Source organism: Ranitomeya variabilis, chromosome 4 (genome assembly GCF_051348905.1).
Source record: "Ranitomeya variabilis isolate aRanVar5 chromosome 4, aRanVar5.hap1, whole genome shotgun sequence".
Classification (NCBI taxonomy): domain Eukaryota; kingdom Metazoa; phylum Chordata; class Amphibia; order Anura; family Dendrobatidae; genus Ranitomeya; species Ranitomeya variabilis.
This window is the reverse complement of record NC_135235.1, coordinates 205,330,324-205,474,502: the sequence shown is the minus strand read 5'-3', so window position 1 is coordinate 205,474,502 and position 144,179 is coordinate 205,330,324. Positions and strand designations below refer to the sequence as shown.

The 144,179-nt window shown below is 43.5% G+C and overlaps 4 protein-coding genes and 1 long non-coding RNA gene across 5 annotated transcripts; 2 read left to right on the top strand and 3 right to left on the bottom strand.

The window, feature by feature from the left end:
* The first annotated feature begins 23,045 nt into the window (after positions 1-23,045).
* Positions 23,046-40,044, top strand: RUVBL2 (RuvB like AAA ATPase 2). Its single transcript, XM_077259735.1, has 15 exons — positions 23,046-23,209; positions 25,665-25,716; positions 26,801-26,856; positions 27,610-27,751; positions 27,964-28,093; positions 28,578-28,644; positions 28,966-29,072; positions 29,534-29,627; positions 30,428-30,551; positions 36,958-37,052; positions 37,144-37,262; positions 38,433-38,552; positions 39,018-39,147; positions 39,626-39,740; positions 39,894-40,044. The coding sequence occupies exons 1-15, from the start codon at positions 23,195-23,197 to the stop codon at positions 39,917-39,919; spliced, it is 1,392 nt and encodes a 463-aa protein (XP_077115850.1). The 5' UTR covers positions 23,046-23,194; the 3' UTR covers positions 39,920-40,044.
* Positions 40,045-51,571: 11,527 nt separating this feature from the next.
* Positions 51,572-57,821, bottom strand: LOC143768615 (lutropin subunit beta-like). Its single transcript, XM_077257250.1, has 3 exons — positions 57,799-57,821; positions 52,450-52,618; positions 51,572-51,893 (listed from the first exon to the last, which is right to left on the bottom strand). Exons 2-3 carry the CDS (start codon positions 52,615-52,617, stop codon positions 51,663-51,665), a joined length of 399 nt encoding a protein of 132 aa, XP_077113365.1. The 5' UTR covers position 52,618; positions 57,799-57,821; the 3' UTR covers positions 51,572-51,662.
* Positions 57,822-62,102: 4,281 nt separating this feature from the next.
* Positions 62,103-68,155, bottom strand: SAXO3 (stabilizer of axonemal microtubules 3). Its single transcript, XM_077259734.1, has 5 exons — positions 67,959-68,155; positions 66,339-66,539; positions 65,852-66,013; positions 65,281-65,408; positions 62,103-63,038 (listed from the first exon to the last, which is right to left on the bottom strand). Exons 1-5 carry the CDS (start codon positions 68,052-68,054, stop codon positions 62,630-62,632), a joined length of 996 nt encoding a protein of 331 aa, XP_077115849.1. The 5' UTR covers positions 68,055-68,155; the 3' UTR covers positions 62,103-62,629.
* Positions 68,156-72,624: 4,469 nt separating this feature from the next.
* Positions 72,625-117,631, bottom strand: LOC143770265 (uncharacterized). The gene is made up of 3 exons (XR_013214585.1): positions 117,527-117,631; positions 106,950-107,074; positions 72,625-73,012 (listed from the first exon to the last, which is right to left on the bottom strand). It is a non-coding gene; the product is annotated as an uncharacterized LOC143770265 (long non-coding RNA).
* LOC143770264 (protein kinase C and casein kinase substrate in neurons protein 1-like) lies at positions 89,426-131,368 on the top strand. The gene is made up of 10 exons (XM_077259733.1): positions 89,426-89,576; positions 118,054-118,203; positions 119,993-120,149; positions 120,615-120,850; positions 121,075-121,230; positions 121,974-122,149; positions 124,231-124,351; positions 124,848-124,942; positions 126,097-126,191; positions 129,770-131,368. The coding sequence occupies exons 2-10, from the start codon at positions 118,144-118,146 to the stop codon at positions 129,883-129,885; spliced, it is 1,212 nt and encodes a 403-aa protein (XP_077115848.1). The 5' UTR covers positions 89,426-89,576; positions 118,054-118,143; the 3' UTR covers positions 129,886-131,368.
* The last annotated feature ends 12,811 nt before the right edge of the window (positions 131,369-144,179 follow it).

The window sequence follows — 144,179 nt, the reverse complement described above, 5'->3', positions numbered from 1 at the left end:
TCTTAAGAGTCTTCAGAAATTTTTGGGCTTTGCTAACTTTTATCGTCGATTTATTGCTGGTTTTTCTGATGTTGTTAAACCATTGACTGATTTGACTAAGAAGGGTGCTGATGTTGCTGATTGGTCCCCTGCTGCTGTGGAGGCCTTTCGGGAGCTTAAGCGCCGCTTTTCTTCCGCCCCTGTGTTGCGTCAGCCTGATGTTGCTCTTCCTTTTCAGGTTGAGGTCGACGCTTCTGAAATCGGAGCTGGGGCGGTTTTGTCGCAGAGAAGTTCCGATTGCTCCGTGATGAGACCTTGTGCTTTTTTCTCGCGTAAATTTTCGCCCGCCGAGCGGAATTATGATGTTGGGAATCGGGAGCTTTTGGCCATGAAGTGGGCTTTTGAGGAGTGGCGTCATTGGCTTGAGGGGGCTAGACATCAGGTGGTGGTATTGACTGACCACAAAAATCTAATTTATCTTGAGTCCGCCAGACGCCTGAATCCTAGACAGGCGCGCTGGTCGTTGTTTTTCTCTCGGTTTAATTTTGTGGTGTCCTACCTGCCGGGTTCTAAGAATGTTAAGGCGGATGCCCTTTCTAGGAGTTTTGAGCCTGACTCCCCTGGTAATTCTGAACCTACAGGTATCCTTAAGGATGGAGTGATATTGTCTGCCGTTTCTCCAGACCTGCGGCGGGCCTTGCAGGAGTTTCAGGCGGATAGACCTGATCGTTGCCCACCTGGTAGGCTGTTTGTTCCTGATGACTGGACCAGTAAAGTCATTTCTGAGGTTCATTCTTCTGCGTTGGCAGGTCATCCTGGAATCTTTGGTACCAGGGATTTGGTGGCAAGGTCCTTCTGGTGGCCTTCCCTGTCTCGAGATGTGCGAGGCTTCGTGCAGTCTTGTGACGTTTGTGCTCGGGCCAAGCCTTGTTGTTCTCGGGCTAGTGGATTGTTGTTGCCCTTGCCTATCCCGAAGAGGCCCTGGACGCACATCTCGATGGATTTTATTTCGGATCTTCCTGTTTCTCAGAAAATGTCTGTCATCTGGGTGGTGTGTGATCGTTTCTCTAAGATGGTCCATTTGGTTCCCCTGCCTAAGTTGCCTTCTTCTTCCGAGTTGGTTCCTCTGTTTTTTCAAAATGTGGTCCGTTTGCATGGTATTCCGGAGAATATCGTTTCTGACAGAGGTACCCAATTCGTGTCTAGATTTTGGCGAGCATTCTGTGCTAGGATGGGCATAGATTTGTCTTTCTCGTCTGCTTTCCATCCTCAGACTAATGGCCAGACCGAGCGGACGAATCAGACCTTTGAGACATATTTGAGGTGTTTTGTGTCTGCAGATCAGGATGATTGGGTTGCTTTTTTGCCTTTAGCGGAGTTTGCCCTCAATAATCGGGCCAGCTCTGCCACCTTGGTGTCTCCCTTTTTCTGTAATTCGGGGTTTCATCCTCGATTTTCTTCTGGTCAGGTGGAATCTTCGGATTGTCCTGGAGTGGATGCTGTGGTGGAGAGGTTGCATCAGATTTGGGGGCAGGTAGTGGACAATTTGAAGTTGTCCCAGGAGAAGACTCAGCTTTTTGCCAACCGCCGGCGTCGGGTTGGTCCTCGGCTTTGTGTTGGGGACTTGGTGTGGTTGTCTTCTCGTTTTGTCCCTATGAGGGTTTCTTCTCCCAAGTTTAAGCCTCGGTTCATCGGCCCGTACAAGATATTGGAGATTCTTAACCCTGTGTCCTTCCGTTTGGACCTCCCTGCATCTTTTTCTATTCATAATGTTTTTCATCGGTCATTATTGCGCAGGTATGAGGTACCGGTTGTGCCTTCCGTTGAGCCTCCTGCTCCGGTGTTGGTTGAGGGCGAGTTGGAGTACGTTGTGGAAAAAATCCTGGACTCCCGTGTTTCCAGACGGAAACTCCAGTATCTGGTCAAATGGAAGGGATACGGTCAGGAGGATAATTCTTGGGTGACTGCCTCTGATGTTCATGCCTCCGATTTGGTCCGTGCCTTTCATAGGGCTCATCCTGATCGCCCTGGTGGTTCTGGTGAGGGTTCGGTGCCCCCTCCTTGAGGGGGGGGTACTGTTGTGAAATTGGATTTTGGGCTCCCCCGGTGGCCACTGGTGGAATTGAACTGGTGTGCATCATCCTCTCTGTTCACCTGTTTCCATCAGGATGTGGGAGTCGCTATTTAGCCTTGCTCCTCTGTCACTTCCATGCCGGTCAACATTGTAATCAGAAGCCTTTCTGTGTATGTTCCTGCTGCTAGACAACTCCCAGCTAAGTTGGACTTTTGTCCTTGTTTGTTTTTGCATTTTGTTCCAGTTCACAGCTGTAGTTTCGTTTCTGTGTCTGGAAAGCTCTTGTGATCTGAAATTGCCACTCTGATGTTATGAGTTAATACTAGAGTCTTAAAGTAATTTCAGGATGGTGTTTTGATAGGGTTTTCAGCTGACCATGAAAGTGCCCTTTCTGTCTTCCTGCTATCTAGTAAGCGGACCTCAATTTTGCTAAACCTATTTTCATACTACGTTTGTCATTTCATCTAAAATCACCGCCAATATTTGTGGGGGCCTCTGTCTGCCTTTCGGGGAAATTTCTCTAGAGGTGAGCCAGGACTATATTTTCCTCTGCCAGGATTAGTTAGTCCTCCGGCTGGCGCTGGGCGTCTAGGGATAAATCGCAGGCTACGCTACCCGGCTACTGTTAGTTGTGCGGCAGGTTTAGTTCATGGTCAGTTTAGTTTCCATCCTTCCAAGAGCTAGTTCTTATGTTTGCTGGGCTATGTTCTCTTGCCATTGAGAACCATAACACGCAGGCGGTTCAAGCATCATAAATGGCGCAGGCGGTTCAAGCATCATAAATGGCGCAGGTGGTTCAAGCTTTATAAATGGCGCAGGCGGTTCAGGCTTCATAAATGATGCAGGCGGTTCAAGCTTCATAAATGGCGCAGGCGGTTGAAGCTTCATAAATGGCATAGGCGGATGAAGCTTCATAAATGGCGCAGGCGGTTCAGGCTTCATAAATGGTGTAGGCGGTTCAAGCTTCATAAATGGCGTAGGCGGTTCAAGCTTCATAAAAGGCGCAGGCTGTTCAAGCTTCATAAATGGCGCAGGTGGTTCAGGCTTCATAAATGGCTTAGTCGGTTGAAGCTTCATAAAAGGCGCAGCCTTTTGAAGCTTCATAAATGGCGCAGGCAGTGGAAGCTTCATAAATGGCACAGGCGGTTCAAGCTTCATAAATGGCGCAGGCGGTTCAAGCTTCATAAAAGGCGCAGACGGTTCAAGCTTCATAAATGGCACAAGTGGTTCAAGCTTCATAAATGGCGCAGGTGGTTCAAGCTTCATAAATGACGCAGGCGGTTCAAGATTCATAAATGGTGCAGGTGGTTCAAGCTTCATAAATGGCGCAAGCGGTTCAAGCTTCATAAATGGCGCAAGCGGTTCAAGCTTCATAAATGGCGCAGGTGGTTCAAGCTTCATATATGGGGCAGGCGGTTCAAGCTTCATAAATGACGCAGGTGGTTCAGGCTTCATAAATGGCGCAGGTGGATCAAGAATTTTACGCAAAGTTAACTTGTTTTTGTTTATCTTTTTTTTGCGACTTTTTCTAGTAGCATCCTTTACAGAATTTATATTTGTGCTTTTTCTGTTAAACTCCTCACCTTCTGTGGGATTTTACTATAACAGACGGTTTTATTTTTTTACAGAATTGTTGCAAAAAATAGTGCCAAAATAACTGGCGTGCATAAGATCATTCTAGGGTGGTGGCGGTTTTCGGTGCAGGAAGCCCAGTAAGGGGCAATTATTTATTCAGCAGCACAGTATGGGAGATATTTATATTTACTGGCAATATAACAATTCTTTTAGTTTTAAGGGCACCGTGTCAGGATGTGATGCTGAAAACAGAGAAGGGGGAAATCTGGAGATAGGAGCTCTGGGCATGAGCCATCATCATGGCGTCTGTACTGCATGGAGACAAAAGGAATGGAACGACTCCAATCAGAGAATATGTCCTCTATTAGGTACCTGGTTGTAAGTATTTATACAGTGGGGCAAAAAAGTATTTAGTCAGTCAGCAATAGTGCAAGTTCCACCACTTAAAAAGATGAGAGGCGTCTGTAATTTACATCATAGGTAGACCTCAACTATGGGAGACAAACTGAGAAAAAAAAATCCAGAAAATCACATTGTCTGTTTTTTTATCATTTTATTTGCATATTATGGTGGAAAATAAGTATTTGGTCAGAAACAAACAATCAAGATTTCTGGCTCTCACAGACCTGTAACTTCTTAAGAGTCTCCTCTTTCCTCCACTCATTACCTGTAGTAATGGCACCTGTTTAAACTTGTTATCAGTATAAAAAGACACCTGTGCACACCCGCAAACAGTCTGACTCCAAACTCCACTATGGTGAAGACCAAAGAGCTGTCAAAGGACACCAGAAACAAAATTGTAGCCCTGCACCAGGCTGGAAAGACTGAATCTGCAATAGCCAACCAGCTTGGAGTGAAGAAATCAACAGTGGGAGCAATAATTAGAAAATGGAAGACATTCAAGACCACTGATAATCTCCCTCGATCTGGGGCTCCACGCAAAATACCGCCCCGTGGGGTTAGAATGATCACAAGAACGGTGAGCAAAAATCCCAGAACCACGCGGGGGGACCTAGTGAATGAACTGCAGAGAGCTGGGACCAATGTAACAAGGCCTACCATAAGTAACACACTACGCCACCATGGACTCAGATCCTGCAGTGCCAGACGTGTCCCACTGCTTAAGCCAGTACATGTCCGGGCCCGTCTGAAGTTTGCTAGAGAGCATTTGGATGATCCAGAGGAGTTTTGGGAGAATGTCCTATGGTCTGATGAAACCAAACTGGAACTGTTTGGTAGAAACACAACTTGTCGTGTTTGGAGGAAAAAGAATACTGAGTTGCATCCATCAAACACCATACCTACTGTAAAGCATGGTGGTGGAAACATCATGCTTTGGGGCTGTTTCTCTGCAAAGGGGCCAGGACGACTGATCCGGGTACATGAAAGAATGAATGGGGCCATGTATCGTGAGATTTTGAGTGCAAACCTCCTTCCATCAGCAAGGGCATTGAAGATGAAACATGGCTGGGTCTTTCAACATGACAATGATCCAAAGCACACCGCCAGGGCAACGAAGGAGTGGCTTCGTAAGAAGCATTTCAAGGTCCTGGAGTGGCCTAGCCAGTCTCCAGATCTCAACCCTATAGAAAACCTTTGGAGGGAGTTGAAAGTCCGTGTTGCCAAGCGAAAAGCCAAAAACATCACTGCTCTAGAGGAGATCTGCATGGAGGAATGGGCCAACATACCAACAACAGTGTGTGGCAACCTTGTGAAGACTTACAGAAAACGTTTGACCTCTGTCATTGCCAACAAAGGATATATTACAAAGTATTGAGATGAAATTTTGTTTCTGACCAAATACTTATTTTCCACCATAATATGCAAATAAAATGATAAAAAAACAGACAATGTGATTTTCTGGATTTTTTTTTCTCAGTTTGTCTCCCATAGTTGAGGTCTACCTATGATGTAAATTACAGACGCCTCTCATCTTTTTAAGTGGTGGAACTTGCACTATTGCTGACTGACTAAATTCTTTTTTGCCCCACTGTATGTGATACTGCCTGTGTCTCATCACTGCTGTGATTCCAATATGGTCCACAGTCTGATGATGGCTGGTAACTGCAACTGCCAGAATCTCCTTACCGTTGCTAAGGACATACTGGGAGTTGTAGGTTCATGCGATATCTGGGGCTGATCTGACATTGCTGCTGGTGCTGCATTCATGTACTGACGGTGGTTCTGGTGCTGCATTCATGTACTGACGGTGGTTCTGGTGCTGCATTCATGTACTGACAGTGGTTCTGGTGCTGCACTTGTGCTGACGGTGGTTCTCATCTGGTACACATGTAGCAATCCATAATGTGATTCATGGCTATGTTAAAACTTAAAAATCCTAAAAACTTAGAGATTTGAGATTATGAGGAGGATTTGGTGAGTTTCTGCTGCAAAAATGTAAGATAATGTGTGTTCACATTTATTTTTTGAAACAGAAACTGGACAGAAACTCTAAAAATCCTCATCAAATATCAAAACTTGGTTCTGGTGATGTACAAATGTACTGATAGTGGTTTTGGTGATGTGTTCATGTAAGTACCTGTTATAATAAGTACACTTGTCATATTTGTGATAGAAGGGGTTCAGGATATGCAGAGCATCGCAGCTATGATATGTGTCATGACATACAGAGCATCACCGCATCATTCTTACTCCACACTGATGAGGGGCAAATACCCCGAAACAGCTGTCTGTGGATGGATACCATGTTTTGGTATAGGTGGTTTTACTTTATTGGATGCTGCCCTTCCCGTGGTTGTTCCTTCCTGGTGAAAGACCTGGCTATTCATTGCTTGCGTTGAGAAACACGTGATGGTGTCTCCGCGGCTTTTCTACATGCATTTGCATATTTCCCTTTAGGGATGGGGGCAGTGTTCTGGATCACTGCATTGAGAAACACGTGATGGTGTCTCCGCAGTGTTGGATGTTTTGATCTCCCCGAGGTCATTCATCCTTATGTTTATACAGAGCATCACAGCTGTGATAGAAAGGAATCAGGACGCGCAGAGCATCGCAACTGTGATAGAAAGCAGTTAGGACACACAGATAATCATAGCTGTGATAGAAAGGTGTCAGGACATGTAGAGCATCGCACGTGGAGGAAAGACAATTATGGCAGCTAAATAGGAAAGGGTTCTTTACAGTAAGAGCAATCAGACTGGAATGCCGACCCCAAGAGCTAGTAATGGCAGTTACTATAACAACATTTAAAAAAGGTCTGGATGCTTTTTTAACAAAACATGACATTGTGAGTTATAAATAATCTAGCAATATAAAATATATAACTTGGAAGATAGGTTGAACTTGATGGTCCTAGGTCTTTTTTCAACCTATGTAATTATGTGAACTGTACATTAGGAAAATGCTTGAAATGTAATTCCCTATAATATTATTTTACAAATAATTTCCCCTTAGTTTGTTCTGTGTAAAGTGCTAGCTATAAATCCAGTCTCTGGATTTAAAAAGTGAAAAACACTCCTGAAACACTTGCATGTTTAATCTGTATTTCTTATGCTGCCTAAGGGAAGCCATAATGATACCCGCCTGCTTGGTAACAAGTTCAGTTATTTGCCTCTATAGTGAAGTGAATTACCAATGATGAAAGGGTTAATACTTGGGTCCTTCATCAGTAATAGCCCCTGTAGTAACCATGACAATTGTTATGAGGCTATAAACAAGTGTGATAAAGAAGGTTCCATAATAGAACACCGCGCTGCCACGATCAGCGCCATTACTGATGCGCCTGAGGACGTTGAGCTTGACCACCCCACGTAATGTGCCGACCATGGTGAAATTTGGAGGTTCTAGCAGGGAAAGGGTTTGTCTGCTTTAGACACCCCCAGGGCATGGGAAGGTAGCCGAGGGGTGTCCCCAGCACCGGATCCCCTTATGTTACCCTCTACAAAGAGCTGCTCTCCTTTGGGAGTTCATGGAAGCACCTATGACTTTAATGGGTGATATGGATTAGGATGGGAGAAGGGGGGAGGGGGTATTTCTCCTATTAGGGGTTATCCATTATGAACAATCCCTGTAACCTAAAGTCTAAATTTATGAGAGGTGGACCTGGATCTGTTAGGAAGAAATGGTTCATCAATCTGGGCAATAAGATCAACTAAATTGGGTCTAACAACCAATGTGGTGACCGATATCGCAGCCAGATCTCTCCCACATCCGGTTTATCACATTTATAGTCTATATTTGTTATGTCATTCTCTGTAAATCTGGTAAAATGTACAAATGTTAAAACTTGTTACATCTATATATATAAGAGGCATCGTGATTACTTGCTAATCCCGCCCCCTGCACAGTAGCCCCGCCCCCCACACATCACCACACATAATCCCGCCCCCACCCTATTACCACACACAATCCCGCCCCCCACCCCATTACCACACATAATCCCGCCCCCCACCACATTACCACACATAATCCCGCCCCCCCACATTACCACACACAATCCCGCCCCCACCACATTACCACACACAATCCCGCCCCCCACATTACCACACACTATCCCGCCCCCCTACATTACCACACACAATCCCGCCCACACCACATTACCACACACAATCCCGCCCCCACCACATTACCACACACAATCCCGCCCCCACCACATTACCACACATAATCCCGCCCCCCCACATTACCACACAAAATCCTGCCCCCCCACATTACCACACACAATCCCGCCCCCCACCACATTACCACATAATCCCACCCCCACATTACCACACACAATCCCGCCCCCCCACCACATTACCACACACAATGCCGCCCCCTCACCACATTACCACACACAATCCCGCCCCCCCCACCACATTACCACACATAATCCCGCCCCCCACCACATTACCACACATAATCCCGCCCCCCCACCACATTACCACACATAATCCCGCCCCCACCACATTACCACACATAATCCTGCCCCCCCACCACATTACCACACATAATCCCACCCCCCCACCACATTACCACGCATAATCCCTCCCCCACCACATTACCACACATAATCTCGCCCCCCCACCACATTACCACACATAATCCTGCCCCCCCACATTACCACACACAATCCCGTCCCCCACCACATTACCACACACAATCCCGCCCCCCACCACATTACCACACATAATCCCGCCCCCCACCACATTACCCTACATAATCCCGCCCCCCCACCACATTACCACACATAATTCCGCCCCCCACCACATTACCACACATAATCCCGCCCCCCACCACATTACCACACATAATCCCTCCCCCCACCACATTACCACACATAATCTCGCCCCCCCACCACATTACCACACATAATCCCGCCCCCCACCACATTACCACACATAATCCCGCCCCCCACCACATTTCCATACATAATCCCGCCCCCCCACCACATTACCACTTAATCCCGCCCCCCCACGACATTACCACACATAATCCGCAAAGCACCACATTACCACACATAATCCCGCCTCCCCACCACATTACCACACATAATCCCGCCCCCCCACCACATAATCCTGCCCCCCACCACATTACCACACATAATCCTGCCCCCCACCTTACCACACATAATCCCGCCCCCCACATTACCACACGAGGCTCCATCCCCACACATTACCACACGAGGCTCCGTCCCCACACATTACCACACGAGGCTCCGTCCCCACACATTACCACATGAGGCTCCATCCCCCCACATTACCACACGAGGCTCTGTCCCCACACATTACCATATGAGGCTCCGTCCTCACACATTATCACACGAGGCTCCGTCCCCACACATTACCACACGAGGCTCTGTCCCCACACATTACCATACGAGGCTCCGTCCCTCCACATTACCACACAAGGCTCCGTCCCCACACATTACCACATGAGGCTCCATCCTCACACATTACCACATGAGGCTGTGTCCCCACACATTACCATACGAGACTCCATCCTCACACATTACCACGAGGCTGCGTCCCCACACATTACCACACGAGACTCTGTCCCCACACATTACCACATGAATCCAGTTTGCTTTTGATTTTACACTGTGAATAACATGTGTTACTATTATTCTGATTTTTAATTATTATTATTATTATTAACTTCATTTTAAGTTAATTTACCACCTGCGTAAGCGCTATTGAACGTTGTCATTATTTACTTTAGTTTAATCACTAGCAGCGTTAATTAGATAGCAATGAGCATGCCGAGCGTTAGCTGGCTGGAAACAGCTAGTCTGTTATATATCGGCACTAACTCTCTAAGCCCAAGGGAAGGGCGATCCTCCAGCCATAGTTCCCTGTTATGATCTGGTGGCCTAAGAGCAGCATGAGACTTACTCTGGAGAAGGTGGTACCTGTACTGACCGCAGACACTGAACTTAACACCGCAACTAGAAGTAGCCGTGGAATGTACCTAGCACTCCCTGGACATCTCGACACAGCCGGAGGACTAATTACCCCTAAAGATAGAAAAGGGAAAACTATCTTGCCTCAGAGAAAATTCCCAAAGGATAGGCAGCCCCCCACAAATATTGACTGTGAGAGGAGAGGGAAAAAACATACACAGAGTGAAATCAGAATTTAGCAAAGGAGGCCACTTCTAGCAAAATAGAAAGGATAGGACAGAGTACTATGCGGTCAGTATTAAAACACTAGAAAATATCCACCACAGAAAATACAAAAACTCCACAGCTAACTAAAGATATGGAGGGTATATCTGCATCTCCAGAGATACCAGCTTGGCTAAACAAATCCTTATACAGACCAAGCTGGACAAGACAAAAAACATGGAAAAGAACTGAACAATAAGGGTACCGTCTCACATAACGATTTACCAACGATCACGACCAGCGATACGACCTGGCCGTGATCGTTGGTAAGTGGTTGTGTGGTCGCTGGGGAGCTGTCACACAGTCAGCTCTCCAGCGACCAACGATGCCGAAGGCCCCGGGTAACCAGGGTAAACATCGGGTTACTAAGCACAGGGCCGCGCTTAGTAACCCGATGTTTACCGTGGTTGCCAGCGTAAAAGTAAAAAAAACCAAACACTACATACTCACATTCCGGTGTCTGTCCCCCGGCGTTCTGCTTCTCTCCACTGTGTCTGTGCCAGCCGGAAAGCACAGCGGTGACGTCACCGCTGTGCTCGCTTTCCGGCCGGCGCTCACAGTGCAGAGAAGCAGAACGCCGGGGGACGGACACCGGAATGTGAGTATGTACTGTTTTTTTTTTTTTTACTTTTACGCTGGTAACCACGGTAAACATCGGGTTACTAAGCGCAGCCCTGCGCTTAGTAACCCGATGTTTACCCTGGTTACAAGCGAACGCATCGCTGGATCGCTGTCACACACAATGATCCAACGATGACAGCGGGAGATCCAGCGACGAAAGAAAGTTCCAAACGAGCTGCTACGACGTATGATTCTCAGCAGGGTCCCTGATCGCTGCTGCGTGTCAGACACAGCGATATCGTATGGATATCTCTGGAACGTCACGGATCGTACCGTCGTAGCGACAAAAGTGCCACTGTGTGACGGTACCCTAAGGCCACAGCATGTGGACAGCAAAAAAATCAAGGCCAGAACTTATCTTTGTTGAAAAGAACTGCAAAGCAGGAGAGACCAGGCAGAGATGTGAATCCTCCAGGAACAATGGACAACTGGCACTGACTAAAGGGTGAAGCAAGACTAAATAGCCCAGTCAGATTTGCAAAAAGTGAACACACCTGATAAATGCTGCGATTCAGAGACAGCAGCGCTACCACTTACAACCACCGGAGGGAGCCCAAGAGCAGAATTCACAACAGTGCCCCCCCCTTGAGGAGGGGCCACCGAACCCTCACCAGAGCCCCCAGGCCGATCCGGACGAGCCAAATGAAAGGCACGAACCAAATCATCAGCATGAACATCGGAGGCAACAACCCCAGAATTATCCTCCTGGCCATAACCCTTCCATTTGACAAGATACTGAAGCTTCCGCCTCGAAAAACGAGAATCCAAAATCTTCTCAACCACATACTCCAACTCCCCATCAATCAACACCGGGGCAGGAGGATCAACAGAGGGAACAACGGGCACCACATATTTCCGCAACAAAGATCTATGAAAAACATTATGGATGGAAAAAGAGGCTGGAAGGGCCAAACGAAAAGACACTGGATTGATAATCTCAGAAATCCTATAAGGGCCAATAAACCGAGGCTTAAACTTAGGGGAAGAAACCTTCATAGGGACATGACGGGAAGACAACCAGACCAAATCCCCAACCCGAAGCCGGGAACCAACACACCGACGACGGTTAGCAAAACGCTGAGCCCCCTCCTGAGACAACACCAAATTGTCAACAACATGAGCCCAAATTTGCTGCAACCTGTCAACCACAGAGTCCACCCCAGGACAATCAGAAGGCTCAACCTGCCCCGTAGAAAAATGAGGATGAAAACCAGAGTTACAAAAGAAGGGTGAAACCAAGGTAGCAGAACTAGCCCGATTATTAAGGGCAAACTCGGCCAATGGCAAGAAAGCCACCCAATTATCCTGATCAGCAGACACAAAGCATCTCAAATAAGTTACCAAAGTCTGATTAGTTTGCTCGGTTTGGCCATTTGTCTGAGGATGAAATGCGGAAGAAAAAGACAAATCAATGCCCAGCCTAGCACAAAAGGCCCACCAAAACCTAGAAACAAACTGGGAACCTCTATCGGACACAATATTCTCCGGAATGCCATGCAAACGAACCACATGCTGCAAAAACAACGGAACCAAATCAGAAGAGGAAGGCAACTTAGGCAAAGGTACCAAATGAACCATCTTAGAAAACCGGTCACAAACCACCCAGATAACTGACATCCTCTGGGAAACCGGAAGATCCGAAATAAAATCCATAGAAATATGCGTCCAAGGCCTCTCAGGGACCGGCAAAGGCAAAAGCAACCCACTAGCGCGGGAACAGCAAGACTTGGCCCGCGCACAAGTCCCACAGGACTGCACAAAAGAACGCACGTCCCGTGACAAAGAAGGCCACCAAAAGGACCTACCAACCAAATCTCTGGTACCAAAAATCCCTGGATGACCAGCTAACACAGAACAATGAACCTCCGAAATCACTTTACTAGTCCATCTGTCAGGAACAAACAATTTCCCCACTGGACAGCGGTCAGGTTTATCAGCCTGAAATTCCTGAAGAACCCGTCGTAAATCAGGGGAGATGGCAGAAAGAATCACCCCTTCCTTCAGAATACCGACCGGCTCAAGGATCCCAGGAGAATCAAGCAAAAAGCTCCTAGAGAGGGCATCAGCCTTCACATTCTTAGAACCCGGAAGATACGAGACCACAAAATCAAAACGGGAGAAAAACAGGGACCATCGGGCCTGTCTAGGATTCAGCCGTTTGGCAGACTCGAGATAAATCAGATTCTTATGATCGGTCAAGACCACAATACGGTGCTTGGCCCCCTCAAGCCAATATCGCCACTCCTCAAATGCCCACTTCATAGCCAACAACTCACGATTGCCGACATCATAATTGCGTTCCGCAGGTGAAAACTTTCGAGAAAAGAAGGCACACGGTTTCATCAAGGAACCATCAGAATTCCTCTGAGACAAAACGGCCCCTGCCCCAATCTCAGAAGTGTCAACCTCAACCTGAAAAGAAAGAGAAACATCCGGCTGACGAAACACAGGGGCAGAAGTAAATCGGCGTTTAAGCTCCTGAAAGGCAGAAACAGCCGCAGAGGACCAATTCGTCACATCAGCGCCTTTCTTCGTCAAATCGGTCAGGGGTTTAACCACACTGGAGAAGTTGGCAATGAAACGGCGATAAAAATTAGCAAAGCCAAAAAATTTCTGAAGGCTCTTCACGGATGTGGGCTGGATCCAATCATGAATGGCCTGAACCTTAACCGGATCCATTTCTATAGATGAGGGAGAAAAAATGAAGCCCATAAAAGAAATCTTCTGTACTCCAAAGAGGCACTTAGACCCCTTCACAAACAAGGCATTATCACGAAGGATCTGAAATACCATCCTGACTTGTTTCACATGAGACTCCCAATCATCTGAAAAAATCAAAATATCATCCAAATATACAATCATGAATTTATCAAGATAATTCCGAAATATATCATGCATGAAGGACTGAAACACAGATGGAGCATTAGAGAGTCCGAATGGCATCACAAGGTATTCAAAATGGCCTTCGGGCGTATTAAACGCAGTTTTCCATTCGTCACCCTGCTTAATACGAACAAGATTATATGCCCCTCGAAGGTCAATCTTAGTAAACCAACTAGCCCCCTTAATCCTAGCAAACAGATCAGAAAGCAAAGGCAAAGGGTATTGGAATGTGACCGTGATCTTATTCAAGAGGCGATAATCAATACAGGGTCTCAAGGAGCCATCTTTTTTGGCAACAAAAAAAACACCTGCTCCCAATGGTGAAGAAGATGGCCGAATATGCCCCTTCTCCAAGGACTCCTTAACATAGCTCCGCATGGCGGTATGTTCTGGCACAGACAGGTTGAAAAGTCGGCCCTTAGGGAACTTACAGCCTGGAATCAAGTCAACAGCACAATCACAGTCCCTATGCGGTGGAAGGGAACTGGACTTGGGCTCTGACAAAAACTCAAGAATTTCAGAAGAGGGGGAGGAGGCAATTGACATCAAAGGAACGTCACCATGAACCGCCTGACAACCCCAACTAGTCACAGACATAGATTTCCAATCTAATACCGGATTATGCACCTGTAACCATGGGAAACCCAGCACAATAGCATCATGCAAATTATGCAACACCAGAAAACGACAATCTTCCTGATGGGCTGGCGCCATGCACATGGTCAGCTGTGTCCAAAACTGAGGCTTATTTTTAGCCAACGGTGTAGCATCAATGCCCCTCAAAGGAATAGGACTCAGCAAAGGCTGCAAGGGGAAACCACAACGTCTGGCAAATTCTAAGTCCATTAAGTTTAGAGCGGCGCCTGAATCCACAAATGCCATGACAGAAAATGACGATAATGAGCAGATCAGGGTCACAGATAACAGAAATTTAGGTTGTACAGTACTGATGGTAACAGAACTAGCGATTCTCTTGGTACGCTTAGGGCAATCAGAAATAACATGAGCAGAATCGCTGCAGTAAAAACACAACCTATTTTGACGTCTGAATCCTTGTCGTTCAGCTCTAGACACAATCCTATCACACTGCATAGGCTCAGACTCCGCTCGGAAGACAATGCCATAGTGTGCACAACTCTGCGCTCGCGCAAGCGCCGATCAATCTGAATAGCCAGAGACATAGAATCACTCAGACCAGCAGGCGTGGGGAACCCCACCATAACATCTTTAACGGATTCAGAAAGACCCTTTCTGAAGATTGCCGCCAAGGCATCCTCATTCCATTTAGTCAGTACAGACCATTTTCTAAACTTCTGGCAATATGATTCTGCCGCTTCTTGACCCTGAGACAGGGCCAACAAGGTCTTCTCAGCATGATCCACTGAATTAGGTTCCTCATACAATAACCCAAGCGCCTGAAAAAAGGTGTCTACATTAAGCAACGCCGGATTCCCAGGTTCCAGGGCAAATGCCCAATCCTGGGGGTTACCACGCAGCAGAGATATAACAATTTTAACCTGCTGGATGGGATCACCAGAGGAATGGGGTTTCAGAGCAAAAAACAGTTTACAGTTATTTTTAAAGCTCAGAAATTTTGACCTATCCCCAAAAAACAAATCAGGAGTTGGAATTCTAGGCTCCAGAACCGGAGTCTGAACGATATAATTGGAAATACCCTGTACTCTAGCAGCAAGTTGATCCACACGAGAAGCCAATCCCTGAATATCCATACCAGCGCCGAACTCCTGAGCCTCCTGAGATAAAGAGGGAAGAAAAAAAAACACAACAGACTACAGAAAAAAAAATGGCTCAGCACTTTCCTTCCCTTCTTCTGAGATGCGGTTAACTCATTGTTGGCCAGTTGTACTGTTATGATCTGGTGGCCTAAGAGCAGCATGAGACGTACTCTGGAGAAGGTGGTACCTGTACTGATCGCAGACCCTGAACTTAACACCGCAACTAGAAGTAGCCGTGGAATGTACCTAGCACTCCCTGGACATCTCGACACAGCCGGAGGACTAATTACCCCTAAAGATAGAAAAGGGAAAACTATCTTGCCTCAGAGAAAATTCCCAAAGGATAGGCAGCCCCCCACAAATATTGACTGTGAGAGGAGAGGGAAAAAACATACACAGAGTGAAATCAGAATTTAGCAAAGGAGGCCACTTCTAGCAAAATAGAAAGGATAGGACAGAGTACTATGTGGTCAGTATTAAAACACTAGAAAATATCCACCACAGAAAATACAAAAACTCCACAGCTAACTAAAGATATGGAGGGTATATCTGCATCTCCAGAGATACCAGCTTGGCTAAACAAATCCTTATACAGACCAAGCTGGACAAGACAAAAAACATGGAAAAGAACTGAACAATAAGGCCACAGCATGTGGACAGCAAAAAAATCAAGGCCAGAACTTATCTTTGTTGAAAAGAACTGCAAAGCAGGAGAGACCAGGCAGAGATGTGAATCCTCCAGGAACAATGGACAACTGGCACTGACTAAAGGGTGAAGCAAGACTAAATAGCCCAGTCAGATTTGCAAAAAGTGAACACACCTGATAAATGCTGCAACTCAGAGACAGCAGCGCTACCACTTACAACCACCGGAGGGAGCCCAAGAGCAGAATTCACAACAGTTCCCTAGAGGTTTCCACCACAGGGGTTTTTTCCTCTCCTGAGTGCTGGGGGTGACTCTTCGTGAGTCAGGGGTTGTGCCATTTTTGGTGTCATGTGAATGTAAATAAAATTGAGAATGTTTGACACCTAATTACAATGCTTCGTGTATTTATTTTGTGCGATTCATTTTGTTTGGGAGTCGGGGTCCATCACATGTCACTGTCGTAGGACCGGACATCTGCCGGCCACAGTTTTGCCCCAGGTGTTGCTCCTGCTCTGGTGAATATCATGGAGCAGAGAAGACAAGCAAGGGTGCACTCATCATTGGAATAAGGACTTGTATTACAGCAGGATTACAAGCAGCTTCCTCGCCTCATTCACACAGTGAGTATTTTGGCCAGTATTTTACATCAGTATTTGTCAGCTAAAAAAAAAACAGACAGGAGCAAACACTGAGAAAAATAATAACTGAATGACTTTCACGTCTTCTGTGTTTTGGATCCACTCCTGGAGTCTGCTAACAAATACTGATGCAAAATATCGCCATATAAAAGTGCTGTAAATCCTTACTGACTTCATCATTACATCGATGACAGCGCTGCAGTCAGTAACTTAGCTCAGTGACTCTGCTTGAGTTGACATCATAAGCTGCTGAGCTCACTAATTGTCTGCAGCACTGTCGATGTGAAGTCAGCGTTGCAGACAATAACAGATACCATGGGTGGCACCAGAGATTCAGCCCTGGAGCAGGGGAGAGTGTTTGAACTATAGGGGAACAGAGATTTCACTTTCTGAATACCCTTCATTAAAACCGACGCATTTCGAACCAGGACTAAGAACGTTGTAACGTTTGAAACGCGTTGGTTCTTATAGAAAGTGTTCACTTCAACCTTTTGGAAAGTTTGTATATTTTTCACTTTTTTAATGGAGTAAATTAAAAAATTATATTCAGGAAGCTGGGTCCTTTACCGTTCTTGGACTTGTTTACTTTTTTTAATACTACAAAAATTGAGGTGTGCTGAATTTTTGAAATCTTGCGAATTATATGGGTTTTATTTGTGGGATTTCCCCATACACTTTAATGAGATGCCGAATATTCGCATATAAAGAATTAATATGGGTTTTTACTTAATTTCAGCAGCCAAAAAAATGGATGTAATCCACACGCACACATAACATTATCAATAAAGCATTATCAAAGCTCACAGCAAACAGGAAGTTTAGAAAACAAAGTAATTTTAATTAAAAAATTATATTCAAAAAGAATCAAGAACGAAACTGAAAAAAAAAATGCAATAAAAACATGTAAAAAACACTCAAAAGGCAATGAAGAAACACAAATAACCTAATCTGGCAAGTTGAAGACTGAAATTCTGCAGGAAATCTACAGCGTCAAAATCTCACCAAATACTCATTGTAGAAACATAGCCTAAGAGTGTAATTTCACTGATCGTGAGACGGGAGATGAGAGACAAGTCTGCTGCCAATGGTAGAGAATTTGTGTTCTAAATTATGATTGTCCAGTTAAGAAAAAAAGTGCACAAAAAACCCAAAAACAAAATATCTTGAAGAATACTAAGGAATATAGAGGTGTCCTTTGTCCGAGATCCTCGTGGTCAGTGTGGTTACAGAGAACATGTCTTGCCCTTGCCTCCGGACAGCTGTTATACCCTGCAGTAACTGACAATCCACGAATAAGCGCTGTATTGTGAGCGGCAGCCAGGGCCTTAGTCGTGGCCCACATAGGTGTCTGCTTTAGCATGCCCTGACCACCTGCATCACATATATGCAGTCCCACTGTCTCACTTTCCTGGTTCTCAGAGGCCTCCCTGAGACGCAAGGACACTTCTTCACATAAAGAGACAGCAGAGTCCAATTCCAAGTGAAAACGTAGAACTTTGCTTGTTTCCAATCACAGCACGTCCACATCAGTTACAGCATCAACACAGAGTTCTGCACAGTTCACATCCTTCGCTTTCCCTATGTCCTTTAGGTTGTACCCGGTTTGTCCCATCTCGACCGTTACTGCAGCATCCTCCTTGTTCAGCTTCGCACCGTTTAGGAGTTCCCTTGTCTGTTTCGCAGCAGACATAAGGGCATCTGCCCAAGTAGAAAGCTGCCACATTTTGGAGCAATCTGCGTTTCTGTTTTGCGGTGACTTCTGCTATCACCTCTGCTCTCACTTCTGCTGTTTCTGCTGCTCTCACTTCTGCTGTTTCTGCTGCTCTCACTTCTGCTGTCCTGCTGCTCTCACTTCTGCTGTCCTGGACGACTGAGCTTCACACTTAATGTTACGTGGCCCACTGCGTAGCTGGGGGCCCCCAGGCCCAGCTGACCTGTCTGGGCTCCCTAGCCTAACTGACCCAAAAAAAGGAAATCCTGTCTTACCCACAGTTGGCCCCTCCTAAGTTAACTGTTACTGTTCCTGAGTTCCTATCTCTAATCTCAGTGTGCTATAATGCCCCCCTCTAGTGGCTAACCCAGACTCTTAGAGCTGCTTAAAATGTACAGAAACCAGCCAATCACAATTTTTTTTTTCTACCAAAATTTAGAAAATTTAAGGGAAGCGACAGTTTAATAAAGAGACACAAGTCTCTTTTCGGAGCCTCTAAAAGCCAGCAATGGTCTTTGTCCAGCACCGGACAATGTAAAGTGCTAACAAATAAATTTGCCCTATCTAACTAACAATTTGTGAACAGACATATATGCTGACAAGGGACAACTGAATGCAGGACTGGACGTGGTTGCAGACTGTTGTGTCTGTGCAACTGCAGGTTGTGGGCAAGAGGCATCAGCACCTCCTTCCTGGACAGCAAATTGGGAAGGGTGTAACACAGGGGATTGAATTACTCCATGCATTTAAATCAGGTACATAAAGCACCCATCCGGAGTTACTTCATTGATGCAAGAAATGCAATTTGTAAAACAGTAACAGACCTACATCATGTCCTGATGGCACCGGAAAATGCTATGTTGACAGCATGGAATCTCATTTATTCAGGAAATTTTTTGAAAGTTTTTTCCTCTTAATACAGTATATTACAATCATCATATTGTATATCACTGCGTCCTTACAATTACTCATTTTGCTTTTCTACCCAGCTAATTCTTCTCTTTTCCATTAGCTCTATATCACCTGATGTAGAATTGTAGTTCTAATGATGACTCATGCAGGGAAGAGTGGCTTCCTGTTTCTATATAGAGCTTAGAAGGATTCAGCTAGTCTGTTTTTACTCACGTGATAGACCTAATAGAAAAGAAAATAATAAACTGGGAAGAAGGGAAAAATGAGCAATTGTAAGTACACAGTGCCGTATAATAGTATGATGATTGCAATATATTAAGAGGAGTGCGTTTTAAAATTTAGTTTCCTTCAGTTGACACATTTTGTGATGCCGTCAGATATTATAGCTTTTCTTCTGGAGTTTATTTAGGTGTCTGGTTCATGTAGGAAACTGGGCTCATAAGACGTATTTCTCTTCAAGAACTGCAATGAGAAATCATATCTATCCCCTTATATGGATACATTTTGTTCAATGATTTTTAAACGATTTTTGTCATTTTTTTCGTCACGATGTACATTTTTACCATAAGTGTGTTTTTTGTTTGAAAGGATTGAAAAAGATCAACATTTTCCAACTTGTACCTATTAGACAGTGAAAAGTGGACAGCATTATGAAGCCACACGGATAGCGTCAATTTATCTATAAAAAAAAGCTGGACTTGTGAGCATGCCCATAGACTATAACGAGTACTTGTTTATAATGGACAGAACACTATGAGAATATTGGATGAGTGAAAATGATCTACGGTAATATTTATTTATCTTATACTCATCATCGATTACAGGCTGTTAATAGCCAACAGCTCTATTCACAATTTTACACAATAAATAGCAGTAATTTCTGACTCAGTGCCTTGAGGTTTAGATTATTGATACTTAGAATAGGCCAGTATTATCAGATCAGTGGGACTCTTCACACTCCACAAAGATCAGTACAAGTGCTGTTAGGGCTTGTTTCCACTTGCGAGAAACACGTCCGTGTCTCGCATGTGGAAACCAAGCTCTGGTGCCGGGACTTGGGAGCAGAGCGTGCGGCCGCATAGGAACACATGGAGCTGCACAGCTCCGCTCCCAAGTGCCGGCGCCAGAGCTTGGTTTCCACATGCGAGACACGGACGTGTTTCTCGCAAGTTGAAACAAGCCCGTAGAATGAGTCACAGCACTTGTGCAAGCACTACAAGAAGTGTCAGACTGGGGTGACAAGGACCCACCAGTAACATTGACTTTGGGGGGCCACTTTTCACCTGCATGCAAATATTATACTACCTTCGTTCACAAATTTACCGATTCACAGCTGTGATAGAAAGTGGTCAGGACATGCAGAGCATCTCAGCTATGATAGAAAGGTGTCAGACCATGCAGAGCATCTCAGCTATGATAGAAAGGTGTCAGACCATGCAGACCATCTCAGCTATGATAGAAAGGTGTCAGACCATGCAGAGCATCACAGCTATGATAGATAGGTGTCAGACTATACAGATCATCACAGCTATGATAGATAGATGTCAGACCATGGAGAGCATCACAGCTATGATAGAAAGGCGTGAGACCACGCAGAGGATCGCAACTATGATAGAAAGGTGTCAGACCATGGAGAGCATCACAGCTATGATAGAAAGGCGTAAGACCACGCAGAGCATCGCAACTATGATAGAAAGGTGTCAGACCATATAGACCATCGTAGCTATGATAGGAAGGTGTCAGACCATGGAGAGCATCACAGCTATGATAGAAAGGCGTAAGACCATGGAGAGCATCGCAGCTATGATAGAAAGGTGTCAGACCATATAGACCATCGTAGCTATGATAGAAAGGTGTCAGACCATGGAGAGCATCACAGCTATGATAGAAAGGTGTCAGACCATGGAGAGCATCACAGCTATGATAGAAAGGTGTCAGACCATGGAGAGCATCACAGCTATGATAGAAAGGTGTAAGACCACGCAGAGCATCGCAGCTATGATAGAAAGGTGTCAGACCACGCAGAGCATCGCAGCTATGATAGAAAGGTGTCAGACCACGCAGAGCATCACAGCTATGATAGATCAGTGTCAGACTATTCAGGGCATCACAAGTATGATAGAAAGGTGTCAGACCATGGAGAGCATCACAGCTATGATAGAAAGGTGTCAGACCATGGAGAGCATCACAGCTATGATAGAAAGGTGTCAGGTCAGACCATGGAGAGCATCACAGCTATGATAGAAAGGTGTAAGACCACGCAGAGCATCGCAGCTATGATAGAAAGGTGTCAGACCATATAGACCATCGTAGCTATGATAGAAAGGTGTCAGACCATGGAGAGCATCACAGCTATGATAGAAAGGTGTCAGACCACGCAGAGCATCACAGCTATGATAGAAAGGTGTCAGACCATATAGACCATCGTAGCTATGATAGAAAGGTGTCAGACCATGGAGAGCATCACAGCTATGATAGAAAGGTGTCAGACCACGCAGAGCATCGCAGCTATGATAGAAAAGTGTCAGACCACGCAGAGCTTCGCAGCTATGATGGATCAGTGTCAGACTATTCAGGGCATCACAAGTATGATAGAAAGGTGTCAGACCATGGAGAGCATCACAGCTATGATAGAAAGGCGTGAGACCACGCAGAGCATTGCAGCTATGATAGAAAGGTGTCAGACCACGCAGAGCATCACAGCTATGATAGAAAGGTGTCAGACCACGCAGAGCCTCACAGCTATGATAGAAAGGTGTCAGACTATTCAGGGCATCACAAGTATGATAGAAAGGTGTCAGACCATGTAGAGCATCGCAGCTATGATAGATAGGTGTCAGACCATGCGGAGCATCGCAGCTTGATGTATGTGAGGCTGCCTAGCTGGGGGCTGATACAAGGAGGAGATCTGGTCTGATGAATCACGTTTCTTTTTAATCATGTGTATGGCCGGTGTGTCACTCATCTGAAGAGATGGCCCCCGGATGCACTATGAAGACAAGCCGGCGGAGGCCGTGAGATGGTGCGACGTCCTGCTGGGAATCCTCAGGTCCTGGTATCACGTGGATGTGACACGTATCAGCTGCCTAATAATGGCAGCGCCTCTTACAGCAGGACAAGGCCCCCGCCGCAGATGAGATCAAGGTGATCACTTGTCTCTAAAGTCACCACATCTCATTTGGGAGTTTCCTGAGGCGGCCAGACACTGATTCAGGAAGCGCTGGCTTTGGCTTTGTTCACACTCAGTTTTTGGAGGAGTGTTAATTTTCTTGAAAGGTTTTGTAAGTTTTTTTTCTTTGAGGAAGGCACTTCAGGGATCACTCTTTTTTTCTGTTTTTTTTTTCTCTGTGTTTTTTAATCATGATCGTTTTTTCCCTAAATCAATTTAGAATTTTTCACCATGTTTTTTATTTTTCACTGTTTTATTGATGTTTTTGGACGTTATATTATGAATCAAATACCAGGTTTTTTTATTGTTGTTGTTCTGAGGCGGAAACACTGAGAGGCAATGTCCCCCTAAAAAGGAGCTTTTCCATTGGTTTTCGCTTGAAAAACACTGTGTGACCATGGCCTTGTAGCAAGAGTTCTGCTGTTATTGTCGCCCTGCCCCCTGTCGGCGGTATGGTGCACTGCACACATGAGACGTCACTGTGTCTCCACAGAGCTGGCGACGGTTACATCGCTCCTCCCCCTTAGTGGGCGTGTAGAGGCGGAACGATTACGCCGCGGTTTGAGTTTCCACTTTCCAGCCGGAGCGGTATCATAGTTGCACCTCTCGTGTACCTGGCGGTTGTGTAGTGTGGAGAAGCGGCAGCATGGCAACCATGGCGGTAAGATGGAGGAGAGGGCCGGCATTCAGCAGGAGTCCGGCTCTGAGTGTGTTTTATGCTGTTGTATCCGCACTGTGTTTATGAAGCTGTGTGTAAGGCTGCTGGTACCGGCTCTATCACTAGCATGGCATCCGTCTCTATGGAGGGGAAGATTCTAGTTTCTGTATGATGGATGTCAGGATCAGCTTGTCATGTCCTATACTCCAGAGCTGCACTCACAGTTCTCCTTGTAGTCAACGGCAATAGGTGACAGACACGCCGCCCCCCACCCAAACAGTTCTGGGGCCGGATAACTGTTACCCATGATTACAATTGATCCTCTATGGGGCGAACTTACTGATCACTGGGGCCACTAATAATACCAAAACCAGCAGCACCTGTCATAACTGATCACTGGGGGTCCGACTGCAGGGACCACTAATGATACCGAAAAACAGCAGCACCCGTCATAACTGATCACTGGGGGTCCGACTGCAGGGACCACTAATGATACCGAAAACTAGCAGCACCCGGGATAGTAACTGATCACTGGGGTTCCGACCTCTGGGGCCACTAATAATACCAAAACCAGCAGCACCTGTCATAACTGATCACTGGGGGTCCGACTGCAGGGGCCACTAATGATACCAAAACCAGCAGCACCCGTCATAACTGATCACTGGGGGTCCGACTGCAGGGACCACTATTGATACCGAAAACCAGCAGCACCCAGGATAGTAAGTGATCACTGGGGGTCCGACCTCTGGTGCCACTAATGATACCAAAACCAGCAGCACCCAGGATAGTAACTGATCACTAGGGGTCCGACCTCTGGGGCCACTAATAATACCAAAACCAGCAGCACCTGTCATAACTGATCACTGGGGGTCCGACCACTGGGGCCACTAATAATACCAAATCCAGCAGCACCCGTCATAACTGATCACTGGGGGTCTGACTGCAGGGACCACTAATGATACCGAAAAACAGCAGCACCCAGGATAGTAACTGATCACTGGGGGTCCGACTTCAGGGACCACTAATGATACCAAAAACCAGCAGCACCCGGGATAGTAACTGATCACTGGGGGTCCGACCACTGGGGCCACTAATGATACTGAAGACCAGCAGCACCCGGGATAGTAACTGATCACTGGGGGTCCGACCTCTGGGGCCACTGATGATACCAAAACCAGCAGCACCCATCATAACTGATCACTGGGGGTCCGACTGCAGGGACCACTAATGATACCAAAACCAGCAGCACCCGGGATAGTAACTGATCACTGGGAGTCCGACCGCTGGGGCCACTGATGATGCCAAAACCAACAGCTCCCAGGATTGTAACTGATCACTGGGGGTCCGACCTCTGGGGCCACTAATGATACCTAAACCAGCAGCACCCGGGATAGTAACTGATCACTGGGGGTCCGACCTCTGGGGCCACTAATAATACCAAAACCAGCAGCACCCGTCATAACTGATCACTGGGGGTCCGACCGCTGGGGCCACTAATGATACCAAAACCAGCAGCACCCGGGATAGTAACTGATCACTGGGGGTCCGACCTCTGGGGCCACTAATAATACCAAAACCAGCAACACCCGTCATAACTGATCACTGGAGGTCCGACCGCTGGGGCCACTAATGATACCAAAACCAGCAGCACCCGGGATAGTAACTGATCACTGGGGGTCTGACCGCTGGGGCCACTAATGATACCAAAACCAGCAGAACTTGGGATAGTAACTCTGATCCCATGATAGTAAGTTATCCCCTATCCATGGTGTAGAGAATAACCTGCTGATCACTGGGACCCCTAATTATCCTGAAAACAGGGCCCAGGATAGTCATTATAATCCCCAGTCAGTAAGGTCTCCCATATCAATGGTGTAACTGATAACGGACTGATCAGGCGCCCTAGTGGTCTCAGGTCCCGGCCTCCTCTTGGATCGAGTGAAAGCGGGCACACTCCATTCATTGTCTATGCAGAGGATGGACTCTTTCTCATGCAGTCCCATATAGGCAATGATTGGAGCAGAGGTTCAGCTCCTCTCTATTCTTAGCTGTTCTCTAGATCACTGATGGTCCCAGATCGCTGGTGGACCCACCCAGCAAGTTCCCCTATATTTGTAGAAGATGACTTACTTTCTTAGCAATAATCCTTTAAATGCTGCTGTCCATCTTAGTACATTAGCAGTTCATATATAGAGTACCAGCCCTGAGAGCCCGCCTCTTCACCACTGGAAGTCATCACCTATCCAGAAGTGATAACTAGTTAAAGGGGTGCACAATTTTGTTTAGTAATATGTCTGTAGACACAGTTAGTATCTTTCTGTAAAGCCTCATCGATATCGATATCAATAGCAGTGCAAAGTTATAGTTTTGAGTCTGCCGGATAGCCACCAGTCATAACGCAGATGTCCCCGTACAATGTTATATTTAATTTAATGTTGTCATTGTCCTTCTCTCACAGACGACCACCAAGGTGCCAGAAGTCCGAGATGTCACCAGGATTGAGAGAATCGGTACTTGCTTAGCACGTGTTATTTCCTGCATATTCATGAACTGGGGATGTTATTGTAATGTGACTCGTGTGTAGGAGACTTGGTCCTGGTGCCGTAATGTAATTAGTTGTGTCCTCGGTAACATGATAACCAACACACAGTATCCATAGAAGCAAGGGTCGTCCCTGTCAGCTCCCAAACGGTCACAGGCTACCAGTGTTCACATGACGTGTGAGGACCATGAAGATCATTAGAAATAGAGGAAAAATGGTAGCTGATTGGTGGGGGTGCAGAGTGCGAGAGCCCCAATGGTCCGACATTGATGACCTAGGTCATCAATATAAAATCACTAAAGCAGCCTCTTAAAAAAAATTAATAATAGTAAGTAATGTGCTACAAATGTCACATCCTTACAATGTATTAGTAATAAAAAAAAAATAAAAAAAAAAGTGGTGGAATTAAAAAAAAAATAAAAAAAAGTTTTACTCACCCTTCACCGCTGAGTTTCTACTGCTGCTCCTGTTGTCTTTTATCTGCAGCGCTGCAGCCAATCGGTGAGCTCAGTGTCCCTGAGCGTTCATGCCATCGACCCTGGCAGAGCCGCTGAGCTCAGTTTCTGGCTGCGGTGCTGTCGATGTGACGTCAGCACTGCCATCTTTAACAGATACTGGGAGCAGCAGTGGAGACTCTGCGCTGGACCCAGGAAGGGTGAGTAGGCCATGGTTGTTCTGTTGTTTCTACATTAACTGCAGACAGGTTTTTGGAAGACTTTTTAAGCAGCAAATAAAAAGTCGAGGAGCCACAGCCTCTTATTTTAGCAATCGACCCTTTTTAGTTATGACATACAGTATCGTCAGTGTTCGATTAGAATGTAATGAAGGTTTATATCCATAGTACTGCACTGTGCTGGGGCCAAATACTTTGTATCCATATATGGGGGCATTAAATGGGGGAATTTCTGGTAGCTCAGTAGGGGACGTCTTCCAGGAGACGGCATTGATTTTGCATACTATATGCAGTATAATATATTTCATGGTATTTGTGCACAAAAGTGAAAATTTAGTGTACGATAAGGTTATAGTGTCCAATTCTTCTCTAATTCTAGGTGCTCATTCCCACATCCGAGGGCTGGGACTGGATGATGCTCTTGAGCCCCGACAGGTAACGTCTACGTTATATCGAGTGAATGGAAATATTGCAGTGGTCCGTGAGCTCATTAATGTGATTATTACTGTTCTTAGGTAGAAGTATATGGGGTCCTTTCTATACCTCTCTATACATACAATGCACTGGAATTAGTGCGACTTGATTTGCGGGTTCCAACCCATCAGCCACGTCAGTAATCCGTGGCCGTCTGATGGGAGCCCGGAAAACCGACTCTTCTTGACTGTATCTTCAGCTCCTATTATGATTAGTTGGCCTGATCGTTGCAACCGTGACGGCAAATAAAAAAAAAAAAAGCAGCAGATGTCATCCGGTAAGAGGCGGTTCTCAGTGTTCCCGTCCAGCGGCCACAGATCACCGGGGGACGATAGATGGGGGGCTGCTAATCAGTTCACAAGAACTCTACTATTTACATGATTGAGACGATGCAACTGATATCCATAAATGAAATAATAAAGAGGTTTCCGTCCAGAAATCATCCGTTTTGGCGGGGTGCTGGATGGGGTTCACATAAACGCACACCGGCACCTCCATCACCATGCCGTAGCTAATTACACGTAGCCATCCTTCAGCACATGTTACAAATCATGCGAGGAAGCACAACTTGCGTCTCCCACCATAAAGGCTCATCATAACTTTTATTCTGGAAGCATATGTCAATTTATATATTGTGCACAAGCTCTTTAAATGCTGAGAAAATAACAAATATCATGGCTTTTTTTCCGATTTGTCCGCATTTCTGACTCACAGGTATCGCAGGGCATGGTCGGACAGCTGGCGGCTCGCCGAGCAGCTGGGGTTATTTTAGAAATGATCAAAGAGGGTAAGATCGCGGGACGTGCAGTGTTAATAGCCGGACAGCCCGGAACAGGGAAGACTGCTATTGCCATGGGTAAGACATTAATTTATTAGAATGTTGCAATTAATAAATAAATTAGTAAATGAATGTACAGAACTGCTATTGGTATATCAGATCATGAAAGTATTTCAGGATTTCTCTTTGTTTATGGCCTTGATCTCCATAGCCGCCATTAGATCAACCTCGGACAGTTATTGTCTGGTTGTATGAAGTCTGGCTTTTATTTACTCCCTTATCTTACACAGGTATGGCTCAGGCTCTGGGCTCGGATACACCATTTACTGCCATTGCCGGCAGCGAGATCTTCTCTCTGGAAATGAGCAAAACCGAGGCTCTGACTCAGGCTTTCCGCCGCTCTATCGGAGTCCGAATCAAGTAAGTGGATCAATAAGTCTCCTCTTGTGCCGGAGAAGCCAAAATATAACATATTAGAGATTGCAACGCTTTGGATTAGAGCCTTAAAGTTTTTTTCTGGGTTTGGAAACCATTGTCTTCCCTGGCTGCAGAATAAAAATTGTGCATAATTTGCCCTCCCCGGGAACCGCTGTGAGTCTTCTCCCGGTGTTTGGCTGCAGTGCTGCCAGCGCTACAATCAGTGAGCTCAGAGAGTTGATGGCACGGGCCGCTGAGGTTCCTGATTGGCTGCCGACATGAAGCCAGTGCTGCATTTACTGGGAGCAGCGATGAAGACTCGGCACTAAACCTGGGGAGAGGGTGTAAAGCGGAGTTTGCTTTTTTTTTTTTTTAATATAAAAAAAAAAAAGCAAATTGCAGCTGGGGGAGACATGGGTTCTGTGATACCAGTAAGTATCTCTTGTCGATGCTTATTGCAATATTGAATATTTGATGTTTTACCCAGGGAGGAAACCGAAATAATTGAAGGAGAAGTTGTGGAGGTGCAGATTGACAGACCAGCTACAGGAACAGTGAGTTATTACACTATATATATATATATATATATATATATATATATATATATATATATATATATTCCCTGTGTTTCATGTTTTATATGAAATCGCTCCCCACATTGTATAAAGTCTGGATTGTTGTAGTCAGGATTTGGTTGCGGTGGGACGGAGTACACCGGCAATGGTTAGATGAGGAAACTCCATTCTGTGTGCACTACTCACAATTAAATGTTCGTTGTGCGCCAACCTCGTAAAATCACGTACCACATACATGATGATATTACAGCCTCTACGTGCCGCTCTGAGCATTTATTTAGAACTTATCTCTTCATTAAGGGCGCCAAAGTAGGTAAACTGACCTTGAAAACAACGGAGATGGAAACCATTTATGATCTGGGCACCAAGATGATCGAATCCCTGACAAAGGAAAAGGTCCAGTCTGGGTAAGATGAAAATTTATTCAAACAAGGAAAAGTTAAGTGTTCGAGTCGTCCAGGTTTAGGTTTTATAAATTGCCCCGAATAGTCATGAATTTTTTGCCGTTTTTCTAATGTAAAACTGCTTGAAATGTCGCCCAATATTTGAGTAACTTGTATTTGCTTCTTTGCGGTTTTCACCTGTTCCAGCCTAGAGGGGCCTGGACGAGCATTGCAGACAAATTCATTATAATGAAGCACCCAGAAAGTTATGTAAATTCTGACATTTCTTGTGGCGCTGGACGACAGCTGAATATTGCACTAAGTTTATTAAGAAGCGCTTACTTCCTAATGAATTTGGCACATTTTGCTAAAAAATGCGAGGTCTTGATGTATCAGATCTTATACTTTGTGTTTTTTTGTGTACAGTCTGTGATCAGAAGTGTATGTATGGGTCTGTACTTTTTCATTTTGTTTTCTTTTTTAAGGGATGTCATAACCATTGATAAAGCAACAGGCAAGATTACAAAATTGGGCCGTGCCTTCACGAGGGCAAGGGACTATGATGCTATGGGATCTCAGGTACAACCTCGCAATGGTCGGATTATTTTGTCTCCCATAAAAACCTTTTAACTTGATGGGTTCTGCGCCATGGACCATCATTGTTTTAAAGGTTCCTTAAAGGGGTTGTCCACTTTCTGGAAAGTGTCCCTAAAACTTTGTGAAATACCTAAAATAACTAAGTCGGGGGTGGTGGTGATGGGGGGGGGGGGATAGTTACTCACATTCTCAGGGTCCACTGCCAGCATCCTTCTGCATCATTGCACCTTGTGTTTTGGCGGCAGCGGTGCTGTCACATCAGGAGCGTACCTTACTGCTGTAGCCTTGCACTGAGCTCAGCGCCACATGGCATCAACTGTGGGAAAACAAGCAGGTGGGAAGGTGCACTTACATGCTTGGCCTCGCATGCCTGTGCTTGGTTTGAACAGCCATTGTGCTGTAAGAGTCTCTTTAAATAAACCTCAGCAATCGGAGCTGAGCTACTGTCTCTGCACTTACAGGAAGATGTCGGCTGTGTAACACCGCTACCATCAGCTAACGTGTCATATACACGTTGTGAAAGGGTTAGTGATACGCTGATCTAAAGGTGTGATAGTGTGGGAGACGGACTGTGACCAGTTCTCCAGCAGCCCCACCATGGATGATATGAAGCCCTACACAGTCCCCCATTGACAGCAGTTGCCGATGTATCACACATGACGCAACCTCCAGAGAAAGGAGCTGTATGGAGCTCCTGTATCTGCTCTGGTTAATTGTTCTGAACCTGGTATCTTATAGGGTCTTCAAAAATATTATTTTCTCTATTCTTCTACCTCCTGCAGACCAAATTTGTACAGTGTCCCGATGGCGAGCTCCAAAAACGCAAAGAAGTGGTGCATACGGTGTCATTGCACGAAATCGATGTGATAAACAGCAGAACGCAGGGATTCCTCGCTCTCTTCTCAGGTATGTCTATGGAAATCTAGTGCAAGATGTGGTAATGCTTTCCCCATTCCCTGCAGTAGTATATTGGGCTCATACAGGGCTATCATCTTACACCTGGTTAGCCTTTTTCTGACAAGGAAGACTCCTATCTAGACAAGCTCCCAATCATGAAGGCCACCTCTGTAGCTGCTTGAAAGCCATGATGATGGGCCATAGCCATGGAACCAATCTAGACATCCAGTCCCTCAGCTTCGAGGCCACTCTTTTCCTCCTTACACTAATCCACACCTCGTGTCCCTTTTTTACTCATATGACATATCGTCTGGGCCTCCAATCACACTTGTACATTTGGAGTATTGCTGATGGAAGGCTCCATCATATGCCACCATATAAACATGTTCTAATAATTGGCATTATGGTAGAAAAATAAAAATACCTACAACTCGGTATGCAGTCTTTGCCAGACACTTCGGCATTGAGTGTATCCGATTTTTTTTTTTTTTTTTTTAACCCCTTCCCGACCTTTGACGCCACGTAGGCGTCATGAAAACCCGTGCCAATCCGACCTATGACGCCTATGTGGCGTCATGGAAAGATCGCATCCCTGCAGATCGGGTGAAAGGGTTAACTCCTATTTTACCCAATCTGCAGGGAGAGGGGGAGTGGTACTTCAGCCCAGGGGGGGTGGCTTCACCCCCCCGTGGCTACGATCGCTCTGATTGGCTGTTGAAAGTGAAACTGCCAATCAGAGCGATTTGTAATATTTCACCTAAAAAACTGGTGAAATATTACAATCCAGCCATGGCCGATGCTGCAATATCATCGGCCATGGCTGGAAACACTAATGTGACCCCCCCACACCCCACCGATCGCCCCCCCAGTGCTCCGTTATAGGGTCCGGTCCCCTCCGTCCGCCTGCCGGCTCCCCCGTCCTGCTGTCCGCTCCCCCGTCCTCCTGCCCGCTCCCCCCCTGCTCCTATGTCACCCCCCCGTGCTCCGACGCCCCCCTCGTGCCCCGATCTCCCCCCCCTTATACTTACCGAGGCTCCCGGTCCCCGTCCGCCTCCATCATGGGCGCCGCCATCTTCCAAAATGGCGGGCGCATGCTCAGTGCGCCCGCCGGCCGGCAGATTCATTAGAGGTACATTTTGATCGCTGTGGTAGGTTCTATCACAGCGATCAAAATAAAAAAATAATAAATAAACCCCCCCCCTTTATCACCCCCATAGGTAGTGACAATAATAAAATAAAGAAAATATTTTTTTTTCTTTTTCCACTAGGGTTAGGGTTAGAACTAGGGTTAGAACTAGGGGTAGGGTTAGGGGTAGGGTTAGGGTTACGGGTAGGGTTAGGGTTAGGGGTAGGGTTATGGCATGTGCACACAGAGCGGATCGGCAGCGGATCGGCCGCGGATCGGCAGCGGATCGGCCGCGGATCGGCAGCGGATTGGCCGCGGATCCGCAGCGGATTGGCCGCGGATCCGCAGCGGATTGGCCGCGGATCCGCAGCGGATTGGCCGCGGATTGGCAGCGGATCCGCAGCGGATTGGCCGCTGCGAATTCGAAGCAGTTTTCCATCAGGTTTACAGTACCATGTACACCTATGGAAAACCAAATCCGCTGTGCCCATGGTGCGGAAAATTCCGTGCAGAAACGCTGCGTTGTATTTTCCGCAGCATGTCAATTCTTTGTGCGGATTCCGCAGCGTTTTACACCTGTTCCTCAATAGGAATCCGCAGGTGAAATCTGCACAAAAAAAACACTGGAAATCTGCTGTAAATCCGCAGGTAAAACGCAGTGCCTTTTACCTGCAGATTTTTCAAAAATCGTGCGGAAAAATCTCACACGAATCCGCAACGTGGGCACATAGCCTTAGGGTTAGGATTAGAGATAGGGTTGGAATTAGGGCTAGGGTTTGAAATAGGGTTAAGATTAGGCTTGTGGTTAGGGTTACGGATAGGGTTAGGGGTGTGTTGGGGTTACAGTTGTGGTTAGGGTTGGGATTAGGGTTACGGTTGGGATTAGGGTTAGGATTAGGGTTGGAATTAGGGTTACGGGTGTGTTGCGGTTAGGGTTGTGGTTAGGGGTGTGTTGGGGTTAAGGTTGTGATTAGGGTTATGGCTACAGTTGGGATTAGGATTAGGGGTGTGTTGGGGTTAGTGTTGAAGTTAGAATTGAGGGGTTTCCACTGTTTAGGCACATCAGGGGTCTCCAAACGCAACATGGCGCCACCATTGATTCCAGCCAATCTTGCGTTCAAAAAGTCAAATGGTGCTCCCGCCCTTCCAAGCCCCGACGTGCGCCCAAACAGTGGTTTACCCCCACATTTGGGGTACCAGCGTACTCAGGACAAACTGGGCAACAACTGTTGGGGTCTAATTTCTCCTGTTACCCTTGCAAAAATAAAAAATTACTTGCTAAAACATAATTTTTGAGGAAAGAACAATTATTTTTTATTTTCACGGCTCTGCGTTGTTGGGGTGTTTCTACTGGTTAGGCACATCAGGGGCTCTGCAAATGCAATGTGACGCCCGCAGACCATTCCATCAAAGTCTGCATTTCAAATGTCACTACTTCCCTTCTGAGCCCTGACGTGTGCCCAAACAGTGGTTTACCCCCACATATGGGGTATCAGCGTACTCACAACAAACTGGGCAACAAATATTGGGGTCCAAATTCTCCTGTTACCCTTGTGAAAATAAAAAATTGCTTGCTAAAACATCTTTTTTGAGGAAAGAAAAATGATTTTTTATTTTCACGGCTCTGCGTTGTAAACTTCTGTGAAGCACTTGGGGGTTGAAAGTGCTCACCACACATCTAGATAAGTTCCTTCGGGGGTCTAGTTTCCAAAATGGGGTCACTTGTGGGGTGTTTCTACTGGTTAGGCACATCAGGGGCTCTGCAAATGCAATGTGACGCCCGCAGACCATTCCATCAAAGTCTGCATTTCAAATGTCACTACTTCCCTTCTGAGCCCTGACGTGTGCCCAAACAGTGGTTTACCCCCCACATATGGGGTATCAGCGTACTCACAACAAACTGGGCAACAAATATTGGGGTCCAAATTCTCCTGTTATCCTTGTAAAAATAAAAAATTGCTTGCTAAAACATCTTTTTTGAGGAAAGAAAAATGATTTTTTATTTTCACGGCTCTGCGTTGTAAACTTCTGTGAAGCACTTGGGGGTTGAACGTGCTCACCACACATCTAGATAAGTTCCTTGGGGGGTCTAGTTTCCAAAATGGGGTCACTTGTGGGGGGTTTCTACTGTTTAGGCATATCAGGGGCTCTGCAAACGTAACATGATGCCCGCAGACCATTCCATCAAAGTCTGCATTCCAAAACGTCACTACTTCCCTTCCGAGCCCCGGCATGTGCCCAAACAGTGGTTTACCCCCACATATGGGGTATCAGCGTACTCAGGAGAAACTGGACAACAACTTTTGGGGTCCAATTTCTCCTGTTACTCTTGCAAAAATAAAAAATTCTGGGCTAAAAAAATATTTTTGAGGAAAGGAAACACATTTATTATTTTCACGGCTCTGCGTTATAAACTTCTGTGAAGCACTTGGGGGTTCAAAGTGCTCACTACACATCTAGATAAGTTCCCTTGGGGGTCTAGTTTCCAAAATGGAGTCAATTGTGGGGAGTTCCTACTGTTTAGGCACATCAGGGGCTCTGCAAACGCAACCTGACGCCCGCAGAGCATTCCATCAAAGTCTGCATTTCAAAACGTCACTACTTCCCTTCCGAACCCCGACGTGTGCCAAAACCGTGGTTTACCCCCACATATGGGGTATCAGCGTACTCAGGAGAAACTGGACAACAACTTTTGGGGTCCAATTTCTCCTGTTACCCTTGGGAAAATAAAAAATTGTGGGCTAAAAATCATTTTTGAGAAAAGAAAAATTATTTTTTATTTTCATGGCTCTGCGTTATAAACTTCTGTGAAGCACTTGGGGGTTCAAAGTGCTCACCACACATCTAGATTAGTTCCTTGGGAGGTCTAGTTTCCAAAATGGGGTCACTTGTGCGGGAGCTCCAATGTTTAGGCACACAGGGGCTCTCCAAACGCGACATGGTGTCCGCTAATGATTGGAGCTAATTTTCCATTCAAAAAGCCAAATGGCGTGCCTTCCCTTCCGAGCCCTGCCGTGCGCCCAAACAGTGGTTTACCCCCACATATGGGGTATCATCGTACTCAGAACAAACTGGACAACAACATTTGGGGTCCAATTTCTCCTATTACCCTTGGGAAAATAAAAAATTCTGGGCTAAAAATCATTTTTGAGGAAAGAAAAATTATTTTTTTATTTTCACGGCTCTGCGTTATAAACTTCTGTGAAGCACCTGGGGGTTATAAGTGCTCACTATGCATCTAGATAAGTTTCTTGGGGGGTCTAGTTTCCAAAATGGGGTCACTTGTGGAGGAGCTCCAATGTTTAGGCACACAGGGGCTTTCCAAACGCGACATGGTGTCCGCTAACGATGGAGATAATTTTCCATTCAAAAAGTCAAATGGCGCTCCTTCCCTTCCGAGCCTTACCATGTGCCCAAACAGTGGTTTACCCCCACATGTGAGGTATTGGTGTACTCAGGAGAAATTGCCCAACAAAATTTAGGATCCATTTTATCCTGTTGCCCATGTGAAAATGAAAAAATTGAGGCTAAAATAATTTTTTTGTGAAAAAAAAGTACTTTTTCATTTTTACGGATCAATTTGTGAAGCACCTGGGGGTTTAAAGTGCTCACTATGCTTCTAGATAAGTTCCTTGGGGGGTCTAGTTTCCAAAATGTGGTCACTTGTGGGGGAGCTCCAATGTTTAGGCACATGGGGGCTCTCCAAACGCGACATGGTGTCCGCTAAAGATTGGAGCCAATTTTTCATTCAAAAAGTCAAATGGCGCTCCTTCCCTTCCGAGTTCTGCCATGCGCCCAAACAGTGGTTTACCCCCACATATGAGGTATCAGCGTACTCAGGACAAATTGGACAACAACGTCCCTGGTCCAGTTTCTCCTTTTACCCTTGGGAAAATAAAAAAATTGTTGCTAAAAGATCATTTTTGTGACTAAAAAGTTAAATGTTCATTTTTTACTTCCATGTTGCTTCTGCTGCTGTGAAACACCTGAAGGGTTAATAAACTTCTTGAATGTGGTTTTGAGCACCTTGAGGGGTGCAGTTTTTAGAATGGTGTCACTTTTGGGTATTTTCAGCCATATAGAACCCTCAAAATGACTTCAAATGTGAGGTGGTCCCTAAAAAAAATGGTTTTGTAAATTTTGTTGTAAAAATGAGAAATCACTGGTCAAATTTTAACCCTTATAACTTCCTAGCAAAAAAAAAAATTGTTTCCAAAATTGTGCTGATGTAAAGTAGACATGTGGGAAACGTTATTTATTAACTATTTTGTGTCACATAACTCTCTGGTTTAACAGAATAAAAATTCAAAATGTGAAAATTGCGAAATTTTCAAATTTTTTGCCAAATTTCCGTTTTTTTCACAAATAAACTCAAAAATTATCGACCTAAATTTACCACTAACATGAAGCCCAATATGTCACGAAAAAACAATCTCAGAATCGCTAGGATCCGTTGAAGCGTTCCTGAGTTATTACCTCATAAAGGGACACTGGTCAGAATTGCAAAAAACGGCAAGGTAATTAAGGCCAAAATAGGCTGGGTCATGAAGGGGTTAAAGATTACACTTTTTTTTTTTCTCTATGGGAAAATAACTTAATTTGATAGAGATCAAAGGGGACGCTCTTTGGCCTCCGTCCGGTGAATGGAGCCAAACTTATGCCTCAAATGTCATGTGAATAGTGTCCGACTGCACCCAGTAAATCTATGCCGTAGCAGTCACATATGACTTGAGATTACTGACATTTTATACCTGGGTGAGGACAGAGATGGAGCAACAGATCACATAATGTGACAACTGTATAAAATGCGATTTAAAGGGTTTTTTTTGTTTCAGAAATCCCCCCCCCCCCCCCCCCTCCCCACTGTGCACCTAAAAAAATAAATAAACTCACATTACTCCTCCTCCCCTGGTCCAGCGCTGAGTCTCCGCCACTGCTCTCGATGTCTGTTATCTTCATGTAGACAGGGACTTCAATGTCTCAGAACTATTGAGCTTGCTGATAGATAATAACAATCAGCAAGCTCAATATCTCTGAGACATTGAAGTCGCTGTCTACATGAAGATAACAGACAGCGGGAGCAGCGGATGAGGCACTGCACCAGACCAAGGGAAGGGGGGAAAAGCTCAGTTTGCCGGGGGGCTGGGTGTTTTCTAAAAAGTTTTCTAAAAGTGTAAGACCCCTTTAAGAGTAGCATTAGTCCAAAAAAATGTTCTATTTGTGAATCCGAGGACAGATGTTAGAACCAAACAAACCTTAACCCCAACTTTTTTTTTTTCTAATGTACAGGTGATACAGGAGAAATAAAATCTGAGGTCCGAGAGCAAATTAATGCAAAGGTGGCTGAATGGCGAGAGGAAGGAAAAGCAGAGATAATCCCAGGGGTGAGGAGACATTGACTCTATTCTGACACCTTACGTTTGGGTCTGGGGAGTTGCAGGGTCCTCATACATTTTCTTCGCTGTCCTTCGGCAGGTGCTGTTCATTGACGAAGTTCACATGTTGGACATTGAGTGTTTTTCCTTCTTGAATCGGGCTTTGGAAAGTGACATGGCTCCAGTTCTTATTATGGCCACAAATAGGGGAATCACCAGGTAAGTTGCTAGTGATAGACACAGTGTTTGTAGAGTTTAGATTATTATTATATGTGAATGTCTGTGTCACGGATCCCTACTCCGTGGTGTCACTTATTCGTCACGTGCCTGCTCTCACACGTGACTTAGGTTAACCCTTGCAGGCACAACCCCATCTCCCCTCTCTGTCCAGCATTCAACCTCTGTCCTATGCTGTAATGGGAACATAAATCACACACCGACCCAGGCCACACACCCGCTCATACACGCTGCCACCACTCATTGAATACACGGGCGATGAGTCCCAGAAAATAATAATAATACTAATAAAAATATGTCTGTCACTCATAAGGCTCACACACCTTAGGCTATGGATTCTTTTAGAACATTCAAGGTTCAACTTGTTAAAATTTTATACTTTAATAACTAAAGGTTCAATGCTTACAATAAGAAAAAGGTATAAAAATATGATAATAAAAAGGACATACAACTAATGCAAAACAGTATCAAAATAAACAGGAGAAACTTACAGAAATTATCTAACTGGTAGTTGCTTTCTGCTCCCTGAGGGAGGGGTGACTGGAGTTGGTGGAACACATCAGCTTCTCAGGCTGCCCTCACATGTGAACACAATTCTCTGTCTGCAGCCTAAATTTATAACTTTGGTCTGGAGGTCAGGTTTCTAGACCAGCCCCTCAGGTCAATATCATAACCTGCTGCCTGTTTGATTGGGCCACGGCCGCGCCCCCAATGAATACATTATTTTTTCTTGAGATACGTGTGAAAAGGTTCTCAGGAATAGATGCCCTCCGGCCACAATTAGCATCTCCCCTCCAAGACCTAAGAGGTGCCAAATGTTACCTTCCTCTTGGCTCTAGCTAGACCTCCTGGTGGGATATGGAGACACAATTCCTACTAGTCCCAAGGAAGTACCTATTAACACCTAGGTGCGACTTGCCTTCAGGACAGATGTTACATTATCACTAGTCACACATATAACCCTAGATATAGGTCACTACACACATATAGATATATATACACATATTTCACCACAGTCTGCATTTTCCATGAGTCATTTTAAAGGTCCGTAGTCGCTGTGTGTGACGTCAGGATTCCCTGCTATTGCCGGTGCGAGCACGCATGGATGGCATTTAATACTGCAGATTTCCTAACGGTTGTTTTCTCCTTCAGGATCCGTGGCACAAATTACCAGAGTCCCCACGGCATCCCTATTGATTTATTGGACCGGTTACTGATCATCTCCACTTCACCATATAATGAGAAGGAAACAAAACAGATCCTGAAGATCAGGTGAGTCTGATTCTGCAGTATCTGGGGCTGTGAACCTGTCAGACTAAAAACTAACATCCACTATTAAATCTATGCCTGTGTTTCTTAAGTCCGTGTCTTTGTGTTATAGAAATCCAAATGAGCCATATGGGCAGGGGTCTTGACGTTCACTTGCAGCTCTCTGGCTTCTCCCTTTCTCTTCCCACCACCGGCTTTCTGCAGGGACTAACTGGTTACTCTTCCCTGTAACCTGCTCCCTCGCTTTAAATAATTATTCCCTGGGCAGCACATTCGCAGATCTATAGTCTGGCGTCATCAGGACCTTACTGCGGATGCACTACCTCCAGGAATGACAGCACTTGCACACGATCTCGGTTTAGGGAGCATGTCACAGAGAAGAATGACCTGGCTGTCTGTGACGGGAGGCTGGCAGCAGGAGGGGAATGACGGAGAGAAGCCGTTGTAATGATAAATGCTCTCCTTCAGGTGTGAAGAGGAGGATGTGGACATGAGTGAAGACGCCTACTCCGTACTGACAAGGATCGGCCTGGAGACCTCTCTGAGATACTCCATACAGCTCATCACTGCGGCCAGCCTGGTCTGCAGGAAGAGGAAGGTGAGGCAGAAGACGCAGCAGACACTTGGGCTCCACAGGCAGACACTGGCTTAAAACTGAAAAGTCGCTAAAGTTTTGTACAATTGGTAGTTGCGCCAACATTTTTTTTTTTTGTGTGTGTTGTTAAGCCAGTCTTCGCCCAGCAGTGGGCATGGATAAATATAAATGAGAAAATTGATCATAATTGTGACAAATGTAGTCCGCCACCTGACTACATTTCTAGCGGTGGAGCATGTCACTTGGAAGATGCTCCAAATTTATTGAGGAATGCACCGCTTTATGAATTTGGCTCATCTTGATGAATTGGGGACCTTGTATGAAAGTATCACATAGTGAACTATGGTCGCTGACGTATTCACTTATATTACCATGAACGCTGGATACAGTAGGAGAGAATTGGAGCCGACATCTCAGGAGTGTGATGTGTGGACTGTCTTTGGCATATGGCGGTCAGTAACTAGATGGCGGTTATTTTCAGGGTAATGACGTGCAGGTGGACGACATAAAGCGAGTTTACTCACTGTTCCTTGATGAATCTCGATCCACACAATACATGAAGGAATATCAGGACGCCTTCATGTTCAATGAAATGAGTAAGTGTTTTATATATTTTTGGGATTCATTTAGTGGGAAACGGCCTCCAGTTCCTACCTGATTTTTCTTGGTATATTTTGCTCTCGTTGGGTTCAGTTTTTTGACAATTGATATCTGTAATATTTTTGTTTTTTTGTCTTTCATTTGTACAGAAGGAGACACCATGGACACATCTTGATGACTGATGTGGATGAATGTGCTTGTTGTTGTTGCCCCTCCTCACTTTCATTTTGTCTCCACTCTTGTTACTTGCCTTAATTTCCATTCCTTGTCTTTTTTTTTATTAAAACAAAGAGAAATCAAGTTTCTGGTTTTTTTTAAAATTATTATTATTTTTATTATTATTATACAATTTATCAAGAACTAAAGTAGACTGGCATCTCCCAGTAAGATGAAATAAATGCATGGGCGCAGGTCGCTGTGACTGCATACGCATTTCATAGCCTTGTGAGCGCACATTAGAGATCACTAATTAGAAAAACTAAACCCAACTCAAAGCTTTGACCAATTGGCCAAAAAATATTTTTCTGCTGAGGACATGGATGAACTCCTGACAGCAGTAAGACATACAATGGAAGTCGAGGAAGAAGAGACAACGTGAACAGTCCAAGATGAAATGTTTGGGGGAGTGAAATAAAAAAAAAAAAAAAAATGTTTCTGGTTCATGACTATATCCAGAGTTTGATTGTGGATTAATAGGAGTTCCCAGAAAAGCATTTGTGTATTGAGGGCGTAATAAAAGGAATATTTCCTTTAGAAGAAGAGATGGTTAAGACGTGGTCTGAAATTCCCAAGATTGATATCCAGGCCTCTAAGGTGGCTAGATAAAAAACAAAAACCCCTTCTATTTGAGGATTCTTCACGACTTAAAGACCCAATGAATCGGAAGATGGATAGCCTTTTGATGAAAACGTGGGAAGCTTAAACGGCCTACCTCCATCTTTCTGGGCCACCAAAGATTCCTCTGATTCACAGCCCAACATTCCCACTTTTAGTTTGCCACTCTGCCATTCGGACTGACCACTGCACCCAGGAGTTTCACAAAGATCATGGCTGCAGTTATCGCCATCCTGTTTGCCAGGGGGATAAGTCTTCTTTGATCCCTGTTCAGCGTCTAGTCTTGAGAATGTTAGACACAGTTCAAGCAAGTTTCGTTTTCACTGAAGACAACAGATCTGCCCATGATTATGACATATGTTCTCTCAGATGTCCATCTCCCTGTTCACTCCATTTCTGATTGAATGTCCTGGGCAAGATGGTGGCTGAGATTAAAGCCATTCTCTTTAGGGTTCTTTTACACTGCATTCTGCCACCCATTCGTTGATCCTGTTGGGGCTTGCATCCAAATCCCCTGCAAATGGGAATCGGGCGTATGCACCAACAGGGCAGTAGACTATAATACGCATTCTTCTATGTCTGAGTATCCACCTCCAGTACGCGTACATGCTCGAAAATGAGGCATGAGAGAACACACGTTCGCTCTGTCAGGATGATTATAGTCTACTAGATGGTGGACCGATTCTAACGCATCGGGTATTCTAGAATATGCATGTCCACGTAGTATATTGCACGGCCCACGTAGTATATAGCAATGTGGGCATCATATTCCCCATATAAAAAAAGAAATAAAATAAAAAATAGTTATATACTCACCTTCTGGAGCCCCTGGATCCAAGCGAAGCAGTTACCGACACTGCTCGTGCGCTCCGGTCTCAAGAGTGCATTGCGGTCTCGCGAGATGATGACGTAGCGGTCTCCCGAGACCGCTACGTCATCATCTCGCGAGATCGCAGCATGGACCGGTTAACGGAACGTCGCGAGCGGGAAAGGCCTGTTGTCGATCCGGGGGCCGACGGACGGTGAGTATATAACGATTTTTTATTTTTTTTAATTATTTTTAACATTAGATCGTTTTACTATTCATGCTGCATAGGCAGCATGAATAGTAAAAAGTTGGTCACACAGGGTTAATAGTAGTGCTAACCGAGTGCGTTACACCGCGGTCAACGCTGCGATTAACCCTGTGAGCGCAGACTGGAGGGGAGTACGGAGCAGGCCTGACTGCGGGGAGGAAGGAGCAGCCATTTTTCCGCCGGACTGTGCCCGTCGCTGATTGGTCGTGGCTGTTTTGCCACGACCAATCAGCGACTTGGATTACATGACAGACAGAGGCCACGACCAATGAATATCTGTGACAGAAGGACAGACAGAAAGACGGAAGTGACCCTTAGACAATTCTAGAGTAGATGGCCACGTCCAAATTTTGCAGTGAAGGGTTCAGCTGTAAGCCCCGACGGGATCAATGAACTGGTGCCAGAACGCTGTGTGAAAGTACCCTTACACAGTTCCATACCAGACCTCTTCAGCCTGCCTTTCTATCTTTTTAGAACAAGACTGTCCTCTCGTTTTTGATCTACTGATCATTCTTAATCATCAAGGCAGAACTCTGAGTTGCTCAGCCATGACAGGTCTCTCGGATTCTTGCATGGGCAGAACAAAGAGACCCAGCAATATCAGCACTGCACATTACTGGAGTGGACAACTGGATTGACGACTTTCTAAGCCGCGAATGACTCGTTGGCAACCAGTATGAACAGCAAAGTTCCTTGGTTCGTATCCAGATCCTGCAATCCACTAGCAGTCAATTCAAATGCTTTGGCGATCTGATCCCAATTTGTTCTCCCTTATCTGTTCCCACCCTGCTCCTCTTTTTTATACATTTTTCTTTATTAAGTTTCAAAGCGAAATGAAAATACAAAAATAAGGAACGAATTGTGTCGGGTATGGCAGGTCAAACATAGGCACACACAAAATACAATTAACAGTATCCTCACAATATTTAAGAGATATAAACACAATACAAGGTAAAAAAAACGGAGTATACATTGTTATAACATGCTGTAAAATATTTCCAGTGTAGTGACTCAAACTTAGTTATTACATAGTCATGTGAAATAAGGAAGAGGAAGGAAAAAAGTAGAAAGGAGAGATGAAACATAAACAGACACGCAAAGAAAAAGAGATGGAGAAAGAGAACAAAGAGAGGCTCCTAGAGTATGGGGTTTTCCCCTATAAACTCGAGGTAGCAGAGGATCTAAACTCCAGCCAATAAAACAAGGATTTGTAGAATCTGTCATGAGTTATTAATCGTGGTAGTAAGCTGCTCCATTGGTATAACCTCTACTTTGGAAAACCAGAGAACGATTGTCGGAGTGGTATATTTTTCCATAACGGAGGAATGCATACTATAGCAGACACAATTAGGTGCCTCAGTATAGAGTTTTTTTAACAGGTTTTAAGTTTCCATTTTTATTAGCCCAAGGCAAAAATGTTTCTATATTTGGGGCTCTGCTTAATATCTACAGTCATTAAACACAAGAAACTGTTCCATATTTTTTATTTCCTCCAACCTAAGTTACTTAAAAACATGAATGACTGAAACAAAAAATAAAGGAGCATTGAGTCCCATCAGGTCATCCCATCTACTGCCATAGGCGCACTACAGATTGTTTGCTGCAGGCTATACTGGAAGTGCTGGTCATAAGGTAATGATTTATGTTAATATGGAAAGATTGTGAGATCAAATTGGTTCCCAAACATTAATCAGCAAGATTACCAGTTACAATTTATAAATAAAAAGGTGTGTTTGACAAAAACAAAAATGTATAGAAAGTCTATGAACGCAGTATCGAGTTTTTGTACTTTTTTTAAAGGGATGCCGCTGTGATGGAGAAGGACGAAAGTTGGATCAATGTCTGAGATAAGATCTGTGATTTTACTTATCACTAGTTGTACTTTTTCCCAGAAAGGGGAGAGACGTTTTCAAGACCAAAAAATATATAATACATCACCCTCCTCTTCCCTGTATCTCCAACACATGGGCTTGGCATCTGGAAATATAGAGTTTAGGTGAGTTGGGACCCGATACCACCGGGAGATTAATTTATAACCGTCCTCATGGAATCGAGAGCTGATGAATGATTTATGTGGTAGGGTGAAGACACACCTCCATTGATCCCTCATTGGGGTATGACCCAGATCGCCCTCCCATTGGGTCTGAAATCGGGTTTTAGGCTGGTCCGGGGGAACAATCAGAACCAAATATGAGAAAGACAAAGTATGGCTTAAGGGACCTGTGTTTGAGCACTCCTCTTCAAAAGTCAGATTGTCATTTTTATAAAAGGCTCTAGGTGAGATTGAATGACGAAAGTGAGAAAGCTGACAAATTCTCCAGAGCCCTAAGGTGGAGGAAGCTGAGAGACCCTGAAGATGTTCCTTTGAAGGCCATTTGATTCCAAATCTGAAAGGCATCACTCAACAGCCACTATTTACTCAGTAGCAAAAAACTTCATCCTTTACTCCCTATGGGAGAAATGTATTACCTGATGTGTGGTACATTGAGGAGAATTGTGGTAGAATTGATGAGCGTACTAAAGGATTATTGCAGCATGAAAAAATAGCCCCAATCATGGGATGAGTTTTAAGAGCAGTAACCGTAGATATGGCTAACCAGGGAGTGGTAATTAGAGGGATGTTTGTAAAACTTTGTTCAATCCCAACCCAAACTTACAGAACACCTGTGCCCCTCTTACCCAGGCTGATCAAGAGGATCAAAGCAGAATGTGTTCCAGTCATTACCATTGCTCTGGACTGACCCAGAAGATCCTGGTACACTGTAGTAGACAACCGTCTAGCAGATGCCCTGTGGAAGCTCGTAGATCATCCAGATCTGCTTTCCCGGGGCACCATCTTCTACCAGAATTCAGTCTCTTAATTTAACGGCATGGCTGTTGAAGCCGCAGTGTTAAGTCTCAAATTTTTTTGATCAGGTCATCCATATGAAGGGTGGCATAAGGCCAGTTGCTGTGAGCCAGACCCAAGTTCTCTTTGCCCTGAAACCCCTCTTATAAACAGGATTCTGGCTTCAGTGTGATGTGGTGGTGTGGAATGGTTTCTGTATTCACTTGTAGTTCAGGAGTCCTTGTTACCTCCCTGTCCATGAGACCAGACTCAGATGCACACATAACAGAAGACCTTAGGCCCAATTTAACGGGTTACGTTTTACCGTGCCATTCGGATACATGCGGGTGCGGCACACAGTGAGACAGAATCCCCTCCAGGTGATGTTCCCGTTGTCCAATGTACTATCTGTCCTGGACTTCATTGTGCCTGACCTGTCCCCGCTTAAACAGCTCCTCTTGGTACCAGGGATCTCCTATCCAGCATAGCATCTTCCCTCAGACCCAACATCTTTCCCTCTCGCTGGGACCTGACCAGCATGTTCCTCACAGAGCAAACAGAGACATGGCACCTTAGGTCCAACACTGCCCCGTGATCTGCACAAGACTTCAGATGTGTCCTCATACTGTTTGGAAACTTGGCGCTGACAGGACTTTCTTCGCTGCTGCTGTATCACTGCCTTGGAACCTGTTGAACATTGTCACTGTTGAGCACTTCCTCTGACTGACCTCTCTTCCACTTAGGTACCTTCACACTGAACAACTTAACAACGATATCGCTAGCGATCCGTGATGTTGCAGCGTCCTGGATAGCGATATCGTTGTGTTTGACACGCAGCAGCGATCTGGATCCTGCTGTGACTTCGTTGGTCGGAGCTAGAAGGCCAGCACCTTATTTCGTCGCTGGATCTCCCGCAGACATCGCTGAGTCGGCGTGTGTGACGCTGATTCAGCGATGTCTTCACTGGTAACCAGGGTAAACATCGGGTTACTAAGCGCAGGGCCGCGCTTAGTAACCCGATATTTACCCTGGTTACCAGTGTAAATGTAAAAAAAAACCAAACACTACATACTTACATTCAGGTGTCTGTCGCGTCCCCCGGCGTTCTGCTTCCCTGCACTGTGTCAGCGCCGGCTGGCTGTAAAGCAGAGCACAGCGGTGACGTCACCGCTCTGCTTTAGGGTCGGCGCCGCTGACACAGTGCAGGGAAGCGGACGCCGGGGGCCCCGACAGACACCGGAATGTAAGTATGTAGTGTTTTTTTTTTTTACATTTACACTGGTAACCAGGGTAAACATCGGGTTACTAAGCGCGGCCCTGCGCTTAGTAACCCGATGTTTACCCTGGTTACCCGGGGACTTCGGCATCGTTGGTCGCTGGAGAGCTGTCTGTGTGACAGCTCTCCAGCGACCACACAGCGACGCTGCAGCGATCGGCATCGTTGTCTAGATCGCTGCAGCGTCGCTAAATGTGACGGTATCTTAACACCTGACTCTCATCTGGACTCTAAGCCTCTACAGAACTCCTGAACTAGGACGTGATTCCTCTCTTTATCTGATCTAACCCCTTCCCACTATGTGGGCTAAACCCAAACTATGTACCTTTCCTGTTGTGAATTCTGCTCTTGGGTTACCTCCGGTGGTTGTTGGTAGTAATGCAGTTGTCCCTGGGTTGCAGTCCTGGGCAGGTGTCCCTGCTGATTGCAGCTCTGACTGGGATATTTAGGTGTGCAGGATTCATTAGCCCTTGCCAGTTGTCCATTGTTCTTGGAGGTTTTGCATCTCTGTCTGGTTCCTCCTGCCCTGCTGCCAAATCAGCAAAGATAAGTGTCTGGTTTTGCTTCTACAGCACACATGCTGTGTGCTTTACAATTCAGTACTATTCAATGTTTTTTCTTGTCCAGCTTAGACTGTGTTTGGATATTTCAGTCAAGTTGGATTCTCAGGAGATGCAGATATACATTTCATGTCTTTAGTTAGATGGTGGAATTTTTGTATTATCTGCTGTGGATATTTTTTAGGGTTTTAATACTGACCGCTTAGTATTCTGTCCTATCCTTTCCTATTTAGCTAGTGTGGCCTCTTTTGCTAAATCCTGATTTCTGCCTGCGTGTGTCTTTCCTCTAATACTCACAGTCAATATTTGTGGGGGGCTGCCTATCCTTTGGGGTTCTGCTCTGAGGCAAGATAGAATTCCCATTTCCATCTATAGGGGTATTTAGTCCTCCGGCTGTGTCGAGGTGTCTAGGATGTGTTAGGTACACCCCACGGCTACTTCTAGTTGCGGTGACAGTTTAGGGTTTGCGGTCAGTACAGGTTCCACCTACTCCTGAGAAAGTCTCATGCGGCTCCAAGGTCACCGGATCATAACAGTACAACTGGCCCGCCTCGAAAATAAGATCACGGTCAAGTTTCAATACCCTTTACCTCTGCTTTCCGATTTGTTTGCTAGGATTAAGGGGGCTAGTTGGTTTACTAAGATTGACCTTCGGGGGGCATATAATCTTGTTCGTATTAAGCAGGGTGATGAATGGAAAACTGTGTTTAATACGCCCGAAGGCCATTTTGAATACCTTGTGATGCCATTCGGGCTCTCTAATGCTCCATCTGTTTTTCAGTCCTTCATGCACGATATCTTCCGGACTTATCTTGATAAATTCATGATTGTATATTTGGATGACATTTTAATTTTTTCCGATGATTGGGAGTCTCATATGAAACCGGTCAGGATGGTATTTCAGATCCTTCGTGATAATGCTTTGTTTGTGAAGGGGTCTAAGTGTCTCTTTGGAGTGCAGAAGGTTTCTTTTTTGGGCTTTATTTTTTCTCCCTCATCTATAGAGATGGATCCGGTTAAGGTTCAGGCCATTCATGATTGGATTCAACCCACATCTGTGAAGAGCCTTCAGAAATTTTTGGGCTTTGCTAATTTTTATCGCCGTTTCATTGCTAACTTCTCCAGTGTGGTTAAACCCTTGACCGATTTGACGAAGAAAGGCGCTGATGTGACGAATTGGTCCTCTGCGGCTGTCTCTGCCTTTCAGGAGCTTAAACGCCGATTTACTTCTGCCCCGATGTTGCGTCAACCAGATGTTTCTCTTCCGTTTCAGGTTGAGGTTGACGCTTCTGAGATTGGGGCAGGGGCCGTTTTGTCTCAGAGGGATCCTGTTGGTTCCTTGATGAAACCGTGTGCTTTCTTTTCCTGTAAGTTTTCGCCCGCTGAACGCAATTATGATGTCGGCAATCGGGAGTTGTTGGCTATGAAGTGGGCGTTTGAGGAGTGGCGACATTGGCTCGAGGGAGCTAAGCACCGTATTGTGGTCTTGACCGATCATAAAAATCTGATTTACCTCGAGTCTGCCAGGCGGCTGAATCCTAGACAGGCTCGATGGTCCTTGTTTTTTTCCCGTTTTGATTTCGTGGTCTCGTATCTTCCGGGTTCTAAGAATATTAAGGCTGATGCCCTCTCTAGGAGTTTTTTGCCTGATTCTCCTGAGGTCCTTGAACCGGTCGGCATTCTGAAAGAAGGGGTGGTCCTTTCTGCCATTTCCCCTGATTTACGACGGGTTCTTCAGGAATTTCAGGCTGACAAACCTGACCGCTGTCCAGTGGGGAAACTGTTTGTTCCTGATAGATGGACTAGTAGAGTGATTTCTGAGGTACATTGTTCTGTGTTGGCTGGCCATCCTGGTATTTTTGGTACCAGAGATTTGGTTGGTAGGTCCTTTTGGTGGCCTTCTTTGTCGCGTGATGTGCGTTCTTTTGTGCAGTCCTGTGGGACTTGTGCGCGGGCCAAGCCTTGTTGTTCCCGTGCTAGTGGGTTGCTTTTGCCTTTGCCGGTCCCTGAGAGGCCTTTGACGCATATTTCTATGGATTTTATCTCTGATCTTCCGGTTTCCCAGAAGATGTCTGTCATCTGGGTTGTTTGTGACCGGTTCTCTAAGATGGTCCATTTGGTGCCTTTGCCTAAATTGCCTTCCTCTTCTGATTTGGTTCCGTTGTTTTTTCAGCATGTGGTTCGTTTGCATGGTATTCCTGAGAATATTGTGTCCGACAGAGGGTCCCAGTTTGTTTCTCGGTTTTGGCGGGCCTTTTGTGCTAAGCTGGGCATTGATTTGTCTTTTTCTTCCGCATTTCATCCTCCGACAAATGGCCAGACCGAGCGAACTAATCAGACTTTAGAAACTTATCTGAGATGCTTTGTGTCTGCTGATCAGGATGATTGGGTGGCTTTCTTGCCATTGGCCGAGTTTGCCCTTAATAATCGGGCTAGTTCGGCTACCTTGGTTTCGCCCTTCTTTTGTAATTTTGGTTTTCATCCTCGTTTTTCTTCGGGGCAGGTTGAGCCTTCTGACTGTCCTGGTGTGGATTCTGTGGTTGACAGGTTGCAGCAGATTTGGGCTCATGTGGTGGACAATTTGGTGTTGTCTCAGGAGGAGGCTCAACGTTTTGCTAACCGTCGTCGGTGTGTTGGTTCCCGGCTTCGGGTTGGGGATCTGGTCTGGTTGTCTTCCCGTCATGTTCCTATGAAGGTTTCTTCCCCTAAGTTTAAGCCTCGCTTTATTGGTCTAGGATTTTTGAGATTATTAATCCGGTGTCTTTTCGATTGGCCCTTCCGGCTTCTTTTGCTATCCATAATGTCTTCCATAGATCTTTATTGTGGAAATATGTGGTGCCCGTTGTTCCCTCTGTTGATCCTCCGGCCCCTGTGTTGGTTGATGGGGAGTTGGAGTATGTGGTTGAGAAGATTTTGGATTCTCGCTTTTCGAGGCGGAGGCTTCAGTACCTTGTTAAATGGAAGGATTATGGCCAGGAGGATAATTCTTGGGTTTTTGCCTCTGTTGTCCATGCTGCTGATTTGGTCCGTGCCTTTCATCTGGCTCGTCCTGATCGGCCTGGGGGCTCTGGTGAGGGTTCGGTGACCCCTCTTCTAGGGGGGGTACTGTTGTGAATTCTGCTCTTGGGTTCCCTCCGGTGGTTGTTGGTAGTAATGCAGTTGTCCCTGGGTTGCAGTCCTGGGCAGGTGTCCCTGCTGATTGCAGCTCTGACTGGGATATTTAGGTGTGCAGGATTCATTAGCCCTTGCCAGTTGTCCATTATTCTTGGAGGTTTTGCATCTCTGTCTGGTTCCTCCTGCCCTGCTGCCAAATCAGCAAAGATAAGTGTCTGGTTTTGTTTCTACAGCACACATGCTGTGTGCTTTACAATTCAGTACTATTCAATGTTTTTTCTTGTCCAGCTTAGACTGTGTTTGGATATTTCAGTCAAGTTTGATTCTCAGGAGATGCAGATATACATTCCATGTCTTTAGTTAGATGGTGGAATTTTTGTATTATCTGCTGTGGATATTTTTTAGGGTTTTAATACTGACCGCTTAGTATTCTGTCCTATCCTTTCCTATTTAGCTAGTGTGGCCTCTTTTGCTAAATCCTTATTTCTGCCTGCGTGTGTCTTTCCTCTAATACTCACAGTCAATATTTGTGGGGGGCTGCCTATCCTTTGGGGTTCTGCTCTGAGGCAAGATAGAATTCCCATTTCCATCTATAGGGGTATTTAGTCCTCCGGCTGTGTCGAGGTGTTTAGGATGTGTTAGGTACACCCCACGGCTACTTCTAGTTGCGGTGACAGTTTAGGGTTTGCGGTCAGTACAGGTTCCACCTACTCCTGAGAAAGTCTCATGCGGCTCCAAGGTCACCGGATCATAACACTTTCCTTACCCAAACTGCTGCAACTATATCCATATGCCTTGTAATGGACGGCCTTGAGGTTAAACCTCCAGGAAAACAGACACACATCGGCCATAAGAATAAAATTTAAAACTCTTCATCAAAACATTTTACCATAAACATTCACATCAAATATTATTATTTTCTCTTGAACAAACGTGTTACTCTACTCCTCTACACATACATGACAGCTCCCTTCAGACATTCAGATTCCTTGTTTGTTATTCCGGAGAGTCATCATAGAGGTCTCCCTGCCTCTAAGACTACTATTCCTCATTGGTTCCTCATTGGACTAGCTCTATTATTCTGGAAGCGTATCGGGCATAAGACAGAGCACCACCACTCAGGTTTACTGTTAACTTCACCCGAGCAGTGGGGGCTTCCTGGTTTATCAGGCTTCCGGTATAAGATTAGCAAGGCTACTACCTGGTCTTCTCTACATATCTTCTCCAAGTTCTACAGTCCACACCTTTTCCATGGCAGATGCAAGCCTGGGTAGAAAGGAGCTGCAGTTGCCTGGGTTCTGACCTGAGAGATTTGCCTCAATTTTTCTGGTTCTATCTTCTCCCACTCTCGGGACTGGTTTTGGACATCCCATGGTTTCCTGTGTTCCCCAATAAAGAAAAGAAGAATTTGGGTACTCATAAAATCCTTTACTCTGAGCCTTCACTAGGGGACCCAGCACCATCCCCTTGTGCCTCTTTCGGGACAGTGTTGTAATTAATCTAAGTTGCTTCTCCTACTTCTTTCTAACAGATTAGCTTGGTTCCAGTTGGTGGGTGGAACCTGCTGAAGGTAATTTAACTTTTTTTGCCTAGTGTCAGCCTCCTACTGGCAGCAGTATACACTCATGGTTTCCTGTGTCCCCCAGTGAAGGCTCCAAGAAAGATTTTATGGTGAGTACCCAAAAATCATCTTGCTTGTTTGTCTGGTGATCGTCAGCCTGGTGCGACTGCATAATTATTGGGAAATAAGTAACGCTAGGGACAGGGTTACATGCAAAGAATAGGTTAGATTGAGGTAACAATCGGGGCTCATTGAACAATCATTGAAGCTCACATTTGGTTTCATATCCTTATGCAATAGGGTTAGTTCAAAGCTGATGACTGGTCATGTTTCTGTCTGACAGCTCTTTCCCAGCCATTCCATACACATGCACACTTGGCTCGGCCATCCATTTCATGTATTTAGTCATTAGTTAGTTTTTAGTTATATTAATTGGCCAGTGACGCATCTGACTTTCCTTGCTCTTCAGAACATTGAGCACTGTGCAGAATCACTGAGACAAGTCTACAAGATTGAGGTAGTGACTTGTAAAGCACTTTCATTTATTGGGAAGGTGTACATGTTCCATGCATACAATCAATAGGTCCGCTATAAATATATTTATGGTAATAGATTTAATTAGGATTTTGGGGAATTTGCAAGTACAGATTCTATTGCTTTGCCCGTAGCGTTATATTTCTAGGCGGCTCTTCATGCAGACATCGGGCTCGCTGCTCTCCACGGTGCAGTCACTGTAGTCCATCTTGCAGCGGTCACAGTCACAGCTCAGTGCCACGGGGTAGGTGAAGAAGGGGTCTGTGCCAGGTAAGCAGTCTGGAAGTTTAATGGTGTCATAGCGGATATCTTTGTAAGTGCAGATTTGCTGTTTATTTTCTAAAAGCGGAGTTTTGAGCGACAGATCCTGTTAGAAATAATAGAAATACTTTAAAAAAACAGTGATTTTTAATTTCCGCTGAACTGGTTTAGAAATTAATCGAATGATCTTGATGCACTTCAACGGGAATTATGGTAACAAGTGGGCAAAGTTTACTCCTGCGGATGGGAATGTGCCTTTAGGATTGAACTTGTATGCAAAATTAATGTGTTTTTGGTTAAAAAGAACGAAGAGTATAAAGAACGCTGACGCTGCTCTTGCAAATATTGTCTCCCATGCCCACAGGGCCACATGTTTATGATTTTTCAAAGGGAAAATCAGAGAAAGCCACCGCCAAACAGCTCTGGCAGCAGCCTATCTCCTGAAGAAAAAAAGACTCGGACATTAAAATTCAAACTGTGGACCCTTATTTTGCTCGACGGAGGAGAGTTGGGAGGCCATTCATACTTAGATTACCGACTGGTTCGGCCCACTTTAGTGCTTAAGGGGGTCTTTATACCAACCATGATATGTCTTTGGCTTTGTACTCAAAGATGCAAGAAGGGGTTTCATTTATGCCATCAATTCAAAATACAAATCTCACCATTGTAGGACAGTGACCACTGCAGATGGTGGTGGTGAAGACTACGCACACTGGACAGTGGTCCTTCTCAGCAGATACGGTAGCATTAGTAAGATAACATGACCGACGTCCTTGCACAGCAGACAAGTAAACGACCAGAACGTAGGACATCAGATGAGACGTGAACATCCTGTGTTCAAAAAGGCAAAATTATACTGGTGTAGCTGGAGTCGATAAACGCAGTTATTCAGGAAAATTATCGGGATGATTATCCAACACCTTTGCCACATGTTTTATAAAGATTCGTGAAATTTGACTTTTGTAGCCTTTTTTATTTTTTATTTGGATTTGGCGCATCTACCTGGAGAAAGATTTCTGGACAAGTTTTTTCAATTTGGCGCAGTTTTGTGACTTTTGATGCAAAAAAAGTCGCAGAAACTGATCAAAGGCAAAAATAATTTTTTTTTTTCATTTTGGGCTAAATTCAGGAACTACGTATGCCATTTTTAAAAATTTGGCCCAGAAACCATCAGAAAATACCAGGAGACAAAAAAAAATGACTTGAATGAATCACAATTTATGAATTTTAAATTGGAAACAATTTTCCGTTTATAGACGTTCATGGGAAAATAGTGCACATCTATGACAAACCAGGCATATACACTACCGTTCCAAAGTTTAGGGTCAATTAGAAATGTCCTTATTTTTTAAAGAAAAGCACAGTTTTTTCCAATGAAGCTAACATTAAATGATTCAGAAATACGCTCTATACATTGTTAATGTGGTAAATGACTATTCTAGCTGCAAACGTCTGGTTTGTAATGCAATATCTTCATAGGTGTATAGAGGCCCATTTCCAACAACCATCACTCCAGTGTTCTTATGGTACTTTGTGTTTGCTAACTGTGTAAGAAGGCTAATGGATGGTTAGAATACCCTTGTGCAAGTATGTTAGCACAGCTGAAAACAGTTTGGCTGATTAAAGAACCTATAATCCTGACCTTCCTTTGAGCTAGTTTAGAATCTGGAGCATTACATTTGTTCGTTCCATTAAACTCTCAAAATGGCCAGAAAAAAAGAACTTCCATGTGAAACTTGACAGTCTATTCTTGTTCTTAGAAATGAAGGCTATTCTATGTGAGAAATTGCCAAGAAACTGAAGATTTCCTACAACGGTGTGTACTACTCCCTTCAGAGGAGAGCACATCAGGCTCTAACCAGAGTAGAAAGAGAAGTGGGAGGCCCCGCTGCACAACTGAGCAACAACACAAGTACAGTAGAGTCTTTAGTTTGAGAAATCGACGCCTCACAGGTCCTCAACTGGCGGCTTCATTAAGTAGTAGATGCAAAACGCCAGTGTCAATGTCTACAGTGAAGAGGCGACTCCGGGATGCTGGACTTCGGGGCAGAGTGGCAAAGAAAAAGCCATATCTGAGACTGGCTAATAAAAGGAAAAGATTAATATGGGCAAAAGAACACAGACATTGGACAGAGGAAGATTGGAAAAAGTGTTATGGACAGACGAATCCAAGTTTGAGGTGTTTGGATCACACAGAAGAACATTTGTGAGACGCAGAACAACTGAAAAGATGCTGGAAGAGTGACACCATCTGTCAAGCATGGTGGAGATAATGTGATGGTCTGGGGTTGCTTTGGTGCTGGTAAAGTGGGAGATTTGTACAAGGTAAAAGGGATATTGAATAAGAAGGCTATCACTGCATTTTGCAACGCCATGCCATACCCTGTGGACAGCGCTTGATTGGAGCCAGTTTCATCCTACAACAGGACAATGACCCAAAGCACACCTCCAGATTATGCAAGAACTATTTAGGAAAGAAGCAGGCAGCTGGTATTCTATCTGTAATGGAGTGGCCAGCGCAGTCACCAGATCTCAACCCCATTGAACTGTTGTGGGAGCAGCTTGACCGTATGGTGTGCAAAAAGTGCCCATCAATCCAAACCAACTTGTGGGAGGTGCTTCTGGAAGCATGGAGTGAAATTTCTCCAGATTACCTCAGCAAATTAACTGCTAGAATGCCAAAGGTCTGCAATGCTGGAATTGCTGCAAAGGGAGCATTGTTTGACGAAAGCAAAGTTTGAAGGAGAAAATTATTATTTGAAATAAAAATCTTTTTTTCGAACCTTCTCGATGTCTGGACTAGATTTTCAATTCATTTAGCAACTCATTTGATTAATAAAAGTATGAGTTTTCATTGAAAACCCAAAATTGTCTGGGTGACCCTAAACTTTGGAACCGTAGTCTCCTAGTATAATAAATTAGTGAATTTACAGCTCTGGCAAAAATTAAGAGACCACTGCCCAGTTTTATAAAAATCAGCTTCTCTACATGTCTGACAGCTAGGGTTGAGCGACTTTTACTTTTTTAGGATCGAGTCGGGTTTCGTGAAACCCGACTTTCTCAAAAGTCGGATCGTGTGAAATCGGCCGATTATTGTGAAAAGTCGGGGGGCCGACCGAAACACGAAACCCAATGCAAGTCAATGGGGATTTTTTTTTTCTCTCTCTCTCTCCCTCTCTCTCTCTTTCCTCGGACAGTGTAAATTGCTACATTCCTCGGACTGTGTAAATCGCTACATCCAAAACGGTAAGATGGGGTTTATACCCCCACCCCCTGTGACGCTGCAGAAAGCAAGACAAGACCTATGTCATCACGCTGCCCACACTCGTTCATTGGCTGAAAAAATGGCGGTTAAAGCGTCATACGAAACGCGACTTTGGCGCGAAGATCGCCGGCTGCATGGCCGATCCCACACTGGGATCGGCTCGGGTTTCACGAAACCCGACTTTGCCGAAAGTCGGCGACTTATGAAATTGACCGATCCGTTTCGCTCAACCCTACTGACAGCCATTCCATTCCAGTGTCAGTTGAATTCCAACCAGAGGACACCTCATTCTACTTAATGTGCTTCTGATTTTGATTCTATTATGATTAGGTGATTATTTTGAACAATTCTCATTTTCTGAAAAAAAAACAACAATTTTTTTGCTTGGAAATTCGGAGACATGTTGTCAGTAGTTTATAGAATAAAAGAGCAATTTATATTTTACTCAAAAATATACCTATAAAGAGAATCAGACAAACTGAAAATGTTGCAGTGGTCTCTTAATTTTTGCCAGAGCTATATATATATATATATATATATATATATATATATATATATATATATATATATATATGTATGTGTGTGTGTGTATATATATATATATATATATATATATACATATATATATATGTGTGTATATATATATATATATATATACACTCACCGGCCACTTTATTAGGTACACCTGTCCAACTTCTTGTTAACACTTAATTTCTAATCAGCCAATCACATGGCGGCAACTCAGTGCATTTAGGCATGTAGACATGGTCAAGACAATCTCCTGCAGTTCAAACCGAGCATCAGTATGGGGAAGAAAGGTGATTTGAGTGCCTTTGAACGTGGCATGGTTGTTGGTGCCAGAAGGGCTGGTCTGAGTATTTCAGAAACTGCTGATCTACTGGGATTTTCACGCACAACCATCTCTAGGGTTTACAGAGAATGGTCCGAAAAAGAAAAAAAATCCAGTGAGCGGCAGTTCTGTGGGCGGAAATGCCTTGTTGATGCCAGAGGTCAGAGGAGAATGGGCAGACTGGTTCGAGCTGATAGAAAGGCAACAGTGACTCAAATCGCCACCCGTTACAACCAAGGTAGGCCTAAGAGCATCTCTGAACGCACAGTGCGTCGAACTTTGAGACAGATGGGCTACAGCAGCAGAAGACCACACCGGGTACCACTCCTTTCAGCTAAGAACAGGAAACTGAGGCTACAATTTGTACAAGCTCATCGAAATTGGACAGTAGAAGATTGGAAAAACGTTGCTTGGTCTGATGAGTCTCGATTTCTGCTGCGACATTCGGATGGTAGGGTCAGAATTTGGCGTAAACAACATGAAAGCATGGATCCATCCTGCCTTGTATGGAGCATCTTTGGGATGTGCAGCCGACAAATCTGCGGCAACTGTGTGATGCCATCATGTCAATATGGACCAAAATCTCTGAGGAATGCTTCCAGCACCTTGTTGAATCTATGCCACGAAGAATTGAGGCAGTTCTGAAGGCAAAAGGGGGTCCAACCCGTTACTAGCATGGTGTACCTAATAAAGTGGCCGGTGAGTGTATATATATATATATATATATATATATATATATATATATATATATATATATATATATATATATACGTGTATATATAATATATATATATATATATAATGTGTATATATAGAAAAAGAAAACAAAAAGCAGCACCAAAAGAAGACAAAGGGTGCAAAAAATCCTTCCAGGTATGTACCAAACCTCATGCAATTATCCAGAAAAATGAAGGCAGCACTCCAATAGAAAGATGTGGACCTTTCTCAAGCCAGTATATATGTATATATATATATATATATATATATATATATATATATATATATATATATATATATATATATAATATTTATTTATTTATTTTCCTTTTTTTACCGAAAAATATATTACATAAAAAATATGTAATTTCAAAATCCCATTATGCCTTCTCTGTCATAGATTTGCACCATTTTCCCATGAATTTCAATAATTGGAAAATAATTTGCTGGAAATATTTTCTTTTCCCTTCATTTGAATAGGAGATAAGATGCAGTACCAGTAGTGAACACCAAAGAATGTATGGCGCTGCACTGCTCCTGCTCCATACATTATTTACTTTACATTTACTTTCGATGCAGGGGGGGGCCGGGTGTTGGACCCCCCACCGATCCTGATGATATGTCATCAATATGTTTGGTCCTGAACAACCCCTTTTAAAATCTACATCCACATTGATTTTATTGGTCCCAATGCGTAGAAAAGGAAGCAACTTTGCAAATAGTCTTGAATTCAAAACTCATTAGTGCTTTGTGTCTTTTGAGCTGATCTATACCTATACATTATTTTCAGTCTAATCCTGTAGGCCTACTCTTTTTTATACGCTTCCTGCGTTAGGAACCTGACTACGCACAGAGTTTGTAGTCTGTTGCCATGGAGACCTGAAGATTCTAAATATATACAAATGTAGATACATTCTTAAATGAGACCAATTGCAATTCACTTTAAATGAAAACTATATTTACGAAAGTGAATATAAATATTTATCTGCCCCAAATTTGGAAAATGATCATCAAAGGCCAACATAATCTAATGGGGGTCCTTTAGTGCCTTGCCCGTCCGGAGAGACTAAGTCCAGTATACATAGGCCAGTAAGCATTTTCTTTAAAAACGCTGCACCTCCCGATACCACTGCAGGCAAACAACGCATAGACGGTCTCATCACTATTGAGGCCACTTACCTTGCAGCAAGGAGCTGAAGACTAACTAGGTGGGCCGATGCATTCAGCTTGTACAAGTCCCCATTTAAATATTCACGTATGACCCAGCCCCATCTGTCATGGCCACAGCTTGTGGGGGTGTGAAGGCTGAATGGATCTTTTTTTTTTTTCATTTTTCTCCGAAGCAGATTAGTGAATTATTACCGAGATGTTAAATAAATCTTCCCTATCCTGAAATGAATGACTGCGCTAATCCACAAGGACCATTGTGTCCAACCAGACATATGTGATGGTTTATGCATCTCTATGAAAAAAAAGACAGAGTAATTGCTTTCTTTTGGCAATTTTATATTTGGACACTTTTTTTCTTTTTCATACTTTTTTGAATTCCTAGAAATTCTTAATCATTGTTTGCTTTAGACCTTGGTACCCTCATCCTTTACAAATCTTGGAAAAAAAAACTGTAACCTGTTCTAAAGAACTAAACCGAAGATGTAAGAGATAATTATGGTACTCTGCTGCACCCCACCATTGCCCCGGCGTAGCTTCTGATTATAGGCAGAGGGGGCAAATGCTTTTGGGTCCTTCACAGCCCTCCAATGACAAGTCTCTGAGTCTTGCTTTAAAAAAAATGAGCTGAGCACTGATTTTCAGTGTTAGGCAGTGTATGGCGGTGTTATTATTCGAGCACTGTATGGTACTGTTATTTATGTATCATATAAACTTCAGCATTCTAGTGGTCACTTATGCTTTAACCAAGGTTTAGCAAAACTTCCAAAAAGTATATGCATGGATTAAAGTAATAATTTTTTAAATTTGGTTTAATTAAAATCTTTGCACTTTTAGGTTCTGTGCGGAGTCTGGCTGTGTCTGACACCCAATTTCCTGCTCCCCCAGCTGTAGGATCTAATGCAAGGTGCTTACTCTATATTGACATTTTAGAACTTCAGTGCAGAGTAAAGTGTGGACCGTCCAGCTTCATCTGCCATGTTGTTTCTGCTTGAAAAAGTCCACTTGCTGGCCAAAACGCTTTTATGATGTATTTTGGATGGATAAAAGAATAGAATCATTTGTCTGGTGCCTTGGAAATAATTTGATTCTAGGTTAAAGGGGTTGTCCACCTTTCATTGACTTTAAAAAAAAAATCATTTTGTGCTTAAATGCATTTATTTGGGGCTAAAAATCATTTTTGCTATTTGGTTTCATTAAAATGTTGCACTGTTTGGTTCCGTGGGGAGTCTGGCTGTATCTGACACCCAGTTTCCTGCTTTCACAGCTGCTTTCACAGCTGCACAATCTAATGTAATGTCAATTCACAGTAAAGTGTGGACCACTCACACGACTATATCTATAAGCAGTCCAGAAATAGTGTAAGGGGATGTCCACTTTTGGGGATTTTGTCTTTTTTTTTGCAATTTGGGTTAATTTAAAATATTTCACCATTTGTCTTTTACAGGCTTTTTGTTACCCTGTGTATTAAACTTTGATGTGGTCAAATTACCCGAGAGCAGCTAAAGCAAATGACAGCTAAGAGCTATAAACTATCCCATTGGGTCGTCAGAATGAGCTCACTGACTGATTTTCAGTTAACTCATTCTGCAGCCAGCAAAAGGCCCTGCAACACAGAAGATACAGAAGGCAAAAAGTGCAACACTTTTAATTAAATACAATTATAAAAATGATTGTGAACTTTATCATTACATCATCCAATGGAGTCGCCTGGAGGCCCGGAGGAGTCCCCAGGCCTCATATGGCTCGCTCCAAATATCTTTTAGTTACATTAATGCCTTTCATGGTTGAGGAAACGAGTATTACTGGGTATTACATAACGGGTGTTATTTTCCCTGCGCAGCCTTGGTCCTAGCTGTATCCTCAGGTACTGGGTGTTCTGTGTGGGAGGCTGTAACCAGAGAAGCTGTTTCAGCTGATAAATGTGTTAAGACCTTAGATATCCACCTTGGGCTAAAATTGAATCGGGGACCCAACGTGTACTTACTGGTTTTCTAATGATAAAGGGATTTCCTTAAATCAGGCTTATGTTAAATGTATTTTTTTTTTTTACAATATAAAAAAATTACAATTTTCACACTGGCCACACTGTTATCTACTGTATATAGAGGTGTTATCAGTCATTGTACAGGAGGAGGTGAGCTGTGACATCACCTATTGTGAATGGTGGATCCTGTGTTGTCTACTGTATATAGAGGTGTTATCAGTCATTGTACAGGAGGAGGAGGTGAGCTGTGATATCACCTATTGTGAATGGTAGATCCTGTGTTATCTACTGTATATAGAGGTGTTATCAGTCATTGTACAGGAGGAGGTGAGCTGTGACATCACCTATTGTGAATGGTGGATCCTGTGTTATCTACTGTATATAGAGATGTTATCAGTCATTGTACAGGAGGAGGAGGTGAGCTGTGATATCACCTATTGTGAATGGTAGATCCTGTGTTATCTACTGTATATAGATGTGGCATCAGTCATATTATAAGTCTAACATTTAGCCTAGTAGCCAGTGTGAAAATTGCAAGATTTTGTAATGCAGATCGTGGTATTGAAAACTGAAAAAAGACATAATCAAAATTTGTATTCGTTTTCTACGGAGTTGTTCTATTTCTTTTTTTCATCTTGTTCAGATGCCATAATGACTTCTCACAGCCACAGCTTGTCTCTGCAGGCTTACATAGTCTCCGTTCTTCTGCACTACATCCCCACACGATGCCCTTAAAAATAGCAGTGTCATTATAATTCTCCTGAACAAAAATATCTTCCCTACGTTGAGTCCCTGAATAAATAATTGCCTCTCACTATATTCCCTGCATCAAATATGACCCCCACACTATCCCTCTTATGATACATGCCCTCCACATTGCCCCCTTCTTTCCATACTGTGCCCCCCACATCACACTCCTCCCTACTGTCACCTCCTGGCTGTGCCCTTACACTGTTCCCCATGCTACCTCCCCCCCCACACACTACTCGGTCTCTATTTTGTGCCCACTCACACTTTTCTCCCCCAATACTGTATCCTCACACTATTCCCTTCAATAGTCTCCTCACATTCTTCCCCTCACTCCTCATACTGTGTCCTTATCTATCCCCTCACTTACCATACTGTGTCTGCACCCATCCCCTACCTCACTTTCCACTCTGCTTACATTTCCCTCTCGCTCCTCATACTATATCCGCACCTATCCTCCCAGTCATCATACTACATCCGCACCCATCCCTCCAGTCACCATACTGTTTTCACCCATGCCCCCTGTTGCCTCATACATGCTCCTCATCTCAACCATTGCTCATCATACTTTGTCCTCAAATTTGTCCTGCTTGCCCCTCACTCTCCCAAATTATGTCAGCACCCATCCCTTCCTTGTTCCCCAAACTGTCCTCAAATCTTATTCTCCCCCTGAAACTGTGTCTTCAAATAATATTCCCTCCTGGTCCTCATACTGTCCTCAAATCTCTTCCCCTCCGCTTCCCATATGTGTCTGCACCCATCCCCCACTCATACTGTTTTCTCATATATATACCCCCATCTACTCCTTGCTACTCATATTGTGTCCTCAAATTTCTCCCACTGTGACTCCCTATATTGTATCCACACTCATTTCTCTCTAACCCCCCAAACTGTGTACTCCAATCTCTCCCATTAATAAATTGTTGGTGTGTTTTCAGCTCCATTAGAGGCTGGAGCACTTATCACCAACATTGTGTCGTCTGCGCCTCTGCAGTGCCGACGAGTGACGGTCAGGGCTTCAATCATACTCGCGTCTCACTGGGATCCGACGCGTAGCACCCCAGTACGAATCCTAGTGTAGGGGGCAGTAAAATCCAGCTGCCGGGGACGGCTGCATCAGGAGGCCTGACGGAGCACCCCTGCCGGCTGCAGCTGGGGCAGATGCCCCTCCGGTCCCCCCTGGATACGGATCGTGATTGTTCTGCACAGATCTGCATCAGTCTTTCATGAAAAGTCATTTATGCAGTTGGAAAATATATATTTTTGAGCATTTTGATCAGCTTGCCCTTTTGCGTTTCAGTGATCAGTGTCCGGCGATACATGAGAAGAGCAAAGGTAAACTACATTTCCAGGAAGAATAACAGAGGAAAAGCTTTCAGTGTTGGCACATGACTCACAGAGGGAGGCTGGCTGCTCATTTCAATAGTTGAGCCAGCCCACTTCTCTGTCACTGCATCCGAAAAAAAAGGGTGGTGGCTTAGCTATTAAAATGAGCTATGACACAGAAAGAGGGGAAGGAAGCTTTTTTGTCTATGTGAAAAGAGTTGTAAAGAGACAAAGAAACTAAGACATCAAGGCACACTTGTATAATAAAGTATATTAGTAATCCCTTTTGAATCTCAATGAGACATATTTTTATTTTGCTGGACATCCCCTTTAAGTGAAGGGTCTGATGAAGTTAACAACATGGAGAGAAAGCACTAAGAGCTGTTCCCATGATAAAGCTACAAAGTGTTCAACCTTAAAGGGGTATTCTCAGAATCCAAAGTGATCACCTGTTCTCAGGATACATGATAACTTTTTCAATACTGGGGGTCTGACTCACCCCCGTCGATCCTGCAGAGCCCCGTCTTGAATAGAGTGGAGGAGCACTTGCTCGGACTCTGCTCCATTCATTGTCTATGGGACTGGTGGAGGTCAGGACGTTAAAGACAATGAATGCATCGGAGTTTGAGCATCTGCCATTCCAGAAGGAATCTTCAGAGCTCCGATCTCGGGATCACTGGAGGTTCCAGTAATGATCAGTAAATATTCCACAATCTCATCAATAAGGGGATAACTTTGAATTCTGGGAATAACCCTTTAAAATATATCACAGGTCATTAATTGTCACACCGCAACTGGCCTCTCACTACCATATGTCTCGTATTCTGTTTCATACATCTTGGGAACAGCCATGATCTCTGGCAATGGTCCCTGTCTTGGTTTGGTCCAGGGGCATTCTAGGGGGAAGTAGACATCTTGTGACCTCTTGACGTCCAGTGGCCACTGGTAGCTTTCCTGTGCCAAGGATTTTAGGCCTGTGTGTGGGACTGATTGTGCACGGGGTGGTATCCGTGGCAGTTTAGTGGCAATGGGAAACTGAAGGGTGTCCCGCATTGGAGGTGGTCGTCGAAGTGTTGGTTGACTCTCCTTCGGTAGAGGGTTTTCTTTCAGACCATGTCCCCAGGCTTTCGGGTAATCCTCCGCCTGCCAGTAAGTCAGAATATCTTTTTTCGGATAGCCTTCAAGTTCTTTCCTGGTTTGGAAAAATAGAAGACCATAAAAAACAATACAACTTAACAAAAATAATGGTTGTCATTGGGACTAACGTAAAGGGCATTGGAGCTGATCACTTCCTACACATTCTTCTAATTCGTACACCTCAGCCCTTTTTACTTAAGACTCCCTCCAGGATATAACCAGGTGGAGTTCGGAGGCGGTAGAGAACAGCTGAGCTACGATGCATCCGTAACCCCCAACCAAAATGAATGGGAGGTCTGGACCTTCAGTGGTCTATTCTCCAGTGGTCTGAGCCTTGACAGAGCCATACCTAAAAGGCTGAGATGGGAATAAACCTATAACAAAAAACCAGGCCCTTAGTGATGCTTTGGGGTCTAACGGGGGTATATTGGGTGGAGAGAAAGTTGTTACAACATGGTTCCTTTGGGGCTCTCTGCCACTTAAAGAAGTTGTATCAAGTTTGGAAGTTATCCCCTATCTGTGTCCAAACTCTGGGAACCGGGACCTGCACTGATTCCAAGAACCGGTGGTCTGAAAAGCCCCTTTGTGAATGGAGTGGTGGTCACTCATGTACAACTTCGCTCACTTCATTCTTAATGGGAGTGCAGAAGATCAGCCGATTTTTGCATTAGGGCCCTGGAGATTTATGTTACATTTTTGGGGGATCTACATCAACCTGGTCAACAAGAACGAGCCAAGATGGACTATCATCTCCACTCTAGTCCGTAGCTGTGAAACACCCGCCAGGGCCGTGGGGTACTCGGTACCGGATTCAGTACTTAAGGGGACGTGTCACGGCGACCCGGTCCGTGGCCCTGGGCGCCCATGTAAAAGGAATATTGATTAAAGGTTATGTTTGTGACACCACCTGTGATTCGGTCAGTAGGGACAGATGCTGCTTAAAGGGGTCCTCTGGGGTGATGTTATGGCAGCTAGATGGTATACCTTCCCACAGGTGTAGATCCCCAGGGCTCCCGGTGTATAGATAGAGGATGTTGAGTGGTGCAATGAAGGACAAGGACACAGGTTTGCAGTCTCTTTACCTGATTTACTGAAGCTTCAGGCAACTGCAGTCCAGGGCACCGGATCACAGGACAGGCAGGGTCTGGCTGGCTTGGAAGCAAATCCAGAGTCCCCTTCACTAGGTGGAGATGAAAGCCTTCCTCAAAGAGCGGTGGTGTTATAGTCCCTTACTGCCTATGGCTTCTGATAAGGTCCTCACAGTTCTTCTCTGTCCCCCCATAAAGGTTAGGACACAACCCGTATGACAGGTGAAGCAGGCCTTTTTACAGGGTCTCTATCACGACCCGGGCCCTATAAGTATCACTGTGTCTCCTGGGTGTAAAGGCAGCCAGATAACTTGAAGTTCAGCTGTCCTGCCGGTTTCAGCTATGCCACTTAGAGTTCAGCACGGCCACGGTATTCCGGCTACCGGAATCTGTGCTTGCCAGGAAGGTAGCTAATTCACTGCTCTGCTCCTCTGGTATTATTCTCCTGTGCCTTTTCTCTCCTGCACTCTTTCCACAAGTTGTTCGTTCTTTCTAAGTTCTCTTTTCTCCAGGAGCTGTAGTACCTCAGACTACATGGCCCCTTCAGACCTTCTGACACTCTGTCTGTCTGCCCTCGTCTCTGTCCACTGACAGAATCTCTTCTAACTTCCCCTCCAGCCAGAATATATAAGGGCAGCTCCACTTAATCCGGGTTCAGAGCTCCCCCTTCTGGCCTGGAGTATGAACGTGTTGGGTGTATGTGATTACCTGGTGAAAGTTATCCTTCATCGCTTCCAAGCATGACATCACTCTCCCGGTGAGGAGAGCAATGCCACTGTGACGACCAGGACCCTGGAGCGTCACAGCTGCACTACCAGGCACAACTCACAGATAAGGCCAGGTTCATACTCCGTTAAAGCAGCCTGTTCAACGCATAGGGTTGACGGGCTGCGTTAACGCTGTAGCATACACGCCATCGCATTATGCTATACTGCTAGCGCAGATGATTTATCTGTGCTAGCGGTGACGGACCCTCAGAGGCTGCAACCCGCATCCAAGGCTCCGTCACTGAATGACGGCACATCGCTAGCGCATGCCCATTATGGCATGCGTTGGTGATGCGCCCGATAATAGGGGTTAATGGCAGCGTTAACGGACTGCCATAACGCAGTGTGACCCCAGCCTAAGGGTGACGTTTCTGGGAAATTATTTCCACCTTTTTCTTTAATATCAGCTAACTTCTATCTCGCTTATGGTTGTTAGACTTACGCTGTAAATGCACGGAAGTCCCGAGCTGTAGTGGATGCATATATGTCGTTCAAGCTCAAGACCCCCTTGTCTCTTACGTAGAATGGTTCTCCAGATACGGCCTTGTTTTCTGTTGTTGCCACTATCGCCTAAATTGCAACAGACTTTGTAAAGATATACTCCGGAATTTTCAAAATATTTGATAAATGGCTGATGAAAATATTGGTCAAGCATAGATCAGTGACAATTGCTGCTCGTCCTTTTTCATTTTAAAGGACATCTGTCAGCACAAAATGACTTTTCAAACCTAGCGCAGAAGCTTAGTGCACCCTTGGTGGGGATGAGCAGCTCAGTGCATCTTCTCACCTACTTGTTTTCTATTTATCTCTGTCCTTTGGCAACGCTGACTATACAATAAACAAAGAAAGGGAGGACAGAGATGGAAAATATGTACAATGGAACTACTCGGCCACACCAAGGGTTCACCGAGAGCTTGTGCTTGGTTTGAACAGTCATGTTGTGCTGATAGACTGCATTTGTCGATGGATACAATTAACAGAAGCCACAAAGCCCAATGTCAACATAGACAAACCTGTGACGGTCCTCTGTTTATGTGATTTTCCAGAGAGAAGGGTTGAGGTCCTGCATGGAAATTAGTGATGGAGGGGTGAGCTGGACGCCCCTTAAATTCTGCTTTCATCTCACTGCTTTGGTGTTTTGGATCCAGTGGAGTCCTCCATGGTCTTAGTTTCAACTGCAAAGTTAATGTTAATGAAAATATTTAGACCACATATGCTTTCCTCCTAGAGTCAAATTCATAGATCCAAACTATGTCAAGGTTGTATGAGATTAGAAACAAAAAATGATCTACTGTTTTCCAGAAACAGCGCCACACTTGCCCAAAGGCTGTGTCTGGTATTGCTGGTCTGCCACATACATTTGCATAGAGCGGAGTTGCAGTACCACATTCAGTCTATAAGAAATAGAACACTTTTCTTGACTCGTTCAAACCTTCTGATCTGAGACTATATAGTTTGTATAAGTAAAAATCAAAAACTTGGTGAAATGGCTTTTCTCACCTTATCCCAAAAATCTTTATTGTAATGAACCTTCCAATGAGGTGCGGGGATGGGGTGACTGGGCTGAGACAGGACGCCCCCGCAATATTTCCGGTTGTGAGTGCTTCCAGTGGTCGTCTCGAATGTATTGATCAGCTCATCATAGGCGGTGGCTTCGCTTAGTTCCCGCAGTGTTGCTGGAAGAGGCTCAGAGATGGTGGACTGGAAAAAGAGGCAAAAATGGCAGCCATCATGAAATGTATTGCAATCTATCATTGCGTGTAAGGCAAAAAAAAAAAAAATCAGTGACCCAGTCACTTATAGGAATCCTGCTAGACAATCAAAAGAATTGCAATTTTTTATGATTGTGGTTGGACCCTCCAAACTTATAGAACCACTGATATACTTATAGGCCACGCATGATATAGTATTTGCGTTCAAATTTTCAGACAAGAATGGTACATCACATTTTGTGTCCTAAATTTAGCACGGGAAATCTCTAGACGTGTCCATATGGCTCTAATGCCAGATGGAGGTCAAAAGGGCTCAAATGCTTGTTGGAGGCCAAAAGGTATAGACTCATGTACTAGACGGCGCAATTCCCTCCTGCAGAATCCATTAAAAATAACACAGATCTGCTTTTTAACATGGAAGTCTATGTGTGATGAATACGTTATGGGCTTTTCGTTATGGATCCGAAAAAGGGATTTAGCCTATTGGTGACAGATCCGTTAAATTTCTTTGAAGATTAAGTAAACTTTTTTTTTTTTTTCAATTTTGCCCAGCATGAAAAGTTATAAAACTTTGCCCATTACTTTATTAAGGGATTATGTTAATTCATGTAAAAACATGCAAGTGTCTTGCTAACCCCTGCTTTTTCCCAGTCTATTTTCCTTCCTTTAGCCGCATTGTGAAAGTACTGTTTTTGGAGTACAGATGATGGCAGTGATGGGTCAGCTCAGCACCTGCTTTTCCCCAGTCCATTTCCTTGCCTTCAGCTGCATTGATATCAGAAATACCTATTTTGGAGTACAGATGATGGCAGTGATGAGCTGAGCTGCCCTATCACTACCATCATCTGTACTCCAAATCCATACGTTCTGATATCAATGTAGCTGAAGGCAGGAACATAGACTGAGAAAAAGCAGGGATTAGAAAGTTAATTACATTAAAAAAAAATGTTTTACAGGATTGAAGTCAAATACCTCGAATATAGTGATTTCATAACTTTCCATGCTGGGCAAAATTATTTAAAAAATTAAACATTTAATAATAAAATAATTAAAGTTTAGTTACTTTTTAGTGGGTTGACCAGGAAAAAATGTACCAGATCTCCATGGGTGGTGGATGGTATTATTAGGCTCCTATTAAATCGTCTATTTTATATATTTTGGCAGTGTTACCTGGCATATACGTCAAACCAAGGCCATAAATTGTGATACATTTCCTGGCTGATAGAATACGTTCTGATTGACTCACACTGATCATGTATAATCTGATTTATGGTCAGATTATAAATGATTGATTATGAAGTTGTTACATCTGTGGCCATTTTAGCAGACGTATCATATCCTCACAACGTTATATACATCAACCTTTATATATCCCGGACCCCGGCTTATCCACCGCCTCTCACGTTACCTTAATATGTGCAGGTGGGAACGACACCGGAGATTTGTAGTCATGGCCAACGCCAGTGCTAGTGAGATGCCAGTCCTGCCTCCGCTCTACCCCCATTATTAGAAAAACATCAAAACTCCAAGAATGGAGCAATAGATGAGCGTGTGCAGCCGGGAGAGGTCCAGAATAGAGGCTGAAGCTGCGGAATGTTGTGTTTCCTGTCGTCATGGAGATAGAACACTCCTCATTTACATGACAATGTGCAGTCAGGGACACAGAATGTAACAGTGAGACCTGTAACCTGCCACTCGTCGGTATTGTAGAGACACAAATGGTGATCATAGTCATTAATAATAATGAAATCTACATGTGAACCCCTGAATACTAAATCTCCATAATGCAATTATCTGTGGAGGATCAATAACATCATAATGTATATGAAAAACAAGATTATGAAGAATTCTCAATGTACACAAGACCCTACATTTAATGCATACTTGCTCATTTTAGAAAAATAAATGACTATTTCAATAACAATTTTTTTTTGCAAGCACACCACTAAATCAAATACTAATCCTAGAATAGATCCATTAAAATTACAGCCCTCTAGACCAGTCCCCCTGTTTACAGAACCCTGAAAAGTCCTAGAATTCAGACTAGTCTACCTCTATTTAAAGGGAACTTGTCACACTTAAACCCACTGCTACCTGCAGATATGAGGTTAATCTGCAAGTTAATAGCATTCTGAACCTGCTCAGCGCCTGCACTTTGGGGAACGCTGCTGGGAGAAAATTAACTTTATTTTCCCCGGCAGCGTGCCAGTTTGTCACGGGGGCGGCGCCGGTGCTTGGTCAGTTACTGCTCTGCGCATAGAGTGGCAGCTGTAACCGTGCCCCCAACGCTGACTGACAGCCGGCCCTAATGCTGAGCTGCAGTCAGTCAGTGCCGGGGGCGCAGTTACAGACTCCCCTTACTATACACAGAGCAGCGACTCAGTGCCTAACGCTGCTGGGAGGATTAAAGTTAATTTCCTCCTGGCAGTGGGGCTCTCAGTGCAGGCGCCATGCTGGTTCAGAGTGCTATTAAATATTCCACACTAGAACCCCACTTTTTACTGACTTTAGCCCCCACCAACAAACCTATACAGATACTCCTGTCTCCCCAGTTTTGGTCTTCCGCTCTAGGGACAGAAAGATCTGATAATTTGGGCGGTCTACTAAGAGGTCTGAGTTTTCCGCTTCATCCAACACAATAAGTCTTTTTCCCTATATGCCAATAATTCCACTTAAAGGGATCATTTGACCTCTACTTTATATTGCAGCCAATATTTTTTCGCACCACATGATCACTTCATCTCGCCTCAACCCGATAGCTAAAGGGACATTTCCAAAAACTATCAAGAATCAATATTTACAACTTTAACAAAGCCCCTGAAAATTTGGGGAGAGTTTTTTTTTATTATGGATTTTGTATTTGTGGATTAGTAAAAAAAAAAACACTAGGTGGCGCTATATACCATAGTTTTGTAGTTGAACTTCCCCCAATATCCAGTGACCCCAAATATCATATGTATACAATCAAATTAGGTGTAACTGACCGTGTCTGATTCACCTCATTTGGCTTTTTATAAATGTATATTTAAGCCAAAAAGCCAAATTATAATTGTTATAACAATATTATCACTTTCCAAACTTATCTGTACAGGCAGAGCAGCTCCCCCCCCCCCAAAAAAAAAAAAATTAAAAAAAAAAATAAAAATTGGATCCAAATTGATCATAGATCCCTGTATTGGCTCCGTACATGTTATGTATGGACTGGCCTTAGGGTGTTAGTTATGGTGATGAATCGTGGAGTAATGGGAATTAGATATATTTTTATTTTCCTATTTATTAATAGATATTCAATCTGTTACTCTACAGCTCTTTGATTATTTTATTTAGTATGTATTGCTTATAACTCTACTGTATCATTATGCTATTTACCATGCAATGTATTAATTAACCCCTAAAGGAGGGTTTTCTGCATTAAGAAAACGCTTTTAGATTTATGCTCTTATCACCGCTGCAGCCAATCACTGCTTGTGTGAGACAACGACGGAAGACATAGCTGGGTCAGTGTGTGGACGGACCAGCAGATGGCGCCCTGATGATTTAGAAGTGGCCTACTTATTCCAGTGCTGTGAAGTGGATAGGCTGGTGGAATTTAAAGGGATAGTTAATGTTGGCCCACTCTTGAAAGATACTCCCATGGGTGAGAATTGCCCATTCTCCGATGTACCCCATGGTGTCATATATGCAAAGTTTAGCTTGTTTCAAGTTAGGCCCGGTCTAAGTGACCTGACGATAATATTGACTTCATTGCAACTTACTGTTACAACTGTTTTGCTGTTTGTTGCAACTTGCAGTCTTTAGATCCTTAAGGATACAGCCAATTTTTATTTTGCCATTTCAAGTCTTCCTCCTCCTTCTTTCCAAGAGCGAGAACATTTTTTTATTATTTCTCTGACAACATAGCTGTGCGAAGGCTTCTTTAAGGCTTCTTTGTTTGTTTGTTTGTTTTTTTGTGGGTCAAATTATGGTTTGGACTGAATGACCCCATTCACTTTACCATATCATATGCTGAAAAACTGAAAAAATTCCAAATGGGGTAAAATGCTTTTTTTTTACATAAACAAACAAAAAAACACAATACAGCTATTGTTTCTTGGGGTTTAGTTTTTACAGCGTGAAAATGACAATATGCTACAAGACAGTTAAATTACGGGGTTACCAAAGTTTTAAGTTTAGTGGCTTAAAAAAAATTCTGAACTTTGTAAAAAAAAAAATATATATATATATATTGATTTGTATCGCCATTTCCTGAGACCCATAGGTTTAAAATTTTTCCATTGATGGACTTGTGTCAGGGCTTGTTTGTTGTGCGGGGAGATGTAATTTGTATTGATATGATTTTGGGGTGCATATGACATTTTTATCCTTTTTTTTTATTTAAAGCATTTACCTTATGGGTTAAATATTAGATTGGACTTTTATACCCACAGCAACACCAAATGTGCTTATTTTTTTTGGGAAGGGGAATGGGGAGGCTATTCAAACTATTATGGCATCCTGTCCATGATGTAAAGAGGGAAGGGGTTAATATATTCAGAATTATTTATACTTAAAACTGTAAATATTCTATTAACATTACGGTTCTGTAAACACAATGAAAAATATATAAAACAGATAATAAAAAAAATGACATGCTTATTTCAGGGTTTAGCCATTAATAGTACAGTCAAACTGGGGAAGACGTTACTATAAATGGCACTTAGTATGTTGGGGGCGCGTTATACATGGAGCATTGGGTAAAGGGGCTTCAAGTTACACCTCAATTAGAAGGATACACCTATGATAAAATAATCACTGGACTTGTTGGAATTTGGAGGAAGTGTTGATTTAATCTACAGCTCCCCCGAAGGATTACTGAAGTATTACACAACTCTTCTTTAAAATCAGTGATCTGTTCTTGCAATGCATGAGCATTAGAGAGGTTGTTTGGGTGTTTTGGGGAGTTATATATTTTGGGATGGGAATTAGGGGCAGACTAGTTTTATTTTTGCATTTACTTAAACCCTAAAATAGCAGTCTGTGTGATTTATTAATCTATGTAGATTAATACCAGTATGGCTTGTTTTCACTATATAAAAAAAAATGCCAGCCTAAACGGTCAGATTGTCTCTAGAACTTGGCTCTACAAACCTTGCTTGGTCTAAAAGCCTCCTTTAAGAAATCGGACTCTAGCTATCTTCCTACATAAATAAACTGCAATGGAGATTCAAAAGTCTCATCAAAGAGGGTCTATGTGGCAGCCGAGCCTTGTACCGGGTGGGGCACAATTTATTCTTAGCTCAACCATCTGTCGTCTGGAATGCGGCGAGTGTAGGAACAAGGCTTCATAAAGCCAGGACCATGCCAGCAGACCAGAGTCACACAGTGTCACATACAGTGTCAGTATGAGCTCCTCTAAGGTTTTTTTTTCCCCTTGATAATAACTATCGCTTGTACGTTTTTTTGACCTGTGCCCCCAATATCTCAATAAGGGGCAAGATTTGATTACACAGAAATATTGACAAATAAACATACTGGATTAAGATGCTCAGAAAGTTTTGTTTTCAGTTTGGTCCTTCGCGCGATGGCTAGAGCAGGGCAGTGTTCACAATTGTGCCGGAGAACCTCTGCCAAGCATCATGAGAACCTCAGCCACTTAACGGGACCTTGGAACGTGATGACGTGGCACGTGTTCAGCTTACCAAACTTCAAGATGGAGACACCAGGTGAATGGCACTCCCGTGGATAAAAGTAGTGCAAAAATAAAATAAATTTATGAAAACAATAAAACACAACGCGTTTCGGCTACATCCAGCCTTTCTCCAGTGTCACCTGAGGAAGACTGGATACAGACGAAACACGTTGTTTTATGGTCTTTATTTTATTTTGGCACTAATTTTAACCACTCACCTGGTATCTTCACCTTAATTACGCCCTGCCAGGATTCCCTTGGAGGATATTCCAACAGTACACCAATTGGATCTGGTTTATGTGATTTTGGAGTTGTACAATTATGAAACTTCATCGAGTGAGAAATTTCCCTATCAATAGTCTTAACAATTCTAATCATACACTCAGAAAGCGCTACTTACTCTCCGTCTCCTTCAAAGGAACTCCACCATTCCACCAACATTCCACCAACATGAATTCCTTGACGCTTTTCTTCTGTATGAACCAAATCACTTCCACTTGGGTTGTCCAGTGTCGTAATTTGGGGCTCTGAACCCCTCACTTACCTTGTGTTACTTATCATAGTTTCCAACAGTTCTGAATTTTTAGAAGCAAATTTGGGCAAGTCCTGGTTATAAAAGGGCAATGGTTTATGTAACCTCTCCCAAAAGTGAGCGTTCACCATTGGCTTACAGCTGCTCGTGGGCGCGGGTTGTAAACATTCCTAATTTATCAACCAAGTTGGTAAGTATAAGTCTTTTTTCTTCTTTATGGTGCAGAAGGACCTTTGGGTACGTAACAAAGATGACCCCTTCTCTGAAAACAGAAAAAAAAAAGAATTGTCTATTTGCATGGAAAGTGATAACTTACTGATGGGTGGCGGTCCGACGGCAGGGACCAGCACCGATCGGCAGTGCCCCATTCTGCTCATCACTGCGGATCCCACCAATCAATACATAACTTTGTATCCTGTTCATAGATGATAACTTTTTTCCACCGGATAACCCCTTGCAGGTGGGTTATTTGCTTAAGTAACCGATTGCCACGGACCCTACATGAAAGAAGGCTGCCTTTAAATTTCTTTATTTAAAGAGAATGTGTCACTAGCTCACAAAATCCAGGTATTGCTCTCATTTTATTCCCTCATCTCCCTAGTATTCCACTTTTTATTTTATTTTTTAAATTGGCCATACGGCTCCAGTGATATGAGCCTTTTTATTTAGTGTTAATATTTATGGTCTTTAAGGAGGGGTGTGGCTCACAGGATCCTCAGGGGCGTATCTTTAGGATGTTTTATATAATTACCCTGTGAGCACCGCCCCTTTCATAAAAGCCATTAAAATTAGCGCTAAATAAAAAGGCTAATATCTCTGAAACTGTATGGTGGATTATAAAAAAAAGTAAACATTGGCCAATTTTGACCTAGTGAGGGATCCTTTTTAAAATATTTTCAACCATGTTGTGAAGGTTATTGGATTTTTACATATCCCGTTGTGAATCTCCTTCCGCCCATCATGTCCTGACAGTCCTTGCCCTCTAATGCATGCTGGGAGATATAGTCTTTTGATATGTTATTTAATTGTATTTATTTTAATTATATTTTTTCTGTCTATATGTATGCTATCAAAGCAGAGGCATCTGGAGAAAGTCTTTAAAAGCCTACAAAATTTTTTCCATCTAATTCTAGTTCTTTGCTCCTCCATCTTTTGGCTGTAATTTCTAATCTAACCTCATTAGTGTCTAAAAAGAAGCTGCCTGATAATTGTGAATGGAAGCCTGAGTTGCAGGGGAAATATTGTAACTGGTAAGACTGGAATCAGGTTGACGGTGGGGTCGCCTGGACAAACTATTTTGTGAGGCTGCCATACCACTTCTGAATTTCAAAGTCCACCAGCCTCATATAGGAGAAGTGATCATGCATGTGTCTGTGAAGGTTATGGAGACTCGCCAGCCAACGACTCCCAAAGACTCAATTTCCCTGTAGCACCCCCACAGGATAAATGAAGTATTACATAATTTGCCCAAAAATCAATTTAGCTGCAGTGCCCCCGCAGGATAAATGAAGTATTACATAATTTTCCCCAAAATCAATTTAGCTGCAGTGCCCCCGCAGGATAAAAGAAGTATTACATAATTTTCCCCAAATTCAATTTAGCTGCAGTGCCCCCGCAGGATAAATGAAGTATTACATAATTTTCCCCAAAATCAATTTAGCTGCAGTGCCCCTGCAGGATAAATGAAGTATTACATAATTTTCCCCAAAATCAATTTAGCTGCAGTGCCCCCGCAGGATAAATGAAGTATTACATATTTTGCACAGAAATCAATTTAGCTGCAGTGCCCCCGCAGGATAAATGAAGTATTACATAATTTGCCCAAAAATCAATTTAGCTGCAGTGCCCCCACAGGATAAATTAAGTATTACATAATTTTCCCCAAAATCAATTTAGCTGCAGTGCCCCCGCAGGATAAATGAAGTATTACATATTTTGCACAGAAATCAATTTAGCTGCAGTGCCCCCGCAGGATAAATGAAGTATTACATAATTTGCCCAAAAATCAATTTAGCTGCAGTGCCCCCGCAGGATAAATGAAGTATTACATAATTTGCCCAAAAATCAATTTAGCTGCAGTGCCCCCGCAGGATAAATGAAGTATTACATAATTTTCCCCAAAATCAATTTAGCTGCAGTGCCCCCGCAGGATAAATGAAGTATTACATAATTTTCCCCAAAATCAATTTAGCTGCAGTGCCCCTGCAGGATAAATGAAGTATTACTTAATTTGCCCAAAAATCAATTTAGCTGCAGTGCCCCCGCAGGATAAATGAAGTATTACATAATTTTCCCCAAAATCAATTTAGCTGCAGTGCCCCCGCAGGATAAATGAATTATTACATAATTTTCCCCAAAATCAATTTAGCTGCAGTGCCCCTGCAGGATAAATGAAGTATTACTTAATTTGCCCAAAAGTCTATTTAGCTGCAGTGCCCCCCCCCCTCCCCGCAGGATAAATGAAGTATTACATACTTTGCACAGAAATCATTAAGTTGTTTATTCAATGGCGGATGTTTCAGGTCCTCCAGAGTAAAGCTGGCCATACGTATTGAATAGCAATCTATCCTGACACCTTCATACGCAGTAATGCACACAGCTTAGCTTATCTCCCTGACGAACAAAAGGATCGGGCAACTGAACTCCAATCTCCTGATCCTCCTGTTCCCCAACATAAACCATCGGGGGACAGTTCGGATACCCACATACACATCAGATAATCAGCCGATCCCAACGTATTTGGCTAATCTGGCCAACGTTTTTTCAATGTGTATGGGGGACCTTAATGAGTAACCATAATTTCAGTTTTTATGTCATATATCAATAGTACTGGTGAAAATAAGAAACTTTGTAATGTATCTCATCAGAGAAATCTGCCTCTTTGGACTGATAATTCATTCACTGATAATTCATTCTCAATTCACAAGTAAAATCTGCATCCAGTGAAAACAGCTTTTAAAATTCTATGGAGGTGGTAGGAGCTAAAGGCCGACACAAGTCAGTTACTGTTCTCCATAGAACTTTATGAACACCAACTGTCATCTCCTATCTCAATAATGGAAAAATCTGAAAATGGTGAATTGAAGATAATCGATCAGTCCAGGAGGAGAAAGAAGCAAATTTCTCTGTTAAGATATATTACAAAGTTTCGTATTTTCTTAAGTATTATTGATTTATGGGGAAAAATAAAACAACGGTTACCCTTTAAGTGATGATCTTTGTATAGTCTCTTTATTGTGGATACTAGATAATTGCATTGAACAGGGAACTCGCCTCATTTTTCATGAGTATTTTTTTAAAGTATGTCTTGTAAGGCAGTAGCCTCTTTAATGCCACGTAGGTTGGCAGCACATGTTGGCATTGTGGTGACTATCCATGTTCAACACCACAACAGCTGCGTCAATGGGTGGTACAGTCAGAAGATTCCAGAACGGATCTCTCTCTGGATAATATGGCTCCACGTGTTCATGTGCCAGTGGAGCGGACTGAGGCAGAGTCCCCTGCCCACACCCATCACAACAAATGGTCCATGAAATGGTCAGGCCAGTGCCAGCAGAGGATTATGCCACCTACACAAGTATTTACGTCATTTTCCACTCTGAAGGGGGCACGTAGCCTGCTGTTAACTAGATACGGCCCCCGAAACTCATCAGAGAGGGACAATCATGCAACAAAAAGACACAGATGCCTAAGCAAGTCCTATACGAGAGGTCTAAAAACTGGGGCAACTACAAGTCCCAGCACAACTAGCAGAGCAGGCAAGGACTTCCATTCTGAACAGATATCAATAGTTCTAGTATATATTTAAAAATATATATATTTTTTCTTAAAACTCTGCATTATGCCAATCTCTGTTATTCTTCCTGGAAATGTGAATAAATTGACAACTGGGCATAACCATTTTTCTTGTCTAAAGGAGGTAGATCCCTAAAGAGCCTGACACTGGTAGCATTGATTGGCCTATGTCAGATTACAATATATATACAGTAATATGAAAAAGTTTGGGCACCCCTATTAATCTTAAGCTTAATGTTTTATAAAAATTGTTTGTTTTTTTTGCAACAGCTATTTCGGTTTCATATATCTAATAACTGTTGGACACAGTAATGTTTCTGCCTTGAAATGAGGTTTATTGTACTAACAGAAAATGTGCAATCTGCATTCAAACAAAATTTGACAGGTGCATAAGTATGGGCACCTCACCAGAAAAGTGACATTAATATTTAGTAGATCCTCCTTTTGCAAAAATAACAGCCTCTAGTCGCTTCCTGTAGCTTTTAATGAGTTCCTGGATCCTGGATGAAGGTATTTTTGACCATTCCTCTTTACAAAACAATTCCAGTTCAGTTAAGTTTGATGGTCGCCGAGCATGGACAGCCCTCTTCAAATGATCCCACAGATGTGCAATGATATTCAGGTCTGGGGACTGGGATGGCCATTCCAGAACAGTGTAATTGTTCCGCTGCATGAATGCCTGAGTAGATTTGGAGCGGTGTTTTGGATCATTGTCTTGCTGAAAGATCCATCCCCTGCGTAACTTCAACTTTGTCACTGATTCATGAACATTATTGTCAAGAATCTGCTGATACTGAGAGGAATCCATGCATCCCTCAACTTTAACAAGATTCCCGGTGCCGGCATTGGCCACACAGCCCCAAAGCATGATGGAACCTCCACCAAATTTTACTGTGGGTAGCAAGTGTTTTTCTTGGAATGCTGTGTTTTTTGGCAGCCATGCATAATTGTTATGATCCCAATGGCAGAGGATCTCAGAGATTACAGCAAAGTCTGCAAACATAAATACCAGCTCATAGGGAAGTGGTAACTAGGCTGACCATATACCTGATCCTAGCACAAACAACTAACAGTAGCCGGGGAACGTGCCTACGTTGATTCTAGACGTCTCGCGCCAGCCGGAGAACTAACTAACCCTATCAGGGAAAATAAGACCTCTCTTGCCTCCAGAGAAAAGACCCCAAAGTTATAATACAAGCCCCCAACAAATAATAACGGTGAGGTAAGAAGAAAAGACAAACGTAAGAATGAACTAGATTTTAGCAAAGAGAGGCCCACTGACTAATAGCAGAAGATAGTAAGATGACTTATATGGTCAGCAAAAAACCCTGCAAAATATCCACGCTGAATATCCAAGAACCCCCGAACCGACTAACGGTGAGGGGGGAGAATATCAGCCCCCTAGAGCTTCCAGCGATATCAGGAATCACATTTTGTACAAGCTGGACAAAAATATGAACAATGCAAATAAACAAAAATAAGAAAGCAGGACTTAGCTTATCTTGCAAAGAACCAGGACCTGAAGACAGGAGCAAACAGAAATGAACTGATTACAACGATGCCAGGCACTGGACTGAGAATCCAGGAAGTTTAAATAGCAACACCCCAGGCCTAACGAACCAGGTGAGTACCAACCTGGGAAAAGACAATCCAAGTGCCAAACCACTAGTGACCACAAGAGGGAGCCAAGAAGTATAGTTCACAACAGTACCCCCCCTTTAAGGAGGGGTCACCGAACCCTCACCAAGACCACCAGGGCAATCAGGATGAGCAGCGTGGAAGGCACGAACCAAATCGGCCGCATGAACATCAGAGGCGACCACCCAGGAATTATCCTCCTGACCATAGCCCTTCCATTTGACCAAATACTGAAGCCTCCGTCTAGAGAGACGAGAATCCAAGATCTTCTCCACCACGTACTCCAACTCGCCCTCAACCAACACCGGAGCAGGAGGCTCAACAGCAGGAACCACAGGCACAACGTACCGCCGCAACAAAGACCTATGGAACACGTTGTGAATGGCAAACGACACCGGAAGATCCAAACGAAAAGAAACCGGGTTAAGAACTTCCAAAATTTTATAAGGACCAATAAAGCGAGGCTTAAACTTAGGAGAGGAAACCTTCAGAGGGACATACCGAGAAGACAACCAAACCAATTCCCCAACACGAAGTCGGGGACCCACACCGCGGCGGCGGTTGGCAAAACGCTGAGCCTTCTCCTGTGACAACTTCAAGTTGTCCACCACATGATTCCAAATCCGCTGCAACCTATCCACCACGGAATCCACCCCAGGACAGTCAGAAGACTCAACATGACCCGAGGAGAAACGAGGATGAAAACCAGAGTTGCAGAAGAATGGCGAAACCAAAGTAGCGGAACTAGCCCGATTATTAAGGGCAAACTCAGCCAATGGCAAGAAGGTCACCCAATCATCCTGGTCCGCAGAAACAAAACATCTCAAATAAGCCTCCAGTGTCTGATTAGTTCGCTCCGTTTGGCCATTAGTCTGAGGATGAAAGGCAGATGAAAACGACAAATCAATGCCCACTTTAGCACAAAAAGATCGCCAGAATCTGGACACAAACTGGGATCCTCTGTCGGACACGATATTCTCAGGAATGCCGTGTAAACGAACCACATTCTGAAAAAACAAAGGAACCAGATCGGAAGAGGAAGGCAACTTAGGCAAGGGCACCAAATGGACCATCTTGGAAAAACGATCACACACCACCCAGATGACAGACATTCCTTGAGACACCGGAAGATCAGAAATGAAATCCATGGAAATGTGTGTCCAAGGCCTCTTCGGGACGGGCAAGGGCAAAAGCAACCCGCTAGCACGAGAACAACAAGGCTTAGCCCGAGCACAAGTCCCACAGGACTGCACAAATGACCGCACATCCCGTGACAAGGAAGGCCACCAAAAGGACCTAGCCACCAAATCTCAGGTATCAAAAATTCCCGGATGCCCTGCCAACACCGAGGAATGAACCTCGGAAATAACTCTGCTGGTCCACTTATCAGGAACAAACAGTCTGTCGGGTGGACAAGAGTCAGGTCTACCAGCCTGAAATCTCTGCAACACACGTCGCAAATCAGGAGATATGGCCGACACGATTACTCCCTCTTTAAGAATACCAGCTGGCTCCGATACTCCAGGAGAGTCAGGCACAAAGCTCCTAGAAAGAGCATCAGCCTTAACATTCTTCGAACCAGGCAGGTACGAGACCACAAAGTCAAAACGAGAGAAAAACAATGACCAACGAGCCTGTCTAGGATTCAGGCGCTTAGCAGACTCGAGATACATCAGATTTTTGTGATCAGTCAAGACCACCACACGATGCTTAGCACCCTCGAGCCAATGACGCCACTCCTCAAATGCCCACTTCATGGCCAACAACTCCCGATTACCAACATCATAGTTCCGCTCAGCAGGCGAAAACTTCTTAGAGAAAAAAGCACATGGTCTCATCACAGAGCAACCAGAGCCTCTCTGTGACAAAACAGCCCCAGCACCGATCTCAGAAGCATCCACTTCAACCTGAAAGGGAAGTGCGACATCAGGCTGGCACAAAACAGGCGCCGAAGTAAACCGGCGCTTCAGCTCCTGGAAGGCCTCCACGGCTGCAGGAGCCCAATTAGCCACATCAGAACCTTTCTTGGTCATATCCGTCAAAGGTTTAACAACGCTAGAAAAGTTAGCGATAAAACGACGGTAGAAATTAGCAAACCCCAAGAACTTCTGAAGACTCTTAACAGACGTAGGTTGAGTCCAATCATGAATAGCTCGGACCTTGACTGGGTCCATCTCCACAGCAGAAGGGGAGAAAATAAAACCCAAAAAGGAAACCTTCTGCACTCCAAAGAGACACTTTGAGCCCTTCACAAACAAAGCATTATCACGCAAAACCTGAAACACCCTCCTGACCTGCTTTACATGAGAATCCCAATCATCAGAAAAAACCAGAATATCATCCAGATAAACAATCATAAATTTATCTAGATACTTCCGGAAGATATCATGCATAAAGGACTGAAACACTGAAGGAGCATTAGAGAGCCCAAAGGGCATCACCAAGTACTCAAAATGACCTTCGGGCGTATTAAATGCAGTTTTCCATTCATCTCCCTGCCTAATGCGCACAAGGTTGTACGCACCATGAAGATCTATCTTGGTGAACCACTTGGCACCCTTAATCTGAGCAAACAAGTCTGACAATAGTGGCAAAGGATACTGAAACTTAACAGTGATTTTATTCAGAAGCCGATAGTCTATACAAGGTCTCAAAGACCCGTCTTTCTTGGCCACAAAAAAGAATCCCGCACCAAGAGGGGAAGAGGATGGACGAATATGCCCCTTCTCCAAAGACTCCTTGACATAAGAACGCATCGCGGCATGCTCGGGTACAGACAAATTAAATAATCGTCCCTTAGGAAATTTACTGCCAGGAATCAAATCTATAGCGCAGTCACAGTCCCTATGAGGAGGAAGAGCACTGGACCTGGACTCACTGAATACATCCTGATAGTCACACAAATACTCAGGAACTTCTGAAGGAGTAGAAGAAGCAATAGACACCGGCGGAGAATCGCAATGAATTCCCTGACAACCCCAACTCGACACAGACATAGCCTTCCAATCCAAAACTGGATTATGGGTCTGTAACCATGGCAGACCCAAAACGACCAAATCATTCATTTTATGCAGAACAAGAAAACGAATCACCTCCCGATGTTCAGGAGTCATGCACATGGTCACTTGTGTCCAAAACTGCGGTTTATTTTCCGCCAGTGGCGTAGCATCAATTCCTCTGAGAGGAATAGGAACTTTTAAAGCCTCCAGGACAAAACCACAGCGCTTGGCAAACGACAAGTCCATAAGACTCAGGGCAGCACCTGAATCCACAAACGCCATAACAGGGTAGGAAGACAATGAGCAAATTAAAGTCACAGACAAAATAAATTTAGGCTGCAAATTACCAATGGTGACAGGACTGACAACCTTGGTTAGGCGTTTAGAGCATGCTGATATAACATGTGTAGAATCACCACAGTAAAAACACAGCCCATTCTGACGTCTATGATTTTGTCGTTCGGTTCTAGTCAGGATTCTATCACATTGCATTGAGACAGGTGTCCGTTCAGACAACACCGCCAGAGGATTAGCGGATTTGCGCTCCCGCAACCGCCGATCAATCTGAATAGCCAGCACCATAGAATCATTCAGACTTGTAGGAATTGTGAAACCCACCATCACATTTTTAATGGCTTCAGAAAGGCCATTTCTGAAATTTGCGGCCAGAGCACATTCATTCCATTGAGTAAGCAGGGACCATTTCCGAAATTTTTGGCAATACACTTCAGCTTCATCCTGGCCCTGAGAGATAGCCAGTAGGGCTTTTTCAGCCTGAATTTCAAGATTAGGCTCCTCATAAAGCAATCCGAGCGCCAGAAAAAACGCATCAACATCCGCCAATGCCGGATCTCCTGGCGCCAACGAGAAAGCCCAATCCTGAGGGTCGCCACGCAAGAAGGAGATAACAATTTTAACTTGCTGAGCTGAATCTCCAGACGAACGAGGTTTCAAAGATAGAAACAATTTACAATTATTCCTAAAATTCCTAAATTTAAATCGATCTCCAGAGAACAGCTCAGGAATAGGTATCTTAGGCTCTGACATAGGACTGCGAACAACAAAATCCTGAATGCCCTGCACTCGTGCAGCAAGCTGATCCACACTAGTAATCAAGGTCTGAACATTCATGTCTGCAGCAAAGCTTCAAGCCACTCAGAGAAAAAGGGGAAGGAAGAAAGAGAAGAAAAAAAAATAAAAATTCAGAACTTCTTTTCTTTTAATCCCGCTTCTGCAATGCATTAACTATTCACTTGGCCTGGCATACTGTTATGATCCCAATGGCAGAGGATCTCAGAGATTACAGCAAAGTCTGCAAACATAAATACCAGCTCATAGGGAAGTGGTAACTAAGCTGACCATATACCTGATCCTAGCACAAACAACTAACAGTAGCCGGGGAACGTGCCTACGTTGATTCTAGACGTCTCGCGCCAGCCGGAGAACTAACTAACCCTATCAGGGAAAATAAGACCTCTCTTGCCTCCAGAGAAAAGACCCCAAAGTTATAATACAAGCCCCCAACAAATAATAACGGTGAGGTAAGAAGAAAAGACAAACGTAAGAATGAACTAGATTTTAGCAAAGAGAGGCCCACTGACTAATAGCAGAAGATAGTAAGATGACTTATATGGTCAGCAAAAAACCCTGCAAAATATCCACGCTGAATATCCAAGAACCCCCGAACCGACTAACGGTGAGGGGGGAGAATATCAGCCCCCTAGAGCTTCCAGCGATATCAGGAATCACATTTTGTACAAGCTGGACAAAAATATGAACAATGCAAATAAACAAAAATAAGAAAGCAGGACTTAGCTTATCTTGCAAAGAACCAGGACCTGAAGACAGGAGCAAACAGAAATGAACTGATTACAACGATGCCAGGCACTGGACTGAGAATCCAGGAAGTTTAAATAGCAACACCCCAGGCCTAACGAACCAGGTGAGTACCAACCTGGGAAAAGACAATCCAAGTGCCAAACCACTAGTGACCACAAGAGGGAGCCAAGAAGTATAGTTCACAACACATAATGCCTTTTTGTATGACCAAACAACTCACTCTTGGTTTCATCAGTCCACAGGACCTTCTTCCAAAAAGAAATTGGCTTCTCCAAATGTGCTTTTGCATACCTCAGCCGACTCGGTTTGTGGCGTGCTTGCAGAAACGGCTTCTTTCGCATCACTCTCCCATACAGCTTCTTGTGCAAAGTGCGTTGTATAGTTGACCGATGCACAGTGACACCATCTGCAGCAAGTTGATGCTGCAGCTCTCTGGAGGTGGTCTGAGGATTGTCCTTGACTAATCTCACCATTCGTCTTCTCTGCCTTTCTGATTTTTTTCTTGGCCTGCCACTTCTGGCCTTAACAAGAACTGTACCTGTGTTCTTCCACTTCCTTACTATGTTCCTCACAGTGGAAATTGACAGGTTAAACCTCTGAGACAGCTTTTTGTATCCTTCCCCTGAACAACTATGTTGAATAATCTTTGTTTTCAGATCATTTGACAGTTGTTTTGAGGAGCCCATGATGCCACTCTTCAGAGGAGATTCAAACAGGAGAACAACTTGCAAGTGGCCACTTTAAGTAGCTTTTCTCATGATTGCATACACCTGGCTATGAAGTTCAAAGCTCAATGAGGTTACAAAACCAAAAAAAGTGCTTTAGTAAGTCAGTAAAAAGTAGGTAGGAGTATTTAAAACAAGAAAATGATAAGGGTGCCCATACTTATGCACCTGTCAAATTTTGTTTGAATGCAGATTGCACATTTTCTGCTAGTACAATAAACCTCATTTCAAGGCAGAAACATTACTGTGTCCAACAGTTATTAGATATATGAAACTGAAATAGCTGTTGCAAAAAAACCAATTTTTATAAAACACTAAGCTTAAGATTAATAGGGGTGCCCAAACTTTTTCATATAACTGTACACTTCCAGGATGAATATCAGAGGGACAGCACAATAAAAGTTCCAAGGAAAGATACTGCAGATTTGATTTTGGCGAAGAACTTCAGTATTTAAAGGATTTTCTAAAATAGACATGCTGGAAAAGCGGACTGGAACTTTTTAAAGTTATACCCCCTTCGCTTTGAAATAAGAAACGTCAGCCATTTTTTTTGGCAGACCGAGCCATGATGGAGTTGTCACTCATTTCCTTAACTCTAAAAGATATCAGATATGCCTTGGTCTGTCTACACAAATAGTGATTGCAGCACTTTTGTTAGTCTATTCATCAACTAGGAGGATCAGGATGAACTTCAAAAAACGTTGCTATAGTTATAAACTTGCATCGGTACTTGTAGTACTACTGCAGCAGATGCACATCCACCATCGTCTGTCTCGCAGGTTTTTACTGTAGGCAAATAACTTTGCGAATTGAGTTATTTCTTAGCCCTCTCAGATTTGCTGCTCAGACGTTATATAATTAACACTACAGCGTGTTTGTGTGTATAGTGAAGTGGTTTGCCCATTAATTTCTAGAACAGAAAGGAAAATTGCATGGTGTATACAATGCAGCCTCTTGCCATGCAGTCTGCCTTTACTAACATGCAAAAGAATGGCTAATTGTATAGAATTAGAACCATCAGAACACAAATACATCACCAGAATCACCATTGGTACATGAATATGCAGCGCCCCAGGGTCCTAGTCGTTGCAGTAATGTCGTTCTTCCACCAGGAGGAGTGATATTACGTCTGAAGGCAATAAAGGAGATCTCTTTACCAGGTATCACAAACCACACAACACACTTCACACTCCAGGCCGCCAGGGGGAGCCATGCTCCTATCTATTAGGGCACTCCTCACAATTAGGTAAAACTGGTAGTCTGGACAGGAAGTTAGGCAGAAGCGAGCTGGGCTTCACCCAGCAAGCAGCTATCTGAGCTCCGCTCAGGTAGTGGGTCCCTGACAGGGGTGGGATTCTGTCAGAGGCCAGACAGAAGGCCACGGAGCTGCGCCTGCCCGACGTGCGGCAGCATCCAAAGAAAGAGACATTGAAGGGAATTGCATTGCAGAGAGTGAGAAACGAAGTCATAGCAAAAGGAGAGGAAACCAGAAGGAGTTCTGCCCTGTAATAGGCTGCCTCCTTTCTGAGGCGCAGGATCCGGTAGCTGGAACACCGAGGGAGTCATCGTCTCCAAGCCTGGCTCCAGAGACCGGCAGGACAGCTAGTTCCATATTAGTTGCCTGACCTTATACTCAGGAGGCACGGTGGCAACTGTGGAGGCTGGAGCGTGATAGAGTCCCTGTAAAAAGCCTCAGGCCATCAGTCATACGGGTTTGTCCTATCCTTACCATCAGGGGGACAGAGAGAAAGAGATATAACATCTAGAACACCAACATCAGTTGTGAGGACCTTACCGAGAAGCTCAGCAGGAAGGGACTACAACACCCAGGCGCTAGAGGAAGGCTACTGATTTCCACCTGGATAAGGGGACTCTGGATTTGCCTTCCGACCGGCCGGACTCTACCTACCCTGTGGTCTGGTGCTCTGGACTGTGGATGCTGAAGCATTCAGTAAAAAGGTAAAGAGACTGCAACCTTGTGTCCTCGTTCTTCACTGCGCCCTACATCATTCACCATCCATACACTCTGGGAAGCCCTGGAGATACACTTCACCTGTGGGAAGGTACACCATCCAGCTGCCATAACATCACCCCAGCGGACCCCTAAGCAGCGTCGGTCACCCTGACCAAATACCACAGGTGGCGTCACGAACATATCCCTTTAAAGACCTTTCCCCTTTTACAACGGACCTCCCGAGGGCCATGGACCGGGCCAGCCACCGTGACATCCCCTCCTCGAGAACCGAAGGGCCTGGTACCGAGTACCCCTAGCCCTTGGGGGCGCTCCAAATACATCTCCAGAACCATATTCAGTATGTGAATACAGCAACAAACTACCATCAGTACATGAATACATCTCCAGAACCATATTCAGTATGTGAATGCAGCAACAAACTACCATCAGTACATGAATACAGCACCAAAGCCACCATCCGTATAAGAATATATTACCAGAACCATCAATAGTACATAAATATAACAGAAGAATCACCTTTAGTATAAAAATACAGCACCAGAACAGCGTGGCAAACAATGGCTCTAATCCATGGTAATATTATCGGCTGTCAGAAAACTGTGGTTCCCAAGCTGTCAGCTCTTATCGGTGGTAAAATGTTTACTAATGCATGGACTTGATGTCACCTGACAATACAAAGGTAACATCAACCCCACAGATATTAACCCCACTTGCCACTGCCACAGGGCAAGTGGGAAGAGTCGGGCAAAGTGCCAGAATTAGCGCATCTAATAGATGCGCCTTTTCGGGGGATAGCTGCGGGATGCTATTTTAAGGCTGAGGGGGGCCAATATCCATGGCCCCTTACCAGCCTGAGAATACCTGCCCCCAGCTGTCTGCTTTAGCAAGGCTGGCTGTCAAAAATGGGCGGGACCCAATGCCATTTTTTTAAATTATTTATTTAAATAATTTAAAAATACAATATTGGAACTCCTCAATTCTTGATAACCAGCCTTGCTGAAGCTGACAGCTGAGGGTTGCAGCCTGCAACTGTCAGTTTTGCCATGATGGTTATCGAAAATATAGGGGAACCCACATCATTTTTTTATTTATTTATAGCGCAGTCGCCATCTGATGGATACTCCCTTCAGTGGCACCTGCTCTCACTGTTATCAGCGACAGCCTCTGTTGCCGGCAATAAACTTTTAACCATCGATCACAGCTGCTGGCTCATGCAGCTCTCTAACCGGTGGTAATAATCTTAACGCCGTTCAGAGTCGCTGATGTTTCTCACCGGTCTTTCCTTTCATCATGCAAATGACAGTGTGGGAAACATCCAATGTTTGGGGTGCCGAAACCAAAAAGTAACAGACTTCCTGGAGAAGTCTGTGTTCGATGTCTGTGCCTGAACAGTAGGTGTTCAGTACGGACCCCGAACTTTACCGTTCAGGTTCGTCCATCTCTAATCAGCTGTAGTCTATAATGATACTCTGCAATGAATATTCAACTTCCCTGCAGCGCCTTCACAGGGCAAATTAAACATTATGCAGTTCTAACAGAAATTAACATATGGGCCATGACATAAACAGACGTGAGGTGAGGCAGAGCATGCCTCAGGGGCATCAAACAGGATGCATAAAGCAGGATGTAGGAGTGCTTGCTGTTTGGGGCGATGGCCTGGGAACCTGAGGCCACATAGATATCAGTGGTGTAGCGTTAAGGAGGCTCTGTCGCTACTTTAATATTATCCAGTTTTTGCTCTTATTTTATTCCTCCTGCTCCCCTGACCGTTCTGGTTATTGTTTTTCCTAAATCTGCCATACAGTTCCAGAGATCTGAGCCTTTTTATTTAGTTCTCATTTTTGTGATCTTTAGCAAGGGGGCGTGGTTCAAAGGGTAATTATGCAGAGCATCCTAAAGACACGCCCCAGAGGATCCTGTTACCAACGTCCAAGCACTTACTAAAAAGGCCCATACTTCTGGAACTATATGGAAGATTTATGAAAAAAAATGCCTACTTGGGTGGGCAGGGGGAATAGAAGAAGAGCAGAAGCTGAACACCTTTATGGCTTGTTGTTTTCAATTCAAAATAGGTCTCCCAATGATTATGGGTCTTTAATAGTATTGATCCTATCATATGGACCAATGGGACTTTTTGAGCCCCCTATACTCCAGTAACAAAAATCCACTAGGGGATTATATTGTTATACCCTTTAGACATTGTTTAGCACCAATATTACATTACTATGTATGGAGCTGTCATTTGATCACTGTATATCGGTATTTTTTGTGTACTCTATGGCGGTATTTAGTTTGTGTGGCTCGGCTTTTTGGACGCTGTACGGTGCATTTGTTTTAGAATATATGGCGATCGTGACTGTAACCTTTATATACTGTATATACAACTGTTATTTACCCAGTTATAGAACTGGACACTACGGTAGTGCAGCGCCCCAGAGTCCTGGTCGTTGCAGTACTGTGGCTCCGCCGCTAAGGGGGGCTATGGTACGTCTGATGGCACTGAAGGAGTTCATCTGACCAGGTATCACAGACACTAATACATTTCACAGTCTGGCCTCCAGGGGGAGCTAAGGGTTCTATTTATTAGGCCACTCCTCACAGTCTGGTAAAACTGGGGGTAAGGCAGGAAGTTAGACAGAAAGCTGACTGGGAATTGAACAGGCAGCACCCTGTGGCAGAGGGTGTTGCGGGGAGAGACTCAGAGGGGTCCCTGTCAGGGGTGGGATCCTGACAGAGGCCTAGCGAACAGAGAGAACGTTACGGGACCGCGCCTGCACGATATAGCGGCGGTACCCCAAGAAAGGATAAGAAGCGAGATTTATTGTGCTGAGTGAGAAACGAGATCAACGCAACAAGGAGAACACCAGTAGGAGTCGTGCTGTAAGACGAGGCAACATCCTATTGAGGCGCATAACCGGTGGCCGGAACGCCGAGGAAGTATAGAGCTCCAAGCCAAACTTCAAACCTACGGCAGGACAGTCAGTTACAGGCGGGCTGTCTCACCCAGACCCAGGAAGACACAGGGGGGTAACAACAGGAGTGGGGCGACGCTGGAGTCCCGGAAGAGCTCCAAGCCTCCCCGTCATACGGGTGCGTCCTAACCGTAAGATCAAGGGGACGTAGAGGGAGAACATCAGAATCGAGTTGTGAGGGAACACGAGAAACAGACACAACAGTTGTGGGGTACTATCCCGTAAGCACAGCAGGGGAGGACCACAACACAAGCGCAGGAAGGTAGGCACAGATTTCCACCTGCAAAGGGAACTCTGGAGGTGCCATCGGACCGGCCGGACTTGCGCAGCCCGGTTAACCTTATTCCGGATTGAGGACTCAGAAGCCTTCAGTAAAGAGGTAAAGAGACTGCAACCTGGTGTCTTCGTTATTTACTGCACCGCACCTCCACCACCATCCACATCTATTATTGTACGCCCCTCAGCAGGGTCACGGACCGGGTCTAGCCACCGTGACAATCCCAGAGCAGAGACTCAGAGGCCCGGTACTGGGTACCCCTCCCCCCTGCGGCAGTGGGGGCGCTACAGTATTATATTGTTACAGTATTAGACTGGTTCCTTAAATCTTCATTATTTATTAACAAAAAACAATGTATCACTAAACCTTGTACCTTCTCCTTCCAACACATAGAAGTCAGCAAGAAAAAAAGAAAACAGAAGTTTACTGCAGCTCCACGAAAGTCCTTCTCTCCCCATCTGACACTGCCTAATGTTACCCCTCCTACTCCCACCAAAGCCTCCTCCTTTCCTGGCCATCTCTAGCCCCAGCGAGCTGGCACGGATCTCGGAGTCATCATCTGCAAGGCAAAGTCAGGGAGAGGGACTGCAGGCAGACACTCCTCTGGTAAGGCAACTCTGCTCGCTTTTACTCTATGCTTTCCCTTGTTTTGGATGTGACCTCTAATTATAAAGTTTGGGGTCATTTCTGTACCACTCGCCGAGACCCCTCTCTGGAAGAGGTCTCGTAAGATCCTGGGTGATTTGGAAATTAGGGGAGTAGACAAAAGGCAGAAGTGGAAAACTGCACTGGAAGAAATAGAAGCAACGCTGGTTGTGTGGGGGGCACATTCTGCACCTAGAAATAGCTTATAGGGGGCTGCGTTCCAAAAAGTTTACTTATTTATAGCGCCAACATATTCCAAAGTGCTGTACGCCGTGTACAAACTAAAATCGCAGATTTATACCCATACGAGCGAGGGGTTAATTTGGGTGTGATATCTGTAGGTATGCTCTCAATCAAAGCAATGGAAGTTATAGCGGATTGTTTACTAGCTAAACGTTGTAAATTGATTGTAATTCTATAGCTACAAGCTTCATTCATAAAAATCCTAAGACCTCAGGAGACAGGACAGTAAATCGCTTAAATATTCGGCCAACCGCCTGACAAATCGATCAAAACTTTGGATGGAAATTGGAACACACATGTGCCAAATTTATAAAGAGGTGCGCAGCTCCTAATTGGCACATCTTAGCCCAACTCCTATTGGTTTAATACTGGCGTATGAGACGAGAGTCGAAATAAATCTTCATATTAAAGGAGTAATCCCATCTAGATTTGAAAACTTGTCTGAGAGATGTGCGGAACTTATGAACTTCCATTCATTTCTATGGGAGATACGGAAAATGTATAGCAAAATAAAGAACGAAGATGACCTAAAGGAGATTTTTTCCCGTTTTACGCTCCAAAAGTTTAATTATTGGATCACTAAAAGTTATGAAAATTTCCAAAATAATTTCAATTCATTAATTCCAATATCCTGTTACTACTCTGAAGAAGACAATGTTTTATTTATGGCAGCCTGTCTGAACCAATGTCTATGGGATAGGCTGCAGTAAAGGTGGCCATGCTCACCGTTGCTTTCAGCCCCCTCTCCTCAACTGAGCATGCACGTGTTCTGAATGGGAGTAAGCTTCCGCCATCCACCTCTGTCGATGGCTTTTGTACTGGGAGGAAAAAAAATTGGGAAAATAAGTACTCCACCTTTCTGTAACCCAACATTATCGGGCTAGAGTCACATGACAAGAGGATTTCCTAACTTTTGGCAGATTCTTTATTTGTTGCCTTATTTTTTTTTTTTTTGCACAAGCTCCTGATGCTTCTCGTGGCATGAAGTCAGCACAAGTGTCGCACATATGTGAGTTGCAAAAAGTTTTATAACTTTTACATCAGTGCGTTAATGCCGGTGCTTGTCCGGTATCGAGTGATGTGCAAAAGAGAAAACGATCCAACGTCCGGTTCAAAAATTGTTAAAAATAAATAAATAATGAAAAATGGTTAAAAAATACACGGCATACCGAAACACACAAATGGGAAAAACATATTCGAACACCAAACATGTTTAGAAGGCACAGTAGAGAGTGATGACGGAAGAGTTAAGTTGTTTTCACCCACTGTAAAGTAGGTCTTGTCATGGCCCTGGGCTCTTGGCAGATATGAAGTGGGAATTTTCATGTGCCGGAGTTGTCCAGTCTCGGAGTTAGCATTTTATGTCCGCGTACAGTAGTCAGACAAAGGACGGTATTTTCCTGAGCCCTAGCAAGAAAAAAAATAGTCTGTGCAGCAAAGACAAATGACATAAATAGGGTGTGGCGCTTCATTTTACAAACATGTAATCCAATAGAAGTAAAGTCCGAAATTCACAAAATGTCACCACCAAGATCCCCTGGAAGCAGACAGCTGACAGCATGGAAATTATCACATGTGCTGTGATACTCCAGGGTCAACATGTGCCCAATCAAGTGGCTAGAGAGGATTTTTTTTTTGGGAGGAGGGAGAGGGGTAAAACCTCAAAAAAGAAGTTTTCTGGTTTATGTAAATGTTTGCAGTTTTCCTAAAGTCACTTTTCTTTGTTATCATGAGCTATTCATTGGCGTTTTCAAATTCTTCAAAGCGGCGCATGAATTTTGTGCAAAGTAAAAAGAAAAACCCTGATGAAGAAGGCCGAGCACCTTCGAAACGCGTTGGTTAGTCATTCCTTTTTTGGCCCCAACGCCGCTCCGTACCTCTTGTGACGTCACAGTTTAGGCACGCGCGAGCCGGCGCCAGCAGCCATCTTTTCCTCGCGGTTACCAGGGACGCCTTCGGCCGGGGCTCCAAGGTATCGCGTCAGCTGCAGCATACCCTCCTTCTCCCTTATTCCCCGCATACGCCGCAACAGCAATTAGCCATTGCCGGATCGGGCAGCCTTCCGGGCTGACACATTGGGACTTCAGGCGCATCTACATGTTGGGTAAGAACCTTCCTGCAACACAGTATTTATGTGTATATGTATATGCACGCATGTTCTAGACATTCCACTTAGGATTTATCCACTCCTTATAAAGGATATATATTTATATCTCCATTCCGGGCACTAATTAGGACCCGGCTACCGGCCACACGCCGTCCAGTATCACGTAGCAATTAACCCCTGAGCGTGGCATCACCTCGTTTTTTGTGACAATTCTTTATTCTCTTCCAGGATAGGCACAGATCCTGTTTAGTGATCCCAGCAGCTAGGGGTGTACAGTCCATCATCCATTCTCACTGTCACCAGCCTTTTTGCCCACAAGTGTGGTGAGCGCCAGTGTGTGTTATTTTTCTTTTATCCAGTTAAAAAAAAAATAGTCTTTATTTTTGTATTTAAGAGCAAAACAAAAAGTCTCCACAAAATGTCCCAAAATTTGCACACAAAAATTTGGGAATGCAGAAAAAAAAATTACTCCAAGGAAAGGAGGATTAGAATACATTTGCATAAAAATATTTTGCAACGTTTCTAAAAAGCCGCTTTTGATGAATCGGTCTGAAACATCTGGAAAAGCCAAATTGACGTAAGAATCGGAAAATTCACTCTAAAAAGGCACAAATTCTTGGATGAATTTGTTGAGAATCAAAAACATACTATATGAAAGTTATATAGGCCAAAACATGGACTAAAATACAGTGTTGAATGGGGCGTAATAACTTTATATCACTTGATGGAAGGCAGGAGGTAATGTCCTGTATGGTAGACATGTAAGCTGTACCAATAACATTAGGTTACTGTGAGGGCTTAATGTGGCTGGATTTTTGGTCCTGGTTTTGTGAGTAACCAAAAGTATCTGGCTGGGAAAAGTTGATCTTATTATCCAGTCCGGGGTTTACAGGTCTATTAACAGCAACTGGGTTAGCTCAGCAGAGTGGAGTGTGTTGTAACTAGAGAAAGGCCGAGCTGCTGGATAGTCTGCTCTTCAACAAGAGATGTTCTAGAACCAAACAGAGAGGTGTTTGTTTGGTGACCACATTTAATACAAATTCGAGCTGCTGCTTGGAATCGCGAGATCGGCGACGTTGCTACATATGTTGTTTCATTTTGCCTGAAAAAAAGGACCGTTTGTTATCCATCGATCCTGAAGGAAGGCTATTTTAATTTTAGAGCTGTAAAGGTTATGATGGACAGTAAATGACATGCTGTTTTGATATAAAACCCTGTGCCACGTGTATCCAAAGAGTGTGAACCCCTATACACTATATGTAGGTCTGAAACTTTGCATTTACATTTTCAAGCCAAGTCATCAAAAACTTTGTTGCAGAAATCTAGCGGAAAACTATTTGAAATGTTGAAAGTTTTTGCATCAGATCCCAAAAATGTGTCAAAGTGACACAAATAAGACAGAAATGTACTTGAAATTCATGTCTGGAGTCGATTTCTGACACTTGCATATGGCATCTGAAAGATAAAAATTGCATGCCTCTTTATTAATTTGGTACATTTTCCTCCAGCACTCCTTGGATCAAGACTGACGCACAACACGGCAGTCTTGATAAATGGGCCCCTTTGTGTATTTTGCTGTCTGCCATTTGCAAAATCTCTGATTTCTATTAGTGAATTAACAAACATTCTTGCTAACATCCAGAGACTGCGAACCAGTACAGGGAGCCATAGCTATGGTAGGTACAGTGGTTACGGTCACACCCTGATGCCATTGGGGGTGTGTGAAAATGGTCTATATGAGAAGACCAATCCCACTAAAGACCCTTGATTGTTGGGCGCCTTTTGGAGATTTTGTATTGAGGCACATGAGCTTCAAGCTACGCCACTGCCGACATACCCCTAGTGGCAAACCACCGGGGAGACTTGTGCAACCGATACTGATGTATTGAGTTCACAGATCATTGCCAACAGTAGCTCTGCAACATCTCAATGCATACAAGAGAGTTGTCAGAAATTACAACACTAAGAAGGGAGATTTATTGAAGCTGAAGTTTCATATGCTTAAACTAAAAACCGCTTTGGTAAAATGCTCCAGATTTAAAACTTGCACATCTTGTCTGTCATTAAAGAGGACAGGACCTATCACCAGGTCAAAAGTGGTCAGTTTTCCCTCTTATTTTATTCTAGCTGTTTCCTTTAGTATGCCTTTTTTTTCTTTTCAAAATCCTCCATACGGTTCCAGAGATATGGGCCTTTTTACTAAGGGGGTGTGACTCACAGATCCTCTGGGGTGTGTCTTTAGACTGCAATGCCCCATTGGAAAAGACCATAAAAGTGTCAACTAAGCAAAAAAGTCCCATATCTCTGGAACCATATGGTGGATTTTAAAAAGAAAAAAAAAATGTAATATTCAGGGGAGTAGGGGGAACAAAATAAGAGCAACAAATTGGCCACTTCCAACCCAGGGACAGGTACTCTCTAAGCCAGAAAGTTAAATTGTGGGGCTGTTGTTTGTGCCATTTTTGGCTTAAAACATTGTGAAATTGGCCGATTGGATTGCAGTCCTCCCAATTTTCGTACCACTTTACCAAGGTGGAGGTGGAAGGTCTCCTTGCTCTTGGAGAGATTGGGTTGAAGGCGGCTTTTTGTAATTTGCTCTTATCGTGCATCGATCCTATGGTACTAGTTAGCCAATAGTACGCAGTGAAATTCGTTCCAGACAGCCACACATAAGACCAATGATGACAAAACGATTGCAAAATGTAAGTCCGGTGGAGAGAAAAAGGGCACCGCTTGGATTCGACTCCAGGCAACATACGCTGAGGCATCCCATTAGACAGAGATCACGCGGAGAGGTCTTTGACTTTATTTCAATGGCTCCAAAGAAGTGCTACAGAGATACAGTACCCGCTTGCCAGAAGCAACCCTCCTCTCCTTCTGTCTGTATTGTTGCCAGGAAATAAAGGGATTTTTGCACACAAGATAACTTCTCCCATCTCGTTTCATGCCCCCCTTCGGAAGCATGTGAACATCCAAGAACCCAAGACTCCGGGCTTTGAACAGAGAAGAAAAAAGTAGATTTTATAAGGAAAGACCTTTCTTTTCGCACCTCCTCAGCTGCAAGAGAAGTGACAGACAATTTCTATTCTCCATTTACCTCTCTGCCTGTCTGCTCCGAGCTCAGTAAAGATGGAGCCAAAGGCCTATTATTGTCATAAAAGTGGATTTTTCTGTATTTCTGCACAGCTGTGAATGTAGGACAGGCGATTCCATTGGGATGATGGATTAAGTGCTGGATGGAAAAAAAAAATTAACTGGAGAAAAGTTAAAAAGCAAAAGCAAACTGTGACAAAGAATAGTTACCATCACAAAGAGGAAAATATGAAAAAGCTTCTGGGAAACAAGAAAGGAAAAGACGCGTACACTATTAGTACAGATGTCTGAAAAGAGTCTTTCGAGGTTTTCAGCCGTGGATCCAAACTATCCTCGAGGGTGCACGTTGCCTCCATCTTTTTGCCCCAACTCAAAAAAGATGCGTTAGTAATGGGGTCAGCCATTTTTCTGGTTGGTCCAGAAGAGCGATATGGTCTTCATACTGTGCCTCCCAAATGACTACTAATTCATTTGGCTGAAGTCGGTGGAATCCAGAGCGGCTTGACATGCTAGGATCTAATAATCTGTTGATTTTTGGTGATTTTATTGTGGGCCATTGTACACTGTGTTCCAAATTATTATGCAAATAATATTTCCTCATATTTTCTCTAAATTACCTATCTGAATTGCAGTCATTGTTATTTTCCAGTCATCTACTATTCTAGTATAATTTCAATGTTTTGGAACAAACTGCCTATGAAAACAGTATCTTTTTTAAAATAATAAACACTCAAAATGCATGTTCCAAATTATTATGCACAGCAGAGTTTTCAACCTTTTTTATTTTATTTTGAACAAAAAAATGGTCAATTGTGAAGTTTTGAGCATTATCAGCTTATTACAAAATGAAATCAAACAGTTTTCAAGTGAAAACTTTATTCTAGGTGATGCTACATTTGCACATAGGACCCCTTGTTCGAAAGAAGCTTCTGAACTCTCTCGTCCATTGAATTTGTCAGTTTTTGGATGGTTTCTGCTTCAATTGTTTTGCATGTGGACAGGATACCCTCCCAGAGCTGTTGCTTAGATGTGAACTGCCTCCCGCCATCATAGACACTCCTTTTGATGATGCTTCAGAGGTTCTCAATGGGGTGGAGGTCAGGGGAAGATGGTGGCCACACCATAAGTTTGTCCTCTTTTATGCCCATAGCAGCCAGAGATGCAGATGTGTTTTTTGCAGCATGAGACGGTGCATTATCATGCATGAAAATTATCTTGCTGCGGAAAGCACGGTTCTTCCTCTTGAACCATGGCAGGAAGTGTTGTTTTAGAAACTCCACATAGATTATGGAGTTCATCTTTACCCCTTCAGGGATCATAAAGGGGCCGACAATCTCTCTCCCCATGATTCCAGCCCAAAACATTACTCCACCTCCTCCTTGTTGGCGCCTTAGCTGTGTTTTCAAGGGGTGTCCATCAACCAGCCATTCTCCACTCCATCCATCTGGACTATCGAGCGTTGCACGGCACTCATCGGTGAACAAAACAGTTTGGAAGTCAGTCTTCATGTATCGTTTGGCCCACTGGAGCCGTTTCTACTTGTGTGCAGTGGATAGAGGTGGTCGACAGGATGGCTTACGCACAGCTGCAAACCTCTGAAGGACCCTGCATCTTGTTGTTCTGGGGACGTTGGAGGCACCAGCAGCTTCAAAACCTTGTCTGCTGCTATGACAAGGCATTTTTGCAGCTGCTCTTTTAACCTTACGCAATTGCCTGTTGGAAAGAGTCCTCAATTTTTCCTTATCAGCACGCACATGTGTGTGCTGGGAATCAGCTACATACTTCTTGATTGTGCGATGATCACGATGAAGTGTCTTGGCAATGTTCATTGTAGTCATGCCTTGACCTAAATACTCCACAATTTGTTGCTTCTCAGCAGCCGACACATCCTTTTTCTTTCCCATTTTGACAAAAAATGTAGTCTGCTTAATAATGTGGAACAGCCTTCTTAAGAAGTCTTGTCTTTATTTGGACACACCTGCCAAACTAATGTGCACAGGTATCTGCAATTGCTTTCAGTGATATAAAGAGCCCTGACACACATCACCATCAATGAATATAAGTGACAAACAAAAAAATTCTAACCTTATCACTCCTAAACTCTTTGTGCAGAATAATTTGGAACACAGTGTATATGGAGGTTTCATAATTTTCCAAAAATGGTCTTTTTTGGGTGGACTTATTTTTGGGGAATTATCATATAACTTTTTCCACCCAAAAAAGATCAATTTTTTTCCCCCCTTTATAACATGCTCACACAGGTCCAGAGCGTAGTTTGTTGGGACTTTATTCGTCAGCTCTCCTGGAGCGTCCGGTAGGCTCCTAAATAAAGGGGAGACCACAGCAGAAAGAGTTGACACATGGAAAGTATTGCTCCCTTGAAGTTTCCGGTGCGTAGTGTTAATCCAGGCAGTATAAAAAAAAGTCCAATTTATTGCAAAGCGTTTCGCATTAGAACTTACTCCTTCCTCAGGTGTCATATGCTTGAGGAAGCAGTAAGTTCCACTGCGAAACACGTAGCAATAAATTGTAACTTTTTTATACTTAACACCTGGAATAATCTTTGTCAGCGGCAGCGCCCGGGATCCACTGCACTTCTCCCTCCTTTACCACCATTTGGTATGAGTGTAGCAGTAACGATTGGATTATACATCCCTCATGCATCATGCCGCAATGATCAGAACAGGCGCAGAGGATTCTGGCAATTTTTTTTTCAATGTGCTTTTTTTGTGCAGTTGAAACCCTGTATTTTATAGTCCGAGCAAACTAGATTGGTTATTAAAAAAAGAAAAAAAATTAATTCACATGTTACATTTTTTTACCTTGCATTTTTTGGGCTGCTGGGCATTTTTTTAAAATCCAGAGCATGTTAATTCTTTCCGCGTTTTTGCAACATTTTTCACCCATTCAATTATATAGGAAACATAATTAGAAAAGCCTGCAAAAACACATGAAAAATGCACGAAAAAAACGCGTGCACTGTGCGCAGCATTTTTCCTGCTAGCACTTTTGTTTTTTGAAACAAAAAAAAATCCACCTCAAAAATGCTACATGTGAACATACTTTAAAGTTGTCAATTTCTTATTTTGTACAAACTGTATTAATTTAATATCAGAAGGACCACCGTCTCTATGCTCCATCTAAAAGAGGGATCCAAGGGTTAACATTTCTCCTTGCGGAGAGTGACATGTCAAGCCTGACATGCCAAGGTGAGGAGACTTTTAAGCCTTGCAATGCTCCTCTGGGAAATATGCAAATTGTCTTTTCAGCGAGGAAGAGGATTCGAACTCTAGTGCCACCTACTGGAAGTAACAATCCTAAAAGTCAATATTGACCCTATAGCGAGCCTTGCCAAGGCTTGTTAGAGGGTCGATATTGACTTTTAGGATTGCTACTTCCAAAAGGTGGCACTAGAGTTCTAGTCCTCTTTATTGCAGATTAGAATTGCAGCTTAAATGTCTCCTCATCTTGGCATGTCAGACTTAACATGTCGCTCTCCGCAAGGAGAAATGTTATGAAATCTATAAGAATCCCATCTTGTAAAGTATGATGTGTGTGCAGAAGACATTATTTGCCCAGTAGCGCGTTCTGCTCCATAAATGTTACTACTCTGCTCGGATTGTGCGCTGGTACATGCCAGGGAGGGTCCGCTGTACCCTCATGTGCTGTGATCTATACATAGCATGCTACGAGTACTATGCTGCATTTATTGCCCCTCTCAACTTACACCACAACCATGTGCACATGAATAGAACTAAGACTGGTAGTAATGGAGGACCAAGAAGTGATAATGTCTTTTAAAGAGTACGTAAACTTTTATTTATTACAACTTTATCCAGCATAGAAAGTTTTGAAACTTTGCATATCACTTCATTAGAAAATTTGTTTTCATTCCTGAAAAAAAAAAAATCCATATAAATGGCCTGGAAATATAGGAAGCTCTAATGCTTCGGTCTGGAGACCCGTAGCCGGTCCAGATCCATGGAAATCTGCATGAGCCCTTATTGAGAAGTAGGTACTCACCATTTCACTGCCATCATCTGTACTCCAAAGGAGTATGTCCTGATGGCAGGCCCGATAAGGGGAGTAGCAGGGTTTGGAAGCCAATTTTTTTTTCACATAAATGAAGTCAAATCTTTTTAATAAAGCGATTTGCCAAGTTTTATAACTTGGACAAAATTACGGTATTTAAAAAAATGAAAGTTTAGTTCCTCTTTAAATAATAATTCTTTAAAAGTCAAATCCAATTTATAGAGTATGTTCATTCTTTTTTTTTTTAAGTTCTTCAGTGCATCTATAATGAATCAACTTTGCCAGAAGTTTTGAAATAATCTTATTTTTTTTGTGACTGCAGTTTCTATGAAGACTTATGAGTCTCCATGGTTACAGACTACAAACAAACAATGTGTAGTCGGATTCTGCAGTCATATGTTATTATGAATCTTCACTCAAGCCCGAGGCTTGCAGAATGGTGTAGATTTGCAAAAAACTCAGTACTGTGCCATTAAGGAGCCTGTGAAGAAGCCACAAAAGGAGTAGCAATACCGCTACTTTCCTTGAACTCCATGGAAGGACGCTTCTCGTATGAAAATCCATAGGAATTTTTAGGTCTTTTTTTTTGCACAGAATTCCCCTTTCCTCTTGGATTTATAAGTGTAACACAGATTTCTGTGGTCACAATGTCGGCTCATGGTGGTGGCATTATAACAGAACAGTGGAGGATTGCGGTAGTCCTTGGCCCCCTTCCATAGTTGCTAAAAGATCCCACCCAGGGGACATCACACAAACTGGAGAAGTGTCAGAGCGAGAAATAATCTCTCAAACAGAACAGCTAAAACCGATTCTATCTATACTTTTCCGAAGTTTCCATGATCGTCTGCCAGCGTGCACTGCTCCCTTTAACTCTACTCATCCCATGCTACTAAGAAATACTAGGGAACAGCATAAAAAGCCATTTCTATGGGCTGATGTTCCCTTGGAGTTACAGAGAACAGAAGCATAACCAGCAGCATGGTGGTGCCGCTAGTCTGAACTGTGCTCTATTCCACGCTGCTATTAAATGCAGTTTTGCCTCTGCTGCATCGGAGGAGTGCAGGGAACAGAACCTGTCTAGATTCAGAAACCCAGCCAGCTTCAGAGCAGCACTTGCAAGCACCTTGACTTGGAAATTCGGAGGTGGCCGGTAACTAGGCAACAAACAGTAAACTATAAAATAAAAATCCCTACATTTTTAAGAATAGAGTTATTTTTTTTTACTGAGGCGTAAATTGCAAAGTTGCTTGTTCTTACAAGCACTTTTACATTTTTACCCTTAAACTAACCTTACAAAGAGTTGTAAACCGTGTGTAGCAGTGGTGGGGGCTGGTGGTTTGCTCCCTGACACTCCAAGGGTTAAATGCATTTAATATTTATGTATTGTATGTTCTAAAAGGATGATACCCACTGGGGCTGCAGTTAGCTTAGACAGGGTTAACTGTAATGGCCGGCCCAGTTTGGGAGGGGGGAGCTGAGAGTTAGTGGCAAATCTAGGAAGTGACAGGGACAGTTAGAATGTGAATTAGCAGGCCTAAGGGTACCGTCACACATTGAAATTTCCATCGCTACGACGTTACGATTCGTGACGTTCTAGCGATATCGTTACGATATCGCTGTGTCTGACACGCTACTGCGATCAGACACCCTGCTGAGAATCGTACGTCGTAGCAGATCGTTTGGAACTTTCTTTTGTCGCTTGATCACCCGCTGACATCGCTGGATCGTTGTGTGTGACAGCGATCCAGCGATGTCTTCGCTTGTAACCAGGGTAAACATCGGGTAACTAAGCGCAGGGCCGCGCTTACCCGGGGACTTCGGCATCGCTCCAGCGCCGTGATTGCAACGTGTGACCGCAGTCTACGACGCTGGAGCGATGATTATACGACGCTGCGATGAAAATTTCAATGTGTGACGGTACCCTAAGTCAAGAGGTTGCTAGGGACAGCATGGGCCTAATACTCGGGCAGTGGAATGCCGAAAATACCCTTTTGTGTGATTCCGTCTATTGGCCTGGGGCACACTCAGCCTGTGAAGGTACAGGGAAAGATGGACTCCATTGGGCGGAAGGTAATGCAATTCAAATATACTGCTAATGTTGGAGAAGACTCCTTAGGGCTAGAGAAGCCAGTGAGAGGGACGTTATACCTATCCCGAGAACCAGGGCTGAAGTTGTATCCGGTTCCTGTGGGAAAGATGACAACCTTTGGGCCTTATCCTTTATACCTGACTGTAAATACTGCAATTCACCAAGTACAAGTTTTTTGTTTTTATGAACCTTGCGTCTCCAGGATTAATTGCTGCCCTGGTTCCAGAAGATGGATGCCTGGACTCAGAAAAAGAAGAGGTCTCCAGCACTAAAGTGAGTGTGATGTACACGAATGAGTGGGACACGAATTGTCTGTAGGAATCCAAAGCGAGTGGGAACAAAAGCTTGCCCATAAATACCCCGTTTGGGCATCTGACACGTGCACTGTTCCATTAGTCCACCGATAGTCAAGTTGTGCCCAAAGTGTCTGATGGCTTCTGCCTTCTTATAGTTCAGCTGTGGGTCTCTGGGAAGCTACCCCCTGATGCAGCCTGCGTTTCTCCAGAAGTCACACCAGCCACTTTCATAGATCTGCATTGCCCCTCCGTGGGGCTTCTTCAACGCTAAGCAATTACGGTAGCTTTCACAGAGCTTTCTCCAAACTACCTGCAGCTGCAATCATTCAACGGGCTCATTGTCCAACATCCTGTGCAATAAATTTGGCCGATCCCTGAAAAAGGTTTCTAAATGAATCTGCAATTCGGATTATCATCACATGGAGCCGTCTGCAGAACGTCAGACGTGACGGCTGTAATGCATTTTGTTTCAAAGCGGAACTCCATAGTTAAAGGAACATGGCAGACAACTGCCTAAATGGCAATTACCTAAAATTAATCTAAGCAGAACGGCTTTGTTTTATCGCAGGAAAATAATATTATAGAATCTTGAAATCTCCAAAGCCCTGTTTGTTACTATAAAAACACCGCCCAGGAAAAAGGAAGCATTTTCCAAAATTCTGTATCATCGAATTGCTATTTAAATGGGTTTTATGGTTTCCATATAAACATTTTCATACCCTATTGGAAAATTTATAGGGGTCCTCTGCTCAGGATCTCTCTTGGCCAGTGGAGAGCTTCCACAAAGAGTGTCTTTACATTGGCAGAGCTGCTGAGCTCATTAACTGGTTGCAGTGGTCATGTGCGCTGAAGTCATGCCATCAGCGATAGAGAAGTGTTGCTGAAACATCACTGGAAAGAGTTGTCGTTGGAACAGCGGGGGATTGAAGTCGCTGGAGCAGCGGGGTGGAGTGGAGTCGCTTTTTTTTTGGCATGAAATATTTTGTAGAATTTTCCAAGACATGCAAAACAAGATGACAAACGGCAACAACAACTGGCCGATCAAGAGGCAGACAATCAATAATATTTTAATATTTACTTCTCTAATTGCTCTCCAACTTTAAAAATGATCGAAACAATCGATGTTAGGAAAAAATATTCCCCCGAACTCTTGAAACCTAGTCGGAAAAACCTTAGTCAATCAGCGCCGGTGGCAAACAAAGGGCGTACGTACCGTATCTCCCATCTATAAGCATCTTAGAAATTGAAGAAAGAAATGGAATTAGGATTGACTGAGGGAAAGGCGAGGAGTCTTGCAATAATTCTCGTTCAACCGAGCAAACTAATTAGGGATTGTGGGAGTGGTAGTAGATTTCCAGGACACGGGGATACAAGATTTGGTTCCATTAAGTAAAGGTTCAATAAAGAGTGGCACAAACTTTTAATAGGAATGTTGCTGTGATGGAGGAGTATTAAAGCTGGGTCCTCTTGAAATCTCCTTCCTAAATTCCCTTCAATCTAAATCCTGTGCATCTTTCTCCAATAGTCTAAGGATAAGGGGCAAGACCAAAATGTGTGGAATAGGGTAACCTCCCCAGTGTCGCAGCGCCAACGAGATGCCGTGCACGTGGGAACATTTTCTCCACTACTTAGTTAATAATTTGTAATTAGTATCTTTGTATCCGGACAAGAGGGGTATTATGTTCTAAAATAAGGATTCTAGTTTGCTTCTCTGGAGACCAGGATATCCCCAGGTCTCTTTCACATTTAGCCAGATAAGGGGAAATCTAGTCTGTCTGGGATGACATGAAGAAACTGAAGGATTTGCACAAGTGACATCCAATGAGAATCTGTGGTTAGTCCTCCAAGATGTTTGGAACAACCTCTTAGCTGTAACGCAGGCACTGTTTGTGGTCACCTGCCACCTCTAAAGAAGGCTACCACAAATATGTTTGGTGCTAGCTACTTCTTCTTCCAGATCCAAGGGGATGCCTTGTCCTTCAACCTTTAACCCCTATACAGGGATCTGGACTTACACAGGGACCTCTAGGCAGGGTAGTTAGCTGCTTTTTGGTGGTGCGAGCTGGCAAGAAAAAATGGTCTGGTAGCTGGGTCAATATCAGGAGGTCAGTGCAGGGACAAAATCGTAGGGCAGGAGAGTGGTCAAAATCAGGAATGTCAACTGGGAAGCAAAACCAGGATTCTAAGACATTCACTGGAGCTAGTCAAATTATAACTGGCAGTGGACAGCAGGCTTTTAGGAGCTTAAATAGCTTGCTAGCCAAAAGGGAAGAAGCAAACACTGACAAAAGTTAACACTTTGGACTCTCAAACACGGACGGAATTAAATGTCCTAGAGGACACAGAACTTCAATTGTTGCATGCAACAAGAGTGTGGCGCCGCCTGCAGAGAGAAGCAGTCATAGGAAGGGCAGGTCACAGATGTCACACCGGCTAAATGCCGTCAATAATTGTGTGCAAGTTCCCCTTCTGCGTCTGAGCTCTGTGATGTCTCAGTGCAAAGGGCGCGATTATGTCACTACAGTGCACCTTCTGTGCCGAGCAGTGGAGAGGGTCAGAAGATGTGCTGCAGAGACCGGAGCAATGGGGAATGGGGAGAGTTGAGTATTTTTAATGTGGAGTCCATAATAATGTATTCACGACTATATGGGACCCATAATAATTAATGTACAAATATATGTGGCCCATAATAATGTATGGAGGACTATGTGGGTCCATTATACTGTATGGAGGATTGTCTGGGTCCCATTATATTGTATGAAGGATTATGTGGGTCCGATTATACTGTATGGAGGAATATGTGGGTCCCATTATACTGTATGGAGGAATGTGTGGGGTCCATTATACTGTACAAAGGAATATGTGGGGCCCATTATACTGAATGGAGGAATATGTGGGGCCCATTATACTGTACGGAGGACTTTCTGGGGATCATTATACTGTATGAAGACATATGTGGGGCACATTATACTGTATGGAGGACTGTCTGGGGTCCATTATACTGTATGGAGGATTATGTGGTTCCCATTATACTGTATGGAGGATTATGTGGGTCCCATTATACTGTATGGAAGAATATGTGGGTCCCATTATACTGTATGGAGGAGTATGTGGGGCCCATAATACTATATGGAGGAATATATGGGGCCATTGTGCTATATGGAAGGCTATGTGGGGGCCATTATACTGTATGCAAGCAATTATACAGTGTGAAGGTTTTTGTGGGGTCCATCATGCTGTGTAGAGGGCTGTGTAGGGGCCAGTATGCTGTTTGCAGGGATGGATGGGGTCATAATACTGTTTGGAGGGCTAGTGGGGCCATTATACATTGTGGATGGTTATGTTGGGGCCATCATACTGAATGGAGGGGTGTGGGGCCATTATACTGTATTGAGGGCTGTGTGTTGATCACAGTTGAGGAATCCTGTGTTGAGGTCACAATACTTTGCTGGGGTAGAGGGTACAGTAAAGTCCTCATACCGTGAGTGTGGAGGAATTCACTGTGGAGGTATCATACTGTGTATCGGGGGTGGGGGGGATACTATGATTGACATAATACTTTATGAGGGCAATGAAAGGGCAATCTAGGGGTTTCAATGGGAGAAAAATTACTTTGTAAGGGCTGCATAGTTGTGAAATATGATATTCTGTGCCCCCGTCGAATATTAATTGACAGCTTACTGTGTACAAAATGGAGTTGACCAAAGAAGATTGTCGATGTACCTAACATACAGTGGAACCTCAAATCTGTTACAGGGAATTTTAATCTGGTCTGGATATAGAGGTGGTATTTGTGGAGAGGTCTCGCTATACAAGATGTCATACCAATGATAAGCATTCACTCCTAATAATTATATTTTTGTACGTTTTCACAAAAAGTTACTATTAGTGTAGATGAGTGAAAGAACGTCAGGCCTTACGTGTATTCAGAGATCCTATTTAGACAATGTATAGACTCTGTATACTAATGGCAGCGTCTGCCGTCACCGGTTTACATCCACGTGCAATTATTATTACAGCACCGGACGCCGGCTCCCAACAAGGTGCCAGATTTATTTATAATGGGTTCCATAAATATCTCTCCAAGCCTGAGTGAGTTAATATATATATTCCTTAGGCCTCTTTCACACTTCAGTCTTTTGGCGTCAGTCTGAAACCGCCATTTTCCTCAAATAGCGGATCCGCCATTTTTTTTTGGCGGATCCGCTATTTTCCCATAGACATGCATTAGTGACGGATTGTGGCGGATGGTCGTCTGTTCCATCCGCCATGCGACGGATCCTTCGAAATTTGGCGGACGTTGTCTACACATTGACGGACATTATAACGTTTTTTGTCTGCGCCGAAATGGCGGTTCGCGACGGATCCGTCGCGTCCGCCATTCCATAGAATGGCCGCCTATGGGCGACGGATCCGTCGCGACCGTCATTTCAGCGGATCCGTCGCCCCAATCCGCTTTTTCAGTTGCACATGCTCCAAAAAGTTGATGCTTTTCCCATTTTCCATTATAGCGATACCCTGTGTGCGTTATTCCACTATAGCGATACCGTGTGCGTTATTCCACTATAGCGATATCTGTGTACGTTATTCCGCTGTAGTGATATCGCTGTGTGCGTTATTCCACTATAGTGATATCACTGTGGGCGTTATTCCACAATAGCGATACCCTGTGTGTGTTATTCCACTATAGTGATATCACTGTGTGTGTTATTCCACTATAGCGATATCCCTGTGTGCGTTATTCCACAATAGCGATACCCTGTGTGCGTTATTCCACTATAGTGATATCACTGTGTGCGTTATTCCACTATAGTGATATCCCTGTGTGCGTTATTCCACAATAGCGATACCCTGTGTGCGTTATTCCATTATAGTGATATCACTGTGTGTGTTATTCCACTATAGTGATATCACTGTGTGCGTTATACCACTATAGTGATATCCCTGTGTGCGTTATTCCACAACAGCGATACCCTGTGTGCGTTATTCCGCTATAGTGATATCACTGTGCGTTATTCCACTATAGCGATATCCCTGTGTGCGTTATTCTACTCCATCATTATCCCATGTCCTTATTTTATGCCTGTTGCTCATCTCCAATCTTCTATAGTCTTCCATACCTGAGTGTACAGATGTTTCCGAGCTGCCAGCCTGGAAACCCATTGCAAGCTCCACGTCATTGGCACGACCTTGTGCACAGACACCAACGCTACATTCCACGAATTTCCGCGGAGTAAAGATTAACCTAGTTATAGAGGAAATGTTCCAGCACTTCTCCTTTTAAGACTCTTCATTCCTTTTCTTAGTAATTTTAACTTCTGATTTTTTTATAGTAATTCAGGGGTGTAAGCTTACAGGGGGTGAAGAGATAGCAGGAGCATCCAGGTTCTAGTACATGAGGGGGTCCAAACGCCCCTTTAAAAGGAATTATTAAATGGGTTGTCCACTTCTGGGGATATTTTTTTTTTACTTACCGTATATGCATGTATTTTTGACTCAAATAATTTTTGCAGTTAGATTGCATTAAATAGTTTGGCTTTTACAGGTTCTTTCCTCCCCATAACATTCAACTTTGATGTGGTCTGTGGTCATAAATCAGCTAAAAAACAAAAAGATAAGAGTTACAAACTTTCCTATTGGATAGTAGGGATGAGCTCACTGACAGATTCCCAGTTACCTAGTTCTGGAAGCTATAGGAGTCAAATGGTGCAACATTTTTAATGGAACCCAATTATTAAAGTGATTTTCAGCTTAAAGATACACTATTCTGCACCAATATTTCTCCTCCATAAAACTAGAAATGCACATTTTGACATTAACAATGTTTCCACCAATTTTGGCCATCCGATCACCAGGTGGTAGAACATACAGTCATATGAAAAAGTTTGGGCACCCCTATTAATCTTAAGCTTAATGTTTTATAAAAATGTTTTTTTTTTGCTACAGCTATTTCAGTTTCATATATCTAATAAATGTTGGACACAGTAATGTTTCTGCCTTGAAATGAGGTTTATTGTACTAACAGAAAATGTGCAATCTGCATTCAAACAAAATTTGACAGGTGCATAAGTATGGGCACCCTTATCATTTTCTTGTTTTAAATACTCCTACCTACTTTTTACTGACTTACTAAAGCACTTTTTTTGGTTTTGTAACCTCATTGAGCTTTGAACTTCATAGCCCGGTGTATGCAATCATGAGAAAAGCTACTTAAAGTGGCCACTTGCAAGTTGTTCTCCTGTTTGAATCTCCTCTGAAGAGTGGCATCATGGGCTCCTCAAAACAACTGTCAAATGATCTGAAAACAAAGATTATTCAACATAGTTGTTCAGGGGAAGGATACAAAAAGCTGTCTCAGAGATTTAACCTGTCAATTTCCACTGTGAGGAACATGGTAAGGAAATGGAAGAACACAGGTACAGTTCTTGTTAAGGCCAGAAGTGGAAGGCCAAGAAAAACATCAGAAAGGCAGAGAAGAAGAATGGTGAGATCAGTCAAGGACAATCCTCAGACCACCTCCAGAGAGCTGCAGCATCAACTTGCTGCAGATGGTGTCACTGTGCATCGGTCAACTATACAACGCACTTTGCACAAGGAGAAGCTGTATGGGAGAGTGATGCGAAAGAAGCAGTTTCTGCAAGCACGCCACAAACAGAGTCGGCTGAGGTATGCAAAAGCACATTTGGAGAAGCCAATTTCTTTTTGGAAGAAGGTCCTGTGGACTGATGAAACCAAGATTGAGTTGTTTGGTCATACAAGAAGGCGTTATGCATGGCGGCAAAAAAACACAGTGCGTTGTATAGTTGACCGATGCACAGTGACACCCTCTGCAGCAAGTTGATGCTGCAGCTCTCTGGAGATGGTCTGAGGATGGTCCTTGACTGATCTCACCATTCTTCTTCTCTGCCTTTCTGATGTTTTTCTTGGCCTGCCACTTCTGGCCTTAACAAGAACTGTACCTGTGTTTTTCCATTTCCTTAGTATGTTCCTCACAGTGGAAATTGACAGGTTAAATCTCTGAGACAGCTTTTTGTATCCTTCCCCTGAACAACTATGTTGAATAATCTTTGTTTTCAGATCATTTGACAGTTGTTTTGAGGAGCCCATGATGCCACTCTTCAGAGGAGATTCAAACAGGAGAACAACTTGCAAGTGGCCACTTTAAGTAGCTTTTCTCATGATTGCATACACCTAGCTATGAAGTTCAAAACTCAATGAGGTTACAAAACCAAAAAAGTGCTTTAGTAAGTCAGTAAAAAGTAGGTAGGAGTATTTAAAACAAGAAAATGATAAGGGTGCCCATACTTATGCACCTGTCAAATTTTGTTTGAATGCAGATTGCACATTTTCTGTTAGTACAATAAACCTCATTTCAAGGCAGAAGCATTACTGTGTCCAACAGTTATTAGATATATGAAAGTGAAATAGCTGTTGCAAAATAAACCATTTTTATAAAACATTAAGCTTAAGATTGATAGGGGTGCCCAAACTTTTTCATATGACTGTAAGTCATCTCTGATTAAGTCATCTCTGATTAAGAAGATGCAATTGTCTTAAAGCCTGCAGGTCATATGATATCCACCAGCCGACATTCAGCATCCTGCACAGAGATGGTGGGAATGTGTTTGTGGATCAGACGTAGACACCAATGGAGGTTTCAAGTTCTCTAGCCTCGATGGTAGAGGCATCTATAGGCCGGTTAGACCGGATGGTAGAGGTATATAGGCAGGTCAGACCGGATGGTAGAGGTATTGTATATAGACAGCAGGTCAGGCCCGATGGTAGAGGTATACAGGCAGGTCAGACCAGATGGTAGATGTATATAGACAGGTCAGGCCTGATGGTAGAGGTATATAGACAGATCAGGCCCGATGGTAGAGGTATACAGGCAGGTTAGACCAGATGGTAGATGTATATAGACAGGTCAGGCCTGATGGTAGAGGTATATAGACAGGTCAGGCCCGATGGTAGAGGTATATAGGCAGGTCAGGCCTGATGTTAGAGGTATATAGGCAGGTCAGGCCCGATGGTAGAGGTATATAGGCAGGTCAGGCCTGATGGTAGAGTTATATAGACAGGTCAGGCCTGATGGTAGAGGTATATAGGCAGGTCAGGCCCTATGGTAGAGGCATCTATAGGCAGGTCAGACCAGATGGTAGAGGTATATAGACAGGTCAGGCCTGATGGTAGAGGTATATAGGCAGGTTAGGCCTGATGGTAGAGGTATATAGACAGGTCAGGCCCGATGGTAGAGGTATATAGGAAGGTCAGGCCCGATGGTAGAGGTATATAGACAGGTCAGGCCTGATGGTAGAGGTATATAGGCAGGTCAGGCCCGATAGTAGAGGTATCTAGACAGGTCAGGCTCGATGGTAGAGGTATATAGGCAGGTCAGGCCTGATGGTAGAGGTATATAGGCAGGTCAGGCCCGATGGTAGAGGTATATAGACAGGTCAGGCCCGATGCTAGAGGTATATAGGCAGGTCAGGTCTGATGGTAGAGGTATATAGGCAGGTCAGGCCCGATGATAGACCTGCCCATGTTCCCCTTTCATTACCACCAAAAGGTTCATTCCAGTGTACAGTGATTTCACTCTCTTGCCTCTCTATGGAGATTACATGACTCAATTACTAATTTTTTGCAACTGTTGGAGTAATGGGTGCGGTGGAAAGAGCTGCAGCCACCATGGAGTGACCACATGCCTGTCTCCACACAGTGTCTGCGAGCAGCTTACATAGCCGGGACTGAGGGGCCAACATCAGATGCTCGGCCTGGAATCCGGCAGAACAGGTCATAGCTCAGACATCTGCCAAGGCAATTAGTTGCAGACCCCAAACTTTATGACTATTAGTTCTGCATGGAAAATACGTAAGCAGCCAGCGCTCTACCTGCCAACATACAACACATTGCTGCAGTGACACGACTGAATGTGCTGTATGGGGAGGTGGGGAATGCTCCATACAGCCAGGAGATCTGCTCCAGGAATCTGCCACTCCAGGCTGGAAACGGTCCCAGATCCACGATTCATGAGCCTCTAGTGACCAATGAAAAGTAGAGCAGGGGTGTGCAGCTTCCCAAAAGTGCAAAGACCTGACATACTGTGTACAAGATACAGCGGCAACTGTCAGAGAAAAATTTATGGACGGAGAAATAGATAGATAATAGATGGATAGATAATAGATATACAGGCGCTTCTCACTAAATTAGAATATCATCAAAAAGTTAATTTATTTTAGTTCTTCAATACAAAAAGTGAAACTCATACATTATATAGCGTCATTACAAACAGATAACAGATAAATAGATGGATAATAGATAGATGATAGATTATAAATAGATAGATAGATAATAGATGGATAATAGATAATAGATTGATAGATAATAGATAGATAGATAATAGATGGATAATAGATAGATGATAGATAACAGATAGATAATAGATAATAGATAAATAATATATAGATGATAGATAATGGATGGAGCTAGGTAGAGAAATGGATGAATAGATATATGTAGAGATGAATGGATGGATACATAGATGGAGGGATGGATAAATAACTACATGGATAGATATCTGATAGATACATAGAATAGATAGATGAATAGACTTGTCCTCATTTTCTAGACTGTTTTCATTGATAATTTCCCGGCCTTGGCCCCGGACAGCAGATGTGACTCTATCAGACATCACATACTTGCATGTGGAACATATGTATTTGTTTTAGGCTTTAATCTATGTAATATCTAGCCGGTCCTTTCAGGGGGAAATTGAGGCCAGCCTCGGGATGTGGCGCTGGGATCATGTGCTCGGATAGATTTGGTGCATGTGGACAATCTCCCCTCTGTTCCCGCAGCGGCTCTCATGCTGATCACTCGTCTGCACATTTCCTGCACTTACAAGAGGTCACTTCTTACTGAAGTCCCAATATTCAGTCTCCCACAGATGCTGGGGGACATACAATAATAGCAGCCATGACAGTTCCTGTACGGGCTGCCACCCAACTTTTCATAGACCCGAATATTGTCAGATAAATACGCATCCACAGATAACACATTGTTTCATATGCTAATATCTGTGTAAGGACTAACTGACGTCGTTGTCTGGTTCCAGTGATTTGTAAGATGTTAAACTTTTACTTTTACACCTTTTGTGCATTTGATGCTGCTTAATATCTCAATATAACAATTCAATGTTTGGAGATCAGTTTTTCTGGTACAAAGTTCCAAATTTCCTGCATAATTATAGCATAAAATAATTAAAATTTTCTGTTGGCAGTCACCACTAGAGGGAGCTCACGAGCTCACTGCGTACTCCCATGTATGCAGCTATCTCACAGGCTCCCTCTAGTGGTGGCTGCAGCCGGAAAGTTATGATTTAAAGGGGTATTCCAGTCTACAAGGATTATAACCTACAATCTACTATATAATTGTCTAAGGGTCACTTCCGTCTTTCTGTCTGTCCTTCTGTCTGTCTTTCTTTCTGTCTGTCACGGATATTCATTGGTCGCGGCCTCTGTCTCTCATGGAATCCAAGTCGCTGATTGGTCTCGCCAGCTGCCTGTCATGGCTGCCGTGACCAATCAGCGACGGCCAAGGTCCGATTAGTCCCTCCCTACTCCCCTGCAGTCAGTGCCCGGCGCCCACTCCATACTCCCCTCCAGTCACCGCTCACACAGGGTTAATGCCGGCGGTAACGGACCGCGTTATGCCGCGGGTAACTCAATCCGTTACCGCCGCTATTAACCCTGTGTCACCAAGTTTTTACTATTGATGCTGCCTATGCAGCATCAATAGTAAAAAGATCTAATGTTAAAAATAATAAAAAAAATAAAAAATCATTATATACTCACCTACGCCGCCTTTCCCGCTCCTCACGACGCTCCGGTGACCGCTCCATGCAAGCGGCAGGTTCCGGTGGCAAGGATCTTCCATGACGAGAAGGACCTTCCATGACGTCACGTTCATGTGACCGTGACGTCATCACACCCTGGGACCGGAAGCTGCCGCCTGCACCGCACACAGGCGACAGAACTACAAGGGGCCCTCAGAAGGTGAGTATATGTTTATTTTTTATTTTTTAACCTGTGACATACGTGGCTGGGCAATATACTACATAGCTGGGCAATATACTACGTGGCTCTGTGCTGTATACTACGTCGCTGTGCAATATACTACGTGGCTCTGTGCTGTATACTATGTCGCTGTGCAATATACTACTTGGCTCTGTGCTGTATACTACGTCACTGGGCAATATACTACGTAACTGGGCAATATACTACGTGGCTGGGCAATATACTACGTGGCTGGGCAATATACTACGTCACTGGGCAATATACTACGTAACTGGGCAATATACTACGTGGCTGGGCAACATACTACGTCACTGGGCAATATACTACGTAACTGGGCAATATACTACGTGGCTGGGCAATATACTACGTGGTTGGGCAATATACTATGTGGGCTGTGCAATATACTACGCGGGCTGTGCAATATACTACGTGGGCTGTGCTATATACTACGTGGGCTATGCAATATACTACGTGGACATGCATATTCTAGAATACCCGATGCGTTAGAATCGGGCCACCATCTAGTCTATATATATAATTGTCTAAGGCAGGGGTGTCAAACTGCATTCCTCGAGGGCCTCAAACCATGAGTGTTTTCAAGATTTCCTTAGCATTCCACAAGGTGCTGGAATCATTCTATGCAGGTGATTAAATTATCACCTGTGCAATACAAGGAAATCCTGAAAACATGACCTGTTTGCGGCCCTCGAGGAATGCAGTTTGACACCTCTGGTCTAAGGGGTACTTCCATCTTTCTGTCTGTAACTTCCGTCACGGAAATCCCGCGTCACTGATTGGTCTCGCCAGCTGCCTGTCATGGCTGCCGCGACCAATCAGCGACGGGCACAGTCTGATTAATCCCTCCCTACTCCCCTGCAGTCAGTGCCCTGTGTCCGCTCCATACTCCCTGCAGTCAGTGCCCGGCGCCCGCATACTCCCCTCACCGCTCACACAGGGTTAATGCCAGCGGTAACGTACTGCGCTATGCCGCGGGTAACGTTACCGCTGCTGTTAACCCTGTGTGTCCCCAACTTTTTACTATTGATGCTGCCTATGCAGCGTCAATAGTAAAAACATCTAATGTTAAAAATAATAAAAAACCTGCTATACTCACCCTCCGTAGTCCGACGATGCGCTCGCGGCTGCCGCCATCTTCCGTTACCAGAGATGCTTTGCGAAATTACCCAGAAGACTTAGCGGTCTCGCGAAACCGCTAAGTCATCTGGGTAATTTCGCAATGCATCCTGGGAACAGAAGATGGCGGCAGCCGCGCGCATAGGGACAACTTCGCTGGATCCCAGGGGGTGAGTATATAACTATTTTTTGTTTTAATTATCTTTTTTTAACACGGATATGTGCCCACACTACATGGGCAGTGTTATATAGCACGTGGGCTGTGTTATATACAGCGTGGCTGCTATATACTACATGGCCAGTGTTATATACTACGTGGGCAGTGTTATATACCACGTGGCCAGTGTTATATACTACGTGGGCAGTGTTATATACCTCGTGGGCAGTGCTATATACCGCGTAGGCTGCGTTATATACAGCATGGCTGCTATATACTAAGTGGCTAGTGTTATATACTACGTGGCTGTTCTATACCGCATGGGCAGTGTTATATACCACATGGGCTGCGCTATATACCACGTGGGCTGCTATATACTACATGGGCAGTGTTATATACTACGTGTGTAGTGTTATATACTAAGTGGGCAGTGTTATATGCCGCGTGGGCAGTGTTATATACCGCGTGGGCTGCGTTATATACCGCGTGGCTGCTATATGCTACGTGGCCAGTGTTATATACTACGTGGGCAGTATTATATACCGCGTGGGCAGTGTTATATACCGCATGGGCTGCGTTATATACCGCGTGGCTGCTATATACTACGTGGCCAGTGTTAGATACTATGTGGGCTGTGTTATGTACTGCATGGCCTGTGCTATATAGTACGTTGCCACTGTTATATACTGCATGGCCTGTGTTATATACTACGTCGCCTGTGTTATATACTGCCCGGCTGCTATATACTGCGTGGGCTGTGTTATATACTATTTGGGCTGTGTTATATACTGCGTGGCCACTGTTATATATTGCGTGGCCTGTATTAACGCATCGGGTATTCTACAATATGTACGTATGTATGTATATAGCAGCCACATAGTATATAGCACAGGCCACGTAGTATTTGTCTGCTATATACTACATGGCTCCTATATACTACGTAGCCTGTGCTATATACTATGTGGCTGCTATAAACATACCTACATATTCTAGAATACCCGATGCGTTAGAATCGGCCCACCATCTAGTCTATACTATAAGTCTGCAGTATTGATGAAGATAAGTGAGCGCTGTCCTGGGCTAATATCGGAATTCTGGGGTACTTTAAAAAAAAATTTAAAAAGTAAATATGTATATCAAAAACGAAAAGGGTAAAAAAACGCACCATTAAAATGAGATTTTAGAAATCTCATTTATTTTGCTGCATGGAAAAAATGCTTAGTGTGAATATATTCTTAGGGCTATAATAGTAGTGGCTTCCAAGCAGAAGATGCCAGAAGAATGGACTTGTAACTGAAGTGACATTGATTTGATATGTACCTTCTTTTTATTGATTATTCCGTGCATTTTTCAGGCGGGTTCCCGGAGGTATCCTCCTGGAAAAGATGTGGTGTGAACATATCCTTAAATTGTGTTCGCACCAAGTTTTTTTTGCTGAGTTTTTGGAGCAGAAACTGAGTGGAAACTCTAAGTTTTTGAGGTGGATTTGGAGAGTTTCTGCTACAAAAACTCTGTAAAAACTCTGAGACACAATGTCCATACTGGACGAGCTGGATTTATAATAATGTAGTATGCGGTATTTCTGTCCAGGGTTTTATGTCGTATAATCCCGATGGTGAAATTCCAGAGAGAAATATTTGTCTTTATTAAATGTAGGAAATTCATCCAACGCCTTCTCCTGTGACAGAGGAATTTCGGGTGGTTTTAGAAGAATGGATACTTGTAGGATCCACTTTCCACAACCTGTCATACATTGCAGACTTAGAAAACCACTTGAGAAGAAGCTGCTGGGATTGGTCCGAGTCGGTATTATTCTCCGGAGCTGGGTTTCAGACCACGTATATTAATCTAGTGATAGGGGTTGTTTCAGGGCGGACACTAACTGCATGACGCTGGGATATACTATTGATCAGTGGTGGTGCAACTGTTGTGACTCCCATCAATCACTAAACATTGATGGGCTGACCATGCTGCTATCGGAGAGTAGAATTGGGCCAACAGGCGCATCACATGGTGGAACACAGCACCTAGAGGAGAATGGCTAGGTCATAACAGTCAGATCTCCCATCTATCATTGGACCACCCCTTTAAAGGGGTTCTTTTAATTTAAACTGGGTAGCTATTCCAGTTGCCGCTGATCCATTGATTCTGGAACCGTTTTCCTTTTTTTTCTGTGCCCCTCCATTCCAAAGTTATGCCCCCAGAAACAAGCAGCACATTTTTCCTTCAATTAACTGGGTGTGTCTCTGGCCATGTTTTGATTGGCTAGAGTCAAAGAAGCAAAACGCTCACAGAGACGTCCTGTGCTATTTGTCCATTTGATTTGAAGGGATGACATTTATGGGGGCATAACTTTAGAATGGAGGAGTGGAGAAGAAAAAGACAAACTGTTGCAGAATCAGTGAAAAGGTGACAATTTGAGGTGGTAGTCAGTTTCAATGAAAAAAATCCAGTGAAATGTTCTCTTTAAATGCCACTGTCACAATTTACTGCAGCCACTTAAAATGCTGAAATCAGAGCTAGCTCCAATCGCAGCAGCTATTCTATAGTTTCTATACCCCTCCATTCTAAAGTTATGCCCCCTAGAAATAAATGACAATTTTCTCTTCAACAAAATGGGCTGGTACCACAAAACATCTGTCATAGCTTTTGAAGTGAGCTGGTCAGACAGCCCCCTTCACATTCTGCACTGATGATATCACAACACAGGAAACACTGTCATGGGTCAAATAGAGGGGCAAAAGTGGCCCAGGACCTGGACTGATATCTGAAGTTGGGGTACATCTTGGATATACATGGCTTATTTTTATCTGGACAACCCCTTTAACTCTGTCTTTGCAGATGAGTTGCAGCTCTGTAAACTACATACAATATTAGATAGATCTCTTGCACCTGATAAGGCCAGTGTACTTTCTTTGAAAATCTGTCAGATTGGTTCTATAACTCTGATATTAAAATGAACATTTCATGAGTTCATCTCAAAAGTGAGCGAGTTCATAAGTGTATTCAATCTCTGCCCGCCCATACATCTAGCCTGATTGCTAGCTGCGGCTTGTACGGAGCAGTGTGAGATCTCTGCAGGTAGGAGGAACACTGAGGCTGTAAGTAAGAAAGGTGAGCAGATTGAGCAAACAGCAGCAGAGTGGAGAAACACTAATTGGGTGGAAATTGAGGTTAAACTTTCAAAAAGGATTCTGACATGGATTATCAAAGTTAGTACACCAGACTTTTCAGTTCTAAGACATCAGATACGTGATATTGTGTATGTTACATGTGTATAATTCAACCTAATTGTATAGTTGTATAGCAGGAGGTGCATGATAATGTTGGTGCAGTTTTCCTCCGGGGAGAGTAAGAGATTTAAGTACTTATTGAAACAAAGAACGCCTGTAAATATTGTGCTGGAAAACAAAGTGCAGATTGTGTGCTAAACGGTGTGAACAGCTTGAAAAGACTGGAAATTTACAGTATAAGCCTTGTGCAATGTGAAATCCTTCTTCCCTCCATGGCACTGATCTCCAACCTGTGGCTCATGTCCAACTCTTATGAAACTACAACTCTAAGCATAAATATCAGATCATTTGGTAGTTTACCAAACAGATGCCAACACTGAGTATTTTTGGCCTCTTTATGTCTGCATAACATTTAAAGAGGACTTGTCGCTTGCTCAAAAAATAGAGTTAAATACCTTGTAAAAATCCTTGATCTCCCCCGATTCTGACGCTTTTTTCCGTTTTGCTCTACATTGTTCCATATTACAGAGATATACACATTTGTATCTTCTGGAGGGCAGTATGTGAAATCTCTGCTTGTAGTGCAACTGGGTGTTTTTTCAGAGTCGTCTTTGTGGGGTGTGTACTTTACCCCTCCCTCCCAGATGCAGCCAATCACAGACTGCTATATCAGTTCCCAAGCTGTGATTGGCAGCATCTGGGGAAGGTGTGTGTGTGTGTGTGTGTGTGTGTGTGTGTGTAAGCACATGACTCCAGAGTAGACTGCATTGCACTGTTCTGCAATAATAATCACAAGCCCCCCTGGAGCTGTACTTCACCTAAAAAAGTCCCTCAAACATGGACAAATCCTTTAAGCCCCCCGCCAGGAACACCCAAAACACTGGAACTTTTCTAAACTTCTCACAAGTCTAGATGATCGGTGGTCTCTGGTGCCCTTCTTTATTTTTAGGGAGAGGACTGATCATTTGATTATTTTTCACAGGTAGAGAACGAAGTGTAGCGCCTCTGATTTTAAGTGATGCAATATTCCTGAAGGCAGAGACCTTAAAGCATATAATAAGAGAACGCAATCATGTCATTGATTTACAGTGAAGTCGCGGTTGAGGAACCAACCAGTGACAGCTTCTGGATGGTAAGATGAAAGTTTTCTTTTTGTTGTTTTTTTTGTAATATTAATTTTACTGTAAAAAATAAAACTCTAAATTCTACAGGTGTCAGTCCGGTCCTGGCAATACAAAATTTACATAATTAATTTTTATTTTACTACTTAAAATAAATGTATTTATTTATTTTTTTATGTCGTCATATATTAAAAGCAAATCTGTTTTAATTTTCAGTTGATAAGAGTTGTATCAGGGCTTGTTTTTTTTTTATTATTATTAAAAAATAATGTAAAATATTTTTATTTTTTACATTTTTTTTTATTGGTCACCCTAAGGGAATTTCTTGATAAATGTATAAATACAATACATTGTGATACTGCAGTATTGCAGTCTATGATAAATTTGACTCTCTCATTTGAAATTCAGTCACAGGCATTGCTGTCATCAAGGCACCACACGAGGCATAGACTGTTTCCAATCATTTAAAGGGGGCCTTTTGGCGGAATTTTTCATTTAAAACGGAGGTCTGCATTCAATTACCGCTGATCCATTGATTCTGGAACAGCTTTTATTTTTCTTCTGTGCCCCTCCTTTCCAAAGTTATGCCCCTGTAAATTTTTCCCTTCAATCAACTGACTATATACCACAGAACTTCTGTGGGCGTGGCCATGTTTTGATTGACCAGAGTCAGAGGAGACAGCAGCAAAAGCGTTTACAAAAGCATTTAGATTACAGCATTTTAACAGCTAAATGGCTGCAGTCTATTATAACAGTGTCATTTAAAGATTTTTTTTAACATTTAAACTGAGTAGCTCTTCCAATTGTCACTGCTCCACTGAATCTGGAACAGTTTTTATTTTTCTTCTGCACCCTTCCGTTCCAAAGTTATGCCCCCCTGAAATAATCCCTTCGATAAACTGGGCGTGTACTACAGAACATCTTTGTGGCTCTTTGCTTTGCATTTTCTCCTCTGATTGTAACCAATCAAAACATGGCCACGCCCACAGAGAAGTTCTCTGGTATACACCCAGATTATTGAAGGGATTATTTCCAGGGGGTATAACTTTGGAACAGAATGGCGCAGAAGAGAAAGAAAAACTGTTCCAGAATCAGTGAATCTGCACCAATGGAAGAACTACTTAGTTGAAATTAAAAAAAAAAATCCCCTTTAAATGTCACTGTTATAATAGGTTAATATATATAAAGACAAAACATTTTTCGTCAAAGCATATTAAAGTAAAATCAGCCAGGGAAATCTCACTTCTCCTTAAAGGGGTTTTGCAGTTTCAGAATTATTCACCCTCCATTGGTCAGTGTTGAGTGTCGGTCTCTTTTACTGTCTGCAGGCAATCAGTGAGCTAATGACTCTCAGCGGCTTGTGCCATCCACTAGGGCAGACTAGTTAGGCTCACTGATTGGCTGCAGCGCTGCAGAAAATGATAAACACCGGGAGCTGTAGCAGAGACTCATTGCTGGACACGGAAAGGGTGAAGGAGGCTCATTCTGATTTTTTTAAATAAACTGCATCCAGGAAATATTTTTTTTTTCTAAAACCCGGAAAACCCCTTTAAGGCTAGGGCTACTTTGGTCAAAAGTTTTGCAAATTGCCTGTGACTACCGGTTATGTTGTGACCACAACGCCAATGATAAGGTGTAACAAGTCGTAGACTTGCAGGATAGCCACCCGATGGCAAGGCCGCCATCCAGGAAAACCAGATGACGGAGCCCTGTCCTTGAGCATTTTTTCATTTCTTAAAATATGGTAAATTATTATAAGTAATAAGTACAAAATTAAAGTAATGATACTTTGTCTCAAAGCCAAATAATTACAGCAGCAGCGTAAAGCGGATGGATGAAGGATACCGGCTGTGCGATGATATTGTAGCCTGTTTCCAAGACAGAGCCAAGATAGAGAAGCAATATTCAATACAGATGGAAGAATGGGTCCGCAGATGGAAACCAATAGTGGACGCCAGTGAGTATAAGCAGTAGAGCAGACTATTAATTTAAGTCTATTATTCTGTACGTCAGATGTAATAAGTGAGGACTGATGGTATTGAAGCACTCCAATGTCCTAATACAAAATACAAAATAAAAAGATGACTGTGTAAAACAAAGGAAAAGTCCTATCAATAAAATAGACTTTTTTAATTCAATTATTCCCCTTCCCTTTTAGTGATGACCATGCTGATTCAGTCTTCACAGCACAGCTGAAAAGCAAAATTTAAAAAATAGGCAGTGTCATGCTCTAGGGCTCCCTCTAGTGGCCAATGTGAAAACTAATATTTTAGTAATTGCGATAAGAGGTTACTTTGTGTCCAAAAATAGGGACAATTTATAAATTAGCAAACTAAAAAATTAAAAAACTTAGTGTGTAAGCAAAACAATAACAATCAGACTCCGAAGTTTGTTTTTAGAATTTTTTTAATTTAACCAATAGGTCCCATGTACGGCTCCCTCTTACGTGCCTGGCAGTCCTTCATGACAGCGACTGAGCGGCTCAGCGAGCTGCACGTGCAGATCCAGAAGACCCTAATGACAGATGACACAGAGAAAATCCGCAACTGGCAAAAGGAGACGTATCACCGCAAAATCTTCGGTGGATTCAAGGAATCTTGCGAAATAGAAAACGGCTTCCACAAAGCCCAAAAACCCTGGGCCAAAAAGTTAAAAAAGGTAAATGAATAATTGGGGTTCAATAACCGAGCAGCTGTGACAAATTAGGGTTCCAGTGGGTGGAAGAAGTAACCAATATGTAATAGTAGCCAGAACGTTTATGGTCTAACTAAAAGAGGGCATAGTTGAAAGTTGGTCCCACGTGGAACTTTTTGGAGATGATGACTAGTTTCTGAAAGTTATTTCTGAACATATCGTCTTGGCCAATTTTTGTTTTTTTACAGCTTGAGAAAGCAAAATCATCCTATCACAAAGCCTGTAAGAAGGAACATTTAGCGAGTGTCCGAGAGAACAACGGAAAGATTAATCCGGAATTGTCTTTAGAGAAACAAAAGAAACTTACAGAAGATCACGAGAAATGTAAACAGGATAAAGAAAAGGTAAGGAGCAATCAAGATGGAGAGCTACACGTTGTTCCAAGTTCTTCCCATTGTAAAGGAAGCAAAAAGAGGGTCTTGAGATGAGGCTGATGAATGTGTGCAAAAATCTGGGGTTTGGGGCAGATCAGAGTGGGGGTTAAAGGTCTATCCTAATGTGGCCCTTGTTCTGCGCCCCTTACGTTCTGTGTTCATGATCATTCGGAACTTCCGTGTGTTCTGTTTTCGGAACAGTAAAACGGAAGAAGTGATCATCAGCTATGAAACGGAAGAAGAGGTGTCCTGCGGATTACTATGGGGTCCGTTGTGCTTCTGTATATTAGAATGGAAGAAAAACTTCTGTATGCAGGACTTTTTTTCCCCTGTTCTAAAAAAAAAAATTCCAAAAGGACCTCGTAATAATCAAGGGGACCCCTCTGCTTCTTTTTGAGACCACGTATCATTTATTCCGTTTTTCTGTTCCTAAAACGAGCCCAACTTTGCAACCACTGGTGTCATGTGTGGGTGATGGCCAACACATGAGAACACGTGAGAAGTCCTTTTTTGCTGTACAGTAGACTTTCTATACATGCACGCATAGACTTGTTTCGAAAGGCTTGATACAGCCATGGTAGCACTTTTCAGATCGGAGCGGCTTCAGGTCACCACAGGGGCAACTTTTTTTGCATGAAGCCTTGGTCGTTCAGGCATTTTTCCGAAGTTTGGCGGTGTTTCAATGACCTAAACTTTTCTCGTATTAATTTCAGGTAAAACAAAGATATGAAAAATCCTTACAAGAACTCAATAAATATAATCCCAAATACATGGAAGAAATGGAAACTGTGTTCGACCAAAGCCAGCAACAAGAGCAGAAGAAAATTGTATTCTTCAAACAGGCTCTTCACTCCATACACAAGCACCTGGACATCACTAATAACGAGAGGTAAGAGACCAAAAAGATTCTTGAGGCTCATTCAGTCAATGGGTTTGTTCAACAATACCTGGTGGTCTAGATCAGATAGGGGTTAATGCTGTAGTGCAGCAATAACACTGTATGCAGTGATGAGACAGTAACCCAGCAAAGTTCAAAGCAAAAGTCTCTTTAATGTTTAACTCACAAAAACACAGCACACAATATCCTCCGTATCGCAGCCGGAAACCATATCCTCTGGATTGCAGCCAATAAACATGTCAGTCCACCTCCGAGACCGGTTGCCATGGGCGACTGCACCACCGTGTAAATGTTCAGCTCACATCACTTCCCAGTACACAATATCCGATATCCTCCGGATCGCAGCCAGGAACCATTTCTTCCTTCCAGTTTGCAGCCAATAAACACGCCAGTCCACCTCCGAGACCAGTGGCCATAGGCGACTGCACCGCTGTGCACGCTGTGGGTGCCAGGCGTCTCCGCTCCCCTGGTTGTTTGGCTACGCTTGTCTGTATTGCCTCACACAGATGGAGCTCTTCAGAGCCGACCGCTCTGCCCTCTAGCAAACACCAGACTGACACTGATTCTGACCCTGACACACCCAAACCCTTTACTGCAGGGCTTTTAACCAAAGAACCTGTGGCATTCGGCCACATAGAAAACAGGCCAGAAAGGAAACGGACTGCACGACTACCATCCTGTAGTCTGTTTCAAAACAAAAGGTCAACAGGTTTTCTCAACTCTGCCCTGGACAAATAGCTTGTCCAAGACCAATACTCACTTTTTTTATTTTTCATTGCAATCACAACTACGCCTGTGACTGCAATGCACTCCCATGGCCTCAGTACGCCTTTGTGCGCATCCTGGGGGAACATACAGTGACCCTCACACGAAACACCGGTTACTGCCTCACAATGCCAACATCCTTAGTGTCCTAGATAACATAATGGTTAATGCCAACATCCCTGGTGGTCCAGATCAGATTGTAATTAATGCCAATATCCCTGGTGGTCTAGATATGATAGAGGTTAATGCCAACATCCCTGGCTGGTCTGGATCAGATAGAGGTTAATTCAATAACCCTGGTGGTCTAGATCAGATAGTGATTAATGCCAAATTCCCTGGTGGTCTAGATCAGATAGGGGTTAATATCAACATCCCTGGTGGTCTGTATCAGATAGTGATTATTGCCAATATCCCTGGTGATCTAGATGTGATAGAGGTTAATACCAACATCCCTGGTGGTCTAGATAAGATAGTGGTTAATGTCAACATCCCTGGTTGTCTAGTTCAGATAAGGGTTAATGCCTTATTTAATGGTCTAAATCAGATACTGATTAATGCCAACATCTCCGGTGGTCTATATTGGATAGGGATTACAGCCAATATCTCTGGTGGTCTTCATTGGATACTGTTAAAGCCAACATCCCTGGTGGTCTAGATTGGATAGGGGTTAAAGCCAACATCCCTGGTGGTCTAGATTGGATAGGGGTTAAAGCCAACATCCCTGGTGGTATAAATCAGATGGGGTTAACACCAACATCCCTGGTGGTCTAGATTGGATAGGGGATAAAGCCAACATTCATAGTGGTCTAGATTGGATAGAGGTTAAAGCCGACATCCCTAGTGGTATAAATCAGATAAACGTTTAAGTCAACATCCCTGGTGGTCTAGATTGGATAGAGGTTAAAGCCTGCATCCCTGGTGTTATAAATCAGATAGGGGTTAACGCCAACATTCCCGGTGGTCTAGATTGGATAGAGGTTAAAGCCAACATCCCTGGTGTTATAAATCAGATAGGGGTTAACACCAACATCCCTGGTGGTCTAGATTGGATAGGGGTTAAAGCCAACATCCCTGGTGGTTTAGATTGGATAGAGATTAAAGCCGACATCCCTAGTGGTATAATCAGATAGGGGTTAAAGTCAACATCCCTGGTGGTCTATATTGGATAGAGGTTAAAGCCAACATCCCTGGTGGTCTATATTGGATAGAGGTTAAAGCCATGTGGAAGATCTGGACTGGACATTGTAAGTGAGCTTTTCTATACAGGTGGAGACCGCACTGATGATTTTGCTTTTCTGCATATTTAGTATTATGACGGTATACGGCGATTTGAACCAGGCTATAACAGCGGTCAGCGACCAGGATGATTTAAAGTGGTGGAGGATTAAACATGGCCCCGGGATGTTAATGAACTGGCCCCAGCTGGAGGTACAGTATCATTTATTACTTGTACTTGTTAAAGTGTAAAAGAAAAAAAAAACTTTTAAAAGGAAATGGTCTAGATGAAAAAACAAAAACAGACCATATGTTACAAAGCCGAAAGAGCGGGTTGATCCAAAAATGTATTTAATTTAACTCCACTATTTCACCATTTTTAAGTGAATAAACTAGTAAGATGAATGTTTTCATGTAAAATTAAAAAAACCCTCAAAAATGCAATGAAAAAAAGGGTAGAAAATTACATTTTTTTAAAATCTCCCTTATTTTGCTGGTACTGTAAAATGCAGAATTTTTCCCCACTAAAAAAAAGCGCAGAAAAAAGGCTGTAAAAACGCCATGTGTGAACATACCCTTAAAGGAACAATTGGTGCAAGTACTTACCACTTTTCCTTTATCCGAAAACTGACAGTAACTGAAGTTTCGTCAATGTCTGACGCATTCCTTAGCGGAACGTGTTGATTTCAGCTTCCTTCTTCCTCTATAGGAGTGGAGTCCGGACGTTGAACAACAGATAGTAAAAAAGAAGAAAGTGAAAGAGGAAAAAGTGAAGTTGTACAGTGTGACGCCCACGGAAAGCAGGTAAAGTTATATAAAATGCATGCAGAAATATCGCACCACTCACAAAGTCAGAAAAGTAAACTTTTTAAAAAGGTTTTCCCGGCTGTAGTGAAGCAACAACGGCGCTTTGTTACCCTCCCCTGGTCCAGCGCTGAATCTCCTCGACTGCTCCCTCTGTCTGCCATTGTGAACCACTGGCATCGCATTGATAGCACTGCAGGCAATCAGTACTCTGCTAGAGTTGATGGTAAAAGCCGACGAATTCACTGATTAGCTGCAGCGCTGTTGACGTGACATAAGCGATGCAGACATTAACAGAAACCGGGAACAGTGGCGGAGATTCACCTACTATTAAATCTTTGCAGGCTTCCTGATAAATATAGAGAGAAATAAGGAAGCAAATTAGTGCCAAATTTTAATGCAGATAGTGTAATACCCAATTGTTCCTGTGGAGGAGCTGCAGGGAAATCAGGAAACACCAAATTGGGGGGGGGGGGGGGGTGTGATCCTTTTTCCAGTTTTCTATTTTTACAAACCTAGTATTGAAATACCATTTTTTTATTCTTTAAGAATAGAAGTGCTACATAAAAAAGTATTATGGAGATCCCCTTTAATTTTTAAAGGCTTCCTGTAGCTAATGGATGGCTCTGATATTACACGTGCAGAAAGATTGGGGGTTAATCAGCTAAATACAAAAAAAATTCTATGACAATGCTGAAAATGTCTTATGCTTCCAACATTTACTAAGTGGTGCTGCAAGATTTGTCACCAGGGCAGAAGCGATCAGTTTTGGTTCCTATTTTATTCCCGCCTCTCCCCTGAATAATCTACTTTTTTTATTTTTTAAAATCCGCGATGCGGTTCCACAGATATGGGCCTTTTTATTTAGTGCTGATTTTTATAGTCTTTACTTGGGGGCGTGGTCTCACCGGGTAATTATTCAGCGCAGCCTAAAGACACGCCCCCGAGGATTTGGTACAGACCATAAAAATTAGCACTAAATTAAAAGGCCCGTATCTCTTAAACCGCATGGCGGATTTTAAAATAGCAAAAAATGTAATACTCAGGGGACCAGCGGGAATACAATAAGATCAAAAACTGATCTCTTTTGACCGGGCGACAGGTCCTTGTTATCTACAGTAATTAAAATAAATGTTTTATTTTCTGGTTCGTAGTATGAATAAAGCACCAGTAAATGTCCCCGGAGTCCGCGTACGAGCCGTCTATGATTATTCAGGACAGGAGTCTGATGAGCTTAGTTTTAAAGCAGGTAAGGACCTTACTAACACAAACTCTGCCCGTGCTGTAATAATTTAATACAGGTATATCTCCCCATTTGTGAGGTTTTCCAGGCTTAATATATTGAGGCCTCCTCACAGATCAACTGATTTTAACCAACAGTGAATGGAAGCAAACAGCACAGCTCCGTTCACTGCATGTACCCCACATGTACCCCATGTGTACCCCACATGTACCCACATGTACTCCACCCTACATGTACACCACATGTACCCTACCCCACCTCACCTGTACCCCACATGTACCCCACCCTACATGTACCCCATCCCACATGTACACCACATGTACCCCACCCTACGTGTACCCCGCCCCACATGTACACCACATGTACCCTACCCCACCTCACCTGTACCCCACATGTACCCCACATACATACATGTACCCCATTAAAGATATCATGAATGTGCTCATATTCAAAGGTACCCTCCTAGAATTTTCCATTGCTTTGCCAGCATATACATGCTTCCCTTCCCCCTATTAGTTCTATGTAAATAAATAAAATCTGAAAATGGCACCATTACTAACTAAATGAAGGGTGCATACTACTTTATATGAGGAGTGTTCCTTTTAGAACTTTGGTTCTCCTATAACTTTGTGATTTATTTTGCTTTATTGAATACCACTCAGTCATTTGGTCTTTATTTCCCTACACTATTAGACCTTTATTATAATATGTTATATCATCTAATGAAAAAAACAAGCACTAATCGCTTATTGACTTTTATAAATTTCTTCAAAATCCTGAAGTATATTACTAAATCACTAACTTAAAAGGTCTAATGATATAGGAATTTACTATTCATTATTTATTATTGGAAAATCCACTGTTTATGTCGACTCTCACAAGCACCAACTGTATGAACATTTATTCTTAAAGACAGATTTAATCAATACTGATTCCTTCTATGCTCTAACTTAGCAATAGGAGACCAATTTATCTAAGAGACATATAATTGTTTACATATTCATATTGGTATTCATATTTCTGTGTCTGCAGATCCATTTGGCGTTTACCCATTGAAAAATATATGTTTTTTAAAATATGTATGTTCTTTAGTGTTTAATAAAGATTTATGTCATTTTTTAACTTATGCTTCTTATGTGTTTTTTTGTATAGATTTCAATGTGGAAGTGCCACTATTAGCTAGATCAGCTTGTGTTTATTTTGCAGAGTTTTTTTAGCAGAGTTTTAATAGTACAGAAAAGCTTTGATTCTGTGATAAAAAAAAAATGCAAGTGTATTTTTTTCCATGCGTTCTTTTCAGAAGAAGCTTATAGAGAAAAAGTGCACTGAAACCGCAGAGGTCAGCAGCGTCTTTAGAGATATAGAGAGCGGAGATTAAATGGAAATTTAAATTTTTTGAAAACTTAGACCGTGTTCACATGTAGCATAAATGCTGTGTATTTTCTGCTGCTTTTTTGCACAAAATTCTGCTGTTTAATTGTTCAAGCAAAGTGGATGTGATTTCATTTCCCTGCGCCCGCTGTAAGCCCAAGGAAGAGGCTGAACTGTGGTATTTTGTTGCTCTTTTTTCCCTCTTGTCTTCTATGTGGAGCCTAAAAAAACAAATGTAAAAAAAACTGCACTATAAAAAACACATGAAAAATGGGGGAGAAGATAGTTATTGTGTTATTATTGTGGCGTTTGCTGAATGTCCCTCACTGCTAGCGCCCCTCTGACCACTCCTCCTGCCAGGGGAGAAAGAAATGGTAAATGGGCGGGGATTGGGAGGGATCAGGGTGCGCTACTCTGTTCCTCTTTTATTCCTCAAAAGTTTGGAGTTATCAAGCCTGCACCCCCATATGCACCCATGTACCCCGACATATAGCCTGAAACCCCCATATATAGCCTGAAACCCGTATGTACCCCACCCCATATAGGCTGCAACCCCCATATGTACCCCCACCCCATATAACCTGCAACCCCAATATGTACCCCACCCCATATAGCGTGCAACCCCCATATGTACCCCACCCCATATGGCCTGCAATCCCATATGTACCCCACCCCATATAACCTGCAACCCCCATATGTACCCCCACCCCATGTGGCCTGCAATTCCCTAAGTACCCCACCCCATATAACCTGCAACCCCCATATGTACCCCACCCCATATAGCGTGCAACCCCCATATGTACCCCACCCCATACAGGCTGCAATCCCCTATGTACCCCACCCCATATAACCTGCAACCCCCATATGTACCCCACCACATATAGCGTGTAACCCCCATATGTACCCCACCCCATATAGGCTGCAACCCCCATGTTAACCCCACCCCATATAGGCTGCAACCCCCATATGTACCCCACCCCATCTAGCCTGCAATCCCCTATGTACCCCACCCCATATAACCTGCAACCCCCATATGTACCCCACCCCATATAGCTTGCAGCCCCCATATTTACCCCCACCCTATATAGCCTGCAACCCCCATATGTACCCCACCCCATATAGCCTGCAACCCCCATATGTACCCCACCCCATATAGCCTGCAACCCCCATATGTACCCCCATCCCATATAGCCTGCAACCCCCATATGTACCCCACCCCATATGTATCCCACCCCATATAGCCTGAAAACCCCACATGTACCCCTTACCCTCATATATAGCCTGCACCAGCACATGTACCCCCGCACTGCCTGTTATCCCATGATGTACCACTGTTCCCTAATTACCTGTCACCACTGCCTCTTCCTGCCCGGGTAAACACATTCCTACTATCCGGAACTACGGTAGCAGCTCATGTCCGCGGCGTCCAAAGCGCTGCCGTCTATTGAATGCAGGTGAATCCGCATGGTGATCACTGAACCGTGCGGATTCATTGTGTCCAATGCGTCTCTATTGATGTAATTTCTCTTGTGCAGACACGCGTCTCTACAGGAGAAATTGACATGCTACAGTCTACATGTCCATTTCCGCGGTTGAGCCGAGCATCCGCTATGCTGTAACATCTGGCCTCTGCGGGTTTGACGCTGCTTAAGCACGCAGCTTTAAAACCGTAGCAATTCCTGATCGTGGTCACATTTCCTGAATCACTTGTAATCTGAAGCACAGCTCCACCCATAAGTCAAAACATTTTTATTTTCCTTTTTTTAAATCGTCCTTCACGGCACCGCCGCCTCTTGCCACTTGCCGCCCTAGGCAGCCGCCTTCAGGTGCCTAATGGCAAATACGGCTCTGCCAAGCTTCATCCCTTCACCAATTTTCTAAGCAAATCTATTTCTATAGGTGCTAGTGACATGAAATTCTCACCAGATGTCGGTAAGAACCCATCCGATCCACACAGGCAAAGAAATCATCCACAGATATCAGATCTGGTGAGAATTTCACGTCAATAGCACCTTTAGAAATATATTTACTTAGAAAATTGGTGATACTGGTAATACTTATTTTACCGGCTGTATAGGCTACGTTGCGGTCTGTATCCTCAGCCCTTCATTAGACATACTGATTGAAAACAATGACGATCGAGAAAATCTGCGCCAGAAGCAGCGCGACACTTAATGGCACAAAGGTTGACTAATTTTTCCTGTTATAACCAGGTGACGAACTGACGAAGATTGAAGATGAGGATGAGCAAGGCTGGTGTAAAGGGGTGACCGGTCGTGGCCAGGTGGGCCTCTATCCGGCCAACTATGTGGAAGTCATCACCGGGTAGAGAAAAGTTACCGAAGAGCATCAGGAGTTCAGTATTTGGTGTACGACAATCGGCTCTACAGGGACTGTACTTCTTTACTGATCCTTATGCTGGGTCGGGCTGGAGGGACATGAAAGTTTTTGGATTGTTACAGATTAAAGGACACGAGTTCTGATAATTAAAAGATGTGGTAATTTATATTTACTTTTGCGAATGAGTTTCATTAAACTTTCTTGCTCCGTTTGGCTTTTATCTCCCTGGCTGCGGAATGAGTTAACTGAGAATCCATAAGTGAGCGGGTTCTAACTTTGGAAGCTGTAATTTGTTTTTCTGAACTAAGTGCAGATTTATGACTAAGGATGAGCGGACCCGTGGAAGTTCGGGTTCAAGTACCCAACCCCAAAGTTTATTCCAAAGTTCGGTTCAGGTACCAGAACTTCAACGTCATTGAAAACAATGGGGACCTGAACTTTTGATCTGGAAAATTTTCCCTCTAGCCATTAAAACAGACTTCCGGGAGAAGTCCATGTTCAGAATTTATACTTAGTGTCTGGTACTAACCCCGAAAGTTTAAGTTCGCTCTTCTCTATTTATGACCACAGACTGCAAAGTCTGAACTCAAAAAAGAAAAAAAAAACTCAAAAAAAAAAAAAGTTACAAATGCCCTTTCAGGACTAGCTCACTTATGGATTCTTAGTTAACTCATTCCGCAGCCAGCAATGTTTACAGGGAAACAAAAGGCCTGTAAAAGCCAAACGGTGACACATGTTTAATGAAACCCAATTGCAAAAATTATTTTTAGCCTCAAATACATCCATTTAAGGAAGAAAAACGGCCCAGATGTCCATATTTTTTTCAGTTTTCATCAAAATACCATTGCCTTAGGGATTACCACTACATGGGTATCATTAGTGCCAGTCTGTAATTTGCTTGCCTAATTTTTATATACCCCATACAAAAAGAAAAAAAAAATGTTCACCTTGAACTATAAGGCTATGTGCACACGTTGCGTTTTTTTTGCGGTAAAAAGGCTTCTCATTATTACTAATGGAATTCCGCATTGTTGTGTACATGATGCGTTTTTTTCTGCGAAAAAAATGCATCGTGGAAAAAGATGCAGCATGTTCATTAATTTTGCGGAATTTGTGCGTTTTTTGCCGCTATATATTGTATTGGGAAGCTCTGGGAAAAAACGCGCGAAAAACGCAGAAAAAACCGAGAGTGGATTTCCTGAGGAAAGAGTCAGGTTTTGCTCTGGAAAATTTTGCAGACATTCTGCAACATGGGCACATAGCCTAAGACGGCACCCAGCTCTCAGGAAATGCCCCCCCGGCTTGGACCACCTTCATACCTGGTGTGACTCCGATCCTATGGATGCTGCAGTACAATGTGTGTGCGTGGCGTGTGCCTTTAAAAAAAAGTGCCGGTCTCGGAATGTTGGGTTTTATTTCCTTTGTTTTTTAAAGAGGTATTACAGCAATAAACAAATTCCAATGAAAAACAATGTGTCTACCTTTTCTTCCAAGAGCCTTTTTCAGGGCAAGTTCTAGTTTTTTATGACACCAGTCAACTTCACTATATAATACAAACAGAAGAAAAAAAAATTAGTGGGGTCAAATGGTGAAAAAAAAAATTGCAATCCCGCCGTCGTTTTTTTTGTTTTTCAATTTTACAATGTGCAGTAATTTTACAATGTGCAGTAAAAAATACCTGGTGACTTTATTCTGCAGGTCTGGTATTTTTCTCTTTGTTTAAAAAAAAAAAAAAATATCAAAAGTCTGTATAGCCATTTTCTGGGACCTGTAACTTATTTTGCCATGGATTTTCCTTTTAGATTTTTTTTTATTATTTAAGCACTAACCTTTTTTTTTTATAATAGCTTGGACTTTCACGGACACAGTGATACAAAAAATATATATATATATATATTTTTTACCTTATTATTTTTGGTTTGGTGAGAAATAAAAGGGGAGGTATTAAACTTTTTTTACCTAGAATATTTTTTTTTATTCCGCACCTGCAATTCCTGCACATGTATTATATACTGCAATACTAAAATGCTCAAGGTCAAGGACCCATCTGATCCATGAGATTACTTTGACGTTGGTGGATGGGCTCACATTTTTTGGCCAAATTTTGTGCTAAGCATCTCATGTGTTTTTTCAGAGATTTCACAAGCCATTATGCTATTCACACTTCATGTATCGCACATTTCCTTGCTTTAGTACAATTGAGTGAAGCCATTAATCTATTTGCTATGTAAGTTGTTTTTGGTTATGCACCAGTTAATACTAAAATACTATAGCAAAAATTAACGATCTGTGTCTCCTGTTTAAACCAGCAACAAGATAGTGGTGACTTGGGCCTTTAGTAGACCCCCTGGATTCACATGGTAACTCAGATGCCCACATTGTTAAAAAAAAAAAAAAAAACTAACCATTTTTTCAGACAGCAGCACCTAAATGGTCAAACAGCAGCGATCAGAGCTCAGGTCTAGTCGCTGCTGTTTATAAAAATATAACTTTTTCTTGCACATCTCATCCTCAGAGACTCTTCATACAATTTACAGTATTTACAGGAATCAAACGTGCACCATGCAACCTCACTTATACACTGTGTGCAGAATTATTAGGCAAGTTGTATTTTTGATCACATGATACTTTTTATACATGTTGTCCTACTCCAAGCTGTTCAGGCTTGAGAGCCAACTACCAATTAAGTAAATCAGGTGATGCGCATCTCTGTAATGAGGAGGGGTGTTGTTTAATTACATCAGAACCCTATATAAGGTGTGCTTAATTATTAGGCAACTTCCTTTCCTTTGGCAAAATGGGTCAGAAGAGAGATTTGAAAAGTCCAAAATTGTGAGATGTCTTGCAGAGGGATGCAGCAGTCTTGAAATTGCCAAACTTTTGAGGCATGATCACCGAACGATCAAGCGTTTCATGGCAAATAGCCAACAGGGTTGCAAGAAGCGTGTTGGGCAAAAAAGGCACAAAATAACTGCCCATGAATTGAGGAAAATCAAACGTGAAGCCGCCAAGATGCCATTTGCCATCAGTTTTGCCATATTTCAGAGCTGCAATGTTACTGGAGTAACAAAAAGCACAAGGTGTGCAATACTCAGGGACATGGCCAAGGTAAGGAAGGCTGAAAAACAACCACCTTTGAAAAAGAAACATAAGATAAAACATCAAGACTGGGTCAAGAAATATCTTAAGACTGACTTTTCAAAGGTTTTATGGACTGATGAAATGAGAGTGACTCTTGATGGGCCAGATGGATGGGCCAGAGGCTGGATTAATAAAGGGCAGAGAGCTCCACTCCGACTCAGACGCCAGCAAGGTGGAGGTGGGGTACTGGTATGGGCTGGTATCATCAAAGATGAACTTGTGGGACCTTTTTGGGTTGAGGATGGAGTGAAGCTCAACTCCCAGACCTACTGCCAGTTTCTGGAAGACAACTTCTTCAAGCAGTGGTACAGGAAGAAGTCGGTATCGTTCAAGGAAAAACATGATTTTCATGCAGGACAATGCTCCATCATATGCCTCCAACTACTCCACAGCGTAGCTGGCCAGTAAAGGTCTCAAAGAAGAAAAAATAACGACATGGCCCCCTTGTTCCCCTGATCTGAACCCCATAGAGAACCTGTGGTCCCTCATAAAATGTGAGATCTACAGGAAGGGAAAACAGTCCACCTCTCGGAACAGTGTCTGGGAGGCTGTGGTGGCTGCTGCACGCAATGTTGATTGTAAACAGATCAAGCAACTGACAGAATCTATGGATGGAAGGCTGTTGAGTGTCATTATAAAGAAAGGTGGCTATATTGGTCACTAATTTTTTGGGGTTTTGTTTTTGCATGTCAGAAATGTTTATTTCTAAATTTTGTGCAGTGATACTGGTTTACCTGGTGAAAATAAACAAGTGAGATGGGAATATATTTGGTTTTTATTAAGTGGCCTAATAATTCTGCACAGTAATAGTTACCTGCACAAACAGATATCCTCCTAAGATAGCAAAATCTAAAAAAAAACCACTCCAACTTCCAAAAATATTAAGCTTTGATATTTATGAGTCTTTTGGGTTGATTGAGAACATAGTTGTTGATCAATAATAAAAATAATCCTCTAAAATACAACTTGCCTAATAATTCTGCACACAGTGTAGTCTGCTTCCCCATATCTACCTCCTCATATAGCTTCATAGCGCTCTCAACTGCCCAAGGTCCTGACACAGATTATAGATTACCTGTCCTTCTTAGGGATTTAACTTGCATCTCCATGTTCATAGGCTGTTGCTCTACCAACGAGCCACAAGTTATGATTTGCATTGTAGAATTTAGTAATCTTGACCTGTATTGTGGGCAATGAACCCAGAAACAGAATATCCATATTCATAGAGATACATTGCATATATAACAATGTATTTCTATTGTCCCTGTATACTGACCATATGGTCCCTATATACTTCCCAGGAGTCAAACTCGTGTTTTCATGTTCATAGGCTGTTGCTCTATTACATACATATATACATACATACAACCCACATACATGCATACATACATGTACCCTACATACATACATACATATATTATGTACCCCACATACATGCATAAATACATACATGTACCCCACATACATAGAAACATACATACATGTACCCCACATACATACAAACATACAGTGCCTTGCGAAAGTATTCGGCTCCCTGGAACTTTTCATCCTTTTCCCACATATCATGCGTCAAACATAAAGATACCAAAAGTAAATTTTTTGTGAAGAATCAACAACAAGTGGAACACAATTGTGAAGTTGAACAAAATTTATTGGTTATTTTACATTTTTGTGGAGATTCAAAAACTGAAAAGTGGAGCGTGAAATATTATTCGGCCCCTTTACTTTCAGTGCAGCAAACTCACCCCAGAAGTTCATTGTGGATCTCTGAATGATCCAATGTTGTCCTAAATGCCTAATGATGATAAATATAATCCACCTGTGTGTAATCAAGACTCCATATAAATGCACCTGCTCTGTGATAGTCTCAGGGTTCTGTTTGAAGCACAGAGAGCATCATGAAGACCAAGGAACACAACAGGCAGGTCCGTGATACTGTTGTGGAGAAGTTTAAAGCCGGATTTGGATACAAAATGATTTCTAAAACTTTAAACATCCCAAGGAGCACTGTGCAAGCGATCATATTGAAATGGAAGGAGTATCATACCACTGCAGATGTACCAAGACCTGGCCGTCCCTCTAAACTTTCATCTCAAATAAGGAGAAGACTGATCAGAGATACAGCCAAGAGGTCCATGATCACTCTGGATGAACTGCAGAGATCTACAGCTGAGGTGAGACAGTCTGTCCATAGGACAACAATCAGTCGTACACTGCACACATCTGGCCTTTATGGAAGATTGGCAGGAAGAAAGCCATTTCTCAAAGATAACCATAAAATGTGTAATTTAAAGTTTGCAACAAGCCACCTAGGAGACACACCAAACGTGGAAGAAGGTGCTCTGGTCAGATGAAACAAAAATCGAACTTTTTGGCAACAATGCCAAACAATATGTTTGGCGTAAAGGCAACACAGCTCATCACCCTGAACACACCATCCCCACTGTCAAACATGGTGGTGGCAGCATCATGGTTTGGGCCTGCTTTTCTTCAGCAGGGACAGGGAAGATGGTTAAAATTGATGGGAAGATGGATGGAGCCAAATACAGGACCATTCTTGAAGAAAACCTGTTGGAGTCTGCAAAAGACCTGAGACTGGGACGGAGATTTGTCTACCAACAAGACAATGATCCCAAACAGAAAGCAAAATCTAGAATGGAATGGTTCACAAATAAACGTATCCAGGTGTTAGAATGGCCATTTCAAAATCCAGACCTCAATCTAATCGAGAATCTGTGGAAAGAGCTGAAAACTGCTGTTCACAAACGATCTCCATCAAACCTCACTGAGCTCGAGCTGTTTGCCAAGGAAGAATGGGCAAGAATTTCAGTCTCTCGATGTACAAAACTGATAGAGACATACCCCAAGCGACTTGCAGCTGTAATCGCAGCAAAAGGTGGCGCAACAAAGTATTAAGTTAAAGGGGCCGAATAATATTGTACGCCCCACTTTTCAGTTTTTGAATTTACAAAAAAATTTAAAATAACCAATAAATTTCGTTCAACTTCACAATTGTGTTCCACTTGTTGATTATTCTTCACCAAAAATTTACATTTGGTATCTTTATGTTCGAAGCATGATATGTGGGAAAAGGTTGAAAAGTTCCAGGGAGCCGAATACTTTCACAAGGCACTGTACATACATACATACAGTACAGACCAAAAGTTTGGACACACCTTCTCATTTAAAGATTTTTCTATATTTTCATGACTATAAAAATTGTACATTCACACTGAAGGCATCAAAACTATGAATTATCACATGTGGAATTATATACTTAACAAAAAAGTGTGAAACAACTGAAAATATGCCTTATATTCTAGGTTCTTCAAAGCAGCCACCTTTTGCTTTGATGACTGCTTTGCACACTCTTGGCATTCTCTTGATGAGCTTCAAGAGGAAGTCACCTGGAATGGTCTTCCAACAATCTTGAAGGAGTTCCCAGAGATGCTTAGCACTTGTTGGCCCTTTTGCCTTCACTTTGCGGTCCAGCTCACCCCAAACCATCTCGATTGGGTTCAGGTCTGGTGACTGTGGAGGACAGGTCATCTGGTGTAACACCCCATCACTCTCCTTCTTGGTCAAATAGCCCTTACACAGCCTGGAGGTGTCTTTGGGGTCATTGTCCTGTTGAAAAATAAATGATGGTCCAACTAAACGCAAATCGGATGGAATAGCATGCCGCTGCAAGATGCTGTGGTAGCCATGTTGGTTCAGTATGCCTTCAATTTTGAATAAATCCCCAACAGTGTCACCAGCAAAGCACCCCCACACCATCACACCTCCTCCTCCATGCTTTACGGTGGGAACCAGGCATGTAGAGTCCATCCATTCACCTTTTCTGCGTCGCACAAAGACACAGTGGTTGGTACCAAAGATCTCAAATTTGGACTCATCAGACCAAAGCACAGATTTCCACTGGTCTAATGTCCATTCCTTGTGTTCTTTAGCCCAAACAAGTCTCTTCTGTTTGTTGCCTGTTCTTAGCAATGGTTTCCTAGCAGCTATTTTACCATGAAGGCCTGCTGCACAAAGTCTCCTCTTAACAGTTGTTGTAGAGATGTGTCTGCTGCTAGAATTCTGTGTGGCATTGACCTGGTCTCTAATCTGAGCTGCTGATAACCTGCGATTTCTGAGGCTGGTGACTCTGATAAACTTATCCTCAGAAGCAGAGGTGACTCTTGGTCTTCCTTTCCTGAGGCGGTCGTCATGTGAGCCAGTTTCTTTGTAGCACTTGATGGCTTTTGCCACTGCACTTGGGGACACTTTCAAAGTTTTCTCAATTTTTCGGACTGACTGACCTTAATTTCTTAAAGTAATGATGGCCACTCGTTTTTCTTTACTTACCTGCTTTTTTCTTGCCATAATACAAATTCTAACAGTCTATTCATTAGGACTATCAGCTGTGTATCACCAGACTTCTGCACAACACAACTGATGGTCCCAACACCATTTATAAGGCAAGAAATCCCACTTATTAAACCTGACAGGGCACACCTGTGAAGTGAAAACCATTTCCGGTGACTACCTCTTGAAGGTCATCAAGAGAATGCCAGGAGTGTGCAAAGCAGTCATCAAAGCAAAAGGTGGCTACTTTGAAGAACCTAGAATATAAGACATAATTTCAGTTGTTTCATACTTTTTTGTTAAGTATATAATTCCACATGTGTTAGTTCATAAAATTGATGCCTTCAGTGTGAATGTACAATTTTCATAGTCATGAAAATACAGAAAATTGTTTAAATGAGATGTGTCCAAACTTTTGGTCTGTACTGTACATACATACACGTACCCCACATAAATACATACATACACGCACCCAACATACATACATATATGCATACACGTACCCCACATACATACATATATACATGTACATTGCATATATAACAATGTATTTCTATGGTCCCTGTATACTGAGGTGAAGGAAAATAATCTGTGCAAGGTCCCATCACAGATTATATATTCACTGTCCTTTCCAGGGATCAAACTCGTGTCTCCATGTTTAGAGGCTGTTGCTGTACCAATGAGCCACAGTTTATAATTATTTGCATTGTAGAATTTTTTGGGGACTACTAAAAATAATAATGAGCAATTATACAAATGTAACTTTTCTTGCACATCTCATCCTCAGGGACACTTCATGCAATTAGCGTTATATTTCCTGTCCTTCCCAGGAGTCAAACTCCCCCCATACATACTAACACGTACCCCACATACATACACATGCCCCACATATAGCCTGCAACCCCATATGTACCTCCTCATATGGCTTCATAGCTTTCAACTATCCCAGCTTCCGTCAGAGATTATAACTCGTGTCTCCATGTTCGTAGGCTGCTGCTTTACCAAGGAGCCACAGCTTGTAATGATTTGCATTGTAGAATTTGGTAATCTTGACCTGCATTGCAGGCAATGAACCCAGAAACAGAATATCCATATCCATAGAGATACATTGTATATATAACAATGTATTTCTATGTCCCTGTATACTGAGGTGAAGGAAAATATATTTTTTGGACTATTAAAAATAATAATGAGCAATTATAAAAATGTAATTCTTTTCTTGCATTTCTCCTCAAGTCACCTTGATACAATAGAATAGAGACACATTGGATATATAACAATGTATTTCTATGGTCCCTGTATATTGAGGTAAAGGAAAATAATTTTTTATTTGGCTATTAAAAATAATAACGAGCAATTATAAAAATGTAATTCTTTTCTTGCAATTGTCCTCAGGACCACTTCATACAATTTACATTATATTTCTTGTCCTTCCCAGGACTCAAACTATAAGAGAAATTGATAATCTTGACCTGTATAGCAGGCAATGAACCCAGAAACAGAGTATCCATAACCTTAGAGATACATTGGATATACTGTATAACTATGTATTTCTATGGTCCCTGTATACATACATACACGTACCCCACATACATATATTCCGTATATACACATGTACCCAACATACATACACACATGTACCCAACATACATACATACATGTACCCCACGTACATACATACACGTACCCCACAAACATACATACACGTACCCCACAAACATACATGCACATGCCCCACATACATACATACACATACCCCACATACATACACAAATAGGCGTACCCCACATACATACATACAGGGCCGGACTGTGACTAAAATTCAGCGCTGGCATTTGAAGTTACACAGGCCCACTTGTCACATGGTGACTGTATAATATCTTTGTACACTTGTAGGCAGGGCCGGTTTTAGGCAAAGTGGGGCTCTACGCCTAGGCAAAGTTTAAAGTGGGACCCCAAATGCTAGCATATTGCACATCACACAAAAGCATTTCGATTGTATTTACAAGCGCTGAGTTCAGGCCGCTAAATGAGTTTGATCAACAATACTGAAGTTGTTCAACGCTTGTTTCCCAGCCTCTTTCCACCAGCTGAGGAATAATGATGGGACACAACGATCACTAATAGATCACTAACAGATCCCCATACAGTATCATGTTATGAGCAGCACATCTACAGTTTACATCGGCGATGTGCTGCTGAGAACAATGATTTTTGTTCCAGCAAAAACAATCTGAATATGCAGCATTTTACTTGTTTAGTAAAATACACCCCATAGTCCTCCATATATTATAATGTGCACCACAGTCCTCCATATAGTATAATACACTCCCTATAGTCCTCCATATATTAAAATACACTACTCAGTCCTCCATATAGCATAATACACTCCTCATAGTCCTCCATATAGCATAATACACTCCTCATAGTGCTCCATATAGTATAATGCACCACCATAGTCATCCATGTAGTACAATTCACTTCCCATAGTATAATGCACCCCATAGTTCTTCATATAGTATAACGTATTCCACATAATCCTCGATACAGTATAATGCAGCCCACATATAGTATAATGCAGCCACCACCCTACAGAATATAATACAGCCACCCCAGAGTATAATGCAGCCACCCCATAGAATATAATACAGCCCACCTTCCCATAATATATAATGTAGCCCCCATAGAATATAATGCAGGCCCCCATAGTATAACACAGCCTCCCCTATAGAAGATAATATACCCCCACAATAGTATATAACAGCCACATAGTATATAACACGGCCTCCCCCATAGAATATAATATACCCCATAGTATATAGCACAACCCGCATAGCAGATAACACAGCCCATGTAGCAGTATACAGCACAGCCCACATAGTAGTATACAGCGCAGCCCACATAGTAGTATACAGCAGAGCCCACACAGTAGTATATCGCACAGCCCACTTAGTAGTATACAGCAGAGCCCACACAGTAGTATATAGAACAACCCACATAGTAGTATGCAGCACTGGCCACATAGCAGTATACATAGCAAATAGATCAATGGCTACACTCAACTGTACTAAAGCAAGGAAATGTGCGATACATGAAATGTGAATAGCTTAATGGCTTGTGAAATCTATGAATAAGCACATGAGATGCTTAGCACAAGATTTGGCCAAAAAATGTGAGCCCATCCACCAAACGTCAAGGTAATCTCAGATCGGATGGGTCCCTGACCTGACTGCCTAGTGTGAACACTTACCTATGGCTAATAACATGGTAAAGCGTGCATTTAGAGGAAGGTCAGAACCAACTGTGTTTGTATGTAATTAAAATCACAGCATGGTGAAGGGCGGGGCGTTCAAGTCAGAAAAAATAGTACATAGTAAATATAGGTAAACTGACTGAACAGCAATCTAGTCTGAACTGGTGCATAACCAAAAAAGACTTACATAGCAAATAGATCAATGGCTGCACTCAACTGTACTAAAGCAAGGAAATGTGCGATACATGAAATGTGAATAGTTTAATGGCTTGTGAAATCTATGAAAAAACACATGAGATACTTAGCACAAGATTTGGCCAAAAAATGTGAGCCCATCCACCAAACATCAAGGTAATCTCAGATCGGATGGGTTCCTGACCTGACTGCCTAGTGTGAACACTTACCTATGGCTAATAACATGGTAAAGCGTGCATTTATAGGAAGGTCAGAAACAACTGTGTTTGGATGTAATTAAAATCAGAGCATGGTGAAGGGCGAGGCGTTCAAGTCAGAAAAAATAGTAGATAGTAAATATAGGTAAACTGACTGAGCAGCAATCTAGTCTGAACTGGTGCATAACCAAAAAAGACTTACATAGCAAATAGATCAATGGCTGCACTCAACTGTACTAAAGCAAGGAAATGTGCGATAAATGAAATGTGAATAGCTTAATGGCTTGTGAAATCTATGAAAAAACACATGAGATACTTAGCACAAGATTTGGCCAAAAAATGTAAGCCCATCCACCAAACGTCAAGGTAATCTCAGATCGGATGGGTCCCTATCATAGACACTGGTATAGTTGAATGCGGCAGCGGCGGCGCTGGGGGGAGGGAAGGGTGAGTCGGCGTGCAGTGGCCCACTTCTGGCACCGGCCCTTCTGGCAATTGCCAGAACTGCCCGATGGCCAGTCCGGCCCTGCATACATACATACAATCATACATACACATACCCCACATACATACATACATACATACATACATACAGTTGTGGCCAAAAGTATTGACACCCCTGCAATTCGGTCAGATAATACTCAGTTTCTTCCTGAAAATGATTGCAAACACAAATTCTTTGGTATTATTATCTTCATTTAATTTGTCTTAAATGAAAAAACCCAAAAGAGAATGAAGCAAAAAGCAAAACATTGATCATTTCACACAAAACTCCAAAAATGGGCCAGACAAAAGTATTGGCACCCTCAGCCTAATACTTGGTTGCACAACCTTTAGCCAAAATAACTGCGACCAACCGCTTCCGGTAACCATCAATGAGTTTCTTACAATGCTCTGCTGGAATTTTAGACCATTCTTCTTTCGCAAACTGCTCCAGGTCCCTGATATTTGAAGGGTGCCTTTTCCAAACTGCCATTTTTAGATCTCTCCACAGGTGTTCTATGGGATTCAGGTCTGGACTCATTGCTGGCCACGTTAGAAGTCTCCAGTGCTTTCTCTCAAACCATTTTCTAGTGCTTTTTGAAGTGTGTTTTGGGTCATTGTCCTGCTGGAAGACCCATGACCTCTGAGGGAGACCCAGCTTTCTAACACTGGGCCCTACATTATGCTGCAAAATTTGTTGGTAGTCTTCAGACTTCACAATGCCATGCACACGGTCAAGCAGTCCAGTGCCAGAGGCAGCAAAGCAACCCCAAAACATCAGGGAACCTCCGCCATGTTTGACTTTAGGGACCCTGTTCTTTTCTTGGAATGCCTCTTTTTTTCTCCTGTAAACTCTATGTTGATGCCTTTGCCCAAAAAGCTCTACTTTTGTCTCATCTGACCAGAGAACATTCTTCCAAAATGTTTTAGGCTTTTTCAGGTAAGCTTTGGCAAACTCCAGCCTGGCTGTTTTATGTCTCGGGGTAAGAAGTGGGGTCTTCCTGGGTCTCCTACCATACAGTCCCTTTTCATTCAGACACCGACGGATAGTACGGGTTGACGCTTGTACCCTCGGACTGCAGGGCAGCTTGAACTTGTTTGGATGTTAGTCGAAGTTCTTTATCCAACATCCGCACAATCTTGCATTGAAATCTCTTGTCAATTTTTCTTTTCCATCCACATCTAGGGAGGTTAGCCACAGTGCCATGGGATTTAAACTTCTTGATGACACTGCGCACGGTAGACACAGGAACATTCAGGTCTTTGGAGATGGACTTGTAGCCTTGAGATTGCTCATGCTTCCTCACAATTTGGTTTCTCAAGTCCTCAGGCAGTTCTTTGGTCTTCTTTCTTTTCTCCATGCTCAATGTGGTACACACAAGGACACAGGACAGAGGTTGAGTCAACTTTAATCCATATCAACTGGCAGCCCTGGGAGTGCGTTTCGAGGTTCAACAGCCTCGACGGTGCGTTTCGAGGTTCGACAGCCCCGGCGGTGCGTTTTGAGGTCTGACAGCTGCTGCGGTGCTTTTCGAGGTTCGACAGCCTCGGCGGTGCGTTTCGAGGTTCCACAGCCCCGGCGGTGCGTTTCTAGGTCCGACAGCCCCGGCGGTGCGTTTCTAGGTCCGACAGCCCCAGCGGTGCTTTTCGAGGTCTGACAGCCCTGGCGGTGCTTTTCGAGGTCTGACAGCCCTGGCTGTTTCGAGGTCCGACAGGCCTGGCGGTCTGTTTCATGGTCAGACAGCCCCGGCGGTGCTTTTCGAGAACAGGCAGCCTCGGAGGTGCATTTCAAGGTCTGGCAGCCCCAACGGTGCGTTTCGAGGTTCGACAGCCTCGGCGGTGCATTTTGAGGTTCGATAGCCCCTGTGGTGAGTTTCGAGGTCCAACAGCCCCGGCGGTGCTTTTCGAGGTCCGACAGCCCCGGCGGTGCGTTTCGAGGTCCGGCAGCATCGGCATTGCGTTTCGAGGTCCGGCAGCGGTGTCAGTGCATTTTGAGGTCCGACAGCCCCTGCAGTGCGTTTTGAGGTGTGGAAGTGGCATCGGTGCGTTTCGAGGTCCGACAGTCCAGGCAGTGCGTTTTAAAGTTCGACAGCCCCAGCAGTGCGTTTTGAGGTCTGACAGCCCCAGCGGTGCGTTTCGAGGTCCGACAGCATCGGTGCTGCATTTCGAGGTTTGAAAGCCCCTGCGGTGCTTTTCGAGAACAGGCAACCCCGGAGGTGCGTTTCAAGGTCTGGCAGCCCCAGCAGTGCCTTTCAAGGTCCGACAGCCCTGGCGGTGCGTTTCGAGGTCCGACAGCCCCGGCAGTACGTTTCGAGGTCCGTCAGTGAAGTCGGTGCATTTCGAGGTTCGACAGCCTTGCCAGTGCGTTTTGAAGTCCGACAGCCCCGACGGTGTATTTCAGGGTTCGACAGGCTTGGCAGTGCGTTTCGAGGTTCCACAGCCCCTTCGGTGCGTTTCGAGGTCCAACAGCCCTGGTGGTGCATTTCGATGTCCAAAAGCTCCTACAGTGCGTTTCGAGGTTCGACAGCGTCGGCTGTGCATTTTGAGGTTCGACAGCCCCGGTGATGCGTTTCGAGGTCCAACAGCCCCAGCGGTGCTTTTCGAGGTCCGACAGCACCGGCGGTGCATTTCGAGGTCTGGCAGCCCCAACAGTGCGTTTTGAGATTC

Bases quoted from the DNA above. Each gene is read 5' to 3' on its own strand.
- LOC143770264 (XM_077259733.1), top strand. From the start codon at position 118,144: ATGTCATTGATTTACAGTGAAGTCGCGGTTGAGGAACCAACCAGTGAC. The intron at 118,204-119,992 runs GTAAGATGAAAG...TTTGTCTCAAAG, and splicing joins CCAGTGACAGCTTCTGGATG to CCAAATAATTACAGCAGCAG. The intron at 122,150-124,230 runs GTAAGAGACCAA...CTGCATATTTAG, and splicing joins GACATCACTAATAACGAGAG to TATTATGACGGTATACGGCG.
- SAXO3 (XM_077259734.1), bottom strand. From the start codon at position 68,054: ATGGGGGTAGAGCGGAGGCAGGACTGGCATCTCACTAGCACTGGCGTT. The intron at 65,409-65,851 runs GTTTGTCTATGT...GTTGCAATTTAG, and splicing joins TAAACAGAGGACCGTCACAG to GCGATAGTGGCAACAACAGA. The intron at 63,039-65,280 runs GTAAGTCTAACA...TTTCCAAACCAG, and splicing joins GACTTCCGTGCATTTACAGC to GAAAGAACTTGAAGGCTATC.
- RUVBL2 (XM_077259735.1), top strand. The intron at 26,857-27,609 runs GTAACGTCTACG...TCTGACTCACAG, and splicing joins ATGCTCTTGAGCCCCGACAG to GTATCGCAGGGCATGGTCGG. The intron at 28,094-28,577 runs GTAAGTGGATCA...TGTTTTACCCAG, and splicing joins TCTATCGGAGTCCGAATCAA to GGAGGAAACCGAAATAATTG.
- LOC143768615 (XM_077257250.1), bottom strand. From the start codon at position 52,617: ATGTTCACGTCTCATCTGATGTCCTACGTTCTGGTCGTTTACTTGTCT. The intron at 51,894-52,449 runs GTGAGATTTGTA...TATTTCTAACAG, and splicing joins GTGGTCACTGTCCTACAATG to GATCTGTCGCTCAAAACTCC.